The 144,179-nt window shown below is 42.3% G+C and overlaps 1 protein-coding gene across 1 annotated transcript; it reads left to right on the top strand.

Moving 5' to 3' along the window:
- The first annotated feature begins 41,128 nt into the window (after positions 1 to 41,128).
- LOC141130738 (vomeronasal type-2 receptor 116-like) lies at positions 41,129 to 116,532 on the top strand. Its single transcript, XM_073618158.1, has 4 exons — positions 41,129 to 41,872; positions 83,752 to 83,973; positions 110,646 to 110,769; positions 115,640 to 116,532. Exons 1-4 carry the CDS (start codon positions 41,129 to 41,131, stop codon positions 116,530 to 116,532), a joined length of 1,983 nt encoding a protein of 660 aa, XP_073474259.1.
- The last annotated feature ends 27,647 nt before the right edge of the window (positions 116,533 to 144,179 follow it).

The raw sequence follows: 144,179 nt of genomic DNA, 5'->3' as shown, positions 1-144,179 counted from the left end.
TGAAGCAAATAAAGAAATTTTGGCAGTATGGTCATTTTTATAATAGAAATTCTACCAAACCAGGAGAACACTCCTGTTGACCAAGCTTTGAGATCTTTCTGGATAGTTTGGAGAATGGGAGTATAATTTTTGCTGTATAAATCTGATAGTGAGGTCGGTATATAAATCCCAAGGTATTTAATGGCATTTGGTTTCCATTTAAATGGGAAGTTATTTTGACATTGGATCATTATGTCTGGTGGCAGAGTTATATTTAAGGCCTCTGATTTAGCAAAGTTGATTTTAAGATTGGTAAGGTTTTCAAACAGGGTGAGTTCTTTGAGGAAGTTTGGTAACGTGATGTGTGGGTCATTTAGGAATAATAGGATGTCATCCACAAACGCCGCTAACTTGTAAGTAGATTTTGCAATGGTTATACCTTTAATGTCCTGATTGTCTTTCAATCGTTTAAGACATGGTTCTAGCGACAGGATAAAAATAAGAGGAGAGAGCGGGCATCCTTGACGGGTTCCAGCGGATATGGAGAAGGCAACGGACAGGTGTCCATTAACCCGGACTTTGGCCGTTGGGGTGGAGTACAAAGCTAGTATAAATTGTAGCATACGGTCCTGTATGTCTATGTGTTTGAGGACTTCCGTTAGGTAGTCCCAAGCCACCCTGTCAAATGCCTTCTCCGCATCCAGGGAAAGAAGGAACCCTTGTTGTCGCGTTAAAGTCAGCCATTTGTGAATACTGATTGCCTTTAAGGTGTTGTCCCTTGCCTCTCTACCCGGGACAAAACCCACTTGGTCCAGAGAGATAAGCTAGGGAGGAGGGGCAAAAGTCTATTAGCTAAAATTTTTGCGTAGATTTTTAGGTCCACATTTAATAATGATATTGGCCTATAGTTGGAAACCAAATTTGGATCTTTATCGGGTTTTGGGATAACCGCGATGTGGACCATGAGAAGATCTCTGGGAGGAGGGTTATCTGAGGAGAGGGAGTTGAATACATTCAAGAAGTGTGGGTGAAGTGTGTCGATGAACGCCTTATAGTACCCTACTGTTAGACCATCTGGGCCCTGTTTTCAGTTGTTTGAGCACAGTATCTAATTCATCTTTAGATATGGGATGTTCCAATTGTGATGCCTCTGCTTCAGAAATGGGTTTGAGACCGTGTTGGGCTAAGAAGTCTTTAATCAAGTGTATTCTATGTTCAGCGTCTGTCTTGGGTGTGTGTGTTTTTATATTATAAAGTTGCGAGTAATAGTTAACAAATTGATCTGCTATCTGATTGTTGGAAGTTAATTTGGATCCCGTTGAGTCACTGATAGAGTGAATGGTCGTGGATGATTTTTTCCCCGAAGGGCTCTGGCGGGAATTTTACCGGATTTATTGCCATGTTCGTAAAATAATTTTTGTGACAATATATAATTGCGTTTTTTTTGTTGGTGCAACACCTCTGTCAACTCGGTCCTAACCCGAGTAAGTTCTTGTAGTGTGGAGATAGCTTGGGTCTTTTTATGTGCTTTTTCTAACTCATGTATACACTTGGAGAGGTTGGAAATGTGTGTTTGTCTCTCACGTCATCTTTTGGAGGCTATGGCTATGAATTTCCCCCTTATGGTGCATTTGTGAGCTTCCCATTTTAGCATTGGGGATATTTCAGGAGAGTCATTATCTTGGAAGTAAAGCTTGAGACTGTCGTGTATAGTGGACACTATTAAAGTGTCTGTAAGTAGTGATGGATCTAGGCGCCATATTTGTGAGCGAGATTGACCGGTCGAGAATTCCATAGACATGGTAATCGGGTGGTGGTCTGATATGTACATTGGTTCGTTAGAGGTGTTTTTGAGCATGGGGAGGTCTCTTTGTGAGAGAAAAATATAGTCAAGTCTAGAATAACTTCCATGGGGATTTGAGAAAAAAGTATAATCTTTAGTTGTGGGATTTAAGGTACGCCAGGCATCGTGTAATGTCAATTCTTGAAAACATTTCTTAATTGCTCTTAGCGCAGAAAAGGGTAAATTAGACGAACCTGATGAAGTACCTTGTAAGGGGTTTAGAGGGACATTAAAATCTCCTCCCACTACTAAAATACCCTCCTGAAACGAGGTGAGTAATTGCAGTGTGTGTCAAAAAAAGGGAACTTGTTTGACATTGGGGGCATATATGTTTGCTAAGGTTAATCGTTTACCAACGAGCGATATCCCTTGATAAATAGATACAGTATCTTCCATCGACATCCATTAAAGTGTCTGCTATTTGGAATGGACAATTTTTTGAGATAAGGATAGAGACCCCTTTTGTTTTTGATTGCTTGTTGGTAGCATGAAATGCTGTTGGATAATGTAAGTTGGAGAATTTGGGGACAGTATCAGTTTTGAAATGAGTTTCTTGAATGTATACAATGTCTGCCTTAAGTTTACGCATAGACAGAAGAACTTGTGTACGCTTTTCAGGAACATTGAGTCCCCTTGCGTTCAGCGAGAAAAATTTAGTATTTGTTTTGTGGTTAGCTTTTGAAGAAGAGTCGTGTAATTTAGGAGACATTATATAATTTGGGACATTATATAATTTGTAGTGTTCTGGATTGGTGTATTCTGGATATTGTCTGTGGTCCAGATGTTTGAGCGAGAAGGGAAATGTGTTAACGGAACATGTGGTGCATATTATTATATATGAGAGCCTCAATTTAGGAAGTCAGTGAAAGCCTACTTGGAATGAGTATAGTTTGGTTGAAAGTAAGGATTGAAATGTGGGAGGCTGGGGAGGGAAGAGATGAGTGTACTTTGGTCTCAGTGATATCGGAGTGACAGGTAATGTAGGCAAAAGGAATTGATCCGGGAACTAGCGATACCTGCTCGCTATGTTGTAGACGAGTATAATCTTGTGGTAGTTGGTACCGGAAAGGGTCAGTGGCGTTTTGGATAGGGGTTGAGTGTGGAGGTCGGGAAGTCAATTGAAACCACTGTGTGGGAAGGTGACTCAACTATAGTGTAGAGAATATGAAAACCTGTCAGCATGGGACGAGGTCCGCTGACATGTGGGATAGAGATAAGAAAAGGGCATGGGCTGAGGACGATGCATGTGTGGTTAAGAGATTATGATAGTACTGCATTCATTGCCCGTGTACATTCCAAGTGTGTACATCAGGTGGGTTCTGAAAGGCTGTGTACTATGTAAAAAAGGAATATAAACGGTTCACAGATCAGTTCGTGAAAAGCAGTTGAAGAACCTGGTGTCTATTAAACAAAATAAGTGTAAAAATTATTGGATGTGTTCCGAGGGCGTTAACAGAAAAACCTGGAGTGACAACTAAACCTGTCACCCGGGGAATATCTGATTCCTAAGCGCTCATTTCCAAATATTGGGATAATTAAACATTTATCAATGAAACTGAACAGTATTAAAGATTGAAAAGACAGCACAAGTAGAAAGCGATACCTCTAAGCATGTCAAACATAGAAGAAATAACCAATTAACTACCCCTGATGGTGATTAAGAAGCTTGTTACAAACATCTTTGAACCAAACATATGTGTGTATCGTTTAGATAGCAGTGAGCATACCACGGTGGATACAAGGATGTTATATAAGGGTATTGGGAAAGGTTTTTAAACATCTCTCACTGTACTTTTGTAAGGAAAACTTGTCCTTTCCATTTTGGCAATAGGTCAGCACCCTATTCAGTTTAAGGTAACCGAGAGGGATAGAATTATTTAAGTATCTAAGATGTCAAATATCCTCACTGTTGCTGTCTTCCTTATGGAATGCATTATCGTAACATCTGATATCCACAGGTATGTACCCAGTGGCATAGGGGTGGAGGTTCCTATAAATCGTCATCTGTGGACTGCTAGAGAGTAAATACAAAAGAAGGAAAGGTAGTGGTACAGCGCTTCAGGCTACATGTATGCTCCCGCCTATTAGAAGGGATATTGCACTGAATCGTGAGTCATGCTGAAGGGGATCTTTTTACAGCACACCATGACTCCTCCTTGTTATTCGCGCCCAAATAAGAACACCAGTTGTGTAATGTAGTTCTGGTTGTTATGGATGCAAGTTTCATTCTGGCCTATTCTGTTTATTCTCAAGATATGTGTCAGCCAAAATATACAGTAAGCTTAGACAGGATTATTGGAAAACAAGTAATGTTACTGGCTGCCGAGTGTGTCTAGATATGGGATCGTGGGTGTATTTTTAGTTAGGACCACCGAATACTGTATTAGATGAAGGGTGTATCAGTGTTAACCTGGCAATGACATTTACAGCCAAATGAGAACTTTTTGGAGTGGACATTCCTGATGATCTGTTACCACATTAAATGTAAAAGTAAAACAGCATAAGTGTTCAAGTGTTGTGGAGGTTCAAATCTAGCAGAAACCTTAAATCTACATTATGGAACTTTTTCTGCAGCTGTTTCGTTTGTAAGTCAAGCAGTGAAAGGCTGACTCTGTGTCTATCAGGTAGTGCTTGGATACACAGAGAGATGAGTGTATGTAGAAAGTGGCACATAAACTAATCAAGCTTCAAAGATTGAAAGAATGGAATGAAGACAGTACCAGTTAGGGGCATGAACTTATAGTGAAAGGAAAATTGACATTTGAATAGTCAGAGGATAGCCTTCAATATGTGTTTTAGAAGCCATCTGCATTTACCGATCTCTTCTGGCTCTTTTGGAGCGGGGGGGCTTCGTCAGACTGAAGGTCGAAGGAGAGTGTGGGTCGGGTTGCAGTGTGGTTCCGATGGTGAGCGGCGTCTTCGGTATCATACATCCTGGGTCTCGACTGATTCACTTCTGGAAGGTGCCGTGGGCGACATAGAGGTATGAAATTCTGCATACCAATCTGGTACTTCCGTGAGAGGGATGCCGATCATGTCACAGAAGTAGTGTAGATCCTCAGGGACTCTGAGTAGAGCCGAGCATCCTTGTGCTGTTGCCGCCAAATCGAAGGGGAATTTCCAGCGATAAATTATACCCTTGGCCCGAAGTACTGCCAGAAGGGGTTGCAGTTCCCTTCTGCGATGTAAGGTTATACTCAATAGATCTTGAAATAGGCGAAGTTCTGTGCCGTTATGCAGTAAGGGGGTCAGGGTGCGCGCTCTTCTCAGAATCTCTTCTTTCAGGCGGTAGTCAACAATGCAGCATACCACATCCCTAGGAGGGTCAGAGTCCTTCGGTCTCAGAGCACGATGGATTCTTTCCATTACAATGGGAATATCTCTGGGTCTGTTGAGTAAATTATTGAAAATATGGGTAACTTCACTTTGTAGGTGTTCCGTATCCACGGCTTCAGGTAGATCTCTCAACCGAAGATTATGGCATCTGCCACGGTTGTCTAAGTCTTCTAAGTTGCAATTCATATCTCTGAGTTGTCGTGTGTGTGTGTGTCTATTGCCAGGTGCTGGTGACGGATCGTTGAACAATGGAGGGCTGTGTTTTTTTCCACTGGATCTGTGAGGTGGGAGCCGGCGCAAAATTTCCCGTCTGGGCTCGAAACATCTCCAGGATTTTTTGACTGGATCTTCCCAGTAATTCGCGAGGAGAACGCCATCGGGAGGTCAACGAGGTTCTAGAGGCAGTACCCATAGTTTTTCAGGTGTGTGAGATGCCGGTGACCATCCGTAGAAGGCAGATTTCTATCCCTGTCAGCGGAGCTCTGAGATTAAGCGGCCATTCTCTACGAGGTCAAGCCATGCCCCTCGTTTAACATTTTGACACTTTCTTTTTGTGAAATGGTAGGGGTAAAATGTACCCCTTACTAATTCACATGGGGGGGCCAGGATCTGGGTGTCCCCTTTGTTAAAGGGGGCTTCCAGATTCTGATAAGTCCCCCACCCACAGACCCCCACAACCACCGGGCAAGGGTTGTAGGGATGAGTCCCTTGTCCCCATCAACATGGGGACATCCTCCCCATGTTGAAAGCACGTGGCCTGGTACGGTTCAGGAGTGGGGGGGGCGCTCTCTCATCCCCCTCTCCTTTCCTGCAGCCTGCCAGGTTGCATGCTCAGATAAAGGTCTGTATGGATTTTTGGGGAACCCCATGCCATTTTTTTTATTTTGGCGTGGAGTCCCCCTTAAAAGCCGTGCGAGACCCTTCAGGTCTGGTAAGGATTATTGGGGGGAACCCCACGCCATTTTTTTTTAAATTTTGGCACGGAGTTCCCCTTAATAGTCACACCAGACCTGAAGAGCCTGGTAACAGAATTTTGGGGGACTCCCAAGCTATTTTTATTTATTTTTTTATTTTTCAATGACTTTCAAAGACTATTCATTAATAGCCGGCACTAGCGCTAGTACTATTAAATGACTTTTTTTCCTTTAGAAATGTCATTTTGGTCTTGGACTGTTAGAAACACGGGAAACATGCGCTACTCTACAGGCATATTATAGACACCCCCCAGGTACAAATTTTAAAGGAATATTTCACTTTTATTGTTTCACTTTAAGCATTATTAAAATCACTGCTCCCGAAAAAACATCCGTTTTTAAAACTTTTTTTGCATTGATCCATGTCCCCTGGGGCAGGACCCAGGTCCCCAAACATTTTTTATGACAATGACTTGCATATTAACCTTTAAAATTAGCACTTTTGATTTTTCATGTTCGTGTCCTATAGACTTTAATGGTGTTCGCGTGTTCGAACAAATTTTTTGCCTGTCCGCATGTTCTGTATGCGAACTGAACAGGGGGGTGTTTGGCTCATCCCTACTGATGTGTAGAGGGGTACTCAGATATATAAAGGGGGATCTGATCTGTAAGGGGGACCCCTGATGTGTAGGCAGCTTTGATACAAAAGGAAGTTGCTAATATATAAAGGAGGACTCTGATGTGTAAGAGGCACCTGTAGTGTGAAGGGGGACTTTGATTTGTATGGAGTACTGTGATGTTTAAAGCAGAACTCCAGGCAAATACTTTTTTCCCACGTTCTCGTTGCTGATCTCCTACCTTCACCAACTATGTCAGCCATGTTCTTCTGAGCTCTGTAGTAGGCTGCTGAACTTGCTGAAAAAACCTTATTGTCTGGTAATTTCCTGTTTGTAAGACCGCTGGCTGCTAGTCCTCCCGTAACCTCAGCCAACGGTCTGACGCGCCCCCTTGTAATCCTCTAAAAGTGAGCAGGGACTTGTACTTCCGCCTGGCTCGCTATAGTTGCCAGAGGGGGTCTCACAGCCCCCAGTCTATGCGCACATAGAGGTGAAGTCCTCCTCCTCTGCTCCCTCCTCCTTCTCCCTGCCACCAACCTGCCATCTGTCTCCAGAGCAGGGATAGTTACAGATCATCAGGATGACAGAGCACATCTCAGGCTGACAGACCTGGTGCAGCCCCGCCTCCCTGCACATTGGAAGAGTGCGCTATTTATCACAATTCCAGTGCAGGAGGTGGGGCTGTACCAGGTCTGTCAGCCCGAGATGTGCTCTGTCATCCTGATGATCTGTAACTATCCCCACTCTGCATTGATGGGCACTGATAAGGCACTGGTGTCACCGCACTGATAAGACACCGGTGTCTCCGCACTGATGGGCACTGATAAGGTACTGGTGTCACCGCGCTAATGAGTACTGATAAGGCACTGGTGTCACCACGCTGATGGGCACTGATAAGGCACTGGTGTCCCTGCACTGATGGGCACTGACAATCTGCACTGGTGGTCCCTGACATGCGGCACTGGTGGTCCCTGACATTTGGCTCTGATGGTCCCTGACATATGGCACTGGTGGTCCCTGACATTTGGCTCTGGTGGTCCCTGACATTTGGCTCTGGTGGTCCCCGACATACGGCACTGGTGGTCCCTGACATACGGCACTGGTGGTCCCTGACATACGGCACTGGTGGTACCTGATATTTTACACTGGTGGTGGTCCTTGACATGTGGCACTGGTGGTCCCTGACATTTGGCTCTAGTGGTCCCTGACATTTGGCTCTGGTGGTCCCTGACATTCAGCTATGGTGGAAACTGACACTTTGCACTGATTTGCACTTATATTAGAATGCTTTGTATTTATAAGGCTATAACCTATCATACCGTGTGTTATAAATGGCTTGCTGGCTGCAGAATGAGGGGTGTGATTTATGTTGAAGTGGCGAGTTCATATTTACATGTACAAGCCTGGTGTACCTCCCACATTCACTCCAATCCCAAAGATTCATGATAAATGTAGTCTGATTACAGTTAGAGAGAGAGAAGAGGATGTGATGCAATCGCTGTTCTAATAGATCCTCCCTGCCAGAAAAGATGATGAATTTTTTGAATCACAGAGCTGACTTCCAATATCAGTCATATCTCTTAAACGGTAAGAAATTTCACAAATGTAATAACTGTTTAGTGTTTTGTGTGGGAGGTGTACTAATGGGGAATTTTTTGAAAATCTGCTTTAAGAAGAAACTTAGTTGTTCAAGGGAAGTGCGATATGTAAAAGGAGACTCTGATGTTTATTGGTTAGCTCTGATGTGTAAGAGGGAACCCCTAATGTAAAGGGGGCTGGGACATGTAAGGGGGCATCCATAGTTTGAAAGGAGGATCTGGTGTGCAAGAGAAGATTCTGATTTGTAAGCTTTAATTTCTAAGGGGCGCTAATGTATGAAGGAGCTCCCCTGATGTATAAGGGTAGGTCTTGATGTGTGAGGTAGGATTCTGAAGTGTAATGCCCTTTACACACGATCGGACTTTCCGATGGAAAATGTGCGATCGGAGCTTGTTGTCGGAAATTCCGACCGAGTCTGGGCTCCATCTGACTTTTTCCATTGGAATTTCCGACGCACAAAGTTTGAGAGCTGGCTATAAAATTTTCCAACAACAAAATCTGTTCGCGTAAATTCCGATGTTGTGTACACAATTCCGACACACAAAGTGCCAAGCATGCTCGGAATCAAGCAGAAGAGCAGCACTGGCTATTGAACTTCATTTTTCTCGGCTCCTCATAATGTGTTGTACGTCACCGCGTTCTTGACGTTCAGAATTTCCGACCAACTTTGTGTGAACGTGTGTATGCAAGACAAGTTTGAGCCAACATCCTTCGGAAAAAATCAGATGGATTTTGTTGTCGGAATGTGCAATCGTGTGTACAGGGCATTAGTCTAGTGTCACATCTATGTGGGCTGCGCTTGATACATTTTTCTGGCATGTTTTGCACTGCGTTTTGCATTTTTAAACCTACATTTTTGCATGTAGTTTTAATGCATTTTGCGTTTTTTTTCTCTTTAAACACACTGTATATAGCTGGTTGCTAAGGAGCAGACCAGGAAGACGGCTGCCACGTCCTTAACATCTGACGAGTCATCAGCTGTCAGTTGTGTTCCCCGCTGACAGCTGAATGTAAAAAAAAAAAAAAGAATTTCCGGACAAAAAAAAATCAGGGAAAAACAGCATGGGGTCCCCCCCAAATCCATACCACCCTTATCGGAGCAAGTAGGCCAAGCAGGTCAGGAAAGGGAGGGGATGAGCAAGTGCCACCTCCTGAACCATACCAGGCCACATGTACTCAACATGGGAGGGGTGCTTTTGGGGCAGGGGGGCTTAGTATCAGTTTCAGTGTATTCTAGTTTGAACTTACACATTGTAATCATTAACCACTTTCTGACCGGCGCACGCCGATATACGTCGGCAGAGTGGCTCTCCTGCGCAAATTGGCATACCTGTACATCCCTCCATAATAAAGGAATAGCCACAGAGCGTGCCCACATGTTCTACCTAAAGCCATGACAGAGGTCTTCTTTTCTTGGAGATTGGGAATAGTGATCCCTGTCATATTTCAGTAAGCCCATCCCCCTACAGTTAAAACACACTGAGGGAACACACTTTACCCCTTGATCGCCCCCTAGTGTTAACTTCTTCCCTGCCAGTGACATTTTTACAATGATCAGTGCATTTTTATAGCACTGATCAATGTAATAATATCACTGGTCCCCAAAAAGAGTAATTTGGGGTCAGATTTGTCCACCGCAATGTTGTAGTCCTGCTAAAAAATCACAGATTGCCGCCATTACCAGTAAAAACAATAAAAAAATAAATAAAAGTCCCCAAATCTATCCCATAGTTTGTAGACGCGATAACTTTTGTGCAAACCAATCAATATACACCTATTACGATTTTATTTTACCAAAAATATAAGAATAGAAGAATATACAGTATATTGGCCTAAACTGATGAATACTTTTTGAAATATATTTTTTGGGATATTTACTATAGCAGAAAGTAAAAAAAAAAAAAGTTTTTTTTTTTTTTAAATTGTTGGGTTTTTTTGCTTATAGTTCAAAAGTTAAAAACTGCAGAGGTGATCAAATACAACTAAAAGAAAGCTCTATTTGTGGAAAAAAAAGGACATCAATTTTATTTGGGTACAAGGTCGTACGACCGCACAATTGTCAGTTAAAGCGACGCAGTGCCATATCGCAAAAAATGCTCTGGTCATTAAGGGGGTAAATCCTTTTTGAGCTGAAGTGGCTAAAGAACAATTAGATTCGGAACACAAAAACGATGGAACAATGGATATGTGGAGCTCTGTGGTAATCTGCTGGAGATGCCAAACATGCCTCCAGTTCACCTGAACACCCCCATTGGGCACAAACTGTGAATGGGTGGGGGCACATCCATTCTGCTTCCACTCTTCCATCCCTTCCATGCTCCCATTGATACATTCATCAGAGAATAAGAAGTGATTTTGTACTGTAAGGACAATGAATCATAAACTATAAGAACCATTGAGGTTCGTGAGACGCAAAGCATCTCAATTAGAACATACAGTATTTATCTGAATAACCATTAAAATTAAGTAATTATAACTAACATATGCATCTTATTCATTTTTCATTCACTCAAGTAAGACTAAGAACCATAGAGGAGGAACCTAGTCCCCATGATGGTGGAAGATAGGTATGGTAGAAAAAAGAGAAAAAAAAAAGGGGGGATTGGTGAAGTGTTTTTGGATGGGTATATGTGTGGTTATATCTGGAGTCATACAAAATCTCCTCAGGTGATAGCTGTTTATAGGGAGTGTGAAAGAGTATCTATGAAGAAGCTCATCCTGAGAGGAATGGAGAGTATGGGGAAGAGCGGAGGGGGGTGTGTTGAGTAGGGATGAGCTTCGAGTTCAGCGAACAATTTGGGTTGTTCGTGGCAAATTCGAATGCCGCAGAACACCCTTTAAAAGTCTATGGGGGAAATCAAAAGTGCTAATTTTAAAGGCTAATATGCAAGTTATTGTCATAAAAAGTGTTTGGGGACCCGGGTCCTGCCCCAGGGGACATGGATCAATGCAAAAAAAAGTTTTAAAAACGGATGTTTTTTCAGGAGCAGTGATTTTAATAATGCTTAAAGTCAATCAATAAAAGTGTAATATCCCTTTAAATTTCGTACCTGGGGGGTGTCTATAGTATGCCTGTAAAGGGGCGCATGTTTCCTGTGTTTAGAACAGTCTGACAGCAAAATGACATTTTGAAGGAAAAAACTCATTTAAAACTACCCGCGGCTATTGCATTGCCGACAATACACTTAGAAGTTCATTGATCAAACGGCATGGGAATTCCCCAAAGGGGAACCCCGAACCAAAATTTAAAAAAAAAAATGACGTGGGGTTCCCCCTAAATTCCATACCAGACCCTTCAGGTTTGGTATGGATTTTAAGGGGAACCCCGCGCCAAAAAAAAAAAAAAAAAAACGGCGTGGGGTCCCCCCAAAAATCCATACCAGACCCTTATCCGAGCACGCAACCTGGCAGGCCGCAGGAAAAGAGGGGGGGACGAGAGTGCGGCCCCCCTCCCTCCTGAACCGTACCAGGCCACATGCCCTCAACATTGGGAGGGTGCTTTGGGGTAGCCCCCCAAAACACCTTGTCCCCATGTTGATGAGGACAAGGGCCTCATCCCCACAACCCTGGCCGGTGGTTGTGGGGGTCTGCGGGCGGGGGGGCTTATTGGAATCTGGAAGCCCCCTTTAACAAGGTGACCCCCAGATCCCGGCCCCCCCCCTGTGTGAAATGGTAAGGGGGTACATAAGTACCCCTACCATTTCACGAAAAAAGTGTCAAAAATGTTAAAAATGACAAGAGACAGTTTTTGACAATTCCTTTATTTAAATGCTTCTTCTTTCTTCTATCTTCCTTCATCTTCTGGTTCTTCTGGTTCTTCTGGCTCTTCTGGTTCTTCCTCCGGCGTTCTCGTCCAGCATCTCCTCCGCGGCGTCTTCTATCTTCTTCTCCTCGGGCCGCTCCGCACCCATGGCATGGGGGGGAGGCTCCCGCTCTTCTCTTCTTCTTTTCTTCTCTTCTTCTCTTCTTCATTTTCTTCTCCGGGCCACTCCACAATCCATGCTGGCATGGAGGGAGGCTCCCACTGTGTGACGGCGCTCCTCGTCTGACAGTTCTTAAATAACGGGGGGCGGGGCCACTCGGTGACCCCGCCCCCTCTGACGCACAGGACATGACGGGACTTCCCTGTGGCATTCCCCGTGACGTCACAGGGAAGTCCCGTCAAGTCACCGTGCGTCAGAGTGGGGCGGGGTCACCGGGTGGCCCCGCCCCCCCCGTTATTTAAGAACTGTCAGACGAGGAGCGCCGTCACACAGCGGGAGCCTCCCTCCATGCCAGCATGGTTTGCGGAGTGGCCCGGAGAAGAAAATGAAGAAGAGAAGAAGAGAAGAAAAGAAGAAGAGAAGAGGAGAAGAGCGGGAGCCTCCCCCCCATGCCATGGGTGCGGAGCGGCCCGAGGAGAAGAAGATAGAAGACGCCGCGGAGGAGATGCTGGACGAGAACGCCGGAGGAAGAACCAGAAGAGCCAGAAGAACCAGAAGAACCAGAAGATGAAGGAAGATAGAAGAAAGAAGAAGCATTTAAATAAAGGAATTGTCAAAAACTGTCTCTTGTCATTTTTAACATTTTTGACACTTTTTTCGTGAAATGGTAGGGGTACATAGTACCCCCTTACCATTTCACACAGGGGGGGGCCGGGATCTGGGGGTCACCTTGTTAAAGGGGGCTTCCAGATTCCGATAAGCCCCCCGCCCGCAGACCCCCACAACCACCGGCCAGGGTTGTGGGGATGAGGCCCTTGTCCTCATCAACATGGGGACAAGGTGTTTTGGGGGGCTACCCCAAAGCACCCTCCCAATGTTGAGGGCATGTGGCCTGGTACGGTTCAGGAGGGAGGGGGGGCCGCACTCTTGTCCCCCCCTCTTTTCCTGCGGCCTGCCAGGTTGCGTGCTCGGATAAGGGTCTGGTATGGATTTTTGGGGGGACCCCACGCCGTTTTTTTTTTTTTTTTGGCGCGGGGTTCCCCTTAAAATCCATACCAGACCTGAAGGGTCTGGTATGGAATTTAGGGGGAACCCCACGTCATTTTTTTTTTTTTAATTTTGGCCGGGGTTCCTCTTAATATCCATATCAGACCTGAAGGGCCTGGTATGGAATTTAGGGGGACTCCCACGTCATTTTTTTTTTTTAATTTTGGTTCGGGGTTCCCCTTTGGGGAATTCCCATGCCATTTTTATCAATGAACTTCTATGTGTATTGTCGGCAATGCAATAGCCGCGGGTAGTTTTAAATGAGTTTTTTCCTTCAAAATGTCATTTTGCTGTCAGACTGTTCTAAACACAGGAAACATGCGCCCCTTTACAGGCATACTATAGACACCCCCCAGGTACGAAATTTAAAGGGATATTACACTTTTATTGTTTGACTTTAAGCATTATTAAAATCACTGCTCCTGAAAAAACGGCAGTTTTTAAAACTTTTTTTGCATTGATCCATGTCCCCTGGGGCAGGACCCAGGTCCCCAAACACTTTTTATGACAATAACTTGAATATAAGCCTTTAAAATTAGCACTTTTGTTTATTCATGTTCGTGTCCCATAGACTTTAACGGTGTTCGCGTGTTCGAACAAACTTTTTTCCTGTTCGCATGTTCTGGTGCGAACCGAACAGGGGGGTGTTCGGCTCATCCCTAGTGTTGAGTTGTAACTTTCCAGTATTTAGACTTGCTCGGCCTCCTCCCATTGAGATATAGATAGATAGATATATATATAGAGATATATATATATATAGATATAGATAGATAGATATATATAGATATATATAGATATATATATATATAGATATATAGATAGATATATATATAGATATATATATATAGATATATAGATAAATATATAGATATAGATATATAGATAGATATATATCTATCTATATAGATATATAGATAGATATATATATATATAGATATATAGATAGATATATAGATAGATATATAGATATAGATATAGATATATATCCAACATCAATAGACTCTCCAACACACCCCATGCTATTACATACAGTCAGTGCTGGAGGTGCCGGAGCTGCGTTCCCCCTGAAAAAAACCCTATATATATATATATATATATATATATATATATATATATATATATATATTTTTTTTTTTTTTTTTTTTTTTTTCAGGGGGGAACGCGGGGGAACGCAGTTCCGGCACCTCCAGCACTGAATGTATGTAATAGTATGGGGTGTGTGGTGTGTTGGAGAGTCTATTGATGTTGGCTGCTGGGGGATCTATTGTCACTGGTGGGGATCTGATTTTCTGTGAGGGTCTATCATTGCTGGGGGATCTTATGTTGATGGAAGGGATCTACTGTTGAGGGAGAGGTCTATTTTTACTGGCTGCTGGAGGATCTATTGACACTGGCTGCTGGGAGATCTGTTGTTGCTGCTGGGGGAGGGTCTAATGTTGCTTGTTGTTGTGTGGGGATCTATTTCTGGGATTCTATTGTTGCTGGTTGCAGTGGATCTATTTTACTGCTTTTCTTTTTATCATTAACATGTTCCATACAAATGATTTAGCACCACAAAACGATACTTGGTTCTGTATTCTCTAAAAGGGGCAGTACTGGTAGGTGGGTAGGGGGTAGAATCAAGGGACGGTGGTCACAGTTGGGTAGGGGGCAGAGACAAGGGGTGACTCAGACAGGGGGAGTTCCTGCACCTATTCTCTGAGAATATATATATATAATATATATATATATATATATATATATATATATATATATATATATATATATACACAGTATCTCACAAAAGTGAGTATACCCCTCACATTTTTGTAAATATTTTATTATATCTTTTCATGTGACAATACTGAAGAAATTACACATTGCTAGTAGTGAGTGTACAACTTGTATAACAGTGTAAATTTGCTGTCCCCTCAAAATAATTCAACACACAGCCATTAATGTTTAAACTGCTGGCAACAAAAGTGAGTACACCCCTAAGTGAAAATTGTCCAAATTGGGCCCAAAGTGTCAATATTTTCTGTCGCCACCATTATTTTCCAGCATTGCCTTAACTCTCTTGGGCATAGAGTTCACCAGAGCTTCGCAGATTGCCACTGGAGTCCTCTTCCACTCCTCCGTGTCGATATCATGGAGCTGGTAGATGTTAGAGACCTTGCGCTCCTTTACCTTCCATTTGAGGATGCCCCACAGATGCTCAATATGGTCTGGAGACATGCTTGACCAGTCCATCACCTTTACCCTCAGCTTCTTTAGCAAGGCAGTGGTCATCGCCCTGAGCATGTGCACTCAACTTCTTTGGTTGACCATAGCGAGGCCTGTTCTGAGTGAAACCTGTCCTGGTAAACAGCTGTATAGTCTTGGCCACCGTGCTGCAACTCAGTTTCAGGGTCTTGGCAATCTTCTTATAGCCTTGGCCATCTTTATGTAGCGTAGGGATGAGCTTCATGTTCGTGTCGAACCCATGTGAGGAGGACGCACTACATGATATGGGCCGTTCGCGCCAAATTTGTGTGGTGCGTCATGGCCCAAAATTCACTGCGGCATTGCAGTGCGTTGCTGGCTCATGATTGGCCAAGCATACACTATGACCCGCATGCTTGGCCAATCACAGCGCTGTCTATAGAGAGAGCTGTAATTGGCCAAAGCCACGGTGGCTTTGGCCAATTATGGCTCAGGGGGTTTAGTACACGCCCCACACTATATAAGGCCGCCTGCATGGTGGCCCTGTGTAGTGTGTGTTCTGGCGTTGAGAGACAGAGACAGAGAGACAGTGTCATTTTATTTAAGTTAGATAGATTAGGCAGGACAGTCAGTGAGTTAGCTGCACTTACAGTGTATTGTGTATATATATGCATCCCAGGTGTCCTATTAGTACCACAGTCAGGCAGCTAGACTATTTACAGTTAGTGTAGTGCGTCATACTCATAGTGTTCAGCTAAAGCTACAAGTTAGTGTAGTGTGTCCTCCTCACAGTGTTCAGCTAAAGCTACAAGTTAGTGTAGTGCTTCCTCCTCACAGTGTTCAGCTAAAGCTACAAGTTAGTGTAGTGCGACCTCTGCACAGTGTTCAGCTAAACTACAAGTTAGTGTAGTGTGTCCTCTGAACAGTGTTCAGCTAAAGCTACATGTTAGTGTAGTGCACAGTGTTCAGCTAAAGTTACAAGTTAGTGTAGTGCAACCTCTGCACAGTGTTCAGCTAAAGCTACAAGTTAGTGTAGTGCGTCCTCCTCACAGTGTTCAGCTAAAGCTACAAGTTAGTGTAGTGCACAGTGTTCAGCTAAAGCTACAAGTTAGTGTAGTGCGTCCTCCTCACAGTGTTCAGCTAAAGCTACAAGTTAGTGTAGTGCATCCTCCTCACAGTGTTCAGCTGGCAGGTACCCAAACGCCACTTTTTCTCACAGAAGGCGATTCCAGCTCTCTACCGGCATGTGGAAGGCAATGTCCATGCCTCGCTGGACAGGGCGGTCAGTGGTAAGGTGCATATTACCACTGACTCATGGTACAGCAGGCATGGACAAGGATGTTACCTAAGTTTCACCGCGCATTGGGTGACTCTGCTGGCAGCTGGGAAGGATGCAGGACAAGGTGCAGTAGTGTTGGAGGTTGTTCTGCCACCACGCCTCCAAAATGCCACTACTAATGATTGTGACACACCTCTCTCCTCCACCCCCTCCTCTTCTTCTTCCTCCATGGCCTCTTCCTCTGCTTTGTCCTCGGAACCAGTGGTGCTCCGTAGGCGTTCAAGGGGCTACGCAATTATGCAGGCCAAAAGATGCCATGCGGTGCTTGAGCTGGTGTGCTTGGGGGACAGGAGCCAAACTGGGGCAGAGGTTCTTTCAGCTCTGCAGGGGCAGGTTCAGAGGTGGTTGACGCCACGCCAACTTAAGGCAGGAATGGTAGTTTGCGACAATGACACCAACCTCCTCTCCGCCCTCCGACAGGGACAACTGACCCATGTGCCCTTTTTGGCTCACGTCCTTAACTTGGTGGTGCAGCAGTTCTTGGGCAGGTACCTGGGCTTATAGGATGTCCTGAGGCAGGCCAGGAAAGTCTGTGTACATTTCTGCCGGTCATATAATACCAGTGCTCAGCTGGCAGAACTCCAAAAGGAATTTAACCTGCCCAAGAACCGCCTAATCTGTGACATGCCCACCAGGTGGAACTCAACGTTGGCCATGCTGCAGTGGCTGCACACAAAGCAGAGGGCCATCAATGAGTACCTGTGCGACTATGGCACCAGGACAGGGTCAGGAGAGCTAGTTTTTTTTTTCCCCACGCCAGTGGGCTATGATGAGGGATGCATGCACTGTCCTTTCACTATTTGAAGAGGCCACAAGGATAGTGTGCATTGACAGTGCATGCATCAGTGACACTATCCCCCTTTCCACCTGTTGGAGCACACGCTGCATGGAATAATGGACAAGGCACTTGAGGCAGAACAGAGACAAGAAGAGGAGGACTTCCTTAGCTCTCAAGGCCCCCTTTATCCAGACAGTGTTCCTGCGTGCCCGTCGATCACACAGGAAGAGGACGAGCAGGAGGAGGAGGAAGATTGTGTCAGTATGGAGGTGAGAGGCACTCAGCCTCAACAGCAGTCTTTAAGGGATCATTTACAGCCCCAAGAAACACATGGATTTGTACGTGGCTGGGAGGAGGTGGCTGCGGATCATGTCATCCTTAGTGACCCAGAGGACTCCAGACCGAATGCTTCAGCAAACCTATGCTGCATGGCCTCCCTGATCCTGCAAAGCCTGCGGAAGGATCCTCGTATTCGTGGTATCAAGGAGAAGGAACAATGCTGGCTGGCAACCCTCCTTGATCCACGTTACAAGGGTAAGGTTGCGGACCTTATCTTGCCGTCGCAGAGGGAGCAGAAGATGAAACATCCTCGGGAGGCCTTGCAGAAAGGTCTTTGCAACGCGTTCCCAGAGACTGGGAGGTTACAAACTCCTGTTTCTGGACAACGTGTTGCTGAGGCTTCGGTCAGTCAAAGAAGGAGCGGTGGAGAAGGTGGCCGTCTGACCGATGCATTCAAACAATTTTTTAGTCCGCAGCCCCAAGGTATGATCGGTTCCAACAACCATCGCCAGCGTCTATTTTACATGGTGCAGGAATACCTAGGGGCAAGATCTGACTTGAACACCTTTCCCAACGAAAATCCTCTGGGTTACTTGGTCTTGAGGATGGATCACTGGCCAGAGCTTGCACAGTATGCAATTGAGCTACTGGCCTGTCCTGCATCCAGCGTTCTTTCGGAACGCACATTCAGTGCTGCTGGAGGCTTTGTAACCGATCACAGGGTGCATCTGGTCACCGACTCGGTCGATCGACTGACCTTCATAAAAATGAATCAGTCTTGGATCACCACCAGCTACCAAGCACCTGATGCTGATGTAACCGAATAAATTTTTTTGAAATGTCAGATCCCTTCAAAGACTGCCTATGCTGATGCTGAATGACTATCCTGTTATACTGAGTAATTATCCTCTTCCTCCTCAATGATCATGATGATAGCTTGTAAGAACATTTTTGGTTCTGGGCACCGCCAGTCCCGCCACCAGTGCCTAAGGCCCAATTTTTCAGCCCCTGTTTAACAGGGGCATGTAATTACAATTTTTCATGCAATTCTTTGCAGCAGGGCTAGTTCCTGCACTCCAACTAGAGTATCTGTGAGGTATTGCAGTGTTGTGGCACCAGCACCAGTGCCTAAGGCCCAATTTTTCAGCCCCTGTTTAACAGGGGCGTGTAATTACAATTTTTGATGCAATTCTTTGCAGCAGGGCTAGTTCCTGCTCTCCAACTAGAGTATCTGTGAGGTGTTGCAGTGTTGTGGCACCAGCACCAGTGCCTAAGGGCCAATTTTTCAGCCCCTGTTTAACAGGGGCGTGTAATTACAATTGTTGATGCAATTCTTTGCAGCAGGGCTAGTTCCTGCGCTCCAACTAGAGCAACTGTGAGGGGTTCCAGTGTTGTGGCACCACCACCACCACCAAACAGGGGCATGTAATTTCAACAGGGGCATGTAATTACAATGTTCAACAGGGGCATGTAATTACAATTCTTGATCTAATATTTCACAGCAGGGCCCGTTTCTGCGCCCACCAAGAGTATCTGTGAGGACTTACAGTGTTGTGGCACCAGCAGCACCACCACCAAAGGCCCCTGTTCAACAGGTGCATGTAATTACAATTCTTGATCTAATATTTCACAGCAGGGCCCATTTCTGCGCCCACCAAGAGTATCTGTGAGGACTTACAGTGTTGTGGCACCAGCACCACCACCACGAAAGGCCCAATTTTTCTGCCCCTGTTCAACAGGGGCATGTAATTAGAATTCTTGATCTAATATTTCACAGCAGGGCCCATTTCTATGCCCACCAAGAGTATCTGTGAGGACTTACAGTGTTGTGGCACCAGCACCACCACCACCACAACCAAAGGCCCAATTTTTCTGCCCCTGTTCAACAGGGGCATGTAATTACAATTTTGATCTAATATTTCACAGCAGGGCCCTGTGAGGGCTTACAGTGCTGTGGCCACAACAACACCTAAGGCCCAAATTTCTGCTGAGTATATAGGGCAGGTCCCTACTTTTAAACATCTAACTTACAAATGACTCCTACTTGTAAATGGAAGGAGACAACAGGAAGTGAGATGAAATTCTCTCCTATAAGAGTTAATATGGGAAAAAACTTTTCTCCTTGCCACTGATGCTTTATCACCAATCCTTGTTTCACAAAAAAAAAACAAATTTTCAAAAAACATTTGTCATTGGGACAAAAAGTGAGGTGAAATCTTCTGAAGAGGAGAACAGAAAGCGGGGTTCCCCTTAATATCCATACAAGACCCAAAGGGCCTGGTAATGGACTGGGGGGTACCGACATTACATTAAAGCCGCAAGCAGTTTTAAATGACTTTTTTTCCTTTAAAATTTAACATTTTGTGCAGGGACTGTTCTAAGCACGGGAAACACGCGCCACTTTACAGGCATACTATAGACACCCCCCAGGTACGATATTTAAAGGAATATTTCACTTTTTTTCTTTTACTTTAAGCATCATCAAAATCACTGCTCTCGAAAAAACGGCCATTTCTAAAAGTTTTTTTGCATTGATACATGTCCCCTGGGGCAGGACCCGGGTCCCCAAAGCCTTTTTAGGACAATACCATGCAAATTAGCCTTTAAAATGAGCACTTTTGATTTCGAACATTTGAGTCCCATAGACGTCAATGGGGTTCTAACGTTCGTGCAAATTTTCGGTCTGTTCGCAGGTTCTGGTGCGAAACGAATGGGGGGGTGTTCGGCTCATCCCTAATGTAGAGCAACAATTCTTTTTTTCAGGTCCTCAGAGAGTTCGTTACCATGAGGTGCCATGTTGAACTTCCAGTGACCAGTATGAGAGAGTGAGAGCGATAACACCAAATCTAACACACTTGCTCCCCATTCACACCTGAGACCTTGTAACACTAATGAGTCACATGACACTGGGGAGGGAAAAAGGCTAATTGGGCCCAATTTGGGCATTTTCACTTGTATACTCACTTTTGATGCCAGCGGTTTAGACATTAATGGCTGTGTGTTGAGTTATTTTGAGGGGACAGCAAATTTACACTTTAATACAAGCTGTACACTCACTACTTTACATTGTAGCAAAGTGTCATTTCTTCAGTGTTGTCACATGAAAAGATATAATAAAATATTTACAAAAATGTGAGGGGTGTACTAACTTTTGTGAGATATTGTGTGTTTATATTTATAATTATTATTATTTTGGGCCAGTTTTCCTTTGATAATACAAAAAAATCAGGAGATATCCATAACCATTTACCACCAAATAAAAGCCTAGTTTGTGCTGAAAAAAAAAAAACAAGGTATAATCCACCTGGATGCACAAAATAGTTTATATGATGATATGTACTTTTTTTTAACACATGTCAAAGTTGCAAAATTGTGCTTAGGCATTAAGATTTGTTTTACCCGGGCGTGGCTTGGCGGCGGCTTGGATGGCAGCACATTAGAGGAGCTCCGTCGGACACACGGCCTGTTAGCCTGACACCCTCTCCAAAAACCTTCCATGCCGGCCAGGAAGCTTCACGGCACCCCGCACACCCGTTCCCACAAAGGGCTGACGACTTCCACAGCCAGGAATATTGTGGATTTGTTGAGACAAAAGTCGGAGGCTGAGAACGGCAAGGCCGAACCCAAGATGGCGTTGACGCAGCAGGCAGAGCTCCACGAGGAAGACTTCAGCGGTGAGTCAGACGTTAATGAGGACATGAACAGGGGGAAATCAAGACTCCATAAACCCCTAACATACGCAGATATGTCCGGATTCACTGCCGAAATCAAATCGGTCTTTTCAGCCGCAATAACCGATCTCAAAACGAATCTGGTTGTCCTCACTGAAAAACTAGCATCGGTGGAACATGCAGGGAAACAGAGAGATAAGGCCCTGGACAGGATAGACAAGATTGCTGTGTCCCATACCCAACACTTTATAGATGTAAACAGACACCTAGAAGACCTCGACAACAGAGGCAGGAGGAACAATATTAGGGTGAGGGGGATCCCCGAAACAGTGGAAGCAGATCAAATAGCCCCGGCTCTACAGAGGGTCTTTAACAGCCTATTGGAAAGGCAAGAGGAGACTGTGATTGATTTCGTCAGGGCTCACAGAGCACTCAGGCCTAGAGGCCCTGACACTGCACCACCTCGGGACATCATTTGTTGCTTGCAAAGCTTTCAATTAAAGGAGGACATAATGCGCAAAGCGAGGAGGAATGAGAGGATCATTTTCAATGGAGAGAACATAATGCTATTCCAAGATCTATCCCAGATTACACTCAGAAACCGCAGGGCCTTGCGCCCACTACTGGACAAACTCCGCGAAAAAGTCCTCAGGTACACTTGGCGCTTCCCCTTGGCCCTCATTGTGGCGACAAATGGGCACCAGCACATCCTACGCACCCCACTGGATCTCCCCGATTTCTGTGCAGGACTTGGCCTGGACCTAGTGGACTTGCCGGATTGGTACGCTGAGTTTAATTTACCACCACACAACAGGAGCCCATCCAGATCACCATTTTCCACACCTGAAAAAAGATCGTCCAAGAAAATGAAGTCAAGCAAAGCAGGAAGTTCCAAATTCAACACACCGAATCCAAGAGCTCTTTGGGACTGTGATCACGCGGAGGATTGATGCCAAGACGTCTAGCCTATGATCCTCCACATTGATCTGTCTGTCTGTTTTGACGTAAAAGGGAGTTATTATTGCCCAATCTATCCCCCAATTTTTCTCCCCTCTCCCCCCCTTTTTTTTTTTTCTATTTTTAATTTTCATTTTTTCAATTTTTTCATTTTTCATTTTTTAATTTTTATTTTTATGTTTTTCTTTTCTTAAGGTTCAGTTTATTAGGGCATTGCACCACTGTCTCCCATGCTCTCAAAGCAGACATAGGCGTGCTTATTGCACTTATCTTGTACCACAAATTTTTCTCTTTTTTTGACGTTTAAGCATTAGTCTGAGTTATTGCAGTTTTGTGACCCTCACCGCGGAGGGGGCCAGCTTGGTCGTGACACTTTTGAGGTGGCGGGCGGCTGAGTCTTCGCGTCGCGGGTGTGACAATGACAACGGCGCCTCCTGGCCCTCCTGTGCGGGTCCGGAGGGGCTCCCTTATTCTACAGGGTGAATTAATTATATATATTTTACTTCAGTTACATAGTTACATAGTTACATAGTTACATAGTTAGTAAGGTTGAATAAAGACACCAGTCCATCCAGTTCAACCTGAGTGAGTGTGTGTTAAGAGTTAAGAGAAGTATATCTTTTATAGCCACAGGCTGTGTGTCCGTTGGAGGTTGGCTATGCCAGATATATCCTTCATAAGTTTTCTGTTTATACTTAATGGTTTGTTCTGTTTGACTTGCACACCAGGCAGCCGCCTCCCTCTACCCCCGCAGGTGGTCTGTCATTGCATTAAGCTTTGCAGACGCACTACAGTTCTCTAGATAGGGCTCTATCTAGAGGTTGAACTTAATTCTTACTATACTTGCTCCTCTTTCCACCTTCACCTCCTTGTTTTCTTGCTTTCTGCTCTTTTTCTCCTCCTCTGTTTCCTTCCCCGCCTATCCCCTTCTCTTTTCTTTTTTTTGTCATTTATCTCAGGGGTTTTGACCACCCACGAAATCAACCTTAAGACCGCCTTAACTGACCACCGATATCTCTTTTTCAGATCAAAGTCTCGCACCGCTCCTGAGTCTGCGCCATGGCCTACTCTTTGCTGGGGCGCAGTCCCACAGTAATATCCTACAACATACAGGGATTGAATACTCCAGAGAGGAGATCTACATTACTTAGAGAAATTAAAAAAGGTAAGCCACATTTCGTACTGCTACAGGAAACCCACTTTAAAACTGGACACGTACCCGGGCTCACCGACTCGAACTTCACTAGGGTTTTTCATGCCACAAATAACCTTGCTAAAACTAAAGGTGTTTCAATACTGATCAGTAAAAATGCACCTTTTGACCTGACGGACCAACTGATAGACCCTGAGGGTAGATACATTTTTCTGAAAGGGCACTACAGCGGAACACCCATCACAATAGCAAATGTATACTTTCCAAATTCAGCCCATCTGCTGTTTTGTAAACAGATGGTCCATAAGCTGCAGGAGTTTACTACGGGGTGTCTGATACTGGGAGGTGACTTCAACATCCCTTTGAATCCCCTAACAGACACCTCCAATGGCAACACTAGCATTAGGTACCAAACCCTGAAGGGTATTAAATCCCTTCTCCACAAGCTGGAACTGGTAGACTCTTGGAGATTCCTTAACCCACAGGGACGGGACTATACATTTTACTCAGCACCCCACAAAAAATATACACGGATAGACTATCTGTTTATAACTCAAAAAGACCTTCCTGTTCTTTCCGAGGCCTGCATAGGCACACAATCCTTCTCTGACCACGCTCCAGTGGCAGTAACACTAGACCTGACAAGATCCCCAAAAAAGACCCAGATCTGGAGACTTAACTCCTCGATACTCTCGGACCCCACCCACCTACCCAAACTCAAAGAGGCCCTGTCAAATTTTTTCACCCAGAACAACACTCCAGGGATGGACCCACTAATGATTTGGGAGGCTCACAAATGTACACTAAGAGGGGAACTGATCTCGATGGGTGCTAGAAGGAAAAAAGAGAGAGAAAGGGAAATCAAAACTCTAATAAGCTGTATCCATAAGCTAGAATCCCTACACAAACAATCTCTTGCTGTGGATACATCCACAGAATTACTAGCAGCCAGGAAACAACTTCAGACACTGTTTGATGCTAAAGCCAAACGGTTTCTATTTTTTAGGAAAAAAACCTATTATGAAGGGGGCAACAAACCGGGCAAGACATTGGCAAGGGCGTTACGAGTACACACCCAAAACAATAACATTACAGGCATAAGACAGAAAAAAAATGGGACACTAGATATCACCACAGAGAAGATTGCTAAACATTTTCATACATTCTATTCAAATCTCTACAATTTACCGCCACAACACAAACAACCGGGCATGGACGGTAATAGATCACAAGTAATCGAAGACTATCTAAGCAAGAGTGGTCTTCCATCTCTTGACACCACGGAAGCTAACACCCTTGAAGACACAATAACCACGACTGAAATTAGAATGGCCATTAAAAATTTGAAACTAGGCAAGAGTCCTGGCCCAGATGGGTACACGGCCATTTACTACAAAACTTTTACAGACTTGTTGACAGACCCCTTGGCGGCGGCCCTGAACGCCTTGTCCGAACCCAGATCCACTACTCCAGACTTACTTTCAGCCTACATAACAGTAATACCGAAGACAGGTAAGGATCCCTCAGATTGTGCCAGTTATCGTCCTATTTCCCTACTGAATCTGGACGTGAAAATTTTTGCGAGGATACTGGCTGACAGACTGAGACCCTTTCTCCAAAAAATAATTGGCCCGGAACAGGTGGGTTTCATGCCCGACCGTGAAGCCAAAGACAATGTCACCAAAGCCCTCCTACTAATTCACCAAATGGGGTCCAGCGGATCTGAGGGCCTTCTCCTATCCACGGATGCGGAGAAGGCCTTCGACCGCGTGGCTTGGGACTACATGCTGTCCACTTGTAGACATATTGGATTGGGCGATAGGATGCTGGCCCGGATCTCCGCACTCTATCATAGCCCTTCGGCTAGATTGAAAATAAACGGCACTCTTTCGGATCGGGTACAAATAGCGAATGGAACAAGACAAGGCTGCCCCCTTTCACCACTCTTATTCATTTTAACCCTAGAGCCATTTATTAGACAGGTCAATGCAAATAATTCGGTCCGGGGATTTCAGGTGGGGGGGCGGGAGTTCAAGGTAGCCGCCTATGCCGATGATTTGCTATTTTTCATATCTAGACCCCACACCACTCTCCCTAATCTTATGAAAGCCTTTGAACATTATAGCTATGTCTCTAATCTAAAGATAAACTATTCCAAATCCGAAGCCATGAACATATCCCTTCCCAACCACTCACTCACATCGGTGATAGAAAACTCACCCTTTAAATGGGATCACAAAAAACTGAAATATTTGGGGGTGTTTTTAACACCTCAATTATCGACAATATACGAACAAAATTTTCCCCCTCTCTTAAAATCTATTGAAACGGACTTACACAAATGGCACGCTGGAACCTTCTCATGGTTTGGAAGGGCAGCAATCATTAAAATGACGGTCCTTCCCAGACTCCTTTATCTTATGCGCACTTTACCGATTAAACTACCGCCCAACATGTTCAGGAGACTGAGAACCATATTTTTGAAATTTATATGGGCACAAAAAAATCCGAGAATCAAACTTGAAACACTGCAGAAAGCGAAGACACTGGGAGGGTTAGGAGTACCCAACTTGCAGGGCTACTACAAAGCATCTCACGTAACAAGGGTCATCGACTGGCACTGTCACAGAGATACCAAAGACTGGGTGAAACTAGAAATGGACCTTCAGACCTTCCCTCTCACTTTTGCACCTTGGCGACCTTGGCTTTCATACACTGACGACCTGAAGCAACATCCCCTAACGGGTACCACTCTGAAAGTGATCCATGAGATACCCGCTGACACAGGAGTTACATCCGCCTTAGGTCCACTCACCTCACTGAGGGATAACTCAGATTTCATCCCAGGAGTAGGCAACCCGCACCTCAGATCTTCTCACAGTGACAAACCTCTATTAGCAAGAGACTGTTACCACCAAGCCAAAATGAAAGACTTTCAGACACTTAAACAAAATGACAATGTGACTGACTTGCCCTTCTGGACCTACCTCCAAGTTAGAAGTTATGTAAGCACTAATCACAAGGTGGGAGACTTTTCTAGGCCTTTGACGGACTTCGAGTCGGTGTGCCTTAGGGGAGAGCCAATACGTGGGGCTACTTCAATTATTTATGCGTGGCTACAAAACACGAAAACACCCATGGATGACAGACTCAGAGAGCGGTGGTCAGAAGCCCTACAGGTAAACATAACCCCGAATCAGTGGAGGAACGCTTGCATCTTATCACATAAGTGCTCTATCAGCACCAAAGTGCAGGAGACAGCTTTTAAACTCTTGACTCAGTGGTACCTAACTCCAACAAAATTAAATAAGATGTTCCCCCAGGCTTCAGATCGTTGCTGGAGGTGTTTGGGAGATAGTGGAACTTTGCTACACATATGGTGGCATTGCCCCTTGATTACCCACTTCTGGGACAGTGTACGAGAATATATAAAAGAAATCACTGAGACCACCCTATCTTTAGACGCAGCTTGTTGCCTGTTGCATATTTCGAGCTGGCCTCTGGGGAGATACAAGCGTTCGCTCACAAAACATTTACTGAATGTGGCCAAGTCCCTCATCCCAATTTATTGGAAATCAACTCGCGTACCAACAACAAAGGAATGGCTAAACAGGGTCACAGAATTTTATGAAATGGAAGATACTCTGGCGCAAGCAAATGAACAAGTTGAAAACTTTCTTGATACATGGCGCCCATGGAACGTGTTTAAATACTCCCAAGCATTTTCCGACATTGTCGATGCCCAGGGTTAGGCGATAAGATAAATTAGTTTTAGATATGGCCTAACAGTGGATCTTTGCTGGATTGCACACTTGGTCGACGTGGGTGGTCGAGGTCAACTAGGATCATTCAAGATCACTCATTCTTCTTTTCCTTACCCTTCTTTCTCATGTATACTTTATCTTTTCCCCTTTTTCATCTCTTTGATCTATTCAGAGGGTCAATGGTAATATCGCATATAATATCATTATAGGCCTAGGCGAAAGGGGTTGTGACATTGCACAGGCTTACTCCTGAAATAATATGGTTTATGTAACGACACAACCGATATTACACTGTTTAATTTTTGATTATTCTGAATCAACATTGCATAAACAAATGTAAACTGCAGCCTTTTTACTGAAACTTATGCTCGTTCAGAAACACTTGTATTTGTTATTGTACTCTCTGATCTGTAATGTTCACTTAACATTTCTGTAATAAACTTCTTTAATGTGAAAAAAGATTTGTTTTACCCTTAGGCGTGAAGGGGTTAAAAGATAATGACTTATTTTTCCTATATTTTTTTGAGTTGATATTCTGGTCTAATCTAGACATGTGCATGACGAAAAAATTTGTTTTGTTTCATATTGTTTTGATTTGTTAATTTACCTTTTTTTTTATTCGAAACGATCAAATCAATAAATTTTCAAATCGGTCGAAACATAAATGTTATATTATTTTCGATTTGAATGCAGCAAAGGGAACAAACAAAAGAAAAATGTATTCATCAAATCTTTAAAGTGGCTGTAAACCTATTTTTTTTTAATTAAGGCTTGTACCTTGTATAGTATAGGATTTTATGTCATCTGTGCCCAGTCTTGTCACAAAGAGTTAATCAAGCTCTGAGCAATCCTCTTATCTTTTTTCAGTACGATAAAAACTGACACACAGAGAAATAGGATTCAGTTCTTCTCCCTTGCTGTGAGTGACAGGTGGTTTACATATCTCATGCATGAGCCTGAGGGACATTGTCTGTACTTTAGATCCCCTCCTCCTTTCTTCTCTAGTTCTCCCAGGATTGGCTGCATGATTGGGCATGCTGAAGTCATGTGGTGACTTTCCTGGTTTTTGACTGGATGTTAGTGATCATAGCAGAAGTTCAGTGTAAGAAATACACAGGAGCCCTGCAACCCCCCCCCCCCGCTCAGATGGGCTCCCCTGCGATATAATCGTGAAACCTCACTTTTATTCGGTGAAGGAGGAGGTGATGAGAAGGCCTAGGGGTACTGACGACCTCAAACTGCTCAGCCACAGGATTAAAATATTCGCTGACTTATCGCCGTACACGGTACAGAAGAGGTGCTCTCTCAAACCGCTGATCCAACACTTGATCGAAAATGAAATTACCTATCACTGGTCGTTTCCCCTGCGTCTAAATTTTGCTTACAAAAATAAAAGCTACAGCTTCTCAACCCTCACTGAATGTGAATGCCTTTACATCTAGGCCTGATCTCACAAGACCCATCATACCCTCAGCAGGGCAGGAATACTCCCGCCTCCACAAAATGTCCACCACCAGCGAGCCCACTGCAACCTTCCTGGCTGAAGCAGAGTTCCAAACGCACCAAAGAAAACTTCCCTACTTGATGTTTTGGCCCCATCAGGATCAGGGCTCTGATTCGAACTTCCCTTTTGTCTACCACAGTCCTGAAATACCCTTTTAATTTTACTTATAACTTAATCTTCTCGAGGGCCCCTGGACCCTGGGGACATACCACAACGGGGACCTTGACTGCGGTCTTCCCCCTGAAGAAACACCCCTGGAGAATGGCCTTTACTGCACGCCTTTCGGGAATGTGGGAAGGTCAAGAAACTCGTGACTCCTGCAGGACACTGGTTCTCACGAGCTGCTCAGGATACTATTTGGGGACTTATGTATGGCCTAATACATCCATTAGTCCATTAATTTTGTGGAGCTCACCGGCGGGGAGGGGGGAAACTGATTTATATGATTTACCCTATCTGTATTGATCTCCCCCCAATTTAAAATTTAATCCCCCCCTGGGCTCTAGGGCGGAGGAGTGGGCCGGGGGGGGGGACAGTTAAGATTACAAATTCTCTGTTGAGTTTCCTTTTGCATTTAAGTTACACATGATTTCCTTTAGACATCCTCCTTTCATATAGATATGTTCTACTGGTGGCAGGGTAGAGGTGGTTCCAGTGCACCTCCGCTAGGAACCAAGTGGGCAGTTAATGCCATTGGTTCTTTTACCGGCAGCCCCTGAAATGGGACACCGGTCCTCTCAGTTTATAGGGTTAGGAGGGGATCCCCATCCTACCCTGGGATATGGGGGGAGCCTAGGAGCCCCCCAATTTTTATGCAATGTTACTTGTGTTTACAAATATATTTGTTACTGAACGTTGACATAACACTTGTGCTTTCTCTCCTGCTCTCTTTCATCTCTCCCCCCCCCTTGCCTCCCTTTTGCACTTATACGCTCACAGGTTCAGGGTCCGGCTTCGATCTCTCCTCCCAGGTCTTGACAAGACTACTTCAACCACACTAGGGCTAATGGGAGCCCCGACCGTCTTCCGGCACGGTAAGATCTTTAACGAAATCCTGACCTCACCTCCCATATTTAATGGATAATCCTCCCACTGGGAAGCATACTCTTAAAATCATATCTAACAATGCCCAGGAACTCAACTCCCCCATTAAACGTAGAAAACTGTTTCAGTTATACAAGTCCATGCACACAGATGTCCTCTTCCCTCAAGAGACTCACTTCCCCACATCTTACCAACCCACGTTTCTTTACCAACACTTCCCACTGTTTTTCCTCGCCTCTGCAAATAACAAAACAAAGGGCGTTGCCATTTGTTTTGCCAAACACATTAACATTGCTCATTCAGAAACTGTGTTGGATCCCCTGGGCCATTTTATTTTGGTCTCAGGGACCATTGATGGAGAGTTATATACCTTTGTCTCTTCTTACTCTCCCAACAATGGTCAGCAAGTTTTTTTTGACTCCCTGTTACATAACCAACCACATCTTAAGGGCACAATCTTTATTGGTGGGGACTCCAACACAGCTTTTTCGATTTTTCTTTGGACAAGACAGGTACTGGTATCCCTAATCCTAAACGCCCTTCCAGACAAAGTGCTAAAATAGCAAATCTTCTTCATGAAATAGGATTAATAGACATTTGGAGGGAGACTCACCCACACTCTAAAGACTACACTCATTACTCAGCTCCCCATTGTTCCTATGCCAGGATAGACCACATCTTCACTAGACCCTCTACGATCCCTTTGGTTTTGAATTCCAAGATAGTGGACACCTCCCTTTCTGACCACTCGATGGTCACACTAGTCACCCAAAGAGCCTGTTCTATCACCCCACGATGGCGGCTACAGAAATCTTTATTAAGTGACCACATACAGTGTACCATCATAGAAGGAGCTATAAAGGAATACTTTGATATAAATTCCACAAGTGATGTTTCCCCTGAGACGGTATGGGCTGCACACAAGTCAGTAATCAGGGGGAAATTAATCCTAATTACAAATTAAGAACACAGAGCGGACATGGTTAAACTTACAGCAGACTTCAAATCCCTCTCAGGAACCCACAAGCTAAACCCCTCTCCAGAATTGCTAGACAAATTGGATAAAGCACAGGCACTGCTAAACCTGAACCTCACTACAACGGCTGAGAAACAACTCAGATGGTCAGGGGCTAAATTCTACTCCCAAAAGGTCAAGATTGGCTCGAAACTCGCGGTTAAGCTTAGCCCCAAACCCAGATCATTAGCCTTTCCAAAAGTGAAGCTACAATCCGGGGAACTGTCTCAGAACCCCGCTAAAATAGTGAAAGCTTTCCTCCAATACTACGTGGATCTTTATAAACCGCGACCCCCTCACTTAGTGAAACCACAGCAGGAATTCTTGAACTCCATCGTATTGCTCTCCCTCTCTAAGGACCACAGTGATTTACTAGAGAGCCCTTTCTCCCAGTCAGAAGTTCTAGATAGGATTAATTCTCTAAAACTAGGCTCAGCTCCAGGCCCAGATGGATTCTCTACGGGGTACTATAAAAAGTTTGCATCTACACTAGCCCCACACCTTTCCAAATTTTTTAACTCCCTTAGAGAGGGTTCTCCATTAGGACCAGACCTAAACGCAGCTTATATCTCCATGATTCCTAAACCAGAGAAAGACCACAGTGAGGTGGGAAATTACCGCCCAATATCTTTAATGAATAATGACATTAAGATCCTAACAAAAATTTTGGCGAACAGGGTGTCTAGCTTCATTCCCTCATATATTCATAGAGATCAGGTGGGTTTTATCCCTGGACGGCAAGAAGGACCATTGACATTATTTCCCTTTTACAATCTCATTGGGATGGAGGCCCCCCTCAAAAATAATTTCTTTTATCAATTGACCTACATAAGGCCTTTGATTCCATAGATTGGACATACTTGTTTGACATCCTACAAAAATGGGGTTTTGGTCCATACTGCTTAAACATGATTTGCTCCCTATACTCCAAACCGACAGCACAGGTACGTCTACTGGGTAGATACTCAACTTCGTTCCCTATAGGCAGGGGCACCAGACAGGGGTGTCCACTGTCCCTCCTCCTATTTGCAATAGCTATAGAGACCCTGGTCATAGCTATTAGATCAAACCCGGACATTAAAAGGGTACAGTGCGGAGATCAGGAACATAAATGCGCTCTCTATGCGGATGATCTCATACTGTTAATTACCTCCCCACTTATCTCTATTCTGGGGATATACAAAGTTCTAACCGCATTCAGTGCAGTCTCAGGTTTGGCGGTTAATATGAATAAATCTATCACGCTAAATGTTACTGTACCTGCCGGCCTCCTTTCTCAACTCGCTAGCAATTTTGACTTCCCCTGGGCCCAGAGGACCATCCGATATCTTGAAATTAACCTTACAGCGGACATCAGTAGCCTCTTTAAAGCTAATTACCCCCCCATAATATGTAAATGCAGGGGGGAACTTGATAAATGGTCTAGGTGTGGTCTATCCTGGCTGGGAAGGGTACATGCTGTGAAAATGACACTTCTCCCACGCCTCCTGTATTTATTCCGCTCCCTTCCAATCCCATTGAAGAAAAGTTTCCTCCGCAAACTCCAAGCGGAAATTACACACTTTGTCTGGGGAAAGAAGGGATATAGATGCCCGTCCAGTGTCCTTCTTTGCCTAAAATTTTAGGGCGGAATGGGACTACCGGATCTTTGGGGCTATTACTAAGCTGCTCAATTGTCCCAAATATCAATGATCATCTCTAGGGGTCCAAAACCAGACTGGCTCTCTATAGAAAGAAGAACAACGCCTCTTCACACCCTTGACTACCTTTTGTGGTGCGACCCTAAAATCAGACCAGCCATAATGGCCCCCACTCTGTCGCACTCCATATCACTCAGTACCAAGCTATTCAAACTATCCTGACCTCTCCTCTAAAACCTCTCTCACATATTTTTCATAATACTGACTTCCCCCCGGGTGTAAACATACAAGCATTCAGATGGTGGACTGATAAAGGGTTCTATCAAATTGGCCACTTCCTTACCCCAACTGGCCCACTAACCTTATCTTACTGTCAGAAAAAACTTGACATGCCAGACTCGGAAACATTCAGATTCACTTAAATTTCACATTTTGTACACAACATTTGGCGTAACAATTCAAAATCTCCATCCATAACCCCCTACGAGCACTGGTGCTCCAATACCCTGGACCAAAAATGTGGGAATCTCCTTGATCTACACGGTGCTTTTGACAAAGCTCGACAAGCCAGTATACGCAAAGACCTGGGAGGAGGATACAGGCCGAACTTGGACATCAGCAGATTGGTACAGATATTGGACTAGCTCCTTCAAAGGTATCTGCAATATCTCTCTTATAGAAGCCAGCATAAAGGTTATTTCAAGGTGGTACTATGTTCCTGCCAGATAAGCAATGATATTTCCTGGAACATCCCCCCCTATGCTTCAGAGGTTGTTCGCTCGAGAGCTTAATGATTCACATTTGGTGGACATGCCTTTGTATCAAAAACTTTTGGCAGAAAATTTTCCGAATTATTAGTAACTTATTTAAAATGTCCGTAGCCCCCAACATACATTTATCACTCCTTAACCACTTGCCGACCGCCGCACGACTATATACGTCGACAGAGCGGCACGGGCAGGCAAAAGGACGTATATGTACGTCCTTGCCTGCCCGCGGGTGGGGGGTCCGATCGGACCCCCCCCCGGTGCCAGCGGCGGTCGGCAAATCTCCCCCGGCGATCGGAGGTGAGGGGGAGGCCATCCATTCGTGGCCCCCCCCTCGCGATCGCTCTCAGCCAATGGGATCATTTCCCTGCCTCTGTATTGTACACAGAGGCAGAGGAAATGATGTCATCTCTCCTCGGCTCGGTATTTTCCGTTCCGGGCCGAGGAGAGAAGACTGCAATGTAAGTGCACCAACACACTACACACAGTAGAACATGCCAGGCACACTAAACACCCCGATCCCCCCCCCGATCGCCCCCCGATCCCCCCCCGATCACCCCCCCCCCCTGTCACAAACTGACACCAGCAGGTTTTTTTTTTTTTTTTTTTTTTTTTTTCTGATTACTGTATTGGTGTCAGTTTGTGACATTTACAGTGTTAGGACAGTTAGTATTACCCCCCTGTAGGTCTAGGGTACCCCCCTAACCCCCCCTAATAAAGTTTTAACCCCTTGATCACCCCCCGTCACCAGTGTCGCTAAGCGATCATTTTTCTGATCGCTGTATTAGTGTCACTGGTGACGCTAGTTAGTGAGGTAAATATTTAGGTTCGCCGTCAGCGTTTTATAGCGACAGGGACCCCCATATACTACCTAATAAATGTTTTAACCCCTTGATTGCCCCCTAGTTAACCCTTTCACCACTGATCACTGTATAACTGTTACGGGTGACGCTGGTTAGTTTGTTTATTTTTTATAGTGTCAGGGCACCCGCCGAATAAAGATTTAGCCCCCTGATCGCCCGGCGGTGATATGCGTCGCCCCAGGCAGCGTCAGATTAGCGCCAGTAACGCTAACACCCACGCACGCAGCATACGCCTCCCTTAGTGGTATAGTATCTGTACGGATCAATATCTGATCTGATCAGATCTATACTAGCGTCCCCAGCAGTTTAGGGTTCCCAAAAACACAGTGTTAGCAGGATCAGCCCAGATACCTGCTAGCACCTGCGTTTTGCCCCTCCGCCCGGCTCGGCCCAGCCCACCCAAGTGCAGTATCGATCGATCACTGTCACTTACAAAACACTAAACGCATAACTGCAGCGTTCGCAGAGTCAGGCCTGATCCCTGTGATCGCTAACAGTTTTTTTGGTAGCGTTTTGGTGAAATGGCAAGCACCAGCCCCAGGCAGCGTCAGGTTAGTGCCAGTAGCGCTAACACCCACGCACGCACCGTACACCTCCCTTAGTGGTATAGTATCTGAACGCATCAATATCTGATCCGATCAGATCTATACTAGCGTCCCCAACAGTTTAGGATTCCCAAAAACGCAGTGTTAGCGGGATCAGCCCAGATACCTGCTAGCACCTGCGTTTTGCCCCTCCGCCCGGCCCAGCCCAGCCCACCCAAGTGCAGTATCGATCGATCACTGTCACTTACAAAACACTAAACGCATAACTGCAGCGTTCGCAGAGTCAGGCCTGATCCCTGCGATCGCTAACAGTTTTTTTGGTAGCGTTTTGGTGAACTGGCAAGCACCAGCCCCAGGCAGCGTCAGATTAGTGCCAGTAGCGCTAACACCCACGCACGCACCGTACACCTCCCTTAGTGGTATAGTATCTGAACTGATCAATATCTGATCTGATCCGATCAGATCTATACTGGCATCCCCAGCAGTTTAGGGTTCCCAAAAACGCAGTGTTAGTGGGATCAGCCCAGATACCTGCTAGCACCTGCGTTTTGCCCCTCCGCCCGGCCCAGCCCAGCCCACCCAAGTGCAGTATCGATCGATCACTGTCACTTACAAAACACTAAACGCATAACTGCAGCGTTCGCAGAGTCAGGCCTGATCCCTGCGATCGTTAACAGTTTTTTTGGTAGCGTTTTGGTGAACTGGCAAGCGCCAGCGGCCTAGTACACCCCGGTCATAGTCAAACCAGCACTGCAGTAACACTTGGTGACGTGGCGAGTCCCATAAGTGCAGTTCAAGCTGGTGAGGTGGCAAGCACAAATAGTGTCCCGCTGCCACAAAGAAGACAAACACAGGCCCGTCATGCCCATAATGCCCTTCTTGCTGCATTCGCCAATCCTAATTGGGAACCCACCGCTTCTGCAGCGCCCGTACTTCCCCCATTCACATCCCCAACCAAATGCAGTCGGCTGCATGAGAGGCATTTTCTTTATGTCCTCCCCCTAGTACCCCTACCCAACGAACCCTCCCAAAAAAGATGTCGTGTCTGCAGTAAGCACGGATATAGGCGTGACACCCGCTATTATTGTCCCTCCTGTCCTGACAATCCTGGTCTTTGCATTGGTGAATGTTTTGAATGCTACCATTCACTAGCTGAGTATTAGCGTAGGGTACAGCATTGCACAGACTAGGACACACTTTCACAGGGTCTCCCAAGATGCCATCGCATTTTGAGAGACCCGAACCTGGAACCGGTTACAGTTATAAAAGTTACAGTTACAAAAAAAGTGTAAAAAAAAAAAAAAAAAACACAAACAAAAATATAAAATAAAAAGTAATAGTTGTCGTTTTATTGTTCTCTCTCTATTCTCTCTCTCTCTATTCTCTCTATTGTTCTGCTCTTTTTTACTGTATTCTATGCTGCAATGTTTTATTGTTATTATGTTTTATCATGTTTGCTTTTCAGGTATGCAATTTTTTATACTTTACCATTTACTGTGCTTTATTGTTAGCCATATTTTTGTCTTCAGGTACAGCATTCACGACTTTGAGTGGTTATACCAAAATGATGCTTGCAGGTTTAGGTATCATCTTGGTATCATTCTTTTCAGCCAGCGGTCGGCTTTCATGTAAAAGCAATCCTAGCGGCTAATTAGCCTCTAGACTGCTTTTACAAGCAGTGGGAGAGAATGCCCCCCCCCCCCCATCGTCTTCCGTGTTTTTCTCTGGCTCTCCTGTCTCAACAGGGAACCTGAGAATGCAGCCGGTGATTCAGCCAGCTGACCATAGAGCTGATCAGAGACCAGAGTGGCTCCAAACATCTCTATGGCCTAAGAAACCGGAAGCTACGAGCATTTTATGACTTAGATTTCGCCGGATGTAAATAGCGCCATTGGGAAATTGGGGAAGCATTTTATCACACCGATCTTGGTGTGGTCAGATGCTTTGAGGGCAGAGGAGAAATCTAGGGTCTAATAGACCCCAATTTTTTCAAAAAAAGAGTACCTGTCACTACCTATTGCTATCATAGGGGATATTTACATTCCCTGAGATAACAGTAAAAATGATTAAAAAAAAAAAAAATGAAAGGAACAGTTTTAAAATAAGATAAAAAAGCAAAAAAATAATAAAGAAAAAAAAAAAAAAAAAAAAAAAAGCACCCCTGTCCCCCCTGCTCTCGCGCTAAGGCGAACGCAAGCGTCGGTCTGGCGTCAAATGTAAACAGCAATTGCACCATGCATGTGAGGTATCACCGCGACGGTTAGATCGAGGGCAGTAATTTTAGCAGTAGACCTCCTCTGTAAATCTAAAGTGGTAACCTGTAAAGGCTTTTAAAGGCTTTTAAAAATGTATTTATTTTGTTGCCACTGCACGTTTGTGCGCAATTGTAAAGCATGTCATGTTTGGTATCCATGTACTCGGCCTAAGATCATCTTTTTTATTTCATCAAACATTTGGGCAATATAGTGTGTTTTAGTGCATTAAAATGTAAAAAGTGTGTTTTTTCCCCAAAAAATGCGTTTGAAAAATCGCTGCGCAAATACTGTGTGAAAAAAAAAAATTAAACACCCACCATTTTAATCTGTAGGGCATTTGCTTTAAAAAAATATATAATGTGTGGGGGTTCAAAGTAATTTTCTTGCAAAAAAAAATAATTTTTTCATGTAATCAAAAAGTGTCAGAAAGGGCATTGTCTTCAAGTGGTTAGAAGAGTGGGTGATGTGTGACATAAGCTTCTAAATGTTGTGCATAAAATGCCAGGACAGTTCAAACCCCCCCCAAATGACCCCATTTTGGAAAGTAGACACCCCAAGCTATTTGCTGAGAGGCATGTCGAGTCCATGGAATATTTTATATTGTGACACAAGTTGCGGGAAAGAGACAAATTTTTTTTTTTTTTTTTTTTTTTGCACAAAGTTGTCACTAAATTATATATTGCTCAAACATGCCATGGGAATATGTGAAATTACACCCCAAAATACATTCTGCTGCTTCTCCTGAGTACGGGGATACCACATGTGTGAGACTTTTTGGGAGCCTAGCCGCGTATGGGACCCCGAAAACCAAGCACCGCCTTCAGGCTTTCTAAGGGCGTAAATTTTTGATTTCACTCTTCACTGCCTATCACAGTCTCGGAGGCCATGGAATGCCCAGGTGGCACAAACCCCCCCCAAATGACCCCATTTTGGAAAGTAGACACCCAAAGCTATTTGCTGAGCGGTATAGTGAGTATTTTGCAGACCTCACTTTTTGTCACAAAGTTTTGAAAATTAAAAAAAGAAAAAAAAAATTTTTTTTTTTGTCTTTCTTCATTTTCAAAAACAAATGAGAGCTGCAAAATACTCACCATGCCTCTCAGCAAATAGCTTGGGGTGTCTACTTTCCAAAATGGGGTCATTTGGGGGGGGTTTGTGCCACCTGGGCATTCCATGACCTCCGAAACTGTGATAGGCAGTGAAGAGTGAAATCAAAAATGTACACCCTTAGAAATCCTGAAGGCGGTGATTGGTTTTCGGGGCCCCGTATGCGGCTAGGCTCCCAAAAAGTCCCACACATGTGGTATCCCCATACTCAGGAGAAGCAGCTAAATGTATTTTGGGGTGCAATTCCACATATGCCCATGGCCTGTGTGAGCAATATATCGTTTAGTGACAACTTTTTGTAATTTTTTTTTTTTTTTTTTTTTTTTTGTCATTATTCAATCACTTGGGACAAAAAAAATGAATATTCAATGGGCTCAACATGCCTATCAGCAATTTCCTTGGGGTGTCTACTTTCCAAAATGGGGTCATTTGTGGGGGTTTTGTACTGCCCTGCCATTTTAGCACCTCAAGAAACGACATAGGCAGTCATAAATTAAAGGCTGTGTAAATTCCAGAAAATGTACCCTAGATTGTAGGCGCTATAACTTTTGCGCAAACCAATAAATATACACTTATTGACATTTTTTTTACCAAAGACATGTGGCCAAATACATTTTGGCCTAAATGTATGACTAAAATTGAGTTTATTGGATTTTTTTTAGAACAAAAAGTAGAAAATATCATTTTTTTTCAAAATTTTCGGTCTTTTTCCGTGTATAGCGCAAAAAATAAAAACGGCAGAGGTGATCAAATACCATCAAAAGAAAGCTCTATTTGTGGGAAGAAAAGGACGCAAATTTCGTTTGGTTACAGCATTGCATGACCGCGCAATTAGCAGTTAAAGCGACGCAGTGCCAATTTGTAAAAAGTGCTCTGGTCAGGAAGGGGGTAAATCCTTCCGGGGCTGAAGTGGTTAATCAGAATGTTCCTGGTTTACCTAAACACTCACAAGTACTATCCTATTTCATTCTATTGGGAGCTAAAATCACCATTGCTAAATGTTGGAAAAAGCCTACTGTATCCCTCAAGAGTTGTGTTAGAAAAATTTCATGGATAATGTCTCAGGAGCATTTAGTAGCAAAACTCAATGATAAAGTGGGGAAGTTCATGACCACCTGGGAGCCCGTGGGCCTCACTTCAGAACATTAACCTCTTGCCGGGAATGACAGCAGGAGCAAATGTTAACACCTTCCCCCCCGACCCAAACTCGTCCTTATCCCTCTCCCTCCTCCCCCTCTTCTTTTCCTACATTCTCTTTCCTCCTCCTCTGGGACTCTCTTGTCCCCCACATTTCTGTAACACACAGGGTTATGCAGTTCTCCCTCAGGGGAAAACTATGATAAGATGTTACGGGCCCGCCGGAGGTTCACTACCCCTCCTGCAGCTAAAAGTTATCTCCCACCCTTAGTATGGTACCTCAATTTGGAGGGCACTACCTGTATTGCCTTCCGCTTCTTCTCCAGTGACAGCCTCTAAGAAATTAGAAGTGGACTCTGGGGGGTCACTGTACTCACCTTCAGGAAGATCCCATTGGGGAGGGGTGTGCGGGGCGTCCTGGTTAGTCCATAACTGGAATTACAGAGGTGGTGGTGGGCCCCTAGGGTGGCCCATTAATTGACATAGCTCATTTGGTCAAAGAGCATGTCTGGAAATGTAGTTTTATAGTTTACCGTAGCCTGAAGCTAGGTTTCAACATTCTTTCTCAATCCCTCTTATTGCTAATGTTTCAGTACTCGACATGTATGAATCCAATGTCCATGTATTTATGATCATATACTGTACATCATATAAAAATCAATAAAAATATTTGAAATAAGAAATACACAGGAGAAAATGCATGTTGACAAGGGGAGTGTAGAGGTGGGCGGGGAGTCTACTGACATCATGACTCCACCCACTGAGCTCCAGACAACAGACCCACCCACACAATCTGCAGTTTTTCAGGTCTCAGAACAGACAGAGGGGAGACATTAGACAGGTAAGGATACATGTAGGAGGCATGTATATCCTTATAGATAACCACTATGGCAGTAGTTTGGAAAGGATGAGAGTGGGTTTATATCCACTTTAAATCACCTTTGGCTTAACAAAAAAAGCATTATTTCCAAACGGTACTCTAATAACACACACAGTCTTTGATTTCAGCAATATGTGTAGTTAGAATTCGACTGGAGTTCAATGTAAAATTGGATTAGAATTTCAGTCCGAATTTCCGAAATATGGATGAATTTTGTTACGTTATTTGGAGCATTCTGTAAAATTTGTTTATATTGTAATTCAGGTATTCTGACATATCCGAATCTCTGAATAACGAAAAATGTGTCCGAATATTATTATTATTATTATTATTATACAGGGTTTATATAGTGCCAACAGTTTGCGCAGCGCTTTACAACATGAGGGCAAACAGTACAGTTACAATACAAATCAATACAGGAGGGATCAGAGGACCCTGCTCATTAGTGCTTACAATCTAGAAAGGAGGGTCAAGTGAAACAAAAGGTAATAACTGTGGGGGATGATCAGATGGAGATAAGTGAAATTAAATTTTTAGGTGTGGCTAGGATAGGCTTCTCTGAAGAGGAGAGTTTTTTAGGGATCATCTAAAAGCAAACAGAGTAGGGGATAATCGGACAGATTGGGGTAAGGAGTTCCATAGGAATGGAGAAGCTCTGGAAAAGTCCTGGAGGCGAGCATGGGAGGAGGTGATGAGGGAGCTAGAGAGCAGGAGGTTTTGAGAAGAACGAAGAGGACGATTAGGTTGGTATTAATATTAATTTGGAAGGAAACAAACTGCACATGTCTAGTCTAATCATCTGTGGGTGTCAGATGTCTGGACAGGGGTCCAATTCTAGTGCTTGCCATAGGTGTTTCTTGTCTGGTTGCCATTTGTATATTCCATTTTACACATTTTCAATATTTGAATACTAACATCCCATTTATCTATTTCCTAACATTCTATCCAGATCGGTTATCGATCCACTGACCCTCGCCTGAGTGATGAAAAAATGTTTCCAACTTTCTTCCGTATGACACCAGATGATCGGGTCCGTTTTACAGCTATTATACAACTTTTGCAGCATTTTGGGTGGAACTGGGTTGGAATATTAACATCAGGTGATGGCAGCAGTGATGAGGAGTCCAGAGAACTGAGTAAGATGATGAGCCAACAAGGGATCTGCATAGATTACATCACTCAACTCACTGGTAATGAAGCAGATGTTTTTCAGGCAATTAGGATTATTAATGAATCATTGGCTAAAGTTATCATAATGTGTGGAATCTACACAACACATTTGTTTTATTTTATTTCTCCTATACCCTCCATTATCAAAACTATCACATTTATTTTCCCACCAACATGGAATAAACTATCCAGTTTCGGTCTGGATAGCTATGGATTAATCAACTGCAGCTTCATTTTTGTTTGGCTACAAAAAATAGAAGTAAAAATCAATCCTTTTAAGGATGGTGTCAACTTCTCCTGCTCCTTAAATGACCCCATAATGGAAGATATTGGGCTTTTTCAATTTCACTGCCTTTCCAAAAACATAATCAAAAATAACCTTTTACAAACATACCAACGATTTTCTGCAGAACTTTGTAAAGATGTAAAAGATGTTTCATTCTTATTTTACACTCATACAGATTTCATCTCTTATGCATACAGGGCTGTATATGTTCTGGCCAATGTTCTACATGGAATGTACATGAAGAAAAATAAATCTGAACAAAATAGATTCCAGCACAGAGTAAGTTGTATAATAAGTGTTTATATTACTATGATCCTATCCTATATTATATAGACATGTGCACTGCTGAAAAATTTGTTCATTTTTGTTTCATTCGTTTTTTAGTTATTTTTTTAATTTTTCGGGTCATTCGTTATGATCAAAATTCGTTATTTCAAAAATAAAAAATTTCAGAACTTGGGAAAAAATGGAATTTGTTATGTTTGATTCGTTTAGATGCGGTATTTTTTATTTTAATAATTCGTAAATATTCGAAATTCAAAAATTCAAAAATCCAAAAATAAGAATGAAAATCCGAAAATTAGAAAGAACAAAAATCCAAAAATAAGAACGAAAATCCGAAAATTTGAAAGAATGAAAATACGAAAATAAGAACGAAAATCCAAAAATTCAAAAGTCCAAAAATTTTAAAATCAGAAATAATAACTAACTAACTAATAATAAATACAGTATCTCACAAAAGTGAGTACACCCCTCACATTCTTGTAAATATTTTATTCTATCTTTTCATGTGACAACACTGAAGAAATGTCACTTTGCTACAATGTAAAGAATTGAGTGTACAGCTTGTATAACAGTGTAAATTTGCTGTCCCCTCAAAATAACTCAACACACAGCCATTAATGTCTAAACCGCTGGCAACAAAAGTGAGTGAAAATGTCCAAATTGGGCCCAAAGTGTCATTATTTTCCAGCACTGCCTTAAAGCGGTTGTATACCTATTTTTTAAACTTTGACCTACAGGTAAGCCTATAATAAGGCTCACCTGTAGGTAAAAAAAATATCTCCTAAACCTGTACGGTTTAGGAGATATTCCCCTCACAATGAACCACTGACTGCAGCGGCGCATGTGCACAGGGGATTCTCGGCTGAAAGCCCGGCAGCTGCAGGACTTTGCCGGAAAAAAGTCTCTCGCGCGCACGCGCGGGAGTGACGACATTGCGGCTCCGGCCACTCACAGTGCCGGAGCCATGATATCCGGAAGACACGCCAAGGGGAAATGTCAGCTCCCTCGGCGAGGACCGGGTGAAATGCCGGCGCCTCGTTCTAAGGTAAGTATCTCACAATGACCTAGTATGCAGTGCATACTAGCTCATTATTAAGGATGAGCTTCGTGTTTGAGCTGAACCCATGTTTGACTCGAACATCGGCTGTTGGGTCGTTCGCCGAATTCCGAACGTTATGGGCCGTTCGCGCCAAGTTCGTGTGGCGCGTCACGGCCCATAATTCACTGCGGCATCACAGTGCATTGCTGGCCGATGATTGGCCAAGCATGCACTATGACCCGCATGTTTGGCCAATCACAGTGTCGTCGGTAGAGAGAGCTGTAATTGGCCAAAGCCAGGGTGGCTTTGGCCAATTATGGCTCAGGGGGTTTAGAACATGCCCCACACTATATAAGGCCACCTGCACGGCGGCCCTGTGTAGTGTGTTTCGGCATGCTTAGATAGAGAGAGAGAGAGACAGTGTCATTTCATTTGAGTTAGCTAGATTAGGCAGGACAGTCACTGAGTTAGCTGCACTTACAGTGTACTGTGTATATATATATGCATCCCAGGTGTTGCATATATATATATATATATATATATATATACACTGTATTCAGTTTAGCTAGGTCCATTCCTGTTATCTTCCTACTGACAGGCAGGCTTGTCTTGTTACAGTATTTACAGCTACCTGAAGAAAATTGCTGGTGTTCTTTTGATCCTATTAGTACCACAGTCAGGCAGCTAGACTATTTACAGTTAGTGTAGTGCGTCCTCCTCACAGTGTTCAGCTAAAACTACAAGTTAGTGTAGTGAGACCTCTGCACAATGTTCATCTAAAGCTACAAGTTAGTGTAGTGTGTCCTGCTCACAGTGTTCAGCTAAAACTACAAGTTAGTGTAGTGAAACCTCTGCACCGTATTTATCTAAAGCTACAAGTTAGTGTAGTGCGTCCTGCTCACAGTGTTCAGCTAAAACTACAAGTTAGTGTAGTGAGACCTCTGCACAGTGTTCATCTAAAGCTACAAGTTAGTGTAGTGCGTCCTGCTCACAGTGTTCAGCTAAAACTACAAGTTAGTGTAGTGAGACCTCTGCACAGTGTTTATCTAAAGCTACAAGTTAGTGTAGTGCGTCCTGCTCACAGTGTTCAGCTAAAACTACAAGTTAGTGTAGTGAGACCTCTGCACAGTGTTCATCTAAAGCTACAAGTTAGTGTAGTGCGTCCTGCTCACAGTGTTCAGCTAAAACTACAAGTTAGTGTAGTGAGACCTCTACACCGTATTCATCTAAAGCTACAAGTTAGTGTAGTGCATCCTGCTCACAGTGTTCAGCTAAAACTACAAGTTAGTGTAGTCAGACCTCTGCACCATGTTCATCTAAAGCTACAAGTTAGTGTAGTGCGTCCTGCTCACAGTGTTCAGCTAAAACTACAAGTTAGTATAATGAGACCTCTGCACAGTGTTCATCTAAAGCTACAAGTTAGTGTAGTGCGTCCTGCTCACAGTGTTCAGCTAAAACTACAAGTTAGTGTAGTGAGACCTCTGCACAGTGTTCATCTAAAGCTACAAGTTAGTGTAGTGCGTACTGCTCACAGTGTTCAGCTAAAACTACAAGTTAGTGTAGTGAGACCTTTGCACAGTGTTCATCTAAAGCTACAAGTTAGTGTAGTGCGTCCTGCTCACAGTGTTCAGCTAAAACTACAAGTTAGTGTAGTGAGACCTCTGCACAGTGTTCATCTAAAGCTACAAGTTAGTGTAGTGCGTCCTGCTCACAGTGTTCAGCTAAACCTACAAGTTATTTTTTGCGAGCTCTGCACAGTGTTCAGCTAAAGCTACCTGTAGAAGGTTGGTGGTGTTTTCCTGATCCTATCACTACCGCAGGCAGCTAAATAAGCTGCAAGTTATTTTTTTGCAAGCTCTGCACAGTGTTCAGCTAAAGCTACCCGTAGAAGGTTGGTGGTGTTTTCCTGATCCTATCACTACCGCAGGCAGCTAAATAAGCTGCAAGTTATTTTTTTGTGAGCTCTGCACAGTGTTCAGCTAAAGCTACCTGTAGAAGGTTGGTGTTGTTTTCCTGATCCTATCACTACCGCAGGCAGCTAAATAAGCTGCAAGTTATTTTTTTTCGAGCTCTGCACAGTGTTCAGCTAAAGCTACCTGTAGAAGGTTGGTGGTGTTTTCCTGATCCTATCACTACTGCAGGCAGCTAAATAAGCTGCAAGTTATTTTTTTGCGAGCTCTGCACAGTATTCACCTAAAGCTACCTGTAGAAGGTTGGTGGTGTTCTCATACTACAGGCAGGCAGTTGATTTTGCTAGCTGCAGTATCAGTACATATATATATATATCTATCTATATATATAGATAGATATATATAGATATATATATCCCAGCTTGGTGCAGCTACAGGCCATTAGTATGTCTGGAAGGCCAACAAGGAGAGGCAGACAGTCACAAGCCAATAAAAGAGGGCAAGCAGGCTCTGTGTCTAGTGCTGGTCGTGGAGACGGTGCATCCTCATCAGCACGTGGCCGTGGGACACGCTTGGCCTTTTTTTCGGCAGCTGGCCATGTTGAGCCGCAACATGCGGAAGACTTGGTCGAGTGGATGACCAAGCCATCCTCATCCTCCTCATCCTCTCTCACCCATGCTCAGGGTACTTTGTCTGGCAAAGCAGTTTTTCATCCCTTGTTTAACAGGGGCATGTAATTACAATTTTTGATGCAATACTTTGCAGCAGGGCTCATTCCTGCGTTCCAACTAGAGTATCTGTGAGGGGTTGCAGTGTTGTGGCACCAGCACCAGTGCCTAAGGCTTAATTTTTCAGCCCCTGTTAAACAGGGGCATGTAATTACAATTCTTGATCTAATATTTCACAGCAGGGCCCATTTCTGCGCCCACCAAGAGCGAGTGAGGACTTACAGTGTTGTGGCACCAGCACCACCAACACCAAAGGCCCAATTTTGTCTGCCCTTGTTCAACAGGGGCATGTAATTACAATTCTTGATCTAATATTTCACAGCAGGGCCTGTTTCTGCACCCTCCAAGAGTGAGTGAGGACTTACAGTGTTGTGGCACCAGCACCACCAACACCACCGAAGGCCCAATTTTTCTGCCCTTGTTCAACAGGGGAATGTAATTACAATTCTTGATCTAATATTTCACAGCAGGGCCCTTTTCTGCGCCCACCAAGAGTGAGTGAGGACTTACAGTGTTGTGGCACCAGCACCACAACCACCAAAATCCCAATTTTTCTGCCCTTGTTCAACAGGGGCATGTAATTACAATTCTTGATCTAATATTTCACAGCAGGGCCCGTTTCTGCGCCCACCAAGAGCGAGTGAGGACTTACAGTGTTGTGGCACCAGCACCACCACCAAAGGCCCAATTTTTCTGCCCTTGTTCAACAAGGGCATGTAATTACAATTCTTGATCTAATATTTCACAGCAGGGACCATTTCTGTGCCCACCAAGAGCGAGTGAGGACTTACAGTGTTGTGGCACCAGCACCACCACCACCAAAGACCCAATTTTTCTGCCCTTGTTCAACAGGGGCATGTAATTACAATTCTTGATCTAATATTTCACAGCAGGGCCCTGTGAGGGCTTACAGTGTTGTGGCCACAACAACACCTAAGGCCCAAATTTCTTCTGAGTATATAGGGCAGGCCCCTACTTTCAAACATCTAACTTACAAACCACTCCTACTTGCAAACGGAAGGAGACAACAGGAAGTGAGATGAAATCTACCCCTAGGAAGGGAAATTCTCTCCTGTAAGAGTTAATATGGGAAAAACATTTCTCCTTTCCACTGATGCTTTCCAATCCTTGTTCCACAAAAAAACCCAAATTTTCAAAAAACATTTGTCATTGGGACAAAAAGTGAGGTGAAATCTTCTGAAGAGGAGCACAGACAGCAAAACAAATGTCACAGGGGTGATAACCCTTCCCTATGTTTTCCAAAAAGCTTAAAAAAGATTTTTTGGCTGGAGCTAAACACGTTAAAAATGTACCCGTTCAAAATTACAAACAGATTCTACTTAACAACAAACCTACAGTCCCTGTCTTGTTTGCACCGCCTGTATACTGCTGTTCAGAGCAGTGGCGTAGCATGGGTTGTCAGCGCCCGGGGCAAGGCAAGTAATTTGCGCCCCCTAACCTGCGGACTTTTAGTACTCCGAGTCCCTTCCCTTCCTACAATAGTACTGACCTACCTGATTCCTACACTGACCACTACAGTAACCTACCTACCTGATTCCTACACTGACCTACCTGATTCCTGCACTGACCTACCTGACCACTACACTAACCTACCTGCTTCCTATACTGGCCACTACACTGACCTACCTGTCCACTATCCTGACCACTACACTACCCGATTTCTACACTGTCCACTACACTATGCTGTCCACTACACTACACTGACCACTACACTACACAGGCCACTAGACTGCACTGACCACTACACTGACCACTACACTGCACAGGCCACTAAACTGCACTGACCACTACACTACACTGTCCACTTCACTGACCACTACACTAACCTATCTACCTGATTTCTACACTGACCTACCTGATTTCTACACTGACCTACCTGATTTCTACACTGACCTACCTGACCACTACACTAACCTACCTGCTTCCTATACTGGCCACTACACTGACCTACCTGTCCACTATCCTGACCACTACACTACCCGATTCCTACACTGTCCACTACACTAAACTGACCTACGCTGTCCACTACATTACACTGTCCACTACACTGACCACTGTACTGTCCACTGCACTGACCATTACACTGACCACTACACTGCACTGACCACTGCACTGTCCACTTCACTACACTGACCACTGCACTGATCACTACACTACACTGACCACTGCACTGATCACTATACTGCACAGACCATTACACTACATTGACCACTTCACTGTCCACTACACTACACTGTCCACTGCACTGACCACTACACTACACTGTCCACTGCACTGACCATTACACTACACTGTCCACTGCACTGACCACTACACTGTCCACTACACTGACCACTACACTACACTGTCCACTACACTGTCCACTGCACTGACCACTACACTGTCCACTACACTACACTGTCCACTACGCTGACCATTACACTACACTGACCACTGCACTGACCACTACACTGTCCACTGCACTGACCACTACACTGTCCACTGCACTGACCACTACACTGACCACTACACTGACCACTACACTGTCCACTTCACTACACTGTCCACTGCACTGACCACTACACTGACCACTACACTGTCCACTTCACTACACTGACCACTGCACTGATCACTATACTGCACAGACCACTACACTACACTGACCACTACACTACACTACACTACACTGACCACTGCACTGACCACTGCACTGACCACTGCACTGACCACTACACTACACTGTCCACTACACTGACCACTACACTACACTGTCCACTACACTGACCATTACACTACACTGACCACTGCACTGACCACTACACTGTCCACTGCACTGACCACTACACTGTCTACTGCACTGACCATTACACTGACCACTGCACTGTCCACTTCACTACACTGTCCACTACACTGATCACTATACTGCACAGACCACTACACTACACTGACCACTGCACTGACCACTACACTGACCATTACACTACACACTACACTGCACTGCCCACTTCACTGACCATTATACTACACTACACTACACTATACTGATTACTACACTATACTGCACTTATACTGACCTGACACCAGAAATTTTTTAAATTTATACTGAATCTAACTGCTTGTCTTATCTCTCTGACTGGCTGCTCCCTCTCTTCCCAGACCGTATCCACCCCCTCACCTGCAGCTTGTGGCTTCCATCAGTCCGGAGGAGAGGAGGGAGCCTGGAGGAGGTGAAGGCAGCAGCGGTGTTCACAATGGGGTGGACTCCAGTCAGGAGCAAAGGTGATCGCGGATAGGCCGGCCCGACCGCCAACACGGATTGGCCGGCCCCGCCGCCATCACCGATTGGCCGGCCCCGCCGCCATCACCGATTGGCCGGCCCTGCCGCTATCAGGGATTGGCCAGCTCCGCCGCACCACATGACCTAATTCACCTAATCACAGGGCGCCAGCTGCAAATGAGCTCAGGGAGACAGGAAGTAAACATTAGGGGAACGGAGCCGGCAGTGACACACACTGCCTGGTGCTGGATTTTGCCCCCCCAAATGTTGCGCCCGGGGCTGCGGCCCCTTCTGCACCCCCCACGCTACGCCACTGGTTCAGAGTATATAGGGCCTGGTGGCCCCACACCTTTCCTCTTTTTAATTTGGGTGCGGGGTTCCCCTTAATATCCATACAAGACCCAAAGGGCCTGGTAATGGACTGGGGGTACCCATGCCGTTTGTCTCACTGATTTTCATCGATATTGCCAGGACCCGACATTACATTAAAGCCGCAAGCAGTTTTAAATGACTTTTTTTCCTTTAAAAATGACATTTTGTGCAGGGACTGTTCTAAGCATGGGAAACATGCGCCACTTTACAGGCATACTATAGACACCCCCCAGGTACGATATTTAAAGGAATATTTCACTTTTTTTTTACTTTAAGCATCATTAAAATCACTGCTCCTGAAAAAAATGCCGTTTTTAAAAGTTTTTTTTTGCATTGATACATGTCCCCTGGGGCAGGACCCAGGTCCCCAAACCCTTTTTAGGACAATACCATGCAAATTAGCCTTTAAAATGAGCACTTTTGATTTTGAACGTTCGTGTCCCATAGATGTCAATGGGGTTCTAACGTTCGTGCAAATTTTCGATCCGTTCGCAGGTTCTGGTGCGAACCGAACCAGGGGGTGTTCGGCTCATCCCTACTCATTATGCCTTTTCCCTTACAGGTGTAGGGGGAAAAAAAGTCAGCGGGTTTACTACTGCTTTAACCCTCTTGGGTATGGAGTTCACCAGAGCTTCACAGGTTGCCACTGGAGTCCTCTTCCACTCCTCCATGATGACATCACAGAGTTGGTGGATGTTAGATGTTTACCTTGTAGCAAAGTGTCATTTCTTCAGTGTTGTCACATGAAAAGATACAGTAGAATGTTTACAAAAATGTGAGGGGTGTACTTTTGTGAGATACTGTATATATATATATATATATATATATATATATATATATATATATATATATATATATAATCATCCCACTGACCAAATATAAGAAAAAGTCTAGAGGATCACTGCACTTAAAGTTCCAATGTAATGTTTGAACCAAAGTTCAAACAAACATTACATGATGTGTAAGTTCATTACATTTTGGGCTCACAAGCTTACGCCCTTCTTCAGATCAAACACACAGCTAAAGTCAAAGTTACTTACATGGCTTAAATACCATAATTTTACACATTTGGAATCAATTATGTGATTAGTAATCGATCAAATACAAGTTAGATCCTTTTCTTATACATCCTTATATCACAGGTGGGGAAATGGTTAGCAAGGCGTAGAACTTTCCTATATTTCAACAGAAGTCATCAATTCATTTAATCTGTCAAAAAGATGTACATGTACACAATGTATCACTATCTGGCTATCACATGAAATGAAGTATCACCTAAATAAACAAATATAAGTCCAGATCTGTATTCAAACCCTTAGGGGCAAAAGTATCAAGAAAATTAGTCCAATGTACCTCTCGTTTTTCTAGAATGGATTGTCGGTTATCACCCCTCCTATTCTTATTTATTCCCTCCAGCACCATAAATTTTAGTTGGGAAATAGAATGTCCTTTCTCCAAAAAATGTCTCGCTAAAGGCAACAGTACCAATTTGTCTAATTGAATATTTGTGCCTTGCTATCCTATCTTTAACGTTCTGAATGGTCTCTCCTATGTAAAGTAACCCATATGGACATTTTTTATTGCATATATTACATATAACGATTGGCTAGTGTAATAACTTTTGATTTTAATATCATACCCCTTATGTGGATGGGATATACTCTTGCCTTTTATCATGGAGTTACATTGTATACATGATAGACATGGGTATGACCCTGTATTATGGGATCCTAAAAAAGTTATTAATGGGCTAGGAGGGGTATATTGGTCAGATCTGATCAATCGATCCCTTATGCCGCGTACACACGGTCGGACTTTTCGGCTACAAAAGTCTGACAGCCTGTCCGACAGACTTTCGACGGACTTTTGTCAGACTTTTGGTGGACTTTTGGCGGGCTTGCGGCAGACTTTCTTACGAAAGGACTTGCCTACATACGATCACACACTGCCTAGTGTGGGTTTTTGTCCGTCGGACTAGCACATAGACGAGCGGATTTCTGGGTCCGGCGTAGTTACGACGTAAAGATTTGAAGCATGTTTCAAATCTAAAGTCCGTCAGATTTGCGGCTGGAAAAGTCCGCTGAAAGTCCGGGGAAGCCCACACACGATCGGATTGTCAGCCAGCTTTAGTCCGTCGGCGTCCGTCGGACTTTTGTAGACGAAAAGTCTGACCGTGTGTACGCGGCATAAGTGTTCTACCTTTTCTATATGAGGATAAGGGGGAGGCTTGGAATTCACTAATATTCGGATAATTCTCTCTTAATAAACCCCAATGTTTCTTAAGGATATTATGGATACGAAGTGAATATGGATGATACTGTGACACAAATGGAATTCTCCTATCATTTCTATAGTGGTGCCTATTCTCTGCTAAATATATAAAGGTATACGTTCCTTTTTAACTAATGAAACTGGATAACCTCGCTTGATAAGCTTGGTTTCCATTTCATTTAGTCTTACTTCACATTGTTGTGGATCACTAATGATTCTTTTAACCCTATACAGCTGGCTCCTAGGTACCGAATTGGGGTGAAAACTCTTATAGTGTAATAATTGATTACAATCAGTACTTTTTATAAACAGATCACTCTCTATGTTTGTACCATTTATTTTCAGCAATGTGTCCAAAAATAAAATCTCCCTAATAATTGATATACCGATTAAACAATAAAAGGGTTCCAATGTCGCCATTCCACTCTGCAAAAAATGTCATCAATAAATCTAAATAAAACCTTACAGAGTTCAGTAAACATTTTATTATCAGAAATAAATGTAGTCTCAATCACATTCATAAATATAATTGCATACGGGGGTGCGACATTGGAACTCATTGCTGCCCCTTTAAGCTGCAAACAATTTTAACGGCTTCCCGACCAACCAGCACAGTTATACTGCAGCAGGTTGGCTCCCCTGTGCGAGCCATCATAGTTGCAGGTCGGCTGTTTAGGATGCTTTAGCAGGCGCCCCAGAGCCGATGCGAGTGCACTGCGAGCGTAATGACCGCCGGACATCTGCAATCACTCGTGACAGAGTGAGAACTGGAATCTGTGTGTGTAAACACAAAAATCACTGTTCTCTCAGGGGAGAGGAGACAGATCGTCTGCTCCTACTAAGTAGGAACACCGTTTGGTCTCCTCCCCTAGTCAGTCCCATCCCCCACAGTTAGAACACACCTAGGGAACACAGTTAACTCCTTGATCGCCCCCTAGTGTTAACCCCTTCCCTGCCAGTGACATTTATACAGTAATCAGTGGATATTTTTAGCTCTGATCGCTGTATAAATGTCAATGGTCTCAAAAAAGTGTCAAAAGTGTCCGATCTGTCCACCGCAATGTCGTAGCCCTGATAATAATCGCTTATCACTGCCATTACTAGTAAAAATAAAAATAATAATAAAAATGCCATAAATATATCCCCTATTTTGTAGACGCTATAACTTTTACGCAAACCAATCAATATATGCTTATTGTAATTTTTTTACCAAAAATATGTAGAAGAATCGGCCTAAACTGAGGAAAAAATTTGTTTGTATTTTTAATTTTGGATATTTATTATAGCAAAAAGTACAACATTTTGTGTTTTTTTTCAAAATTGTCGCTCCTTTTTTGTTTATAGCGCAAAAAATAAAAACTGCAGAGGTGATCAAATACCATCGAAAGAAAGCTCTATTTGTGGGAAAAAAGGACATCAATGTTGTTTGGGTACAACGTCACACGACTGTGCAATTGTCAGTTAAAGCGACGCTGGTCAGAAAGGGGAAAATCCTTCCAGGGCTGAAGTAGTTAAGTAATGCAAGCAGAAAATCAATTTGTTTATTATTATAGCACTGTGACTGTACTAGCAGCGGCCGGCAGGCTTCCATACCCAGATCGTATGAAATAACAGTGTAAAGACTAGAGATGCCCCAAGTGACTATTGTTATATATTATTATACAGGATTTATAAAGCGCCAACAGTTTGCGCAGCGCTTTACAACATGAGAATATATATAATGAAGAAAGGATACTAGCCCTTAAAATTTAATTAGAAAAATGACATAGACTCTCATCATGTGGTATTTGCACAGTATGAACCTCAACCTGCACACCTGACATGTGACCTGCTCCGGACAGTGTCAGTGTTGTTGCAGCGTTGTTAGGAGAGAGCAGACGTTGAGTCAGCAAGCTCCAGCCATCCAGCAGTCCCAGCCTTTCAGCTGCAGCTATCCCAGGACTATTCCTGGACTCCCAGGGGAACCTGCGGGGCCCCCACCTACTCACTGGGTATCCATCGCCTTCCATCTGGAACCCGAGTCCCAACCGGCAGCCGTACAGGCCCTTCCTGCAGGACACCCGGCGATCGGCCGTGCGCCGTTAGGGCCAGTGCCGTCCTGCCGCTTCTCCGCCCATAACCAGATTGGTGGGCCAGCCATCAGGCCCTAGGATCACCTCCTTTCAGAGCGATCCAACCCCCATCGCCATCCAGACGGGCCTGTAGTCATGCCAGTATCAGAAACAACCGGACAGCCGCGGCTCGGGCCTAGCCGGCGGCCATCTTGGTGGCCATCTATGTCCTTCTCTCCCAAGGCCACGGCACTCCGCCGGCCACCCAGAGATCAGCCAGACACCCAACAACACCACCAGGACCTCGGCCTCAGCGGACCCCCAGCCCAGGTCACCAGCATCCCTACCACCATACTCCCCCTCCACCGCAGCACTCCCACCAGGGTCCGGGCCTTGGCCGTTGGCCATCTTGGTTCACTCACTCGGCTGTGATCACCACCCCCACCCAGAGCTCATCCATGGACCCCCCAGGCAGGTAGTACCAGGACCTACTACCATCCTTCACAGGACCTGCAACCTCCAGAGAGCAAGCATCTGGACAAACTGTGGCTCAGATCCATCCCATCAGCCATCGTGGTCCCACCAGTGCGGCCGATCCACCACCCGGAGCTCAGCCTGGACCCCCCCCAGCAGGTTAGTACCGGGACCACCCCCCCTCCAGGCAAAGGTCACCATCCCTCACCCCGCCTCCTCAGCCCACCCGGGGCACCACCGCAGCCGCCGTCCAATCACCCGCTCTCTAGCTGATAGACTTGGGGGACAGACCACGGCTGCGGCCTAGCTCCAGCCACCCAGCACCCACACCTGTCCAGCGGGTCCCGTGCCCCCACTCCTGGAACACCCCCTCCTCTACATTGATTCCACTGCGTGGGCACAGCCTACCACTGGAAACACTGGACCAGACCAGTGTCCATCTTAAGTTCCGCCTAAACCCAGTCGCAGCATCACTCTAACCAGTAAGTAGCGGCCAGATCCCCTTACCCTCCACCCCCACCATCATCCTCCAGACCGGCCTGCACAGGTAAGCCACCGGGGTACCACAGCTGTTGATCCAGGGTCCTTGAGCCGATCGCCCCTTTGAGGGGTCAGGAAGGAATTTTTCCTGCTGATGTAGCAATTGGCCAGCTCAGTCAGAGGTTTTTTCACCTTCCTCTGGATCAACGGGGAGGGTGGTAAGTGGCCTCCATCACTTCCATCACCCTCCTTCAGCAACCTTCTTGCATCACCATGTGTAATCTCAAGTAGACCGCGGACGCACTCCACAGGCTAAGAAACATCGGTTCAACGCTACCAACCGCCACTCAAAAAAGACTAAGAAAAGAAAAATTACGGAGGACCAACCTACAAGCTACCATCAAATACAGAGAGGCACCAACCCAACTACAACAACTAGCATACGCCCTGATTAATACGAGATCTGCAGTAAAACACAGACTAGAAATCCACAACTTCATCATCGACAACAACATAGACTGCCTCTTCATTACAGAAAGTTGGCTAACATCCGACACCCCAAAACACCATTCACATATTACTATGCTACAGACCACCAGGACCAAAGACTAATCTCCTCACACCATTTACGGAATTCATCTCAATGCACACCCTGAAAACCAAAAACCTTCTGGTACTTGGAGACTTCAACCTTTGGGCAAACTCCACCCATGATCCTATTGCAACTGCCTGCATCAACCAACTGGAAGAGCTAGGTCTTCAGCAGCTGATAAAGACTCCCACGCATGGTTCAGGACATACCCTAGACCTCATCTTTCAACAGAACATGGACATCAGCATATCTGACAACACTCCACTACCATGGACGGACCACTATACCATCAAATTCAATATCACCACCAACTCCATCCTCCAAAAACAGAAACATTCAACAACAACACACTGGAACAGATCCCGGAAGAAACTGCATGCTGAACTCTTCAAAACCACATTATCAAACAAAATACAATCATTAAACGTAGACCTCTCAACAGAACAAGCACTCAACTCCTTAAACAAGGCTTTACTACAAACAGCAGACTCAGTAGCGCCAAAACGCAGAACACTCATCCGCAAAAAAAAACTTGAGATGGTTCAACGGCACCCTCACTCTACTCAAGCATGAACGTAGAAGAGCGGAAAGAGCATGGAGAAGAAATCCCACCATGGAAAACCATACAAACTACAAAATACTCACCGTGAAATACCACAAAGCGATTTTCACAGCCAAAAAAGAACATTTCTCGAACACCATCTCAACCGCCTTAAACTGGCCACGGGAACTTTTCAAAATAGTCGCCCAATCAATGAACCCAACCTGCTTAAAGCCCCCAGCAAACGATACTCAAGAATACTGCAGTGAGCTAGCTAATTTTTTCATTGACAAAATCGACAGCATTCGGGAATCAATTCAACAGAAAAAAGCAACCAACCTTACCCAACCAAAGCACAAAGAAGACATGGACACGAACAGCACACAACCGCCAGACTTCTTCTTGAGCCCAATCACCACTGACATGACAAAAAACATTATGAGAAGCCTTCAAGACAGCACATCGCCAAACGACATCATTCCCACGAAATTCCTGAAAGAATGTGCCAACATCCTGGCTCCAACTATAACACACCTCATAAACCAGTCATTCAAAGAAGGGATTGTACCAACCACCCTCAAGCAAGGCATCATCAAACCCCTGTTAAAGAAGCCCAATCTTGACCCTAAAGACCCCAACCAATGCCGACCGATAGCAAGCCTCAACACCATTTCCAAGATTATGGAGAAAGCGGTAGTACAACAGCTACAATGCCATCTTGACACGCATCAACTTCTGGACACTCTACAATCAGGTTTCCGTCCAGGCCATGGCATGGAAACAGCACTTCTAAAAGTATGGGACGATGCACTCGAAGCAGCAGATGACGGAGAATCGTGTCTCCTGGTACTGTTAGACCTCAGCACAGCATTTGACACAGTGGACCACAATACCCTACTTGTCCAGCTCACAGAAGTAGCAGGAGCCACAGAGTCTAGTCTAAAATGGTTTGCATCCTTCTTAGAGAATCGCTTGCAGACAGTGAAACTAGGAGCATTTACCTCGGAAACCCGGGCAATCTACTGTGGAGTCCCTCAGGGCTCCCCCTTGTCGCCAGTGCTATTCAACATTTACATCCGCCCTCTCCTCAATATCATCAGAAAATCAGACCTCTGCTTCCACTCATACGCAGACGATACCCAAATCTACTTTCGGATCATCGGACAAAAAGACCACCATCAGCAACTAGAGAAATGCCTCACTTCAATAGATGACTGGATGACCATTAGTTCCCTCAAACTCAATGGGTTAAAAACAGAACTTCTCTACCAACAAGCTAACCAAAATCCCAAAACCAAGACTCCATGAACACCCCCCGCCATCTTCGGACAGATAATTTCTTCGAGCACCAAGGCAAAAAGTCTTGGAATTATCTTGGACCCAGAAATGACAATGGATGTACAAATAGGATCAGTAGTTAGTGGATCGCACCATCTCCTCCGCAAGTTACGCAGACTCATCCCCTTCATCCCAGAAGATGACAAAGCAGCAGTATTTGGAACAATCATTAATTCCCGTCTCGATTACGCAAGCTCACTCTACCTAGGATTACCCCAATATCAGCTTATGCGCCTACAGGCCATTCAAAACGCGGCGGCAAGACTAATAACAGGGAAAAACCCTGGGAGTCCATCTCCCCATACCTGAGGAACCTACACTGGCTAACAGTAAAGAATCGGATCACTTTCAAGACCCTCTGCCTCACCCACAAATGCATACATGGAAACGCCCCTCAATACCTCCGAGAGAAAATAAAACATTACACACCGAATCGCAATCTGCGATCATCTAGCCAAAACCTCCTCCTCGTTCCCAAATACCGCTACAAAGCAAGGGGAGAACGAAGATTTGCAGTCCAGGGACCTCGGCTATGGAACTCTTCCGACTCACATCCGCATGGAAGAAAACCATCTGGCTTTCAGGAAAAAACTCAAGACCTTCCTCTTCTAGTGAAGCTTGACAACACAATGCATCAGCGCATTGAGGCAATTCAGTTCGCATTTGCAGCACTTTACAAATCATTCATTCATTCATTCATTCATTATATCAAAGTAAACACCTGAAATCAATTAATCCAATAATAATGAATGAATCAACAGCCTTTAAACAACAATAATATGGGTGTTTTCAGAACAAAGATATGTCAGGTGTAATTGATCTCACCACACATGGGATTTGCTAGAAAGGACACCTGTAGTTAAAATGATATACAATTAATTTACAACTATATACAATTATATACAATTCAGAGTAATACACAATAAGCAGATGTTATTAAAAACTAATAAATTCCGGGGGGGGCGTGGCTGGATCCCATGCGAGATGCCTGCTTGCTAATGCCGCTCTGATCCATGGCAGCTTCCCAGGGCAAACACAGCCTGGTGATTAGCTCCAGACGGCGGCCAAACACAGCACAAGTACCCGGAGGCATCCGACCATGTCGAAGAGAAGGAGGAAAAGGTCAGCTCCACACAAACTGACAGAATTTTACCCGTCCCCCTGAAAAACCAACTTTCTAAGATGGCACTGGCAGACCTGCAGCTCTCACAAGCGGCAGCTTGTCTGCCTCAGCATTGTGGGCACACACTGCCCAAAACTCGGCCAGTTCCTTCCAAAGGACAGACAATACCTCAGCCACATACACACCATCTACAAGACCAGCCAAATTGAAGCGGTGGCTATCACAGGCATAAGATCAAGGGACTGAGGTAGGCCTCTCTATGCAGCCCTCACACACAAGCACAACACTGCATAACTCAATAGCAGCGTTAACTGCCACAAACCAGCCTGTGCTGGATATTACACTAATAGGTATGCTGATGACAATGCAAAGCTCAATTCATTCAGAAATAATGAATATGATGCAACACTTCTCATCTGAAATATCCTATATGGGAGATAGAGTGTCCAACATAGAAACTAAGATGACATTGACTGGATGAAATCCAAGTTAGCAGACCTAGAAGACCATTCCAGAAGGAATAATGTCAAAATAAGGGGGATTGCAGAAACCATTCAACCATCTGCTTTAAGAGAATACTTCACACATTTATTGTTGTCATTCCTCCCTGATTCTTCAACGGGAGAACTTATAATAGACCACATCTATCGCCTACCAAAACCGTTGCATCTACCAGATACTATCCTGCGAGACATTATAGCTTGCATTCATTTTTTGCACGTAAAGGAAAAATTAATGAGAGCTGCTAGAAACACTGCAGATTACCCTCAGTTGTACTTCAATTTCTCCTTCTATGATGATCTCTCAAAATATACCATGCAACAACGTAAAAACCTGGTGACCATCACTAAGCCACTTCACAAGCACCAGATACCTTACAAATGGGGCCACCCAGTGAAGCTAATAATCACAAAAGACAACAATTCTTTCACAATTGTGACAGAATTGCTCTCCGGATAAAGGCCTAGTGCTCCTTAGGTAATGGAATATTTTGGAACCAGTGGAACAGCGACAACAGCACCACCACCACCCAGTGGTGTATTTTGGTCTTGTGCTGCCCTAGGCAAGACTAAATTCCGGCGCCCCATCTAAATTTACCCCACCCCTTCCTGTTTAAGATCCACCCCTTCACCTGGAAACTCCACCCCTTCCTCTTTAGGCTCCACCTCTTCCTATTAGCACTCCACCTGAAGAGTTGGTCAGAAACTGAAGACATGATACAGGCGATGGTTAGAGACAACATACAGGAGAGGGCCAGAGACTGCAGGCATGATAAAGGAGAGGGTCGGAGACTGCAGGCATGATAAAGGATATGGTCAGAGACTGCAGACAACATAGAGGAGAGGGTCAGAGAGTGCGGGCATGATAAAGAAGAAGGTCAGAGACTGCAGGCATGATAAAGGAGATGGTCAGAGACTGCAGACAACATACAGGAGATGGTCAGAGACTGCAGGCATGATAAAGGAGAGGGTCAGAGACTGCAGGCATGATAAAGGAGATGGTCAGAGACTGCAGACAACAAAAAAGAGAGGGTCAGAGAGTGCAGGCATGATAAAGAAGAAGGTCAGAGACTGCAGACATAATAAAGGAGATGGTCAGAGAGTGCAGACATGACTCCCCATGGTCATTAGAGTGAATAGAAAAGTCTCCAGCCATTCATTCACTGTAATCACAGTGGGGGAACAGCTTAAGTTCTAAAACATGACAAGCATAATAAGTTACAGCATCTTCTGTGACATAATCATTGTGCTTCTTCTAATAGTAATAATAATGGGCAGGTTACCATTACATCCCTGTGACTAGGCTAAGACACAGCATTGCCACCACCACCAAAACTGCAATGACAACTGAGAGGACACGGATCCTCCAGATGACATAACCACCTGGACCATTTTAGCCACAATAAGCTACTCAGCTAGCCTTGGTTTGCTCACCTGAGCTCAGTCCGATTGTTATTTACCCCCCAACTAATTGACGCGGTGACAACTGCTCACGTAGAGTTCTGCTATTCTTAACGTTTGTTTTTTAAAAACCCTGGTTCTTTCCTGTGCACACTAGTTGTTGAACACTTTACAAGTACCTTTTCTTATTTCCTTTAAGCTGTACCACCATGCAGAAACAGCCTGAAACTCCTGACATCTGATTCATCGCAGACCCAACATATCTCAGCTACTGAACTGTAAGTCAATCACACAACCAGTGGTGGCCCATCTATAGAGGGCAGACAGGCGCCACCTCCCCTATTCATGCATCTGTCCCCCTGATATACACATCAGGGAAACAGACTATGGATTTCAATGTGGGGTGAGTGTTTTTTGTAAGCACCTGATTAGAGCCAGAGGCTCTAATAGGTTTCAAAAAAGGGTGGGCTCGGAGCGCAGAGCAGTTGTGTGACGATAGCGAATACATTTTTGCTATTTTCACACTAAAGTTCCTCCCCGGCAATCAGGAGGCAGGTCGTGAGACCTGTTTCCCAATTGGCCAAATCGTCAGGCGATCCTATTGGATGCCTAGCACTTTAGCGGAAGAGGAGACACACGGCGGAGGAAGCTTGAGGAGCGGACACCGGAGCCACTGTTGCCCGCACTCCAGGAGAGGAGGAGAGGACACCACAGTCACGCCACATAAATGGGTAAGTGCCAGACCACCCGCAGGGGGGGTGCTGTCTCAGTGCTGCGCCACCGGGGGGGTGTTGTTTGTTTGCCACCCCCCAAAAGGAGAACCCACCAGCTGCCACTGCACACAACCAAACACCATTTAACTATACAAAAGACTTCTCAAACATGTTTTTCCTCAGAGTTGAATGAACCTTACTTACCAACACTTCAGACCTGGTTCACTTGACACAGAACCTCCCTCAAAATCACCATGCCTTTCAAAATGTTGTCACTTAATGTTAGGGGCTTAAACCATCTGGGGAAAAGATACTCCCTTTGGTCTGAAACCCACAAACTCAAATGTGATGTCCTCTGTCTACAGAGACACACTTCTGCCAAATCCAAATGCCAATATCACACAAAAACTTATTTACAGCGAATGCCCTACTAAAACCAAAGGAATGCTGATAGCAATCAAAGATACAATAGACTTCAAATCTCTAAACCTCCTCACCTATCCACAAGGAAGATACATAATATTAGTCTGTGAAATAAATAACACCGTATATGCATTAATGAACATCTATGCCCCAAACTCGGGCCAAATGCCATTTCAGAGGAAACTGTGGAAAAATGTGTCAAAATTACAGCAGGGCCGGGTTGTTATCTGTGGAGATTTTAACCTTCCCCTTGATACCTCAATTGATATAAAAGGTCCTTCTCTGAGAAAAACCCGCTCATCAGCACTACTCCCGTTTTTGCATATGCATGCCTTATATGATATCTGAAGGTGTCAGCACTCCATGGAGAAAGACTTCATTTTTTTTTCAAAACCACATCACACATACTCCAGAATAGACCTGTTCCTAGGAGACAAACAACTACTCCAAGATGCTCTTGACTCAATAACGTGGTCAGAACATGCGCCCATCTTGCTAACCCTAGGGGAAAAGCAAGAAGGCATGTTCTTCACTAACTGGCACAATGATCCATATCTAATGTCAACCCCTGTCAACAACATCCAGATCCAAAATCAACTGAGACTTTTTCACCAACAATGGACACTCAGTCAGTAATCCATTTTCAATATGGGCTTCTCACAAAGCTTATATAAGAGGTGTTCTGATTAAACTTAGCTCCCAGGTGAAACGTCAGAGGACTCAGGAGCTGACAGAATTACTAGACACCATAAAAAAACTAGGAACCTTGAACAAAAAAGATCCAAACCCATCAACCAGCAACAAATTATTTCAAGCCAGAAGCGACCTTAGGTCTCTCCTAAATGTCACCCATGCTAAACTTATGCTAAAAACACGAGCCAACAGAGAAGGCATTTGACCGGGTGCATTGGAAATACATGGAAAAGTCATGTACAAGTTTGGACTGACAGGGAACATCCTCACGGTTATACTCAACCTTTACTCCTCCCCCAATGCCCGAGTCTAGACATCAGGGATAACATCAGACCCATTTCTTATCACTAATGGCACAAGGCAAGGGTGCCCACTTTCCCCCTTGATTTTTTGCCATGGTAATTGAACCACTTGCACAAATCATCAATAGGAAATGTTGAACATAAATTAGGTCTTTACGCGGATGATGTTATCATCACCCTAACAAATCCCCAATCTTCCCTTCCCAGTGTCCAAAGAACCCTGGAACAATTCAGTTCAGTCTCTCTTTACAAAATAAACCATGGTAAATCCACAATGCTGAACCTGGGGATAGACCCTCAAACCACATGACATATATCGAAGGAAACACCTTTCACATGGTCCAAGAGCTCATCACTCCCGTACTTAGGGATTCACCTAACCTTCCCAAGCAAGTCACTGATCACAATGAACTATGCCGCACTACAAGAGAAGCTTCTGTGCATCTCCAAAGATATAAGTAATTATACTGTCTCTTGGGCTGGTAGAATAGCTCAAGTCAAAATGTATCTACTACCTCATATATTGTATATGTTTCATACACTCCCTTTATCTTTGCTACCCAAACAAATAGCACAATTACAAGGAATGATCAACGCACATATTTGGCAACATAAACAACCCAGACTCAAAAAGAACATTCTTTTATCCCCTGTACAAATGGGGGGATGGGAGCCCCCAACATCCAAGCATACTACAAAGCAGTGGTACTGGATCAATTACGAGAATGGTGGTCGTCTACCTTAAACAAGACATGGACCCAAATTGAATCCGTAGCGCTTGCTGCAAGCCCAAAACACACTCTGATGGCTGCGGTACTCACCTTGAAAATACAACGTCACTTTCTACAATCTGTAACTGCAGCTTTACAGGTGTGGTCAGCCATTACACAGAAACCTAAAGGCATACCCAAATCTATACTCTCTAAACTCCACATCCAAGCATGGGAATTGATCTCACCTAACTTACCCCTCAAAACCTGGATGCAAAAAGGGCTCACCAACCTGGGACAATTCATATCCATTTCAGGGCCCCACCCATTCTCTCAACTGCAACAAATATTTGACCTACCTACCACTACATTTTTTTTATATCTATGACTCCGATCTATCCTCTCCCCACTGGATATTATAGAAGACAACTCCCCACTAGATGGCATTTTGAAAATCTACGACACCCCTACTCCATCAGTAAACGGTATCGCGTGTATATATAAACTCTTGAAAACGACCTCCGCAGACCACACCTCTTCGTCCATCAACTTCTGGTCAGCCTTCACGGACTCTCCACAGCAGCCCCCACTATGGCACAAAGCCTTGACCCTTCCTCTTCGAGCATCATGCTGTATCTCCCATTGGGAATCAACGCAAAAATTTTTCCATAAGTGCTACTTCACCCCAGCCAGATTGGCTAAAATATACCCATCTACCTAGTCTCAATGTTGGAGAAACTGCACGGGACAAGGGACCCTGCAGCACATATGGTGGGACTGCCCTAGCATCCAAGGATACTGTAAAGAAGTCTCTGCCCTCATCTCAACGCTATGCAAAGTCCCTTTACCAGTAACCCCGCTGGACCTTCTTTTGGGTCTCAATATCCCCAATTGGCCGAAAAGTGTCAGAGTTTTGGCAACTCATATTCTAATCGCAGCTCATTTAGTGCTAGCAAGAAAATGGAAATCACCACAGCCTCCCACCAGATCAGATCCTATCACTCTGTTGAACAATCACTTCCAAATGGAGGCCTCCTTCGCCAAAACCAACCTAACTACCGCATCGCTCTGCTCAACTGGGAACCATGGATTAATGACCTGAGGAGTACGGTACTACAATAATCACCACCTCTTCAAAAAACTGGAATCTTCTGGTACTACCAATCTTCGACTCCGCATGTTTTTCCCCTTACACTTAACACACATAATGTATGCTCCCCGCAACTAAATAACCGCTCCACATGAGTACCCTTCTGCCAGGTGCTCATCAAGAAAGGACTCATTGTTACATAATGTGCATTTACCAAGCAGGTTTACAAGTTGTCTGGATGTTGACAGCTGATGGTTGATAGGGCTGCCTCCCATCCCATGGCACAGTGAGTGCCCAGATTGGGGTGCCGGGGAGTGGAGGTAGCACTGACCCCATCAGAAAAACACCTAGTTTATTGAAATTTAACACAAAGTAGTTATGTATTCATTGTTGCAATCGATACAGATTGATAATGTAGGCCGTGTTACTCACTAAGCAATGTAGTATACTATCTATTTCAACCTTCTGTACTGATACCTTGGGAAAACTTCAATAAATTTATTGTTTAAAAAAAAAAAAAAAAAAAACACGAGCCAACTTCTATGCCCATGGCACCCTACTCAGGGCAACAATCTGTTTCACCCTAGGGACATTGCAAACGCCTTTAAAAAATACTATGAAACACTTTATAATTTAAAAGATGACCCCTCGGTGAAACAGCCCTCAGATCCAATAATAGCACAATGTTTAGAATCCCTTCATCTGCCTAAACTATCTGACAACCAGCTACAACGCCACTTTGAAACGCATCAACTTCTGGACACTCTACAATCAGGTTTCCGTCCAGGCCATGGTACGGAAACTGCACTCCTAAAAATATGGGACGATGCACTCAAAGCAGCAGATGAAGGAGAATCATGTCTCCTGGTACTGTTAGACCTCAGTGCAGCATTTGACACAGTGGACCAGAATACTCTACTTGTCTGGCTCACAGAAGTAGCAGGAGCCACAGATTCTAGTCTAAAATGGTTTGCATCCTTCTTAGAGAACCGCTCGCAGACAGTGAAAATAGGAGCATTTACCTCGGAAACCCGGGCAATCTCCTGTGGAGTCCCTCAGGGCTCCCCCTTGTCACCAGTGCTATTCAACATTTACATCTGCACTCTCCTCAATATCATTAAAAAATCAGACCTCTGCTTCCACTCATACGCAGACGATACCCAAATCTACTTTCGGATCAACAGACAAAAAGACCACCATCAGCAACTAGAGAAATGCCTCACTTCAATAGATGACTGGATGACCATTAGTTCCCTCAAACTCAATGGGTCAAAAACAGAACTTCTCTACCTACACGCTAACCAAAATCCCAAAACCAAGACCCCATGGACACCCCCCGCCATCTTTGGACAGACCATTTCTCCGAGCACCAAGGCAAAAAGTCTTGGAGTTATCTTTGACCCAGAAATGACAATGGATGTACAAATAGGATCAGTAGTTAGTGGATCGCACCATCTCCTCCGCAAGTTATGCAGACTCATCCCCTTCATCCCAGAAGATGACAAAGCAGCAGTAGTTGGAACAATCATTAATTCCCGTCTCGACTACGCAAACTCACTCTACATAGGATTACCCCAATATCAGCTTACGTGCCTACAGGCCATTCAAAACGCGTCGGCAAGACTAATAAAAGGAAAAAAAACCTGGGAGTCCATCTCCCCATCGCTGAGGAGGCTACATTGGCTAACAGTAAAGAATCTGATCACTTTCAAGACCCTCTGCCTCACCCACAAATGCATACATGGAAACGCCCCTCAATACCTCCGAGAGAAAATAAAACATTACACACCGAATCGCAATCTGCGATCATCTAGCCAAAACCTCCTCCTCGTTCCCAAATACCACTACAAAGCAAGGGGAGAACGAAGATTTGCAGTCCAGGGACCTCGGCTATGGAACTCTTTTCCGACTCACATCCGCATGGAAGAAAACCATCTGGCATTCAGGAAAAAACTCAAGACTTACCTCTTCTAATGAAGCTGACAACACAACGCATCAGCGCCTTGAGGCGATTCAGTTCACATTTGCAGCGCTTTACAAATCATTCATTCATTCAACCACCTTGAGGTTCTTAATGCTCCATTCACTGTCAAAGAAATCCTCCAAGTAATCTCAACACTCCCCACTTGTGTCAGACATTTAACGCTGCTATGTCCTTAGGCGAGTTCCCATCAGAAATGCTATCTGAAAATATTATTACCTTACCCAAAACAGGGAAGGAGCCAGTTTTTCCACAAAATTTCTGCCCTATCTCGTTGCTAAATACCGATCTCAAACTTTACGCAAAGGTTATGCTCAGTTTGAAGCTGTGGAGCTTGGTGTAAGTGGAGCTGGATTAAGTGGGAGTTAAAAACAAGTGCTAGAGTATACAAGTCTTGGTGTTTGTTTGGTGTTTGCTGTCTGTTGGTGTTTGCTGTCTGTTGGTGTTTGCTGTCTGTTGGTGTTTGCTGGGTTGCATTTTGGGGACTTTTCCTTTTAGTTTTTAATTTGCCTTTTGCTGTCACTTTTTAAATAGCTTTTTTTTTTTTTTTTTCTTGGTTTCATCAGTCTATCAATTAAGGGGTGTGGTTAATTGCTCACAGGTGCCTATTTAACTTGTTGTAGGACTCAGTCTGAGCGTGCTCAGTTTGAAGCTGTGGAGCTTGGTGTAAGTGGAGCTGGATTAAGTGGGAGTTAAAAACAAGAGTTTAAAACAGGAGGTTATAACAGGGGTCATAGTACCTGTGTAGTGTGAGTATCTGAGTGTTGTCTGAGTAGTGTGTGTGGATCGTTAGTACTTGTGTATTGTGTACCTGTGTATTGTCGTGTGCCTGTGTATTGTCTTGAGTATTAGTGCCAGGAAGCTAGCTGTTAGGTAATTTGGACAGGGTAAAATCCCCAAATCCTCACTAAATTTAATAGGTACGATGCCCGGTGGGTGTGGAGAGGCGACTCTTTGTACATCTTGCCGCATGTATGCGTTCCTTGATCATCCGATCGAGGGCGAATACTGCTGAGCAAAATGTAAGCACATTGTTTCCCTGGAAGCCCAGGTTCTGAATCTGGGGAAGCAACTGTCAGCACTGAGAAGTCCCTCCATACTAAAGGTGAGCCAGGAACGTACACGGCAGGTGCCGGCAGGGGCCAGCACAGAGGCAGGTGGAGACAAAGAGGTGCAGGCACTAGCAAAGAGTAGATGGGTGACAGTCAGGAGGGGTAGATGGTTAAGTGCCAGGGAGGCCGATCCAGGACTGGAGCATCCCAATAAGTACGCTCCATTGAGTGACATTGGTGAAGCCAGTCAGGGACCAGCACTACTGGAGATGAGGGACTCTCCTAGCTGCCGGGGGAAGAACTCCTCCATTGAGAGTGGGGGGGCAGCAAAGGGAAAGGAAAGACAGATTCTGGTGGTAGGGGACTCAATTCTTAGAAGGACAGAGAGGGCAATCTGTAACCAAGACCTGAAGCGCCGAACAGTATGTTGTCTACCGGGCACTCGGGTTCGGCACATCACGGATTTTGTGGACAGATTACTGGGAGGGGCTGGGGAAGACCCGGCTGTCATGGTGCATGTTGGCACCAATGACAAAGCCAGAGGCAGATGGAGTGTCCTAAAGAACGATTTTAGGGAGCTAAATTGAGGAAAAGGACCTCCAAGGTAGTGTTCTCAGGAATACTACCAGTACATCGAGCCACACCAGAGAGGCAGAGGGAGATTAGGGAAGTAAACAAGTGGCTGAAGAGCTGGTGTAGTAAGGAGGGGTTTGGGTTCCTGGAGGACTGGGCCGACTTCTCAGTCGGTAACCGGTACTATAGAAGGGACGGACTGCACCTAAATTAGGAGGGTGCAGATCTGCTGGGAATGAAGATGGCCAAAAAGTTAGAGGGGTTTTTAAACTAGGCGATGGGGGGGAGGGTCCAGAGACAGTGATAGCCAGCGCTGAAGATATTCCAGAGGGCAGTATTGGGGGCATTAGTGGTAGGTTAACCAAAGCACAAAAACACAAGGTGAGTATAGTAGCAAGTCCAAGTTGCAATCTTGAAACACCCAATACGAGGACAATATGCGACCGGTCTAAACTATGTGGCATGTTCACCAATGCCAGGAGCCTGGCGGACAAGATGGGTGATGGGTGAACTAGAGTTACTGTTGTACAAGGAGGATTTGGATTTTGTGGGAATTTCAGAGACCTGGTTCAACAGCTCTCATGATTGGCTGGCAAACATTCAAGGGTATACCCTATACCGCAAGGATAGAGAGGGTAAAAAAGGGGGAGGGGTATGCCTATATATCAAGAATAATGTACAAGTGAATGTGAGAGATGACATCACTGAGGGGGCTAGGGAGGAGGTGGAATCTTTATGGGTAGAGCTCCAAAGGGATGAAGCTAAGGGGAAAATAATACTGGGAGTATGCTATAGGCCCCCTAACCTGAGGGAGGAAGTGGAGACGGATCTCCTATCACAAATTGGATTAGCAGCAAGGATGGGAAGTGTTATCATAATGGGGGATTTTAATTATCCAGACATAGACTGGGCGGAGGGAACCGCGCATTCATTTAAGGCTCGCCAGTTCCTTAGTGTCTTGCAGGACAATTTTATGGGTCAGATGGTAGACGCACCAACTAGAAATAAAACATTACTAGATCTACTGATTACCAACAATACAGACCCGATAACAGATGTGGAAATACGGGGCAATTTAGGTAACAGCGATCACAAGTCAATTAGTTTCAGTATAAATCACACAAATAGGAAACATGAAGGGAACACAAAGACACTGAATTTCAAAAGAGCCAACTTCCCTAAACTACAAACCTTGCTAAAAGGCATAAATTGGGATAAAATATTAGGAACAAAGAATACGGAGGAGAGATGGGTTTGCTTTAAGAGCATATTAAATAAGGGCATTAGCCAATGTATCCCATTGGGTAATAAATTTAAAAGAGCGAACAAACATCCTGGATGGCTTAACTCCAATGTAAAAATGCATATAAAAGCAAAGGAGAAGGCCTTCAAAAAATACAAGGTTGAGGGATCATCCACAGCATTCAGAATTTATAAAGAATGCAATAAGAAATGTAAGGGTGCAATTAGGATGGCTAAGATAGAACATGAAAGACACATAGCGGAGGAGAGCAAAAAAAATCCCAAGAAATTCTTTAAGTATGTAAACAGTAAAAAAGGGAGGACAGACCATATTGGCCCCATAAAGAATGAGGAAGGACATCTGGTTACAAAGGATGGGGAGATGGCAAAGGTATTGAATTTATTCTTCTCCTCAGTCTTCACAAATGAATCGGGGGGCTTCAGTAACCAAAACTGCAGTGTTTATCCTCATGACACAACACAGGAAGCACCTACATGGTTAACAGAGGACGGAATTAAAATTAGACTTGAGAAACTTAACATTAATAAATCACCGGGACCAGATGGCTTGCATCCAAGGGTACTTAGGGAACTCAGTCAGGTGATTGCCAGACCGTTGTTCCTAATTTTTACAGACAGTCTATTGACTGGAATGGTACCAGCTGATTGGAGAAAAGCCAATGTAGCACCAATATTTAAAAAGGGCCCAAAAAACATCCCTGGGAATTACAGACCAGTTAGCCTAACATCAATAGTATGTAAACTCTTGGAGGGGATGATAAGGGACTATATACAAGATTTTAGTAATAAGAATGATATCATTAGCAGTAATCAGCATGGATTCATGAAGAATCATTCTTGCCAAACCAATCTATTAACCTTCTATGAGGAGGTGAGTTGCCATCTAGATAAAGGAAGGCCCGTAGAGTGGTGTATCTGGATTTTGCAAAAGCATTTGACACAGTTCCCCATAAACGTTTACTGTACAAAATAAGGTGCGTTGGCATGGACCATAGGGTGAGTACTCAGGAGGGACGTACTGGAAATGGAGCGAGTACAAAGAAGGGCAACAAAGCTAATAAAGGGTCTGGAGGATCTTAGTTATGAGGAAAGGTTGCGAGCACTGAACTTATTCTCTCTGGAGAAGAGACGCTTGAGAGGGGATATGATTTCAATTTACAAATACTGTACTGGTGACCCCACAATAGGGATAAAACTTTTTCGCAGGAGAGAGTTTAATAAGACTCGTGGCCACTCATTACAATTAGAAGAAAAAAGGTTTAACCTTAAACTACGTAGAGGGTTCTTTACTGTAAGAGCGGCAAGGATGTGGAATTCCCTTCCACAGGCGGTGGTCTCAGCGGGGAGCATTGATAGCTTCAAGAAACTATTAGATAATCACCTGAATGACCGCAATATACAGGGATATGTAATGTAATACTGACACATAATCACACACATAGGTTGGACTTGATGGACTTGTGTCTTTTTTCAACCTCACCTACTATGTAACTATGTTATGGCCAAACGCTTGGCACCCATCATGCCACATATTGTACACCTGGATCAAGTAGGCTTCATACTAGGCAGACATGCACACGCAAGATTATTAACCTTCTCCACTTCACTGAATCACACAAAAAAACAACAAACTTTGTCGCGCTAGATGCCAAAAAAAGTTTGAGAGTGTTCACTGGGACTACGTAATACACACCCTCACAAAATGTGGTTTTCAATGTAATATATTGTCAGGTATTCTAGCCCTATACTCAAACTCTTCAGCCCGAGTATTTACTGACGGTATCCTGTCTGATTTTTTCATCATCTCCAACGGCATAAGGCAAGGGTGCCCTCTCTCCCCTTTAATATTCACCCTAATGGTGGAACCTCTGGCCCAAACGATGCAATTCAGTTCTAGGCATACCAGTAACAGATCAGATTCACAAAATGACTTTGTTTGTGGATGATATTATCCTCACTCAGAAGCCGGCTTCTTCTCTACCAGTGGTAGTATTAATTTAATGCATGCTCCTTTTACAAAGTCAATGAGACTAAATCGAATATTATGAATGTCAGAGTGAATAACTCTATAAATAAACACACTACATACCTGTAGGCAAGACCTTGAGCAAATCACTAAGCAGCACCTCTCATGGGCAGATAGGGCGGCAGCATTTAAAATGTTTACACTTCCAAAGCTCCTATACTTGTATAGAGCCATACCAATAGACATTCCAGAAACATTTTTTAAATCCATACAACAAATGTCTTTACTCTACTACTGTCAAACTCAAAAAAGTGGGCGGCGTGGGGATTCCAGATATAAAAGATTATTATATAGCAGTAATACTAAACCAAACTCATCACTGGTTTACTCCTACAATGGGTAAACAATGGAGACATATAGAACAGATCTTTATGCCCAAAGGGGATCTAAGCACACTACTCCTAGCTAGTGGGGTATCCCAAATCTTCCCCAACACAAACCATCCAACAATAACTGCAACACTCAAGGCATTGACATTTTTCATCTCTAACATATAGACACATATAGACACATATATTACTGCAAAACTAGAAATTTTCCAATTAATTATCCCAGACCTCTCATTATACTACTGGTCCTCCCTCAACATGAACAACTCTCCACTGTGCTTGTCACTAATAAGCTCCTCCCCTTCCAAATATTGCAAGATAAATAAAACTTACCTCCGCAAAGCCTATTCACCTACAGGCACCTAGCCTTTTATCTAAAAAAGAAGCCCGCCCCAGCTATACACATTTACCAGGGGAGGAGTGGGCTTTTCTATCCTCTACTTCGTCAACAATTAAAGGTATCTCAATGTTCTATTATCTACTTCACGATAAGGGCACCTTTGTTAAGAATTCAGCTGTTAGGATGTGGGAACGAGACTTGAACACATCTTTCTCCGACTCTCAATGGAGCCAAGCCATTATAACCAAATAACTTCTAAAAGTATGAATAATTACTGGGAGTTACCTCAAAAACTCCACTTCACATGGTACCTGACCCCTGTTCAAATGCATGCATTTGCAAATCTGTATGACTACAAATGTTGGCGTGGTTGCTCGCACACCATCTCACTAACACACATTCTATGAGAATGTCAACATATCTCCCCCTTTTGGAAAAAAATATTCTCCTTCATATTGGAATTACAGTAATACCCTCCTTACAACTAGCAATCCTCAGCTTGGGGATTAATGCCTTCCCAGCCAGGTTTAGGATCATGGTTATACACATTCTGTTTGCCGCCAAACTAATGATAATACAAAAATAGTGGAGAAAATTCATTGTCCCCAACCTCTCTGATGTTAAAATACACCTCAACCTGATTTCAGAATATGAGCACTACACAGCCCTACAATAAGATTCACTCTTGAAATTAAGGCATTTCTGGGAACCGTGGTTGCAAATTCAGCAGAAATATGGGTAATACCACATTACAATGCAATTTTACCAACTATAGTTGATCGTTCTTCATAACATTAATTCTTTGTCCCCAATGTACACATCTATTAATTATCTTGACAATTTTATGTGTCTTCACAAATACTTTCTGTCATGTTAAAAAAACAGGAATACAACCAAGGCAACACCACATCAAAACATATCAAACAAAATGGACGTAACACAACCATAAAAAAAAAATAATAATAAAATAGTAATAATAATTTAGCCTTTGCACATGGACATTTTTACAGCTGCTGTTTTTGGCATCAGATGTTTTTTTTTTATACAGTCATTAAACTTCCCATCATGTTATCTTATGTGTCCATGCAAACATAGGCTGTTAACAACTATTTTTGCCAGGGGCATTTTTGGGCTGTAAAAAACCCCCAAAACTAGCGTTTTCTGAGAAGAGTTTTTCAGCTGTAAATATGCTCTAATATGAAAAAACACAGATAAACGCTGATAAACACTCAAAAACACAGCTCACCAGCGTTTTTTAACATTTTTGATCCCATTGACTTAAAAAAAAAAAAAAAAAAAGAGGCCTAAGCATTGAACATGCTATTTAACTTTTGGTTAAGTAAATAGATTTTAGTAAAAGGTCAAAAGGCAACATGCAGTCAATTGTACATCCCGACTTTAGCCTTGTAAAGTTCTTAAATAACATATTGCCTATCCTTATAAGGGTTCTGACTGGATAATGTGAACTGATATTGTTATGTATAAAATATATACGTGTATGTTTATTATACTTCTTTTCACCTATGTGGACAAAGAAAGTTACACGTGACATTTTGTGTGATCCGTTTATATGGCCTATAGGCTGTACTGTACCACGTATCTATTCTCAATATAACTCTTAATGGATTAAAAAAAATGATAATAATAAGGGAGCATGACCAAAAAATGGAACCTCCCCATGGGGCTGGCTTACAATCTTGAAAATTGTTAGTATCATGGCTGGATGGTATTAATATATAACAGGTGTGTCAGAGCGAGACCCTGTCACTATGAAAATGGAGGAGAATATGACACAGGATCCGCATAAAAGGTTAATGCGAGGTTCTGGATTATCGTTTCTGAGTGGAGAAAGCTGTGTATTTTATTTTCGCCAGATTCTGAAGTTCTGGATCAGAACATTCAATGCCTTCAGCTGGTCTGAGTATTTTTGTCATAAAAAGTGTGCACAGGGACTAAATATATTTTTGCTGTTCCATTTCACCAGGGAGATAAGGGAAGTCAGCAGGTTCCCCCAACACCAGGCAAAGATGTCTTCAGTGCCCAGTGGCAGGGACAGCTGCTGTTCCAAAGTTTGGAATCATTTTGTTTCACTTGATGATGGGCAGTTAGGTGAGCCAAGAGAAAATTATGTGTTAGTGAGGTCAGCCGTGGCAGTGTTGGGTCACCCAAATAACATTGCCATGATCTAACACATGCCCGGTACAATCCCATTGCAATTCTAGGATGGCAAGAGAGATGTGTGTCCTGCTCTGTCCCAGGTAGCCCAGGAGCTTCTATCTTGCCTCCCCAACCACTGTACAAAGTGAGTGTGTATTTTTTATCACAGGAAATGATGATGCTGTGTCATATTTCTTTATAATACCAGCGTGTTTTTTCTCATGACAGAGAGGAGTCTTCACTTGGGGTAGACAACATTTTCCTTTTCTTCACCACACCCTTTCCACACCTCCAATGCCCAACTCCACTGCACGCCTCCTCATTCCTCCAAGCTTCCCCTTACCACCCCTCTCCAACTCCACTGCACTGCATTCCCAGAGGAAGTCACAAGATCGTGACAAAAACGTAGGAGGAGCTTGATCGGCTGACGAGGAAGGAAGTGAGGAGTCTTTTGTACTTCAGGATTAGGACTGGGAGAATGGTGGGAACCGTGGCTACAGATTCAGTCTCCAGGTGACATTATCTCCCCCCTTTTCTGTCCATAAGCATATCAAGGCATGTTTTTATTGTGCTAAATGTAGTGTACATCTATGTGGAAGTTAAGTTGCAATAAACCTGTTTTAAAACATTATCAAACCATTGCAAGTCTCTATTGTCTTTCACATGTGTTATATATGAGGAGACAGTGACTTGTGATCAGGAGGAAGGAGTGACCTTTGTATCCAGCATTTAAGCCATAACTAGCCACCACATGAAAGAGGAACCATAGGAGGATCTTCGCAAGCTGATAATATTATTTATCACAGGCTTTTTAAAAAAAGCCCTTAAGGTGAGGGTACATCTGGTGGGGTTGTGTGCACATCGCATGAAGTTATCACTATCACGGTTTATGTTTGGCTGTTGAAATATTAAGGATTTTTGTGCAATACATGGAGCACGTTCACTTTCCCTATATATATTTTTGGACATTGCATGAAGATATTACCATCACGTTCTATGTTTATGTTTTTATAATGAACTTTTCATATTATTGAGGATTTGTGTGCATCACACGGAGCACAAGCATTTTAATTATATTGTAAGATTGACTTTATTATCTTTACAATATATATGATATATGCATTTAGTTATTAGTTTAATAGTTATCTAATTTATATTTTGTTTATTTTATTAATTTTTAGTGCTGCACATTTGGTATATAAGTTTGTATTGTCACATTTGTGAAGCGTGGGTAGTGCTGGCAGCTGTTTATTTTTATTTTATTTTTATTTATTTATACATTTTTTACATTTTTTAATTTTATATCTCTTTAGGGCTCTTTCAGACGGACGATCCGTATGTCCGTTTTTCATCCTTCCGTTTTCGGATGAAAAACGGACATACAGTCATCCCTATGGAGCGTCGGATGTCAGCGGTGACATGTCCGCTGACATCCGACCTGCTCCGATCCGAAAAGTGTAACGGAGGAAAAACCTACTTTTCCATCCGTTTTCGGATCGGATCGGATGACGACGGACACTACGGACCGTCATCATCTGATCCCCCCATAGGGGAGAGCGGCGCTCTGACAGGTCCGTCGCTGCACAGCGTGCAGCGATGCACCTGTCATCTTCCTGCTCAGCGGGGATCGGCGGAGCGATCCCCGCTGAGCCAGCGGATGTTCACGGGGCGGATCATGACTGATCTGCCCCGTGTGAAAGAGGCCTTAGTTTTTTTTTATTTTAGGGTAGGAGTGTGGCAGCTCACAAGGTTTTCATCTACTTGTTCCACTGCATGCCTCCTCTCTCATCCACACTTCCCTTCACCCCCCACTCTCCAATTTCCCTGCATGCCTCCTTTCCCCTTCAAGCCTTCCTTCACCACCACTCTCTGACTCCAACTGCCCTCCACCCCTGATCTCCACAACATGCCACTGCTTGCTGTCACTGCCACTCTTCAACTGACCAACATGCTCATTAACATACACATGCACACGCTCCAAAACACCAACAAGCTCAGAATCCCCACCTCCAACACGCACACCTTCAATCACAAGTCAAACTCACAAGCATCCTCCCTGCCACACACCACAGATTTAATGTCTCGAATAGCAGACATTCTCCCTCCAAACAACCCAACAATAAACTTCTGTCTCTGTCAAAAAATATCTGAGATGGGTGGGACTATATATAGGCCAGGAGCAATGCATTCTAGTAATGCCTGTGGAGTGCCCGATAGGCCTCAGGTGCTTGTGCAATTAAGTAATAAAACAAATTGCCTTGCTTCTTTGCTCTCCACATTGCTCTATTTTTATTATTGTGATCACATTTTATAGTTGCTGTATGCTGCTTTTATGCAAATAAAACCACAGTCATTTTTGATCTGCACTATCTGGAGCCCCTTTTTCTTTTCACATATTTTTCCACTATCAACCTATTTTCCCTATTGATCCGCCCATTACTGGCCCAAGGATTGTTCCATGTATGACCAGTTCATCGGACAGATGCCGCCTTCTGTGGACACCCGAATCGGCTCCAGTTTTACTGTCGATTATCCTAGGATACCTCGTGCTGCTTCCATCCATGCTTGTTTGATCTGGTGTCGCTGACATCCAGATTCACACGCTCCAGTAAGAGTACATATTACATTCCTTTTTTTGCCTTGTCAAAAGAAGTTTATTGAGAATACAATGTTATAAAGATACATAAAGTAAGTTTACAAGGATCTATAAAGTAAGCTCATTGTTTTACAGTAGGGTTTATATAGGTAAATATCATGAAATTTCAAATATTAAACATCGGGTTCACGTAAACCTAAATTAAAGATATATATCATTTCCTTAGTTACTTTTGTAGGTATTTAAATGATTTATACCTACTATACATATTGTTTACAAGTAGAGTGTATATAGGTCAAATACATTCTGATAATGAGCTTTAATCGTAAGGTGGAGAAAAGGAAAGAGAAAGAAGAAAAAGGGTTGAAAGGTAGAGGTATGGTCCACAAGGTTGTCCCGCTCGTCAGTTTATTATTCTTTTTAGTTCTCTTTGAAGCCTTAGAATGGATGTCTCTGTAAGTCATTTAATCTGTTACCATGGCAACAGGACAGAGTCATTGAAGTTTGACAGGAACTGTTGTTTTATCCAAGGATGCCAAAGTTTTTCAAATTTTGGAATTTGATTTTGATCGATGGCTACCATCTTAGCATGGGACATTGTATTATTCATTCTGTGAATTGTTTCTGCTAGTAACAATGTAGGAGATTTCCATGCCTTGGCCACTGTTTGTTTTGCAGCCGTTATTAGTTGGATCATAAGTTTGAATTGAGAGAGTGTTAACCATTCCGGTTTTAGATTAAGTAAAGTTAAATATGGATCTGGTTGTATTATTTTTTTAAATATTTTAGATGCAATCACTAAGACTTCCTTCCAGAAGGTTTGGATTACTGGGCACGTCCACCATATGTGTAAATATGTGCCTATTTCTGGGCATCCTCAAAAACAAAGAGCTGAGGTATTAGGTGAATATTTTGCCACTCTAGCGGGTACAAGGTACCAGCGAGTTAGGACTTTATAATTTGTCTCCAGTGCTAAGATGTTGGGTGAAGATGACTTAGATGTGAGCCATATGTTAGACCAGTCCGTGTCTTCTAAAGTTCGTCCCAGGTGCTCCTCCCACCTCTCAACATAAGAGGGTCTATTAAGATTTGCTACTCCATATAATTGATTATAAAGTGATGAAATTGTACCTTTAGCAAATGGATCTTTTGTACAGATTGATTCAAAAATAGATAATTGGGATAATGGTGTATCCCCCTTTAGGAATGGTGTATAGAAATTTTTGATTTGGAGATATCTAAATATCTCAGAGTTTGGTAGATCATATTTTTCTCTAAGCGATGGGAATGAAAGGAATGATTTAGATGCTATGAAGTCATTTAGTGTCTGAATGCCTGATGTTGTCCAAGCTTTAAAAGAATTTGGGTAGATCCATGCCGGATAAAAGGCCGGATTTCTGATAAAAGAAAGGAGAGGATTGTGTGGAGATTGTAACTGATATTTGGTTTTTAGTTTATCCCAGAGAGATAAGAAGTGTTTAGTTATGGGATTATGAATTTTAAAGCGGTCTTTAGGATCAAGCCATAACAAGTTTGATATTAATAGAGGGTCATTTTCTGAAGCCTCTATAAATACCCATAATGGGATTTCCTGTTTTGCATGGTATTTGGACAGACTGGCCAAATGTGCTGCTCTGTAGTAGTTAGTAAAATTAGGGTATCCCAGGCCTCCTTTATTTTTGGGAAGATGTAGTGTGTGTATAGGTATACGTGGTTTAGAAGAGCCCCATATAAACGAAGTTGCTCTTTTTTGTACTATTCTCAAAAAATAGGAAGGAATTGGAATAGGGAGGACTCTGAATAGATAAAGCAATTTGGGTAGAATAGTCATTTTGATTGCATTAATCTTCCCTATCCAGGATAAAGGAAGTTGCGACCATTGTTTTATTAGATTTGTGATCTGTCTTAATACAGGAGAATAATTGGTTGAGAATAAGTCAGAATGAGATGCTGTTAAATGAATTCCAAGATATGGGATTGATTTTTCTGCCCATGTGAATGGGAGTGCAGCCCTAGCCGGGATCAATTCCATGTTTGTGAGTGAAATATTAAGCACTAGGCATTTCTTAGGATTAATCATAAGGCCGGATAGGGCTGCAAATCCATCAAGAGCTGGTATTAAGTTAGGACCAGAGACCTGTGGTGATGATAGAAAAAGTAATATATCGTCTGCAAATATACATAGTTTGTGTGTAATACCTCCTACTTCAATGCCAGTTATAGTTTGGTTTGTTCTGATGTATTGGGCCATGGGTTCGAGTATAAGGGCAAATAATAAGGGAGATAATGGGCAACCCTGTCGGGTACCTCTTTCGATATTAAAGGCTTCAGATTTGTATCCAGCATATTTTATATAGGCTTTAGGTTTATTATATAATGCTTTGATCCATGTTAAAAAGTGGGGTCCAAAACCCCATTTTTGTAATGAATATTGCATATATTGCCAGGATACTGTGTCAAATGCCCTCTTAATATCGAGAGATAGAAAACATAAAGGGATTTTCCGTTTTTTAGCAATATGTGCCAATAACACTGCCCTGCGTATATTATCGCCTGTCTATTTGGCATGAAGCCTACTTGATCTCTATGTATTAATTTTCCTATAATGCTATTGAGGCGTTTTGCTATTATTTTTGCTAATAATTTAATATCGAGGTTTAACAGAGAGATAGGCCGATAATTCACACAGGAAGTATCATCAGAAAGGGGTTTTGGGATCACACAAACAATTGCCATTAGTGTTTCTTGCCGAAAAGAATGTCCATCTAGAAGTTTGTTAAAAGTTTCAGTGAGAATGGGAGAGAGTATTTCTGAGAATGTTTTATAGTATAAAGCAGAGTAGCCGTTTGGGCCTGGTCTTTTGTTAAGTTTTAGGTCTTTTATGGCGTTAGCAACTTCATCTATAGTTATAGGCTCATCCAGACTGCTTTTTTGATTCTGAGATAACTCAGGTAAGGTTATTTTTGAGAAGAAGGATTCAGCCTCTGTAGGATTAAATTCATTGTTTGTCTTGTATAAAGTTGCGAGATGTGAGTGAAATTTATGGACTATTTTAACTGGATTACAAGTGTAAACATTTTTTGATAATTTCAAACGTATTGGTTTGAAAGATTTGTTAGTTGAATTTAATGCCCGAGCCAAATATGTACCTGGTTTGTTTGTATTCATGTAGAAATTGTGTTTGGAGCGTTTGAGGGATTTATCAACTGACTCAGTGAGAAATAGATCGTATTCCAATCTAGATTTTTCCAGATGAGATTTTGTACTCTGAGATGGATTATCTTGAAATGATATGTAGGCTGCATTAAAATTGAGTTCTAGTTTTTTTGCTAGATTTTTGCGTTCCCGTTTAAATAGTGCCATTTGTCTTTGTATTGTACCACGTAAGACAGGCTTATGAGCTTCCCACAGTGTTATTGGGGAGATGTCTGTTGTATTATTAATTGATATGTATTCCTTTAAAGCTTGTTCAATGGCCATCTGATGTAGTGGGTGTTTGAGCATTATGTCCGGTAAGTACCACGTTGGGTCATGCGCTTTTGGTATGGCTGAGGCTATAGTAGTGTATACTGCATTATGGTCAGACCACGGAATCTGAATTATATCTGATGCAATAATTTCTGGTATCATTCCTATTGTTAGAAAAATATGATCTATTCTGGTGAAGGTTTGATGAGGGTGCGAGAAATAAGTGAATTTCTTTTTCATTGGGTTACTTTCTCTCCACGAATCTACCAGATTGTATTTGGAAAGAAGTTGAGAAAAAGGTAATCTAGAGGTTATTTTGGATGGTGTAAAAGGTGATTTATCTAGAAATGGGAGGAGGACCTGGTTCGAATCCCCGCACATTATCACTGTTCCTATTTTGTGTGTATTAATCACTTGTAATATATGTGAGAGGAATGGTGTAGGTTGTTTGTTAGGAGCGTAGTAGGAAATCACCGTGATTGCTGTATCCATTATATAACCCATGAGTATCAGGTATCTACCTTCTGGGTCTTTAATTTCTGATGATAAGGTGAATGGTGTGGATCGGTGAAATGCAATTAGAGTTCCCCTTTGCTTGGTACAGGCAGAAGCCGTGTAAATTTGTTGATAAAAAGGAGAAATATATTTTGGAGTAGAATCTTTGGTGAAGTGTGTTTCTTGGAGGCATACTATGTGAGCCTTCTTGTTATGGAAAGTACGGAAGGCTTTGGTCCTTTTTTGAGGGACATTTATTCCCTGAACATTCAGGGAAAGTATATTCAGTGGTGCCATGGCAATAGATCAAATAGTTTTGACTTACTTTTTGTTATGCAGAGCTGACTGCGCAGATCAACCTGTGTGGACTGAAGAGATGAATAGATAGAAAAGAAACCAGTGAATTCTGGAGTAAAGAGTAAACATAAAACATATGAGATTAGATGATACATTGTATAAATTATTTTTTGCAAGTAATCACAATTTACCCGTGAAAGAGAATAAATATCTCTCTCAGGGGAATAAGTGCCTTCGTCACACTCCCACATAATATGGTTGGGAGAATGAGGAGGGCTAATGGGGGTACACGGATCTTCCGCTTACAGGAGAGAAGTGCTATGTCAAAAGACATCAAAATGATGTTTCATTAATTGGAGTGCAGAATATAGTTTTTGTTGAAATTATTTATTCCAGGGTGGTTGTATATGGTTAGTCTTGCCCTAGGCTAAATAATTCAGTTAGAAAGGTATTGTTAATAACTTTGGTATTAATGAAGATAGTTTGAATTATTTTGGGATTTTAACCCTTTTAGAGTAAACAATTACATATTTTATTCATATGTAACTGTTTAGATATGTTAACTCATAAAATTGAGGTTGTATTGCTTCAGATTAGAATAAACAAAAACATAGTTCTAGGAACTAGTTAGGTAATAATATATTTGTTTTAAGAAAAGAAAGAAAAAGCTTCCATTACTTCTGGATTATTGAACATATTTGTCCTAAAAAGTAATAAATATATTGTTATTACCTGATAATATATAACTGAACAAGAATTTCCTTATTTCACGTATATATTCTAAGGCTATATGAATCAGAAGTAATAAGAAATATAACTGGAATGTAACATGATCCCACACAGTGTGTGACTATCAGGATGCAGTTACATTCAGTTATAAATATAGGTTTTTTATAGAGAACCATCTCTTAGTATAATAAATGAAGAGATATCAGGAATTAGGATGTCAGTCCATTGAATCTTCTTGGTCCATGGATGATGTGACATAACGGCCTCTTTTGTGAGAATGATGATTCCCATTTTGTTCGGAAATTTTCTGGGTGCTGCCTGAAGGTGAAGATGATGCCATTCTTCTGCGTGTGGGAGTGTTGCTGCTTGTGGTTTCTGTCAGATTTAATTTTAAAAGGGTTTGTTGTAGTTCATCTGCTGATCTGCTTCTGTAAATTGTACCTTGGTAGTTAAATCTGACTGAAAAGGGGAAGCCCCATTGATACATAATGTTGTGGCGTTGCAGTTCCATTAGTTGGGGTTTCATGGATCGTCTTTTAGTAATAGTAAGTTGGGATAGGTCAGCAAAAATTTGATAATTGTGTCCTTGAAAATTAAGTTCCTTTTTTTCTCTTGCAGCAATTAGTATTTGTTCTTTTGTTCTGTAATAATTAAATTTTGTGATTATATCACGTGGGGGTCCATCTTTCTTTTTGGCTGTGAGGGCTCTGTGTACTCTGTCCAGTTCTAAACGTTCAATAGGGATATCTGGCTTTAGTTCTTGTAATAGAGCAGTAATAGTAGATTGCAGGTCTGTCACAGTTTCAGGTATTCCCCTTATGCGCAAGTTTGAACGTCTGGCTCTATTTTCGTAATCTTCGAGCTTAGTTTGAAGTATTAAATTCTCTTTTTTTAATTGTTCCAATTCTGTTATATTTTCTTGGGTTGTAATTTCAATTTCATCCATTTTTATTTCTAAGGCTGCGGTGCGGTTTCCCAGCTCTCTTATTTCTTTGGTTAGACTTTTTGTTATTTGGTCTGAGGTTTGTTTTAAAGCCTTATGAAGCATCTTTTCAAATTGTAATAATATTACTGGGGATACTGAGGAGGCTTGTGGAGAAGTTTGTGAGAGGATTTGTTCTGTATCTGACACAAATGGAGAGTCTTGCTGTGACATTTTCTGTCTGTGAGAGCGCCCTGATGCTGTATCTTGTGAGGTGACTGGAGCTGCTTCAGCTGCAGTGAGTGCCTGTGAGCTCTTTGTGAGGTGATTTTTATTTCTGCCACGGCTTCCTCCCAGTACCATATATCCTGCCCAAACTTTCACAGTTTGTTCCCTGGGGCAAAAAGGTTCAAATGGATACCTTTTGAGCCTGCAGGCTCCTCTTTGCCCTTCTCTTCTCTCCTCAGCGGTGTGGAGCTCTAACAATGCATGTCTGCTCCGCTAGGCTCCGCCTCCTGCCCCCTACATTCCTTTTTTTTTTATATCTGCTGACAACAACATATTTGATGTTTCTGATTGCCAATTGAAGATGTCTACCATCTGACGGACTACCTGGTTTCTCCACAAACCTTCAGCTTTTGGGACACTAGTTGTCAAGACATTTCCTTTATTGCTTACACTTGGTTGTCCATCATTAGACGGACCATTTATTGATATTATCGTTGTTTTTTGTTTGAGATTTACCTTTTCATTTTCACCATCGTTTTGTTATTTTTTAGATTCACATGCTCAGATTTTTCACATGTTTATCTACATGTTTTTTCATTATTACCATTTCTTAACAATTTTCAGATTATCTAGCTGCTGCACACAGCTTCCATTAGCGCTACATTCATATTCACCCTGGAATTACAAGCATGACTTCCTCAGGCAGAGGCATGATGGGACTTGTAGTTCCTCAACAGCTGGAGGGCCACCAGTTTGAGACCCCTGGACTAGAGAGAGGAGGGGTTAAAGAGCAGGGAAGAGGTAGGGAATTCAAGGGAAAGAGAGAGAGAGAAAAAAAAATAGGGGGAGGTAAGCAGGAAGGAGAAGGGCCCCCCTAGGGAGGACCAATGCCACTGAAACTTACAGGCTGCAAATCGTCAACGGGGGGGTCACAGGTTGACTATCATTGTAGCATGAGGGTTTGTGAAAATTCTTAATAATAATCAATGCCAGTCACTCCATATGAATCTTTCTGTGCCCTCTGCTTATCTCTCTTAGAGTAATAGCCTGAGTGGAAAAGACAGGAATTTATTTTTTATTTTTATTCTCTTGAATATATACAGTACATACAGATTTGTCCAATCTGAAATTAAATGAATGATTGATGATTCTCTGGATTGGGTTGGGGGATTCTTTTCATAGCAGAGAGATATATGAAAACATTGCAGGAGAATCAAAAAGTGAAGAATAAGAGATCCTCCTGATTCATTCATTCCATCATTTATAGAAAGACCGCCCAGTAACTTGAGTGTAACTCTGTCCCTTTTTGTATTTTTTAGAGCAGACTTTCATTTCAGAACTCTTATAACTGTATATGGTAATGTGTGTATTTCTGTCTTCCATGAAAAGCTGCACATGTATTTGAGAAATGTTCATTACACTGACCCAATTGAAGGTGAGGTCTACTTTAATGAGAGAAGAGAAGTTCCATCCGATCTAATGTTACAAATATGGGTTTTTAATAATGATTCTTATTGTGGTAATTTCCACATCTCCACTATTCAAAGACCAGACTTTATGATTAAAACTTTTCCCAATATGAGTGATCCTGACTTCTGGAAAAAAGGCAAAGTAAGAAATTACTTGATTGTTTTCTTTTTATACCATTTGCTGAGTAGGATCTTAATTAGAATTTATAGAAAATGGTTTGTCCTATTTTAAGTAGCAAATATGGCTGTTCATGAGTCATTCTTGGAGTCGGTGAAGGTTATTGACAGCGGCAAATTTTTGCATGTGGAAAGTTTCTTATAAGGTATTTATTTTCAAAACCTGCAGAGCTCCTAGAGTTGTCCCCTTGATAAATGGTGCCTGATCTAATGTGTCCCAGAGCCATGACGAGTAACTATATGTACTGCAACCCTGAATACATTAAGGGAATGTCCTTCAAGTAGGGAATTTCTAGAGGTCTATCAGTGGCCCATCCTAGCCTTGGACATAGCTACATGAACTATATTCCAAACAGCCTGCTCCAGATGCATTGTCTGTAATGCCTCATATCTGTGGCCCTCCATGAGGTGGACCTCCGTAGAGGCAACTTTGACCTCTTGGGTGGCCAATTTTTCATCTTCCTATGCCCGGTTCTCCTATTTGTAACTGACCCATTATGTTTTTTTATCTTTAAGTGTAAGATCATGCTATATACTAAATGAATAATTTTACAAATACATAGTTACTTAGTAGGTGAGGTTGAAAAAAAGACACAAGTCCATCAAGTCCAACCTATGTGTGTGATTATGTGTCAGTATTACATTATGTATCCCTGTATGTTGCGGTCATTCAGGTGCTTATCTAATAGTTTCTTGAAGCTATCAATGCTCCCCGCTGAGACCACCGCCTGTGGAAGGGAATTCCACATACTTGCCGCTCTTACAGTAAAGAACCCTCTACGTAGTTTAAGGTTAAACCTCTTTTCTTCTAATTTTATTGAGTGGCCACGAGTCTTGTTAAACTCTCGTCTGCGGAAAAAGTTTTATCCCTATTGTGGGGTCACCAGTACGGTATTTGTATATTGAAATCATATCCCCTCTCAAGCGTCTCTTCTCCAGAGAGAATACAGCTCGCCTTGTTATTACCCCTGAAGAAAGGCATTCATAGCCAGAAACCTGTTGGGTACTCTGGAGTGCACTAAGTATCTGTACATGTATTCAATACTCATTTCTGTTATGTATGCTGTTTGTCTTTGCACAGAGAAAAGATTTTACTGTCATGGTGATGTTTAATATTTCTTTTGTAATACAATTATACATCTTTTTATATCATTGGTATTGTTGTCACCTCTAAAGTCCCTTTCCCAAGTGGGATCTTCTTTTGTTCTTACACTGTTGGGATGTTTGCGACACAACATCTGGTTTCTTTGATGGTGGATTTCCTTTCTCGATCTTATGTGACCAAACAGGGACACTTCTGCTAGAAAATACCAAATGGTGAACGTTGCGCTCAAAAAAGAAAAAAAAATATTTTTTGGTAGAGAGAAAAAGTGAATTATATCCAAAAAGAGCAGCCAGCATAAAAAAAGTTCTAATACAAACTCCAAAATATTAAAGGCATATAGGTGGATGTGGCGCTAAAGGTACTGTGTCAAAAAAAAAAACAAAATGTAAATTTGTGTCTAATATTCAGAAGTGGTGAAAAATTGAATATGTGAAAAAAGAAAACTAAAGCAGAATCCTCTATGTGGATAAGTGATATTACATAAATAGGTGGTCTTAGATAAACAAACAATTCGTAATAAGTGAGTAACAAATTATTTAAATAAATGACAAATGCTGTAACAAATAATTATAAATCCACAAACGTGATCAAAATAAATGAAATAAGTGTCCATAGAACATCACATGAAGCGGTGATTGCACTACACCCAGAGAGTGATGTAAATATATGTATAAGGCTTCTTTAAAGTCCCATTACATCAAGCAGGGCCGGACTGGCCTACCGGGATAGCGGGAGATTTCCCGGTAGGCTAGTTGCCTTGTGGCCGCTGTCAGCTAGGAGCTGTGAAGAGGAGGCGGGGCTGGCTGAGGAAATGAATTCTAGCAGCGGAGGGACAGAGGAGCACGTGGCTATCGTGCGGCAGGCAGGTCTGTGGTGTGCAGGAGGATAATTCAGGTGGGAGGGAGCATGGGCACTGTGTGTTTTCTGGGCAGTGGACTGATCATTTCTCGTAGTAGGTTTAGTAGGAAACCCACAGCCGCCAGCCAATAACGCTGCTTAGGGGAGTACAAGGGAGGACTTGCTTTTCTCCTCCCGTCCATCCATAGCCAATCAGCAGGCAGTGTAGCCCTTCCCGCTCACATTGACTGTAAGTGCTGGAGTGAGGCTGAATGGGGACGCCAGGAGGGAGATACAAGGAGGTATGACTACAATAATGCAAGTTCTCCAGGACACACAACTCTGGCTAAAAGGAAAAAACAGGATCATCTGGAGCACAGTAACATGTTGCTGGCCAGCTGCAGTGTATTCCAGATATCTATGTGATCAGGTAGTGTGCAGGTTACCGATCAGCCTCCCCTCAATCTTGTCTCCCTGGTTACTTTTTTTTATCTGCCTAACCTGACCTGCACATTGTCTGATCACACTGATAAGATCTCTGGAAGACACTGCAGCAGCATTCTATGAGACCGGGGACACATGGCTGTTAACCATTTCAGCTTATAATCAGCTATTTAGCCTGAGCTCTGTGCATGCTGCACAGATTGTTTGATGGTTTTTTTGTTTTTGAGGATTTACTGCTGGATCAGGCTAAAAGCTTCACAGACCTATTAAATGGTTACTGTCCTCATCTAATCTTGAGCAGTTCAGTGTTTGCAAGAAAATTTGTATTTTGGAAACTGGGTGTGATGTTTTCTTCTGTCACTTGGTTGTACTTTCAAAGGAAAATGACTGACTTGATCTTGCAGAGATGGTTTAAATAGAGTGGAGCAACCCTGCAATACTATATACTTGTACACTGAATTCAGCTTTAAATGCAGTCTCTGACCATCTCCTGAATCAATCATGTCTGCAATCCCTAACCGTCTCCTGTACTATGTCTGCAGTCTCTGATCATCTCCTGTACTATGTCTGCAGTCTCTGACCGTCTCCTGTACTATGTCTGCAGTCTCTGATCATCTCCTGTACTATGTCTGCAGTCTCTGACCATCTTTTGTATTATGTCTGCAGTCTCTGACCGTCTCCTGTACTATGTCTGCAGTCTCTGATCATCTCCTGTACTATGTCTGCAGTCTCTGACCGTCTCCTGTACTATGTCTGCAGTCTCTGACCGTCTCCTGTACTATGTCTGCAGTCTCTGACCATCTCCTGTACTATATGTGCAGTCTCTGACCATCTCCTGTACTATGTCTGCAGTCTCTGATCATCTCCTGTGCTATATCTATAGTCTATGACCATCTCCTGTACTATGTCTGCAGTCTCTGACCATCTCCTGTACTATATGTGCAGTCTCTGACCATCTCCTGTACTATATGTGCAGTCTCTGACCATCTCCTGTACTATATGTGCAGTCTCTGACCATCTCCTGTACTATATGTGCAGTCTCTGACCATCTCCTGTGCTATATGTGCAGTCTCTGACCATCTCCTGTACTATATGTGCAGTCTCTGACCATCTCCTGTACTATATGTGCAGTCTCTGACCATCTCCTGTACTATGTCTACAGTCTCTGACCATCTCCTGTACCATGTCTGCAGTCTCTGACCATCTCCTGTACCATGTCTGTAGTCTCTGACCATCTCCTGTACCATGTCTGCAGTCTCTGACCATCTCCTGTACTATGTCCGCAGTCTCTGACCATCTCCTGTACTATGTCTGCAGTCTCTGACCATCTCCTGTAGTATGTCTGCAGTCTCTGACCATCTCCTGTACTATGTATGCAGTCTCTGACCATCTCCTGTACTATGTCCGCAGTCTCTGACCATCTCCTGTACTATGTCTGCAGTCTCTGACCATCTCCTGTAGTATGTCTGCAGTCTCTGACCATCTCCTGTACTATGTATGCAGTCTCTGACCATCTCCTGTACTATGTATGCAGTCTCTGACCATCTCCTGTACTATGTCTGCAGTCTCTGACCATCTCCAGTACTATGTCTGCAGTCTCTGACCATCTCCTGTAGTATGTCTGCAATCTCTGACCATCTCCTGTACTATGTCTGCAGTCTATGACAATCTCCTGTAATGTGTCTGCAATCCCTGCAGGAGAGGACACACACATGATACACACACACACTGTATACACTTCCCCACCTGCCACAGCAGAAGTATATTACAGCCCCCAGTCCTGGACCAGTACAGAGGGAGAATGCTTTATGGTGGGCGCTATGGCCAAGGCACATTTCACATTGGAATCCACCCTCCCCCAAAAGACAATTATTCATTCGGTGCAATATACATATAGGTGTAAATACATACAGTGTATGTGTGTGTATAGATATAGAGGTGAGAGAGGGAAAAAAAACAAAGAGGAGGAGAAGGAATGAAAAGAGGGGGAGGAACAAAGAAAGCGGGTGAGAAAGAACATGACAGATGGATAGAGAGTGATATTTAGGGAAGAAGAGAACAAATAGAAAGAGTGGTACATCCTAAGAGGTACCATAAGGGTACCTTATGCTAAATATACTGTATGAGTGGAAGGGACTCGGAGTGCTAAATGTCCGCGGGTTAGTGGCGCAAATTACTTGCCTTGGGTGCGGACAACCAACGCTACGCCACTGGGGCTGCTATGAAATTATTTCCAGGGCTGGTTTTTATACCCAGTCCGGCCCTGACATCAAGGCATCCATACAGGTGTCAATTGTGGCATAGAGGTTGCAAAGAAGATCCCAATCTCCAAGAAGTGGTAATTTTCCAATGTGAGTGTATAATCTCCTTACCAGATATAATGACCACAACGGCGGTTACACCAAGCACAGGGATTTAGGTCTCCCAAAACCCAACAGTGGATATCTCCATCTTCTGGATCTTTAATTCTCGGAAACACAAGCAAGAAATGCACCCGTAGTGCAGTATATAAAAGATTTATTTGATAAACTAGATAAAATTGCACTTACGAGATAATGCTGAATAACGTGCGGTGTGTCAATATAAAATGTGGCGGCGTTTCCTCGGGCTTCCTCTGCCTGCTGCTCACTAAACCATCGATCTCCGTGGAGGAAAAACGTGATGATGTCAGAAACACACGCCCGCCCTACGCATTTTGTCACAACAGGACGTCTTCGGGGGATTGGCTGCTGTGAACTGCTCATCACGTAAATCTTTTAAATACTAGCGTGGCGCCATTTTAACTAAGGGCCGCCGCATGTAGAATGATGGAATGTATAGGTCAGCGCCATATTAACTAGTGGCGAACTGGCCATAACATGAGCAAGCCGAGGAAGCGGAAGTTATTGTGGCCATCTAGTGGTAAGTTTAAATGTTGCACTTAAATTGCAAAAAACATAAAAACAACTATGGTCATCTAGTGTTGAAATAGGATATTATTAAGCTAATGTTGACAGAAAAAATCGTAGCAAGAAGCAGGAGTTGGAAGCTGAGGAAGATGTAGAATTAATCAACTGTAAATGCACATCTACAATATATACCTATTGTGGTTTAACAGTCTAAGATGGCACATAAATTAATTATCCATAACAAATAAAAGTAAGTTAAATAAATAAAATAAATAAAATGATTATTTAAAAAGGACAGGAATAAAATAAATTATGCATTATTAATGAAACAATTAATATCCCATTCAACATTTAGGCCGTGGGGCACATAACTCTTCATTTCGTCTCGAGCCTGGAAATTGATCTAACTTTATTGACACCTCTCCAATCAGGTTTGATTTTGTCAATAGTGAAAAAAAGTGTTACCTTAAGTTTTTTATCATGATGTTTGGCATAATGTCTGGATAAATTGTGTTTGGTGAAACCATGTTTGATATTACCCACATGTTCATCCAGGCGGACATGCAATGCTCTTTTGGTACGTCCGATATATTGTTTGGAGCAAGGACATTGGATGAGATACATTACACATTCAGTGGAGCATGTAATGAAAGATTCTATATTATAGGATCTATTCGTTTGAGTGGATTGGAAATTTTCACATTTTCAGCCACTGAAAGAGTTGTTTCGGCAGATATTACACCTCCTACAAGGAAAGAACCCTGTCATAGTTTGAAAGAAAGATGTTGTTTTTGGAGGGTCAATGATATTAGGAGCAATGTTATGCCGCAAAGAGGGAGCACCTCTATAAATAACCACTGGTCGGTCAGGGATAACCGAACCTAGAATATTGTCATTCTTTAAGATATTCCAATATTTGTTAAAAAAATTTTAACTGAAAAATGTTGATTGGAATATCTTGTGATCATAGAAAAATTAAATTTACTATCCAGCAAATGAATAACTCTCTCTGGGCCATTTAGCATATTATTTCTATCCATTTCACCCACAGTTTTAATCGTCTCATCAATGGCTTTCTCCATGTAACCCTTATCCAAAAATCTCGCTTTTAAAACCAGAGCTTGCTGGAAGTAGTTTGAAAGGGAAGTACAGTTCCACCTAATTCTTTGAAATTGGCCCTTGGGGACCGCATTTAGCCAAGTTGGATGATGGCAACTTGATAAGGGTATGAAGGCATTGCGGTCTTTATCTTTAAAGTGAGTGGTAGTTGTTAAAATGCCATCTTTCACAGAAATATTGAGATCAAGAAAATGGATCTGTGTTTCACTCATTTGATATTGTAAAGAAATACCTCTATCGTTGGAGTTGAGTCCAACAAAAAAGGCTTCAAGTGAAAGTCGATCACCCTCCCAAAGGAGAAGTACATCATCGATGTACCTTCTCCAAAAACATAATTCACTCGGGGGGTTGGCATCAATGACCTCCCTTTCCCAATAGGCAATGAATAGATTCGCCAAGCTCGGAGCGAACTTGGCACCCATGGCAACATCACAGGTTTGTAGGAAAAACTTTCCTCCAAACCAAAAATAGTTGTGGCTTGTAGCAAACACTAGAAGGGTGATAATAAAATCTTTCTGCATGGTTGTTAAAGTGTGATCCTGATCTAGATAGAATTTCACTGCTTCCAAACCATGCTGATGGGATATGACGCAACGTCAGCGGTTGCCAAGATGTAACCCTCCCTCCATTCAAAATCACCCAACAGTTTAATAACTTGGGTAGTATCTTTTAAATATGACGGAGTTGTTACTACTAATGGTTGGAGGAATTCATCTACATATTTACCTATTCTAGCCATCACAGAATCTATGCCACTGATGATAGGGTGGCCTGGGGGGTTTTATAGATTCTTGTGAATTTTGGGCAGGTAATACATAACTGGTACCCTTGGAGCAGAGGGCACCAGGTATGCTTTTTCCTTTCTGTTAACAATACCAGTTTGAAAGCCATTGTTGACTATGGATAAAAGTTCTCTCTTGTACTTAGCAGTAGGATTTGAGGTCAATTGCTGATAAGTTGTATTATCAGAAAGGAGCCTGTCCATCTCCCTCTTATAATCCTCTTTATTTAAAATGACAACACCACCGCCTTTGTCTGCTGGGCGGATAACGATATCATTGCGTGCGCAGATCTGTTTCATGCTTGATAGGAAGTTGTTATTGTCTCTGAATTTAGGTATTTTAAGAGCTATTAGATCCTTAATAACCATCTCCTTAAAGATTTGTATTGACGGAGCAACAAAACCAGGGGGATTAAATAACGGAGGGTTTGACAATTTAGTATGCTGAATAAGGGTCGTGTTACTAACCTGTACTTGGGAGGGAGCAGCAACTTCATGGATATTAGTCTGAGAGTTAACCGCGGGCATCAAATTGCTACCTAGAGGGGCACTGGCAGCAATCCGATTAGTCCGATTACCTAGGGTGTTAAGTAAAAAATGTCTTTTATGTTAATCTTACGAATAAATTTGTGGACATCAATAAATATCTCAAACTTATTGAGTCTGCGAGGAGGGGCAAATTTCAGTCCATAATTAAGAATTTTTTGCTCACCTTCTGATAGTTGAGCAGAGCTTAAGTTGAAAAGCCTCTGACTCCTCTCTTTCCTCGTGACCCCTTTTGTTTCTGTTGTCGTTCATGGGAAAAAAACGAGAGGGTTCCATTCTCCCAAAATCCACGGGGGGATCTTGTGGATCTTGTCTGTATCTTAATGAGTAATCCACAGATTGGTTGGGATGTCTGGAGATAACAGGTCCTACTTCATAGTTGTCATCCCTGTAATAGGAAAGAGGAGCATATCTGTTTTGAAGGGGGATATGATAATCTCTAGGGGTCTGCCTGTTAGAGTTAGCTCCATATTGATTCATATAGTCCCTAGGAGTCTGCCTGTTGAAGTTAGCTCCATATTGATTCATATAGTCCCTAGGAGTCTGCCTGTTGAAGTTAGCTCCATTTTGATTAGAATAGACAGAGGGATCTCCTCTATACTCATTATAGCTTCTATAATTGTTTCTATGCGGTGTTCTTTGCTGTTGATAGGTTCCCCTGTTGGTAACAGCACCAGATGAGCTATTGTGCCGGGGTTGTTGACGAAAATTTTCATGTACATTTTTAAATTTATTTTTATTTTTATGAACTTTAGCTTTGAGAGGGGTAGGTTCCCTCCAATTATTGAGAGCTTTTTGGTCCACCAGTCCATTATTTGTTCCTCTCAGTTTGAGGTAAATCTCCTGCTAACCTATTAGGGAGCAAGGGAGGGAGGGGTTGTGTAGGCATGGAAGGTCAATGGTCAACATTAACTTCCATGGGATTGTCAGCTACAATCTGCCATTTGAAAACTGCCTTACTAAAGTAGTTGGCCAAATCTCGGCTATATTTTTTATTTTTTTTGATTTTCTGATCAGAGTCTTCTTTTTCAAGAAAAAGTCTTAGTTGATCAGACTTTTGTTTGTAAACGTCTTGATCCTTAAAAGGACCTAGTTTATTTTTAACCAGGGTAATTTCTTCATTAAGAGATTTTAGTTTATTATGTTTTTTGGCCAGTAGAAATTGCAAAAAGCTGACCCCAGTGTCAATAAAATACACAAACCAACCTTTTAGATCATTTTCACCCTTTTGGGGGTTCACTTCCCATCTTAAGCTATGGGGTACCATTTTCTGTGTAACATATTGTTCAAGATAAGCTACATCCCAATTAGTATGTAGTTCAGAGACTAATAAATTCTTGAGCCTAAGAAACAAGCCGCTTATTTCATCGGACTGTTCAAAATTCCCATCAAAAACACCATCAATGTTAATGTTATGCTGGGACCTAAAATCAAAAATATCCATATTGATTTATTCAGCTGCAACATATGTATATAGAATGCCAAATAGAAAATACCAAATTGTGAATATTGCGCTCGATAAAGAAAAAAAAAATATTTTTTGGTAGAAAGAAAAAGTGAATTATATCCAAAAAGAGCAGCCAGCATCAAAGTTCTAATGCCCCGTACACACGGTCGGACATTGATCGGACATTCCGACAACAAAATCCTAGGATTTTTTCCGACAGATGTTGGCTCAAACTTGTCTTGCATACACACGGTCACACAAAGTTGTCGGAAAATCCGATCGTTCTAAACGCGGTGACGTAAAACACGTACGTCGGAACTATAAACGGGGCAGTGGCCAATAGCTTTCATCTTTTTATTTATTCTGAGCATGCGTGGCACTTTGTCCATCGGATTTGTGTACACATGATCGGAATTTCCGACAACGGATTTTGTTGTCAGAAAATTTTATATCCTGCTCTCAAACTTTGTGTGTCGGAAAATCCGATGGAAAATGTGTGATGGAGCCTACACATGGTCGGAATTTCCGACAACAAGGTCCTATCACACATTTTCCGTCGGAAAATCCGACCGTGTGTACGGGGCATAATACAAACTCCAAAATATTAAAGGCATATAGGTGGATGCGGCGCTAAATGTACTGTGACCAAAAAAAACCAAAATGTAAATTTGTGTCTAATATTCAGAAGTGGTGAAAAATTGAATATGTGAAAACTAAAGCAGTCCTAAACTAAAGAGTCCTCTATGTGGATAAGTGATATTACATAAATAGGTGGTCTTAGATAAACAATTCGTAATAATTGAGTAACACATTATTTAAATAAATGACAAATGCTGTAACAATTAATTATAAATAAATGAATTAAGTGTCCATAGAACATCACATGAAGCGGTGATTGCACTACACCCAGAGAGTGATGTAAATATATGTATAAGGCTTCTGCTAGTTGGTGACAGATTATATACAGTGACATTAGAAGGTGTGCCAGTTGGGAGATATTATTGGGTGTGACAGTTGATAACACATTGTATCCAGTAACATCATTAATTATGACTGTTGGTGGGAGATTCTAAACAGTGACTGATGTCATTCTGTTATAGATAGAGATACAGGGTTACAGTGACTGGTGAGAGCCAACCTGCCATGAACCTAGTGCCACCAGCAGTGGGGGACTTCAACATGGTTATGTGCAGAATATGGAGTTATAGGAAGATCAGTGACAGAACACATGCAGAGAAGCTTGTGTTGAGCAAGACCAAAAAGGGAGGACTGTACATTAGAGCCCTTTCACACTGGGGTGGTTTGCAGGCGCTATTGTGCTAATAATAGGGCCTGCAAACTGACCCAAAAGTGCAGCTGCTTTCATTCCAGTGTGAAAGCCCAGAGGGCTTTCACACTGGAGCGATGCGCTGGCAGGACGGTAAAAAAAGTCCTGCCAGCAGCATCTTCGGAGCGGTGAAGGAGCGGAGTGTATACCGCTCCTTTACCGCTCCTGCCCATTGAAATCAATGGGACGGCGCGGCTATACCGCCGGCAAAGCGCCTCTGAAGAGGCGCTTTGCGGTGGTATTTAACCCTTTCTCGGCCACTAGCAGGAGGTAAAACCGCCCCACTAGCGACCACATACCGATGGTAAAATGCCGCTAATAATAGCGGCGTTTTACCGCTGACGCCGCCCCCCGCCCCAGTGTGAAAGGGCTCTTAGACACGTGCAATTTGTTTAGTTCTGAAGTTGTTTGTCAATGAAGTTCGGTAAATTCGTTAATTCGGAAATATTCAAATTAACGAAAACCCATTGAATTCCTTTTTCCAAAAACGAAAATTCGAAAATTCAGAAATTCGGAAATTATAAATTTGAAAATTTGAAAAACACACTTTTTATTATTATTATTTAGTTACGTCCCATTCATTTAGATGTGGCATTTGTTATTTTGGTTAATTCGTAACTTTGGATAAATTTGTGCTCCTTACATTCACCAATACCTATAATTTAATAGTTAGTTATTATTAGTTACTGTAGTTAGTTATTATTTTGGATTTTAACATTTTCTAATTTTTGGTCGTATTTTCGGATATTCGAATATTTGAATTTCGGATTTTCGAATTCTGGTTTTTCTACGAGTTATCGAAATAACGAATACCACATTTAAACAAAAGGAACATAACAAATTTAAATTTTTGAAAAAGTTACAAATTTAAAATAACAAATTTTGACCATAACTCATAAAAAACATGTTATTATTTATTATTATTCATTTGTTGCGTTCCATTCAGTTAGATGCGGCATTCATTATTCTGCATAATTCGTAACTTCGGATAAATTAGTTTTCATTATGTAACAACCAAATTTCAAAGGAAATTCCAATACCTATAATTTAATAGTTAGTTATTATTAGTTAGTTAGTTCTTATTTCGGATTTTCAAATTTGCGGCTTTTCGAATTTTCGTTCTTACTTTTGAATTTCGGATTTTTGAATTTCGAATTTTTCTGAATTATTGAAATAAGGAATACTGCATCTAAACGAATGTAAGTTACAGATTCATTCAAAATAAAGAATTTTGATCATAACAAATGACCCGAAAAATGAAAAAAACAAAACAAAAACGAATGAAACGAAAATGAACACATTTTTCGGCAGTGCACATGTCTACTGTACATTTGCTGCCTTTCCTGGTGACCGAGGCTGAATGCAGGTTTAAGGCTGAGTTCACACCTATGCGAATTGGATGCGGTTTTCGCCGCATCCAATTTGCATAGCAGGAGAATGTGACCAGCTCCTTATGGAGTCGGTTCACATGTCTCCGGGGCGGCTGCGGAGAGCACTGCACAGAAACGCTGTGCGTCATTGCCTCCATTTCAGGGCAAAATTCAGGCAATGATTATGCCCTGATTCGTACCTGAAACTGAGACAGGTTGGTGACATCACATTAAAAAAAAATAATAAAACAATGTCCCCTGATGCAGATCCATTGTCAATCATGATGTCACCGCCAGTGACAAATGCACACCGCCCACTGCAGACTCCACCGTTTGACAGTTCTTATATAGGTAAGGGGGGCTTCCAGATTCTGATAAGCCCCATGCCTGCAGACCCCCACAATCCCAGCCAAGGGTTGTTGGGAAGAGGCCCTTGTCCCCATCAATATAGGAAAAAGGTGCTTTGGGATAGGGGGGCAGAGCCCCCACCTCAAAGCACCCTCCCACGTTGAGGGCATGTGGCCTGGTATGGTTCAAGCCGGGCTGCATGTTTGCATAAGGGTCTGGTATAGATTTTGGGGGAACCCCACGCTGTTATTTTTTTCATTTTGGCATGGGGTTTACCTACCGGACCCAAAGGGTTTTTTTTAAATATTTTTGCATTACCATCAATGGTATTGTATTTCTGGCAATCTAGCCACTTCAGCCCCGGAAGGTTTTACCCCCTTCCTGACCAGAGCACTTTTTACAATTCGGCACTGCGTCGCTTTAACTGCTAATTGCGCGGTCATGCAATGCTGTACCCAAACGAAATTTGCGTCCTTTTCTTCCCACAAATAGAGCTTTCTTTTGATAGTATTTGATCACCTCTGCCGTTTTAATTTTTTGCGCTATACACGGAAAAAGACCGAAAATTTTGAAAAAAAATGATATTTTCTACTTTTTGTTCTAAAAAAAATCCAATAAACTCAATTTTAGTCATACATTTAGGCCAAAATGTATTCGGCCACATGTCTTTGGTAAAAAAAATGTCAATAAGTGTATATTTATTGGTTTGCGCAAAAGTTATAGCGTCTACAAACTAGGGTACATTTTCTGGAATTTACACAGCCTTTAATTTATGACTGCCTATGTCGTTTCTTGAGGTGCTAAAATGGCAGGGCAGTACAAAACCCCCACAAATGACCCCATTTTGGAAAGTAGACACCCCAAGGAATTTGCTGAGAGGCATGTTGAGCCCATTGAATATTCATTTTTTTTGTCCCAAGTGATTGAATAATGACAAAAAAAAAAAAAAAAATTACAAAAAGTTGTCACTAAATGATATATTGCTCACACAGGCCATGGGCATATGTGGAATTGCACCCCAAAATACATTCTGCTGCTTCTCCTGAGTATGGGGATACCACATGTGTGGGACTTTTTGGGAGCCTAGCCGCGTACGGGGCCCCGAAAACCAATCACTGCCTTCAGGATTTCTAAGGGCGTACATTTTTGATTTTACTCCTCACTACCTATCACAGTTTTGAAGGCCATAAAATGCCCAGATGACATAAAACCCCCCCAAATGACCCCATTTTGGAAAGTAGACACCCCAAGCTATTTGCTTTGAGGCATGTTGAGTCCATGGAATGTTTTATATTTTGACACAAGTTGCGGGAAAGTGACAAATTTTTTTTTTTTTTTTTTTTTTTTGCACAAAGTTGTCACTAAATGATATATTGCTCACACAGGCCATGGGCATATGTGGAATTGCACCCCAAAATACATTTAGCTGCTTCTCCTGAGTATGGGGATACCACATGTGTGGGACTTTTTGGGAGCCTAGCCGCGTACGGGACCCCGAAAACCAATCACCACCTTCAGGATTTCTAAGGGCGTACATTTTTGATTTTACTCCTCACTGCCTATCACAGTTTCGGAGGCCATGGAATGCCCAGGTGGCACAAACCCCCCCCAAATGACCCCATTTTGGAAAGTAGACACCCCAAGCTATTTGCTGAGAGGCATGGTGAGTATTTTGCAGCTCTCATTTGTTTTTGAAAATAAAGAAAGACGAGAAAAAAAATTTTTTTTTTTCTTTTTTCAATTTTCAAAACTTTGTGACAAAAAGTGAGGTCTGCAAAATACTCACTATACCTCTCATCAAATAGCTTGGGGTGTCTACTTTCCAAAATGGGGTCATTTGGGGGGGTTTTTTGCAACCTGGGCATTCCATGGCCTCCGAAACTGTGATAGGCAGTGAAGAGTGAAATCAAAAATTTACGGCCTTAGAAAGCCTGAAGGCGGTGCTTGGTTTTCAGGGTCCCGTACGCGGCTAGGCTCCCAAAAAGTCTCACACATGTGGTATCCCCGTACTCAGGAGAAGCAGCAGAATGTATTTTGGGGTGTAATTTCACATATTCCCATGGCATGTTTGAGCAATATATCATTTAGTGACAACTTTGCGCAAAAAAAAATAAAAAAAATAAAAAATTGTCTCTTTCCCGCAACTTGTGTCACAATATAAATTATTCCATGGACTCAACATGACTCTCAGCAAATAGCTTGGGGTGTCTACTTTCCAAAATGGGGTCATTTGGGGGGGTTTTGAACTGTCCTGGCATTTTATGCACAACATCTAGAAGCTTATGTCACACATCACCCACTCTTCTAACCACTTGAAGACAAAGCCCTTTCTGACACTTATTGTTTACATAAAAAAATAATTTTTTTTTGCAAGAAAATTACTTTGAACCCCCAAACATTATATATTTTTTTTAAAGCAAATGCCCTACAGATTAAAATGGTGGGTGTTTCATTTTTTTTTTTCACACAGTATTTGCGCAGCGATTTTTCAAACGCATTTTTTGGGGAAAAAACACACTTTTTTACATTTTAATGCACTAAAACACACTATATTGCCCAAATGTTTGATGAAATAAAAAAGATGATCTTAGGCCGAGTACATGGATACCAAACATGACATGCTTTAAAATTGCGCACAAACGTGCAGTGGCGACAAACTAAATACATTTTTAAAAGCCTTTAAAAGCCTTTACAGGTTACCACTTTAGATTTACAGAGGAGGTCTACTGCTAAACTTACTGCCCTCGATCTGACCTTCGCGGCGATACCTCACATGCATGGTGCAATTGCTGTTTACATTTGACGCCAGACCGACGCTTGCGTTCGCCTAAGCGCGAGAGCAGGGGGGACAGGGGTGCTTTTTTTTTTTTTTTTTTTTTCTTTATTATTATTATTTTTTTATCTTATTTTTAAACTGTTCCTTTCATTTTTTTTTTTTTTTAATAATTTTTATTGTTATCTCAGGGAATGTAAATATCCCCTATCATAGCAATAGGTAGTGACAGGTACTCTTTTTTGCAAAAATTGGGGTCTATTAGACCCTAGATTTCTCCTCTGCCCTCAAAGCATCTGACCACACCAAGATCGGTGTGATAAAATGCTTTCCCAATTTCCCAATGGCGCTGTTTACATCCGGCGAAATCTAAGTCATAAAATGCTCGTAGCTTCCGGTTTCTTAGGCCATAGAGATGTTTGGAGCCACTCTGGTCTCTGATCAGCTCTATGGTCAGCTGGCTGAATCACCGGCTGCATTTTCAGGTTCCCTGTTGAGACAGGAGAGCCAGAGAAAAACACGGAAGACGTTGGGGGGGGGAGGGGCATTCCCTCCCACTGCTTGTAAAAGCAGTCTAGAGGCTAATTAGCCGCTAGGATTGCTTTTACATGAAAGCCGACCGCTGGCTGAAAAGAATGATACCAAGATGATACCTAAACCTGCAGGCATCATTCTGGTATAACCACTCAAAGTCGTGAATGGCGTACCTGAAGACAAAAAAATGGTTAACAATAAAGCACAGTAAACGGTAAGGTATAAAAAATTGCATACCTGAAAAGCAAACATGATAAAACATAACAACAATAAAACATTGCAGAATAGAATACAGTAAAAAAGAACAGAACAAGAGAGAGAGAATAGAGAGAGAAAGAACAATAAAACGACAACTATTTTTTTTTTATTTTATATTTTTGTATGTTTTTTTTTTTTTTTTTTTACACTTTTTTTTGTAACTAACTTTTATAACTGTAACCGGTTCCAGGTTCGGGTCTCTCAAAATGCGATGGCATCTTGGGAGACCCTGTGAAAGTGTGTCCTAGTCTGTGCAATGCTGTACCCTACGCTAATACTCAACTAGTGTATGGTAGCGTTCAAAACATTCACCAATGCAAAGACCAGGATTGTCAGGACAGGAGGGACAATAATAGCGGGTGTCACGTCTATATCCGCGCTTCCTGCAGACACAACATCTTTTTTGGGGGTTCGTTGGGTAGGGGTACTCGGGAGGACATAAAGAAAATGCCTCTCATGCAGCCAACTGCATTTGGTTGGGGATGTGAATGGGGGAAGTACGGGCGCTGCAGAAGCGGTGGGTTCCCAATTAGGATTGGCGAATGCAGCAGGAAGGGCACTATGGGCACGACGGGCCTGTGTTTGTCTTCTTGGTGGCAGTGGGACACTACTTGTGCTTGCCACCTCACCAGCTTGAAATGCACTTATAGGACTCGCCACGTCACCAAGTGTTACTGCAGTGCTGGTTTGACTACGACCGGGGTGTACTAGGCCGCTGGTGCTTGCCAGTTCACCAAAACGCTACCAAAAAAACTGTTAGCGATCGCAGGGATCAGGCCTGACTCTGCGAACGCTGCAGTTATGCGTTTAGTGTTTTGTAAGTGTCAGTGATCGATCGATACTGCACTTGGGTGGGCTGGGCTGGGCCGGGCGGAGGGGCAAAACGCAGGTGCTAGCAGGTATCTGGGCTGATCCCGCTAACACTGCGTTTGTGGGAACCCTAAACTGCTGGGGACGCTAGTATAGATCTGATCGGATCAGATATTGATCAGTTCAGATACTATACCACTAAGGGAGGCGTATGCTGCGTGCGTGGGTGTTAGCGGTACTGGTGCTAACCTGACGCTGCCTGGGGCTGGTGCTTGCCAGTTCACCAAAACGCTACCAAAAAAACTGTTAGCGATCGCAGGAATCAGGCCTGACTCTGCGAACGCTGCAGTTATGCGTTTAGTGTTTTGTAAGTGTCAGTGATCGATCGATACTGCACTTGGGTGGGCTGGGCTGGGCCGGGCGGAGGGGCAAAACGCAGGTGCTAGCAGGTATCTGGGCTGATCCCGCTAACACTGCGTTTGTGGGAACCCTAAACTGCTGGGGATGCTAGTATAGATCTGATCGGATCAGATATTGATCCGATCAGATACTATAGCACTAAGGGAGGCGTATGCTGCGTGCGTGGGTGTTAGCGCTACTGGCACTAACCTGACGCTGCCTGGGGCTGGTGCTTGCCAGTTCACCAAAACGCTACCAAAAAAACTGTTAGCGATCGCAGGGATCAGGCCTGACTATGCGAACGCTGCAGTTATGCGTTTAGTGTTTTGTAAGTGACAGTGATCGATCGATACTGCACTTGGGTGGGCCGGGCGGAGGGGCAAAACGCAGGTGCTAGCAGGTATCTGGGCTGATCCCGCTAACACTGCGTTTTCGGGAACCCTAAACTGCTGGGGACGCTAGTATAGATCTGATTGGATCAGATATTGATCCGTACAGATACTATACCACTAAGGGAGGCGTATGCTGCGTGCGTGGGTGTTAGCGGTACTGGCGCTAATCTGACGCTGCCTGGGGTGACGCATATCACCGCCGGGCGATCGGGGGGCTAAACCTTTATTCGGTAATAAACGGCGGGTGCCCTGACACTATAAAAAATAAACGAACTAACCAGCGTCACTCGTAACAGTTATACGGTGATCAGTGGTGAAAGGGTTAACTAGGGGGCAATCAAGGGGTTAAAACCTTTATTAGATAGTATATGGGGGTCCCTGACGCTATAAAACGCTGACGGCGAACCTAAATATTTACGTTCCTAACTAGCGTCACCAGCGACACTAATACAGCGATCAGAAAAATGATCGCTTAGTGACACTGGTGACAGGGGGTGATCAAGGGGTTAAAACTTTATTAGGGGGGGTTAGGGGGGTATCCTAGACCTAAAAGGGGGTAATATTCACTGCCCTAACACTGTAACTGTCACAAACTGACACTATGCAGTAATCAGAAAAAAAAAAAAAAAAATACTGCTAATGTCAGTTTGTGACAGGGGGGGGTGATCGGGGGGGATCGGGGGGCGATCGGGGGGGGATCGGGGGTGTAAGGTATGCCTGGCATGTTCTACTGTGTGTGTTTGTGTTGTGTGCACTTACATGTCTTCTCTCCTCGGCGCTGGGACGGAAACTGCCAGACCGAGGAGAGATGACATCACATCCTCTGCCTGTGTGAAACTACACACAGGCAGGGGAGGATTCCTATTGGCTGGGAGCGATCGCGAGGGGGGGGCCACGATCGGATGGTCTCCCCCTCGCCTCCCGACGCTCCTAGTCAGATGCCGACCGCCGGTGGCACCGGGGGGGGTCCGATGGGACCCCCCGCCCGCGGGAGGCAGATCACGTACAGGTACGTGATTCTGCCTGCCCGTGCCATTCTGCCGACGTATATATACGTTAGGCGGTCGGCAAGTGGTTAAATGTAATTTTTTCCCTTTATAATAGCCAGTTTTGCTGCAGCAGGTTGTATACTGTACATGGTACAGATGTGCCACTTCACAGGCAAACTACGGGGACCCCTCCCCCAGGCACTATATTTAAATGGATTGTTTTTATTTTTATTGCATCACTTTAAGCATAATTAAAAACACTGCTCCTGTAAAAATGATCTTTTAAAAAAATGTTTTTTGCATTGATATATGTCCCCCAGGGCAGTACCCGGGCCCCCATACCACTTTTATGGCCAAAGATTTGCATATAAGCCTTCAAAATGGGGACTTTTTATTTTTTAAGTTCTGGTCCCATAGACTGTAATAGAGTTTGCGACTCGGGTCAGAACTTTTTTCATGTTCAGGAGCTCTGGTGCGAACTGAACAGGGGGGTGTTCGGCCAATCTATGGATTTGACCCTTCCATCTTATAAACAAACCGCCAGATCTGTGCTGTGATTTGCTATAGCAAAAGTTTGTCAGCAGGTTTCATTCATTGATCTTTACCCTAAACCTGCTGATCAGCTGTAGCGAATCACAGCACAGTCTCTGTCAATGTTTGTAAACACAGACACTGGATCTGATTGGATCTCCTCTCTCTGAGCCCTTTTTGGTTGACAGAGAGAAGAAAGCAGTTTCTGTGTGATTGAAAGAAGCACATATACACTTGCATACTCCTAGTGAGGCACTTTTTTAACCCTTTGATTGCCATCCAGTTATCCTTTGATTACCCTGTTACAGTGTCATTAGTACAGTGTACTGCATATTTTATCTGATTGCTGTATTAGTGTCACAGGCAACTTCAGATAGTATCAGTTAGTGTCCCTCCCAGCTAGTGTCAGATTTTGCCATCCACAGTTAACCCCTTGATTGGCAGCAACACTATTACAGTCACACTGTAACCGCCATTACTAGTATAGTGTCTGAAAGGATGTGTACCTTGATCATGATCGGAACTATACTAGCGTTCCAAATAGTATAGTGTGCCCAAAACTGAAGTTTGGTTTTTACCAAAGACGTGTAGCAGAATACATTTTGGCTTAAATTTATAAAGAAATTAGATTTTTCAGGAAATGTTTCATAATAGAAAGTAGAAAATATACATTTTCTAAAAATGGAAGACTTTTCAATTTATATAATAAAAAATAAAAACCCAGTGGTGATCAAATACCACCAAAAGAAAGCTCTATTTGTGTTAGAAAGCTCTATTTGTGTTTTAAAAAAATATATATAAATTTAATTTGCGTACAATGTTGCAAGAAAAAGCAATTGGCAGTTAAAATAGCACAGTGCTAAATAGCAAAAAAATGGTCTAGTCATGAAGGGGATAAAACCTTCCAGAGGTTAAGTGGTTAAAGTACAACTAAAGGCTTTTCCTCTTTTATTGCATTTTGGATAGACCAGTGATGATGAACCTTGGCACCCCAGATGTTTTGGAACTACATTTCCCATGATGTTCATGTACTCTGCAGTGTAGTTTAGCATCATGGGAAATGTAGTTCCAAAACATCTGGGGTTCGCCATCACTGGGATAGAGTATAGGAGGGTTAAAACCTCTGTCAATTCTATTTTTGCCATCTCTGTCCCATTGAAGAGATTTCACTTCCTGTCCCATCCCCAAAATAGGAAGTGAGAGGAAATCCTTCCAAAGTGAGTGAATCCTTGATTGTCACCATGGTCACCAGTAGGGATGAGCCGAATACCAACCAGTTTGGTTCGCAGCAGAATATGCGAGCAGTCAAAAAAATTGTGCAAACACCATTAAAGTCTATAGGACACGAATGTGAAAAATCAAAAGTGCTAATTTTAAAGGCTTATATGCAAGTTATTGCCATAAAAAGGACCTGCCCCAGGGGATGTGTATCAATGCAAAAAAAAAAAAAAAGTTTTTAAAAACTGACGTTTTTTCAGGAGCAGAGATTTTATTAATGCTTAAAGTGAAAAAAGGAAAATGTTATATTCCTTTAAAGCTGAGATCCACCCAAAAATTTAACTTCCACTTTAAGGGAAGGTGATCCCTTGACATGCCACATTTGGCATGTCATTTTTTTGGGGGGGAGCGGACACCCTCTTTTTAGAGGGTTCCAGCTCCCACTTCCTCCCGGGGCACAGCGGCGCCGGAAGTAAGTTCAACTCTCCCCCTCTCTCTCGGCAATCATCTGGGACACGTCACAGGTCCAGGATGATTGCCCAGCCAGTCACAGTGTGCAGCGTGGCTCGTGTATGCGCAGTACGTGCCTGGCTGTGAAACCACAGCGGACGCCCACAGTGACAATGCTGGCGCCACAGAGAGGAGGGGGAGATGAGTATCCAATTATTAAAAGTCAGCAGCTGCAGTATTTGTAGCTGCTGCCTTTTATTTTTTGTTATAGTCAGAATTTTAAATATCGTGCCTGGGGGGTCTCCTTAGTCTGCATGTAAAGTAGCACATCTTTCCCATGTTCATAACAGTACCACAGCAAATTGACATTTCTAAAGGAAAAAATGTCATTTAAAACTGCTCACAGCTGTAATGTATTGTCGGATCCTGGCAATATAGATAAAAATCATTGAAAAAAACAGCATGGGTTCCCCCCCAGTCCATTACCAGGTCCTTTGGGTCTAATATGAATATTAAGGGGTACCCTACGCCAAAATAAAAAAATGGTGTGGGGTCCCCCCAAAATCCATACCAGGCCCGTCAGGTCTGGTATGGATATTAAGGGGAACCCCAAGCCAAATTTTTTTTTTAAATGAGGAGGGGGCCCCCCCAAAATCCATACCAGGCCCTTCAGGTCTGGTATGGATTTTAAGGGAAACCCCGCACCAAATTTTTTAAAATGGCGTGGGGGTCCCCCTCAAAATCCATATCAGACCCTTATCTGAGCACGCAGGCCACAGGAAAAGGGGGATGAGAGAGTGGCACCCCCTCCTGAACCATACCAGGCCACATGCCCTGAACATGGGGAGGGTGCTTTGGGGTTCCTCCCAAAACACCTTGTCCCCATGTTGATGAGGACAAGGGCCTTTTCCCCACAACCCTTGCCCAGTGGTTGTGGGGGTCTTTGGGCAGGGGGGCTTATTGGAATCTGGAAGCCCCCTTTAACAAGGGGACCCCCAGATCCCACCCCCCATGTGAATGGGTATCGGGTACATTGTACCCCTACGCATTCACCAAAAAAGTGTCAAAAAAGTAAAAATGACAGTAGACAGTTTTTGATAAGTCCTTTTTTAAAAAAAGTGCCCTGCAACATCCATATATCTTAAATCACAGTGCCGATGACCGGAAAAAAAACGAACGGAAATACTCTGCCTCCATGGGAGGCTTCCCCACGGCTGCAGCCTGTTCATGATGACAGCTGTTATATAGCTGAGAGCAGGACCATTTGGTGACTTTAATGAATGACCCACCCTCTTCTGTTGTCATGTGACGTCACATGACATCAGAGGGGGTGGGGTCACCCGTTTACATCACAGAGTGGCCCCACCCTCAGCTATATAACAGCTGTCATTGTGAAAAGGCTGCAGTCACGGGGACGCCTCCCTTTGAGGGAAAGTATTTCTGTTTTTGTTTTTTTTCAGTCATCGGCGCTGTGATTTAAGATGGATTTACATCACGGGACTTTTTGTTTTATAAAGGGCTTGTCCAAAACTGTCTGCTATCATTTTTACTTTTTTGACACTTTTTTGGTGAATGTGTAGGGGGACAATGTACCCGATACCCATTCACATAGGAGGGGTCCACCCAACATGTTTCGGCTAACGAGCCTTCATCTGGGGTTCGTTAGCCGAAACATGTTGGGTGGACCCTCACGATTACCGCGACTGATCTAATTTGAGCTGTGTTACGATCTCCTATCATGTGAGTGTCTTTTTTTATTATTTTATTAAATTGATGTTTTTTAAAACGATATCATGCCATGTGAGCTTTATTTCTCTTATGGTATTTAAAAACATCCGGTTGGCCTGTTGGAACGTTTGGGGACGTTTGAAGCTGTGACGAGATTCCTCCCCCCATTGGAAGCTGAGGATACCTGATGATCCATCTTGCCAGCCCTGGTGGCTAAATAAGCTTTCTTGGACTTGTAAGACGTAGGTCTTCTCAAGTCACCTGTTTCCGGTAAGCCTCCTCTAATGCTCCGGTGATGGTCCTGCCACCTATTTTGACGTCCCATTCATTTGGTGTTCTATTTGTCCATCTACCAGAAGCTTTCCATTTTTGTCTTCATTATTCAAACCTCAGAGACTCTTGGTGGTGGTTTTCTATTCTCATTAGGAATACAACTGTCAACGTCCATGGACTTTTTTGGTTGATTTGCCACTTATTTAGGATCTGTTTATGTTTACTTCACCGTTTTTCATCACTGGTTTATTACAATCACTATATCTCATATGTTATTTTGAAACACTCAGTGCATTTTTGATTTGTATTCACTTATTTTATATGTAACTTTGAAGTATTTAGTTTATTTTCTGGCCCTTAAGGGATGGCTAGAGCTTAGTTCACTGTTTTTTAAATTTTATAGTATTTACACACATAGCGCTACACTATATTTTCTATTTAGTTATTTCAACCTGTGTCTAAGAGGCGTGTTAGCTGCTTACTGTGTAACCATTTCTGTAATATCTTTGGTGCAGCACTGTACTCATTCCCCATCGATGAAAGTGTGCCCTAGACTGTGCCATGCTGTACCCTATATTAATAATCCACTTGTGTGTGGGAGCGAAGGAAACAGTCCGTGATGCAGAGACCGGGATGGCCAGGACAGGAGGGACAAAAGTAACGGGTGTCATGCCTATGTCCACATTTCCACAGACACGGCATCTTCTTCAGGGTGCTCTTTGGGCCGGGGTACCAGGGAGGACATCCGGAAAATGCCCCTCAGGCTCACTGCATCTGGATTGGGAAATCCCTCTTGATAAAGAAGGGCTGTGATGATCTTTTCCTGGAATTTTAGGAAGAATCCACTTCTTCCTGACGCTTTGTATAGTACATAAGAAATGAAAAGAGCCAATTGGAATAAGTATACAGACACTTTTTTGTACCAGCATCAGGCCTTATGTGCAACTAAGTATGACCCCATCATCTGGTCATTGAAGTCCAACCCTTCCATTTTAAGGTTGTATTCATGGACACATAGGGGCTTCTCAACAACACCAGTCACCATTGCAGTTTGGACAGTCGTATCTGCATGAATGGATAACAGAACAAAAACATTCAGTTTTTCCTTCCACCTCACTGCAAGCAATTCATTACACCTCAAGCGGGCTCTCTCCCCCTGTCTAAGTGGGGCATTTACAAGGTGTTAGGGGAAGCTCCGGTGATTAGATTGCACGTGCCACATGCGTAAATTCCAAATTCAAAGAGGTGTCTAAAAAGTGGCCAGCTTGTATAAAAATTGTTCATGTACAAGTGGTACCCCTTTCAGAATAAGGGTGGCACCAAGTCCCAAACAATCTTGCCGCTGCTCCTTATGTAGTCTGGGCAGTCGGGGTGCTGGCACGCTTGCTTGGGAGAAACTGTTTGAAAACAAGGCAGCCAGAAAACTTAATCAGGAACTCATCAACACAGACATCTTGTTCGGGGATGTACAAGGCTGCAAATTTTTGGTTCAAGTGATTTACGAGGGCCCAAATTGGGTGGAGCAGATTATATCCAGGGTCACCCCAAGGACGACAGAGTTCATTGTGATTGAATTGCAATGGCAGTCCTGGCAATGGCAGCAGAGGACACGGGCATATGATGAATTGGGTCAGTGGACCAATATGACCGCAACTCACTCTTTTTAATAATGCCCATGATGAGGGATAGGCCCAGAAAGGTCTTCACATTCACAACAGTGATATGTTTCCATGCAAATTGTCTAGCAAGGTTCAAATTTGGGTTTGCAGTGATAAATTGATTGGCATATAAATTGCTTTGGTTCACAATAGATCTGTGCAGATCTTCCGTGAAAAACAGCTCATAAAAACCAAGTGGAGCTAAATCTGCTGTTTCCACCTGATTTTTGGGTTGGCCAGTGAATGGGGGAAGTGAGGATGCTGCAGAATCTGTGGGCTGCCAATCAGGATTTGCAAGCAAAGTGAACTACACTTATAGGACTCGCCACATCACCAAGTGTTAATGCAGTGCTGATTTATTTATGACCAGGATGCACTAGACCGCTGGTGCTCACCAGTTTACCAGAAGAAGGTAGAGCGGCACTAGTACCGTCACTCTGCTGCATACGAGAACCATGCAATTGTTGTACCTCAGCAACCTCGGAACGGGGTCAGGTAGGCCTGACCTTAGCAGGGACATCTACTCCGTCATCAGAGTTATCTGTCAGGGTGCCGCTTCTCTCTGCAGGTTCATATACTGAGCTTGATTCTGACAGTGAGGACTCCCAATCGCTCTCATCTGTCATGCTCAGTATCCTGTAGGCCTCTTCACTAGTGTACCTTTCGTTTGACATTTTGGCCACTAAATTTATAGGTACCTAATGTGACTCACAGATAAAAAAGCACCTGGTTGTCAAGGACTGTTTGAATTGCTATTTTTTTTTACTGTTATCAGGCCTGATTCTGCTAACGCTGCCGTTTTGTGTACTGTGTATCAGTAGTGACAGTGACCTACTGATACTGCACTTGTTTGGGGGGGTCTAAACGCAGGTGGTGGCAGGTATTGGGGCTGATCCTGCATTTTGGGAACACTAAACTATTGGGGACGCTAGTATAGTTCTGATCTTGTCTAGAACTAATATTGTTCTGTCTCTGGGACAGCTAGCTAAACCTTCTTGTCACAATAACTGTAGATACCATATTTATTTAATCTCAGTTTTATTAGAACAAGCCAGGTGAAACTACAAAATAACAGAAATAGACTTCAATAAGTATAATATTCCATACAATACAGCATACATTGCCGAAAAAACAATGTATAATACAAGATGTGAAAGTAAAAACTTACTTTTTAAGTTCTCTAAGGAGTAATGGCGATAGATTGCGAAAGACATGACTTGCTTCCTGCAATGTGTTGAAAAGAATGGTGGATGGTTCACTTCCTGCCAAGATTCTACCCAGAATTCCCTGCTTGCTGACAACTTTCTTATTTACACATACAATAAACAATTAAACAGAACTGCAGCAATATAAAAAAGGAACGCTAGATGGAGCCTGCACGCCACATATGATTGTCTTATGTAAATTACACATTTTGCATGTAAATTTAACAACACAGGTACAAATAACCAGTATAAAACATCTGGTGGACAGAACAAATATAGTTAAAGTTAGTTAAATATCAGTAAAATATCTGTACACTGTACTTAGTGACACTGTGACAGGGAGTGAAAGGGTTAACTGGGGGGTGATCAGGGGGTTAAATGTGCCTAACTATGTGTACTGGTGTTAGTGTAGTGCTTTTGTACTCACTGTCTGATGCTCTTTCCTCACGCTGGAAATGAAAAGGGCTCAAGGAGAGAAGATTGCATCATTTCCTGTGCCTGTGTTTGCATCACACAGGCACAGGGCATTCTGTGGTTTGTCAGAACCGATCAGCAGGTCCAGGCCACAAATCATTGGCCTGGACCTGTAGATTGACTTGTTCTAAAACAAATCCGATCACTGCAGGGGCGCCGGGCCGTGGGCGCGAGTGATGTACAGATACATTGTTTCACGCAGCTGGGCTGACCTGCCGCAGTAAATGTGCAGGGGGGCGGTCAGAAACTGATTAAACAATGTAGCAGTGTGCTATGAAAATAAGCAGCCCAAACAACAGATCAGGCCAAAAACAAATCAGGTCAGTAACAAGTGAGTGTTAAAGCCCTATCAACGTAAAATAAAAATACTAAATTAAGAAAATAAATTATTAAACCCCCCCTAAATACCACCCCTATAACCAAAGCCCTCTATTTTTAAAGAGATGCCTTACACCAAAATAAATAAATAAATAAAATAACCTAAAATAGTAACCTATCAACTACTAGACTACTATTACTAGAAATAATAAATAAATGAATAAAAGCCCCAAAATACTACCACCTGAATGGATCTGCATAAGTGAAACCTGCATAATTCACCTTGAACCCATGGTAAATGCAAACTTAAACCTCATTCCTGTTTGTAACAATTAGTTTGTAAAGCCTCAAAATATATGATGGATATTTACATAATAATAATAATCATAATAATAATAATATGATCTGATTTCAGATTCCGGTATCTCGATGCTCAGATCCCTGTTTACCTGGCAGCAGAAAAAAGTTTGGATCTTCAATTCATAAATGCTGCTATGAGTGCATCTCATGTCCAGAAGGAGAGATATCCAACATTTCCGGTAGAGTATTTGTTAGTAAGTTATTGTTGCACTGGGCAGACTTTACTGCCGTAGTTAAAGTGTGTGTCTGGAAAAAAATCCATCTCTGCAATGTGTGCACATTTCCCCATGTTTTGTCACTTTAACCACTTGCCTACCAGGCACTTACACCCCCTGTGTAAGTGCCTGGGCTGTTGCACTTTGAATGACAATTGTGCGGTCATGCTACACTGTACCCGAACAAATTTTTTTATCATTTTCTTCACACAAATAGAGCTTTCTTTTGGTGGTATTTCACTCCTGGGTTTTTTATTTTTTACAAAAAAATTAAAAAAGACCAAAGATTTTGAAAAAAAAAATGTTTTTTAGTTTTTTCTGTCAGTAAATTTTGTAGCTAAGTAATTTTTCGCCTTCACTAATGTGCACTAATGAGGCGGAACTAATGGGCACTGATAGACTGAACTGGTGGGCATTGATGAGGAGGCACTAATATGCCGCACTTATGGGCACTGTTAGGTGGCACTGATGGGCACTAATAGGTGGCACTGGTGGGCACTGATAGGCAGCACTGGTGGGCACTGTTAGGCGGCACGGATAGGTGGCATGGATAGATGGTACAGATGGGCCAGATTACCACCTAATGTGTCTGTGAGCTGCTGGGGCACTACAAGTCCCAGCATCTCAGTAAATGGGGGCAACAGTGTGCTCAGGGCTAATTTTTGGGTGAAAAGTGCTGGTGTGTGTCTGTGTGTATATGTATATATGTATACTGTGTGTCTATATGTATATATGTATACTGTGTGTCTATATATGTATACTGTGTATCTGTGTGTATATGTCTATGTGTATACTGCACGTCTTTGTCTATGTGTATATATGTATACTGTGTGTCTATGTCTTGTGGGAAGATTAGCTCGTGGGGATCACCTTATTCTGAAGGATAGTCAGCAAACGGGCACTTTCTTCAAAATCTGGCAGATGCCAGGTTTATTTGCAGGAGGTTTGCAAAATAAAAACAAACCGTAAATTAAATCCTTGCCGTCCGGCGCTAACTAAACAAATAGTCTCCTCTCTATACAGTGCGGGGCTGGTCCCCGTCACCCACAAAATGTGGAAAAGCAAACCTTTTAGTCCAACACCCAGAGCTCCTCTCACTCAGGTTCCTTCCTGAGTCTCAAAACCAGAGCAACCTACTGTGCTCTCTTCCTGGTCATTTAAAGTCCACCTGAGTGTGGGCTCAAGTGGACCAGACTGGAACCCAGCCTGTCACAGAGGCTGGAAAAACCCAGGCCGGATTCCCTTACAACAGAACGAATGCAAGGTGAAATATAGCACCTTGCATACGTCAATGTATATATGTATACTGTGTGTCTATATCTATGTGTATATATGTATACTGTGTGTCTATGTCTATGTGTGTATGTATACTGTATGATCCATGTGTGCCTACTGTTGCTAAACAGAAGTCAATCTAACAATCCCATGTCCGTGAAAAATCCACTTGTTGCCATTCAGAGGCAGCTGAATGGTGAACTTCTGAGCTCGGCCTCGGATCAGGCAGCAGGGCAGGTCTGGGCACACACCTGTGCAGTGATATCATGGCACACATCAAGTATGGCTTTTATTCACATGCCCCACTGCCAGATCTGAGGCCAACCACAGCAGTTCACTATTCCGCTGGCTCTTTGACTCACTTGCGCAGTTCAGAGCCTGCAACAAGTGGATTTTTTTTCTAATTTAAAGGCCTTTTCCCGCCAGCTGCCTGCCACACCAAGCACTAAGGTGCAAAGGTGTGTGTAAGGGGACACTGATAGAAGGTTACACACTGGGGGGGCTCTGCCATAGGGTGGCACACTGGGGGGGCTCTGCCATAGGGTGGCACACAGGGGGGCTCTGCCATAGGGTGGCACACTGGGGGGGGCTCTGCCATAGGGTGGCACATGGGGGGGGCTCTGCCATAGGGTGGCACACTGGGAGGCTCTGCCATAGGGTGGCACACTGGGGGGGGCTCTGCCATAGGGTGGGACTCTGCGGACTGTGATTATAGGGAGAATGTTGGGACTTTGATGTAAGGGAAGACTCTGATGTGATGGTGGCGCTCATCCTGACTGCTGTACTCTATATGTTTTGTTTGTTACTTACTCCTGGAATAGCGGCCACCTGTAAGCCTGGGTGCCCCATAATCTTCTATTGCCCGGGGGCCACATCAGTTGTCAGTCCGTCTCTGATCACAACTACTATTATTACTACTGGATCTTTCTTTTCCCCTTTTTTTTTTATGGCTGCATCAAAAGATATTTTTTTTACTTAAAGTGGAACTTGTTGGATCACTTCAGGCTGGCCACTTTTACAGGTATAGCTATGTAAAACATTAAAAATAAGTGCCATGTTTGAAATCCAGTGATAACTCCTACTCTGCTCTGCACATGCACATTTGCTCTCTTTTTTAGACACTGTGCCAGATTTGTAGAGGCCAACCTGCCGACACCCTAAACATTTAATGCTGTTCAGGACTTTGGCCCCAGCAACCTGGTGGCATCCTGCAAGAAGAGACAGGAACAAAGCCGGAAGCAATTTACAGCACACGCTAATTTTGGTGGCATAATTATTAATGTGTAATGTAGGTTTCTTGCTAAAAAACATTTTTTTTTATCAATTTGTCATGGGGAAAGTTCCATTTTAAAATTTAAAGATGACCTGTCATAGCCCCACAAGTCTGTATTAATTCCTACAATTCACAAACAGTATTATTTTTTTTCTATGGTTCCTTTCACACAGATGTCTGTCTGTGTTTTTCATCCTTCCATTGATGTAGATCGATGATCATCCATTTATATTTTTGTTTGTTTTGATATGTTTTTTTCTTAATTGAAAAGGGTTGTAAATAGACAATCACTACCAAAAAAAGAACTGTTAAGCAGCGTACACACGACCGGTTTTGCCGGACTAATCTTCGAAGGTTTCTCCGACGGAACTCCGATGGAATTCCATTCAAGCGGTCTTGCCTACACACGGTCAAACCAATGTCCGACCGTCCAGAACGCAGTGACGTACAACACGTACGACGGGACAAGAAAAAGGAAGTTCAATAGCCAGTTGCCAATAGCTTATGTCTCGTACTTGCTTCTGAGTATGCGTCGTTTTGGGTCCGTCGGAACAGCATACAGACGAGCGGTTTTCCCGATAGGAATTGGTTCCCTCGGAAAAATTTAGAGCATGTTCCATTTATAGGTCCGTCAGAATTTTCGAAAAAAAAAAACCTTCTACAGAAAGGTATTGAAATTTCCTTTCAAATTTGGCTGTTAGTGAACGTAACGTACATGAATTTACCCAAAGTTATGAATTATTCGAAATAACGAATGCCAAAGGGAATGGAACTACCGTATTTATCGGCGTATAACACGCACTTTTTTCCCCTTAAAATCAGGGGAAATCATGAGTGCGTGTTATACGCCAATCCCTGCCGATCCCCCGCTGATTGTGAGCGGAGGAGCGATAACTATACATAGCTGAGTGTACTCGGCTATCCTCGGCTAGTTCCGCTCACAGTCACGCCCAGTCCCGCCCTATGATGGACATAACACAGGGATTGGGCGTGACTGTGAGCAGAGCTATCCGAGCCTAGCCCAGTATACTCTGCTATGTACAGCTATCGGCGGCACTCGCTCCTCCGCTCACAGTCACGCCCAGTCCCGCCATTGGACCTGTGTTATGTCCATCATAAGGCGGTAGTGGGTGGGACTACGAGAGGAGCCGAGAAGATATGAGAAGAGCCAAGATACACAGGACCGGCTCTGTGTATCTCAGTGGCGCCATTTTCAAACTGTAGTGACACTGACATGTCACTGCAGTTTAACTGCAGCCTGGGCAAGGCTGCAAATGACACTGACAAGGCTGCAAAGAAGTAGGAGGGCTAAGTAGACTGTGTTGAGAAGGGTGCGCAGGACAGTTCTGAATTTCTGATCAATATTTGTTTCACTTATTGAACAAATATAACAAAATGTTTCCAATTTTATTTTTAACCACTTGTCAACCGACTCACGCCGATATATGTGGGCAGAAGGACATGTACAGGCATATTAACGTACCTGTACATTGCCATTTAAAAAGCGGTTTGCGTGCACGCATGCATGCCCGTCACGAGCTCCGTGAGAGTGATTGTGGGTCCCACCGACACAATGTCCGTGGGGATACCCGTGACGGTCTCACGGACAGGAAGAAGGGGAAATGCTGATGTAAACAAGCATTTCCCCGTTCTGCCTAGTGACACTGACACTGATCACCGCTCCCTGTCATCGGGAGCGGTGATCAGTGTCGTGTCACACATAGCCCCTCCCCTCCACAGTTAGAATCACTCCCTAGGACACACTTAACCCCTACAGTGCCACCTAGTGATTAACCCCTTCACTCCCAGTCACATTTACACAGTAATCAATGCATTTTTAATCGCACTGATCGCTGTATAAATGTGAATGGTCCCAAAATAGCACCAAAAGTGTCCGCCATAATGTCGCAGTCACGATAAAAATTGCTGATCGCTGCCTTTACTAGTAAAAAAAAAAAATTATTAATAAAAGTGCCATAAAACTATCCCCTATTTTTTAGATGCTATAACTTACCAACTATACCAAAAATATGTAGAAGAAAACGTATTGGCCTAAACTGAGAAAAAAAAAATTATATATATTTTTGGGGGATATTTATTATAGCAAAAAGTTAAAAATAATGTGTTTTTTTCAAAATTGTCTCGATTTTTTTGTTTATAGCGAAGAGAGAGAGAGAGATGCACTGATGGAAATCCCATTGCTAGCTGTCAGACAACATAAGACAATTAGTTTCCTCAGAAGCTCTGACCCCAAAGCTCATTGTGTTTTTATTGTTTTTCCTGCAGACAGTGAAAACTGCATGAAATGTCCTGATGATCAATGGCCAAATGAGAGGAATGATCGGTGTGTTCCTAAATTGGTGGAATTTCTCTCCTACACTGATGATCCCATTGTTGCAGTATTTTCAACTGTCTCCATCCTCTGTTGTCTTCTGGCCGGTTTCATATTGGGGATATTTATACATTACCAGGACACCCCAATTGTTAAAGGTAATAACCGGAACCTGAGCTATCTTCTTCTGGTCTCCATCATGCTGAGCTTCCTCTGTGTCTTCTTGTTCCTCGGACATCCAGTAGATGTAACCTGCATGCTGCGTGTAACCTCTTTTGGTGTCATCTTCTCAGTTGCTGTCTCTTCTCTACTTGCCAAAAGTATCATGGTGTGTATTGCTTTTAAAGCCACCAAACCTGGGAGTTCCTGGAGGAAATGGATGGGAGCCACACTGCCCAATTTTATCATTTGTGTCTTCTCACTGGTCCAAATAATAATCTGTATCACTTGGTTATCTATTTCTCCACCCTTCCAGGATCGGGACACTCACTCTTATCAGGGAAAGATCATCATTCAGTGTAATGAGGGTTCAGTTATCGGCTTCTACTCTGTGCTGGGATATATGGGGCTTCTGGCAGCTGCGAGTTTCATTATCGCTTTTTTAGCCAGGACATTACCGGACAGTTTTAATGAGGCCAAGTACATCACCTTCAGCATGCTGGTGTTCTGCAGTGTCTGGATTGCCATGATCCCGGCCTATCTGAGCACCAGAGGGAAATACATGGTGGCTGTGGAGGTTTTTGCTATAATGGCATCAAGTTCTGGACTTCTTGGCTGTATATTTTTCCCAAAATGTTACATAATTCTGTTCAGACCTGACCTGAATACAAAAATAGCTATCCACTAATATGTATGGAGCAACACTGTTTTACCAGTAGTTTTAGCATTATCTCAATTATTGTCAATTTTAGTATTTTGTTATTGTATTGAGTTTAAATGTAAACATTTAATACTTACCTCTCCAGTGGAAGGTAAGTGTATTTTTTTTCTCTGGAAGCCTCTGGAATCAGACAATTTGTGTTTGTTGGAAATCTTTTCCCTTGCTGGGTGCAGTGGTTCCTCCCACCAGACATTACATCACTACAGAACAATGTAGTCACTTAGTGAGGAGGAACCACAGTGGCCAGAGGGGAACAAAGTATACGAAACATCCTAAAGTGTCAAATACCATAGAAAACCATTGCTCTTCAAGAGAGGGAAAATTCACTCACCACCTTCCAGAAAGATAAATATTAAACATGTTCTTTTACAAGCTGATTGCAATGTAATTTTTTAGTGTCGGGGTCATTTTAATTATATTGTCTGTAGATGTATCTGACTTATTAATAAATGCATTTTGCTTGGTGTATTCTAAAATAATTTTTAATATTAGTTAAAATTGAGGAGAGCACGTTCTCAGGAAGTTCACATTTAAAGTGATAAGTTGACCTGATTATAAAGATATTTTCTTTATAGGGATCCATAAAAAAATCTTTCTCCTTGTATACATTTATTTTAAAACTGCTGCCAAAGGGAGTATTTGGCTTTTCCATACAATGCTGCAGAGACAACACTCCTACCCCACTCCTTGCCAGATCCTAAAATGAAAACTTCCAAAGAACAAAACAACTTCCAGGTTCTCATTGATCAATCATACAGTAGGTTTTATTCTCAACAAGACATTAAACATCAGAAATACAACAACCAAAGAGCTTAATGCACTTTGCAATAGATGTTCTTACTCATAAGGACCCCATGGGGGGTTGTCTGCAGTGACATAGAAGAAGCTTGCTCCTTTGTGTTCTTCAAATAATCTCTTCATGAACCTCCCATCCACTCACCTTATAAATCTGACCTCTTCAATGAGTAAGTTGGTCATAGAGCGCTTGTTGTATATAAAAAAATGAGCTGAGTAACTCGGATCCACATAGACAAATGCAGTCAGTCACACATGAAACAAAAGCACACTTTTTAAAAAAGAAGCCCTGCTGCCAAAAAAATAGTTCAGCATAAAAGAGATGCCCTATCATTACAAAATAATAATCAATATACCTGAAAAGAAATGCAAACACTTTCTGAAACAAAAGCCAGAAGAAAGGGAAGCAATGCAATCAAAAAAATATTTTCATATATTGTATTAATAGTTGCCTCACAGAGGTTATGGTTACAACAAATTTCACCTAGGGGAGAGTAGAGAAATTGGTGTCTCTAATGGGTTACAAAGGCCATTTCTGAAGGCCAGAGAGAATCAGATTTTCATGGATGAGCTGAATAGTGGACCCTCTATTCTATCTGCACATAGTGTGGAGAGTGTGGCAGCACTTAAAAGAACTGAGGAACACAATCCAAGTACACACACCAGATCATCACCAGAGACTCCACAAAAGGCATAAACTTGACCTTTGATTTCAGTGAAAGCTGAACAATGGCCCAGACCCAGTCATTTTTCCCACCTACCATTACTATTTTGTTATGTTTTTGTTTGTTTTTTACATTTTTAAATATTTCTTTTTATTTTTTAGAATTTTACTTTTTTATTTTATTTACATCATTATTTCCTTTTACTTCTTGCCCTGATAAAGAAAATCAAGGCAGGGAAGGCAAATAAACTAAAATGATTTCAGGTCATCATATCCATGGATTAGTGGGTGTCAAGGATGTGCCATTGGCTGGAGGTGACCAGTATGCACATGAGGTACTAATCTGCCCTGCTGTGCATGCCATGTAAGGGAAAACACCTCAATTAATAGAAAAACAGTAGATAAGGTGTTGACAATTGAAGAGTTATCTATCAGTCAATTGTTGAAGATGGTCATTGGTCCTTAAAATTATTTTTGGTTGTAAAGATCTGTGCACACAGGTAGGGTACATAATAAAATGTACCCCGCACTGCAATCCAAATAACTCATGCATGTTGATGTAAACTCAACCACTTAAATCTGATACAAGCTTAACATGATAGCATTACTTGCAAAGCCTATTTTTATTTTATTTATTTATTTATTTTGTAAAAATGTTATTGAATTTTCACAATGTATAGCAAAATACAGTAAAACCTTGGATTGAGAGCATAATTTGTTCTGGAAGCATGCTTGTACTGCAAAGTACTTGTATATCAAAGCAAATTTCCCCATGAGGAATAATGGAAACTCAAATGATTCTTTCCACAACCATGTATTCATAAGGCCTTCTGTTTATAGCCTATATAAAATAAATATAAAATTATAGAAATGTGATAGGTTGTGTAATCACAAAATATCCATCCACAAATGGAAGCCTCCACAAGGGGATTAGAAGCAAAATCCAGCAGAAGCTACAGAGTAGAAAAGAGAAGAGAGAGCGCCTCTAAGTGTAGCAATATGGTACATTTAATGAAGGTACAACATATAGCAACTCACATGGTTGATGATTAAAAGAGGCACATCTAAGTATGCAGTCATCTGGGGTAAAGCTGTCTGCAATCGTGACCAGGAAGACTACCCTGCAGTAGAGCACTCTGAAAGTGAGACTTGAACCACTCCCAGCGTGGAAGGGGTGACGACGATGTCGGTGCTGAGGACAGTCTATGTGGACATCTTTACCCCGGATGCCTGCATACTTAGATGTGCCTGTTTTAATCATCAACCATGTGAGTTTCTAAATGTTGTACCTTCATTAAATGTAACCATATTGCTACACTCAGAGGCACCTCTCTTCTCTTCTTCTTTTATACTCAATTGTGACATGACTCTATTTGTATGTCAAGACATCACTTGTATATCAAGTCAAAACTTATTAAAAAATAAGTCTTGCAAAATGCTCTTAAACTAAGTTACTTTCAAACCAAGGTTTTACTGTACCCAGAAAAAAAAAATCCAAGCAAGGATACAAAAACTATAATATTAAAAAAAAAAATTATGAATAAATGAAAAATTATAAGACTTGAGTTTGTCATGTTAATTAGACAATAACCAGCCATGCTGCTATTCAGTTTGTTTGTTTAAGCATCTGGCAAGCGGTCAAAAACCAAAGACCTTATGCACTGGTATATTATGGTAGCTCAGACTAAATAATCAAAGAAAAAAAAAATGATATCTATAGTGGAAGCATGGATGAGTAAGCAACTTTTTAATCATTTTAATCAAAAGATATAACTGTGCTAATACTAGTAAATATTTTTCCAGTATATCTACTAAAGAAAAGAACAATAAAGTAAAATAAAATAAAACCAGTAAGCCAACATTGACATCTTCTATCTTAAGTAATGATAAATTGTGGATTGGACTACAGCTGTGAAGTATAACCAAATGTTTAGTTTTCACATTCTCTTAGAGGGTAGGAACTGCAAAGTGTGAGGGATGATTTTGTGAGACCTTTAATCATCCCAGGTGGTTATTTAAGTTTGCCTTAGTGTAACATTCAGTATAAAGTAAGGGTGTCATGAATTGAGAAATTTCAGAGCCCGGTAATGTGTATTGCATTCAAAGTTTCCATCCTTAGAAAAAGCGTTTTGTGGGGGCCAAGGCTTGAGTTATTGTGTCTAGTTTTTCAATATAAATTAGGGACTTCAGCTCTTTTTTTTACCAGAGTCACTTTAAGAGTTACAGGTGATGTCCAAGACTTTAAAATGGCATTACGAGCTGTAATCAAGCATAATGAGATCCAAGGAAGTGTTGTTATTGGGCTTTATGATGATGAAGTTGAAGCGGAAGGACCAAAATAGCCAAACAACTTACATGATCTTTCTTGATATGGTGTGCTGATATACCATGGATAAAGTTGAGAGTTTGATCCCAAAAAGTAGAAATCTTGTGACAATTCCACAATCTATGGTTCAACATAGGACAAAATGTGCCACACCATGAACTTGTTGATACCATTTGGGTCTGTTTTATTAACCAAAAATGTAGTAATTTAAATTGGATCTCTCTCCAATGTTCACTTATTATTAGTTTGCATGTGGTTCAGAATCCTTCAAGAGGTTTGTCAGCTAACTCCTTATCCAGAAAGTCTTTGGACCAATGTTTTAATAACTGACTTCTCTTTGAAGTAAATTGAAAGTTCAAAGACGGGAGCCTAGCGGAGCAGACATGCATTGTTAGAGCTCCACACCGCTGAGGAGAGAAGAGAAGGACAAAGCGGAGCCTGCAGACTCAAAAGGTATCCATTTGAACCTTTTTGCCCCTGGGAACAAACTGTGAAAGTTTGGGCAGGAAATATGGTACTGGGAGGAAACCTTGGCAGAAATAAAAATCTCCTCACAAAGAGCTCACAGGCACTCACTGCAGCTGAAGCAGCTCCAGTCACCTCACAATATATATAGCATCAGGGCGCACTCACAGACAGAAAATGTCACAGCAAGACTCTCCATTTGAGTCAGATACAGAACAAATCCTCTCACAAACTTCTCCACAAGCCTCCTCAGTATCCCCAGTAATATTATTACAATTTGAAAAGATGCTTCATAAGGCTTTAAAACAAACCTCAGACCAAATAACAAAAAGCCTAACCAAAGAAATAAGAGAGCTGGGAAACCGCACCGCAGCCTTAGAAATAAAAATGGATGAAATTGAAATTACAACCCAAGAAAATATAACAGAATTGGAACAATTAAAAAAAGAGAATTTAATACTTCAAACTAAGCTCGAAGATTACGAAAATAGAGCCAGACGTTCAAACTTGCGCATAAGGGGAATACCTGAAACTGTGACAGACCTGCAATCTACTATTACTGCTCTATTACAAGAACTAAAGCCAGATATCCCTATTGAACGTTTAGAACTGGACAGAGTACACAGAGCCCTCACAGCCAAAAAGAAAGATGGACCCCCACGTGATATAATCACAAAATTTCATTATTACAGAAGAAAAGAACAAATACTAATTGCTGCAAGAGAAAAAAAGGAACTTAATTTTCAAGGACACAATTATCAAATTTTTGCCGACCTATCCCAACTTACTTTTACTAAAAGACGATCCATGAAACCCCAACTAATGGAACTGCAACGCCACAACATTATGTATCAATGGGGCTTCCCCTTTTCAGTCAGATTTAACTACCAAGGTACAATTTACAGAAGCAGATCAGCAGATGAACTACAACAAACCCTTTTAAAATTAAATCTGACAGAACCCACAAGCAGCAACACTCCCACACGCAGAAGAATGGCATCATCTTCACCTTCAGGCAGCACCCAGAAAATTCCAGAACAAAATGGGAATCATCATTCTCACAAAAGAGGCCGTTATGCCACATCATCCATGGACCAAGAAGATTCAATGGACTGACATCCTAATTCCTGATATCTCTTCATTTATTATACTAAGAGATGGTTCTCTATAAAAAACCTGTATTTATAACTGAATGTAACTGCATCCTGATAGTCACACACTGTGTGGGATCATGTTACATTCCAGTTATATTTCTTATTACTTCTGATTCATATAGCCTTAGAATATATAAGTGAAATAAGGAAATTCTTGTTCAGTTATATATTATCAGGTAATAACAATAGATTTATTACTTTTTAGGACAAATATGTTCAATAATCCAGAAGTAATGGAAGCTTTTTCTTTCTTTTCTTAAAACAAATATATTATTACCTAATTAGTTCCTAGAATTATGTTTTTGTTTATTCTAATCTGAAGCAATACAACCTCAATTTTATGAGTTAACATATCTAAACAGTTACATATGAATAAAATATGTAATTGTTTACTCTAAAAGGGCTAAAATCCCAAAATAATTCAAACTATCTTCATCAATACCAAAGTTATTAATAGTACCTTTCTAACTGAATTATTTAGCCTAGGGCAAGACTAACCATATACAACCACCCTGGAATAAATAATTTCAACAAAAACTATTTTCTTCACTCCAATTAATGAAACATCATTTTGATGTCTTTTGACATAGCACTTCTCTCCTGTAAGCGGAAGATCCGTGTACCCCCATTAGCCCTCCTCATTCTCCCAACCATATTATGTGGGAGTGTGACGAAGGCACTTATTCCCCTGAGAGAGATATTTATTCTCTTTCACGGGTAAATTGTGATTACTTGCAAAAAATAATTTATACAATGTATCATCTAATCTCATATGTTTTTTGTTTACTCTTTACTCCAGAATTCACTGGTTTCTTTTCTATCTATTCATCTCTTCAGTCCACACAGGTTGATCTGCGCAGTCAACTCTGCATAACAAAAAGTAAGTTAAAACTATTTGATCTATTGCCATGGCACCACTGAATATACTTTCCCTGAATGTTCAGGGAATAAATGTCCCTCAAAAAAGGACCAAAGCCTTCCGTACTTTCCATAACAAGAAGGCTCACATAGTATGCCTCCAAGAAACACACTTCACCAAAGATTCTACTCCAAAACATATTTCTCCTTTTTATCAACAAATTTACACAGCTTCTGCCTGTACCAAGCAAAGGGGAACTCTAATTGCATTTCACCGATCCACACCATTCACCTTATCATCAGAAATTAAAGACCCAGAAGGTAGATACCTGACACTCATGGGTTATATAATGGATACAGCAATCACGGTGATTTCCTACTACGCTCCTAACAAACAACCTACACCATTCCTCTCACATATATTACAAGTGATTAATACACACAAAATAGGAACAGTGATAATGTGTGGGGATTCGAACCAGGTCCTCCTCCCATTTCTAGATAAATCACCTTTTACACCATCAAAAATAACCTCTAGATTACCTTTTTCTCAACTTCTTTCCAAATACAATCTGGTAGATTCATGGAGAGAAAGTAACCCAATGAAAAAGAAATTCACTTATTTCTCGCACCCTCATCAAACCTTCACCAGAATAGATCATATTTTTCTAACAATAGGAATGATACCAGAAATTATTGCATCAGATATAATTCCGATTCCGTGGTCTGACCATAATGCAGTATACACTACTATAGCCTCAGCCATACCAAAAGCGCATGACACAACGTGGTACTTACCGGACATAATGCTCAAACACCCACTACATCAGATGGCCATTGAACAAGCTTTAAAGGAATACATATCAATTAATAATACAACAGACATCTCCCCATAAGCCTGTCTTGCGTGGTACAATACAAAGACAAATGGCACTATTTAAACGGGAACGCAAAAATCTAGCAAAAAAACTAGAACTCAATTTTAATGCAGCCTACATATCATTTCAAGATAATCCATCTCAGAGTACAAAATCTCATCTGGAAAAATCTAGATTGGAATACGATCTATTTCTCACTGAGTCAGTAGATAAATCCCTCAAACGCTCCAAACACAATTTCTACATGAATACAAACAAACCAGGTACATATTTGGCTCGGGCATTAAATTCAACTAACAAATCTTTCAAACCAATACGTTTGAAATTATCAAAAAATGTTTACACTTGTAATCCAGTTAAAATAGTCCATAAATTTCACTCACATCTCGCAACTTTATACAAGACAAACAATGAATTTAATCCTACAGAGGCTGAATCCTTCTTCTCAAAAATAACCTTACCTGAGTTATCTCAGAATCAAAAAAGCAGTTTGGATGAGCCTATAACTATAGATGAAGTTGCTAACGCCATAAAAGACCTAAAGCTTAACAAAAGACCAGGCCCAGACGGCTACTCGGCTTTATACTATAAAACATTCTCAGAAATACTCTCTCCCATTCTCACTGAAACTTTTAACAAACTTCTAGATGGACATTCTTTTCGGCAAGAAACACTAATGGCAATTGTTTGTATGATCCCAAAACCCCTTTCTGATGATACTTCCTGTGTGAATTATCGGCCTATCTCTCTGTTAAATATTTCTGTTTGATATTAAATTATTAGCAAAAATAATAGCAAAATGCCTCAATAGCATTATAGGAAAATTAATACATAGAGATCAAGTAGGCTTCATGCCAAATAGACAGGCAGGCGATAATATACGCAGGGCAGTGTTATTGGCACATATTGCTAAAAAACAGAAAATCCCTTTATGTTTTCTATCTCTCGATATTAAGAGGGCATTTGACACAGTATCCTGGCAATATATGCAATATTCATTACAAAAATGGGGTTTTGGACCCCACTTTTTAACATAGATCAAAGCATTATATAATAAACCCAAAGCCTATATAAAATATGCTGGATACAAATCTGAAGCCTTTAATATCGAAAGAGGTACCCGACAGGGTTGCCCATTATCTTCCTTATTATTTGCCCTTATACTCGAACCCATGGCCCAATACATCAGAACAAACCAAACTATAACTGGCATTGAAGTAGGAGGTATTACACACAAATTATGTATATTTGCAGACGATATATTACTTTTTCTATCATCACCACAGGTCTCTGGTCCTAACTTAATACCAGCTCTTGATGGATTTGCAGCCCTATCCGGCCTTATGATTAATCCTAAGAAATGCCTAGTGCTTAATATTTCACTCACAAACATGGAATTGATCCCGGCTAGGGCTGCACTCCCATTCACATGGGCAGAAAAATCAATCCCATATCTTGGAATTCATTTAACAGCATCTCATTCTGACTTATTCTCAACCAATTATCCTCCTGTATTAAGACAGATCACAAATCTAATAAAACAATGGTCGCAACTTCCTTTATCCTGGATAGGGAAGATTAATGCAATCAAAATGACTATTCTACCCAAATTGCTTTATCTATTCAGAGTCCTCCCTATTCCAATTCCTTCCTATTTTTTGAGAATAGTACAAAAAAGAGCAACTTCATTTATATGGGGCTCTTTTAAACCACGTATACCTATACACACACTACATCTTCCCAAAAATAAAGGAGGCCTGGGATACCCTAATTTTACTAACTACTACAGAGCAGCACATTTGGCCAGTCTGTCCAAATACCATGCAAAACAGGAAATCCCATTATGGGTATTTATAGAGGCTTCAGAAAATGACCCTCTATTAATATCAAATTTATTATGGCTTGATCCTAAAGACTGCTTTAAAATTCATAATCCCATAACTAAACACTTCTTATCTCTCTGGGATAAACTAAAAACCAAATATCAGTTACAATCTCCACACAATCCTCTCCTTTCTTTTATCAGAAATCCGGCCTTTTATCCGGCATGGATCTACCCAAATTTTTTTAAAGCTTGGACAACATCAGGCATTCAGACACTAAATGACTTCATAGCATCTAAATCATTCCTTTCATTCCCATCGCTTAGAGAAAAATATGATCTACCAAACTCTGAGATATTTAGATATCTCCAAATCAAAAATTTCTATACACCATTCCTAAAGGGGGATACACCATTATCCCAATTATCCATTTTTGAATCAATCTGTACAAAAGATCCATTTGCTAAAGGTACAATTTCATCACTTTATAATCAATTATATGGAGTAGCAAATCTTAATAGACCCTCTTAGGTTCAGAGGTGGGAGGAGGACCTGGGACGAACTTTAGAAGACACGGACTGGTCTAACATATGGCTCACATCTAAGTCATCTTCACCCAACATCTTAGCACTGGAGACAAATTATAAAGTCCTAACTCGCTGGTACCTTGTACCCACTAGAGTGGCAAAATATTCACCTAATACCTCAGCTCTTTGTTTTCGAGGATGCCCAGAAATAGGCACATATTTACACATATGGTGGACGTGCCCAGTAATCCAAACCTTCTGGAAAGAAGTCTTTGTGATTGCATCTAAAATATTTAAAAAAATAATACAACCAGATCCATATTTAACTTTACTTAATCTAAAACCGGAATGGTTAACACTCTCTCAATTCAAACTTATGATCCAACTAATAACGGCTGCAAAACAAACAGTGGCCAAGGCATGGAAATCTCCTACATTGGTACTAGCAGAAACAATTCACAGAATGAATAATACAATGTCCCATGCTAAGATGGTAGCCATCGATCAAAATCAAATTCCAAAATTTGAAAAACTTTGGCATCCTTGGATAAAACAACAGTTCCTGTCAAACTTCAATGACTCTGTCCTGTTGCCATGGTAACAGATTAAATGACTTACAGAGACACCCATTCTAAGGCTTCAAAGAGAACTAAAAAGAATAATAAACTGACGAGCGGGACAACCTTGTGGACCATACCTCTACCTTTCAACCCTTTTTCTTCTTTCTCTTTCCTTTTCTCCACCTTACGATTAAAGCTCATTATCAGAATTTATTTGACCTATATACACTCTACTTGTAAACAATATGTATAGTAGGTATAAATCATTTAAATACCTACAAAAGTAACTAAGAAAATTATATATATCTTTAATTTAGGTTTACGTGAACCCAATGTTTAATATTTGAAATTTCATGATATTTACCTATATAAACCCTACTGTAAAACAATGAGCTTACTTTATAGATCCTTGTAAACTTACTTTATGTATCTTTACAACATTGTATACTCAATAAACTTCTTTTGACAAGGAAAGTTCAAAGACGAATAAAGGTTGGATATTGAATACATCTGGTGTTGTATTGCTTGATCGATCAACGAGTGTTGAACAGGGTCTTTTTTTGGATTATAGCACAACTTAATACATGTCACTAGATGATTGTAAAAATGGTTATGACAATACAGTATCTGGAATTCTCTTCAAATGTTTTTATCCATGGCGAATTAGGGCAAAAGATAGAAGCCACTGTTTGTAGCACTTTTGTTTTCCATATGTTTGTAGTTTTTCGGTGTTTGTGGTATATGTAAGTTTTGGGTTGCCTTGTAACGGGAGATATTTAGAAACCATTGAGGGTAATTTCAACTATCTCCTAATTGTGCGTCATGCAATGAGAGTATTGCGTAGAAGTAAATTATGTTGTAGATTCTTTGAAAGAGCTTTAGGGCTGTAGTGTAAAATAGCTGTTAAATCATAAATTATAGATATAGATTATAGAATTGTTGCAACGTCACACAAACATAGGCTGGCTGGTGTCCACCTCCACCAAAGATATAAAAATAGCAGCATTGTCAGATCATGTGATATCTGCAATGGTGGAAGAGGACACTTTCTGTAGCAAAAATTTGTTAACTAAAAACATATCAATGCGCGTGTAGGAATTACGTCATGGAGAAAAATATATGTAAAGTCACACTCATTTGTGTGTTGACAACGCCAAACATCATGAATGTCTTCTGCATGCAGGAAGCCACCCAAAAGTCTGTTCATACGTGAGGAGGCATTTATAGTGTGGTCGACTACTATATTGAAATTTCTGCACACTACCAAATAACCTTGTCAGACCTTTAAAATATTGGTGAAAAGCTTACTAATTTCAGTTGGGTTCATAGACATTAACTATGGTATTTTACCTAATTTTACCTATAAATGGCTCCAAACATATGAAACAAATTAGTTACAGCTGCCCCTTCAAGTATGAAACACACTAATGCAAAATGATTGAAACATAAAGTAGGCGCTATTTCTCTACATATATCCTTAAATCCTTTGTGCTTTTATCCATGTGCCTGTGACCTTAAACATACTACAGATGTCATGAACTGCAGTTTTGTGCAATACATTGTGAAACAATATAAAAACTATAAAAGAATGATCAAATTCTTCAAAAAGACATTATAAATACTATATCAACAATTCATATAATGATTATATGAATAAAAGTCCCATTAGTGAAAAAATGTGTAACAAAATACAAAAAAGGAAAAATATCAAAAGATATATATAAAAAAGATCATTCTCAAACTTTTTCAACAACAAAATCCGTGTGGTTGTACTTTTTTTTAGATTCATCCCATCCACTGTGCTGTTTTAGTGAAATGATAAACCACAACTTTTGAAAAAAGTGCTCAACCACCAGTGATGCTAATAATGCACTCACCAGAGCCCTAAGGCCCGCTGAACCACCACACTTATATTATATAGCCAAGATAACCAGCACTGATCTCCAAATCAGCATTTCTTCATCCCACAGGTCATATTCTCCCCTCAAAATGGATGTGTACCACTCAGCCAAAAAAGGAAATGACAGGGTAATCGTGCAACACAGTTTTATTAAAAACTACCTTTAAAAACAAATCATTTTACACATTAGAGTGCTCAGAATGGCACCAGCTCAATCAGCATATCTGTATATATCTGTGTATTTAATCCAGAATGCTCTCGCCAGTGCAGACAATGCGCCGTCTGTCTTACCAAATCCCGGCGTGTGTACCGAACGGATGTGACCTCACCTGTGGTCCACGGGTCCATTTGGTAAGACAGACGGTGCCTGGCGAGAGCGTTCTGTATTAAATACACAGATATATTGAGATATGCTGATCTAGCTGGTGCCGGTCTGGGCACTGTGGTGTGTAAGTACATACTATTGGGGGATTTGTTTTTAACCATTTAAGCTCAGGAAGGTTTTACCCACTTCCTGACCAGGCCATTTTTTGCGATAGGGCACTGGGTCGCTTTAACTGACAAATGCGTGGTGGTGCGACATGTACCCAAATAAAATTCATGTCCTTTTTTCCCCCACAAATAGAGCTTTCTTTTGGTGGTATTTGGTTGCCTCTGCGCTTTTTATCTTTTGCGTTATAAACAAAAAAAGGCCGACAATTTTAAAAAAATATATATATTTTTTATTTTCTGCTTTAATCCATATCCAAAAAAATGTAAAAAAACAAAGGTCTTTATCAATTTAGGCCAATATATATTCTTCTACATATTTTTGGTAAAACAAATCCCAATAAGCGTATATTGATTGGTTTGCGCTAAAGTTATAGCGTCTACAAAATAGGGGATAGATTTAGGGACTTTTATTTATTTTTATTTTTTTACTGGTAATGGTGGTGATCTGCAATTTTTAGTGGGACTGTGAAATTGCAACGAACAAATCTGACACTGAGTGACGCTTTTGGGGACCAGTGACACCAATACAGTGATCAGTGCTATAAAAATGCACTGATTACTGTATAAATGGCTCTGGCAAGGAAGGGGTTTACACCAGGGGCAATCAAAGGGCAAAATGTTCCCTAGGGAGGTGCTTACTAACTGTGTGGGGCAGTGTAACACTGAAGGAAAAGAGAGATCCGTGATTCAGCTTAGCTTAGCTTAGCTGAATCACAAGATCTCTCTTTTTCTTCCTGACAGATCCGGCGTTTGCCTTGTTTACGCAGGCAGACGGCTGATTCATCTCTCCTGTGTACGATTGGCAGGTTGTGACAGCTATTGTGGCAGCTGGACCCGCTGATTGGCTTCTGCTGTGACCTATCATAGCGGGAGTGGCGCATGTGCTCCCCCTAAACCGTGTGCACAAAATCACGTACAGGCACAATATTTTTTCTCAGCTGGGCCGCCCTGCCACAATAAATATATGTGGGGCAATCCAGAAGTGGCTAAAGGTTTTTAATAAAACTGTGTTGTACAATTATCCTGTCATTTCCTTTTTTGGGCGATCGGTGCACGTCCATTTGAGGGGAGAATATTACATGTGGGATGAAGAAATGCTGATTTGAAGATCCATGCTGGTTATCTTGGCTATATAATGTACGCGTGGTGGTCCAGCAGGCCTTTGGGCTCTGTTGAGTGCTTTATTAGCATCACTGGTGGTGGAGCACTTATTTTCAGAAGTCGTGGTTTATCACTTCACTAAAACAGCACGGTGGATGGGATGACTCTGAAAAAAGTACAACCACACGGATTTTGTTGTTGAAAAAGTTTGAGTAGGACTTTTTACATATACTGTATATTTTGATAGTTTTAATATTTTTCCTTTTTTGCATTATGTTACACATTTTTTCACTAATGGAAATGTATTCATATAATCATTATATGAATTGTTGATATAGTATTTATAGTGTCTCTATGAAGGTTTTGATCATTCTTTTGGAGTTTTTATATTGTTTCACAATTTATTGCACACAACTGCAGTTTATGACATCTGTAGTATGTTTAAGGTCACAGGTACATGGATAAAAGCTCAAAGGATTTAAGGATCTATGTAGAGAAATAGCGCCTACTTTATGTTTGAATATTAACTATAGTATACAGACAGTTAATAATGGTGCAAAGCAGTATGATTTACCTGCCCTATGGATCTAGAATAGCCTTAAACAAAGAAAAGGATACAGAGTCTCTGATAGCTAATATAACTCCCCTCTTCTTGGCAGGAATTGAAGCCAAGAAAATATGGTCTACGTTCTTGTGGGAGATGGTAGGATAGAGTCTTTGTGAAGATAAATCTCTTCTATAGCAACCAGATCAGATTTGCTGGAGAGTGCTTCTTTCCATAAAGAGTGCCACTTTGCTGGATGACTCAGACCACAGACATTTAAGGACATAAGCTTAATTCCCATCTTCTGGTTTCCAAATGATGTAGAAAATGATGTTGCAGGTCAAAGGAAAGGAGCTAGGCAAAGTGTAAAAAACCATGGATGGTGTAATGAGGGGTTCAAAAAACATAGATGCCAGAATATGGTCTTCATAGGAACAGGATCCACCTGTAAGTTTATTGTGTAAATTGTTCACATTGTATAGTCAGAATGAAATGTAAAGTCGGGTAAGAATCACCGGTATAGCTCTAAAGAGTGAGAGAACCGAAGAAACATCTGGATTGGCAAAGGCAGGGAAATAAACAAACCCTTGACAACATAGGCATTACCTGCCCAAAAAAAGAAGGAAAAGACAAAAAATAAAAAACAAGCATCCAGCCGGGAATTGTAAGCGCAGTGTTTACTGCTGAAAATTAGTGGGATGAAGAGTACAGTGGAAGGTATCCCTTCTGACTCCAGAGTTCCCCATTGGGGAACTTCTTTGTAGAGAAGTGGCCTCTAGGTGTTTTGTGTGGGAGAGGATGAGGATTTCTTGGACACAGTTTGCCATTCAGAGTGTAAATGCTTAGACAGCTGGCGTGAAGGACCATCAGGAGGTGGATGGACATTTGGGATGATTCCCAGCTTTGGAGAAGTTTGAGACCCTCGTCCAGTGAGGTAATCAGGTAAGATTTTCCATTGTAGGTCACACTCAGTTTTGCCGGGTATTTCCACTTGTAGACAAGTTTGCTGTGTCGCAGTGTTTTGGTAATGGAGTTCAATTTGTGTTGGAGTTAACCACTTCAGCCCCGGAAGGATTTACCCCCTTCCTGACCAGAGCGCTTTTTACAATTTGGCACTGCGTCGTATTAACTGCTAATTGCGCGGTCATGCAATGCTGTACCCAAATGAAATTTGCGTCCTTTTCTTCTCACAAATAGAGCTTTCTTTTTATGGTATTTGATCACCTCTGCGAGAGGCATGTTGAGCCCATTGAATATTATTTTTTTTTGTCTCAAGTGATTGAATAATGACAAAAAAAAATAAATTTACAAAAAGTTGTTACTAAATGATATATTGCTCACACAGGCCATGGGCATATGTGGAATTGCACCCCAAAATACATTTAGCTGCTTCTCCTGAGTATGGGCATACCACATGTGTGGGACTTTTTGGGAGCTTAACCGCGTACGGGGCCCCGAAAACCAAGCACCGCCTTCAGGATTTCTAAGGGCGTAAATTTTTGATTTCACTCCTCACTACCTATCACAGTTTTGAAGGCCATAAAATGCCAAGATGGCACAAACCCCCCCCAAATGACCCCATTTTGGAAAGTAGACACACCAAGCTATTTGCTGAGAGGCATGTTGAGTCCATGGAATATTTAATATTTTGACACAAGTTGTGGGAAAGTGACATTTTTTTTTTTTTGCACAAAGTTGTCACTAAATGATATATTGCTCAAACATGACATGGGCATATGTGGAATTACACCCCAAAATACATTCTGCTGCTTCTCCTGAGTACAGGGATACCACATGTGTGGGACTTTTTGGGAGCCTAGCCGCGTACGGGGCCCCGAAACCAAGCACCGCCTTCAGGTGTAGTGTTGGTACACTTACTTGGATGTCTTCTCTCCTCGGCGCCTGAACGAAAGACCGGCTCGAGGAGAGATGACATCACTTCCTCTGCCTCTGTTTACATTACAGAGGCAGAGGAATGATTTCATTGGCCGGGAGCGATCGCGAGGGGGTGGCCATGAATGGATGGCCTCCCCCTCACCTCCGATCGCCGGGGGAGAAATACCCCCACCCGTGGGAGGCAAGTAACGTACCTGTACGTTACTTTGCCTGCCCGTGCCATTCTGCTGATGTATATCGTCGTGAGGCGGTCGGCAACTGGTTAATAGAGTGTACTGGGAAAAGTCTGGAAGGACCTGAAGATTCTCAGCTTGCTCTGGCAGCACATCAGTGTGTCAGAAGGTCTCCAATACTTTTTCTTTTACAAAAATGTATTCTCAGCAGAACGTCGCATGGCACTTCTGGAGGGAGGAATGATGGTTTTGGGATACAATGTATCCTATCGATAGTGAGGTCAGTGGACGTAAGGTTGGGAAGCACCTCCTTGAATAGGCTTTGCACAAAATGGGGTCATTGGGGTGTTTGTACAGATTCCAGAATTCCCCTAATTTTCAAATTATTTTGGCATGCCCTGTCCTCCAGGTCCGCCACTTTAGCTCTTAAGGAGGCCAAGTCATCTCAATGGTCTGCATGTGAATCGACTAGGGAATTAAAAGAGGTGGTAACTTCACACATTTTATCTTCCATATGAACTACTCTGCCCCCTAGTTCTTGCAGTTCAAGCAACATTTCCTTCAAGGTGGTGTCAGAGACTGGTTGCCCTGTGGTGGGAAAGTCTGCAAAGGGATCAGTTTTTTATAGAATCTGTGCTAGTTTCAGACTGCTAATTATGTACATCCATAGGGGGCTCTTCCCCCCCAATCAGAAGAGGAATCCCATCCGGGCCTGGACTTGGCCAGGCTTTGGGTGGAGAATGTGGGGTGCCCAGAATGTAAAGTGTTCCCTGCATATCCTGTATTATGCCCAACATCTATCTAATGGGCCACCGGAGCCTTGGTCTCCACTGTCATTTTGGCAAGGTCCAACGCAGGAGGGAGAAAAGAAGCTTGAACTTTTTTTACTGGCAATGTGTCTTGGCAATGCCACCACATAGTGATAGATGCAGGGGGAGAGCGGGTGTCCTTATAAGACCGGGAGGAGTCTGAAAGAGTGCTAGAGGCTACCATAGAGGTAGAGCATGATGGAGCTCCAGAGTTATGTGGCCATCTTACAGAGTGGTTGCCACACCCCCTGGTGATTAAATTTGTAACCACTTCAATACAGGGCACTTATACCCCCTTCCTGCCCAGGACAATTTTCAGCGCTGTCGCACTTTGAATGACAATTGTGCGGCCATGCGACTTTGTACCCATATGAAATTTTTCATCTTTTTTCACCACAAATAGAGCATTCTTGTGGTGATATTTGATCACCACTGGCTTGTTTATTTTTTGCACTACAAAAAAAACACCAAAAATTTTGAAAAAAATAAGTTTTTCTTTGTTTCTGTTATAAAATGTTATAGATAAGTATGTTTTCTCCTTCACTGACTTGCCCTGAGGAGGCAGCACTGATGAGGTGGCACTGATGAGGCGGCACAGATGAGGTGGAATTGATAAAGAGACACTAATATGCAGCATTGATGGGCACTGATAGGTGGCACTGATATGCAGCACTGATGGGCACTGATAGGCAGCACTGATGGGCACTGATAGACAGCAATGATGGGCACTAAGGATGAGCCAAACACCCCCCAGTTCGGATCACATCAGAACTTGCGAACAGGCAAAAAATTCAGACGAACACAAGCACACCGTTAAAGTCTATGGAACACGAACATGAAAAATCAAAAGTGCTCATTTTAAAAGCTTATATGCAAGTTATCATCATAAAAAGTGTTTGGGGACCCGGCTCCTGCCCCAGGGGACATGTATCAATGCGAAAAAAGTTTTAAAAAGGGCAGTATTTTTTTTCGGGAGCAGTGATTTTAATAATGCTTAATGTGAAACAATAAAAATGAAATATTCCTTTAAATATTGTGCCTGGGGGGTGTCTAGAGTATGCCTGTAAAGTGGCGCAGTTTTCCTATGTTTAGAACAGTACCACAGCAAAATGACATTTCTAAAGGAAAAAAAGTCATTTAAAACTGATCATGGCTGTAATGAATTGTCAGGTCTCAGCAATATGGATAAAACTCATTGAAAAAAATGGCATGGGTCCCCCCCCAGTCCATTACCAGGCCCTTTGGGTCTGGTTTGAATATTAAGGGGAACCCTGCGCCAATTTTTTTTTTAAATGGCGTAGGGGTCCCCGCAAAATCCATACCAGACCCTTATCTGAGCATTCAACCTGGCAGGCCACAGGAAAAGAGGGGGGTGAAAGAGCACCCCTCCCTCCTTAACTGTACCAGGCCACATGCCCTCAACATGGAGGGGATGCTTTGGAGTCACCCCCTAAGCACCTTGTCCCCATGTTGATGGGGACAAGGGCCTCATCCTCACAGTCCTTGCCCGGTGGTTGTGGGGGTCTGTGGGCGGGGGGCTTATAGGAATATTGAAGCCCCCTTTAACAAGTGGTCCCCCAGATCCCAGCCTCCCCCCCATGTGAATTGGTAACGGGTACATTGTACCCCTACCATTTCTCAAAAAAAGTGTCAAAAATAGTAAAAAAGACAAAACAAAAAAGACAAAACAAAAAAGACACTTTGGGACAAGTCCTTTATTAAAAAATAAAAAAATAAAAATGTCCCGCGATGTAGATCCATCTCACGCCCCTTGATGGACTGGAAAAAAACTCTGCCTCCATGGGAGGCTCCCGCCGAGTGATGCTTCTTCTCGGTGACAGCTGTTATATAACTAAGGGCGGGGCCACCTGGTGTCATAAACGGATGACCCCGCCCCCCTGGCGCCACGTGATGTGAGGAAGATTTGAAAGTACACATCAAATCCTTCGTTGGGGATATATTGAAGACTAAAGAGAAAATATGTGCTAGAAACAAGTTAGCTTATGATTCCAATGAAGCGTATAAATGGGTGCAGGGGGGAGGAAAAAAAGTGGAAAAATCAAAATAGGAATGCAAAACATCAGGTTGCGCTAAACACTGACCCTAATGGCTCTGATAGATCTTCTTTTTCCTCAGTATCGTCTATACAGACAATTACACATCATCAATCCTTTAAAGGCAAAGGACCACATAAATGTAAACAGGACAGTGATGGTCTTCATACATTGGTACCAAAACGTACTTCAGGTTCGGCACGATCATGAAACGCTTCACGTTCACAAGCGTCTAACTCAGCACCTTCCCAAACTTTATCAAATTCTTCTGGTGATCTAGTTAATGCACTTTCTGTCTCCTTTCAAACACCTCTCAATGGTGAGTCAGCCTAATATTTCTAGAACAGCAGGAATTGATCTATGTACAGCACCGTTTTTTTACCTCCAGTAATGTTGGATCCAAAAAGGGTTCCAACATGGAAATACGGGAATCCAAAACACCTCTGAAGCTGATATACTGAAGTTATAAATCTCTCATCACTTGTTCTAACAGATAATCAAACTGAAGTATTATCTTTGGGACTAACTTTTTGTCCAACGCAGATGATTGATAAATTCGAGCTAATAAAAATTTGTTCATCTTTTTACTCGGAAATTGATGTATAAAACAATATTTGATAAGAAATCAGGAACCTTTGTCAACAAGTCCTCCTAGTGAATTATGGGAACATTTCTCAATGGAGGACTTAAAAGCCATCAATGACTTGATGAATCTTTGGGAAGAGGGAAATCCATCAGGGGGCACATTTGCGTGGATGATGGAGAAGTCGGTCTTCATCCCTCGGCCTGAGTGGTCCCTTATGGATTCTTGTTTCCCACCACCTAAACTCTACAACACTAAATCTCAAGCTTTTCCCCTCCTTCAAGCTAATCCCAATATCTGGGTGTTTACCCAGTAGGTAGTTAATGAGATCCAAAATACTAGATGGAAAACCCCAGCAGTTCCCAATCTTAGTCCAGTGCAAAATATGGCCTTGGATGAATTAAGAAGGAATTCCCATTTAGTAATAAACCCTTCAGATAAAGGTGGAAACATTGTTGTATTGTTGTTGTAAACATTTGTATGAACAAATGGTTTTGGACATACTGGATAACCAAGAATGGTACATAAGGATACCTGAAATCTTTTTGGAGAGAATAACAATACATTTAGAGGTCTTATAAGTGAGGATTTCTTAAAAGGCACTATTGACAAAAAACACTTGAATTTCTTGATGTTAGAACCCCCAAAATGCAGACTTTGTATGCATTACCAAAAATTCATAAAAGTCTAATAAACCTGGGAGGCCAATAGTATCATGAAATGGATGCCTAACTGAACCTGCTAGCCAATTAATTGATGATTATTTGAGACCACATGTTAAAGCACTCACCTTCCACATTCAGGACACTAGCAATCTCATCCGAGCCTTGGATGGCATTGATATGCCAGAAGGGGCTTGGTTGGTAGCCCTCGATGTAGAGGCTCTCTACAACTCCATCCCCCATGATTGGGGGGTGCGGGTTTTAGAGAGATTCTTGTGGAAGCGTGGTACAAAAGCAGGTCCCTACAATCAATTAATTCTTGCATGTTTGCGATTTATTCTAGAGAATTTTTTTGTTTAGGCGTTCCTACTACATCCAGGTGCAGGGGGTTGCGATGGGGACTCGATGTGCCCCATTGTATGCCAACCTGTAACTGGGGGGGTGGGAGCGCAATTTATTCTTAAGAGAGGATTTGCAGGAACAGCTGAGCAATATATCCATGTGTAAGAGATTTATTGATGATGTTTTCTTTATCTAGTTGGGGTCTTTGGAGTGTTTGATGTGCTGAAGATTAATGATTATAATCTCAAGTTTGAAGATTAATGATTATAATCTCAAGTTTACATTCACCTTCCATCAAAAGACTGTACATTTCTTGGATATCGAGATTTCCAAAAATGAGGATGACAGTTTGGGCTCCATCCTCTACAGAAAACCATCATCAGGTAACACTACCCATAATGCGAATAGTTCCCACCCGGCACCTTTGGTATCAGGTATACCATATAGTCAATACTTGCGCTTAAGGCGCAATTGCTCCAAACAGGAAGATTTTGTGAGGGAGTCCAAAGCATTTCAACAATGTCTCAAAAAGAGAGGGTACAGTAAGAATCTATTGAAGAGGGCTTATCAGCGGGCCAATAAAGAAGATAGAAACTCCTTGATACATGCATCAAAATCAAGGAGTGAGGACAGTAATGTAAGATTAATTACACGTTATTCTGGGCAACAGAGTCATGTTCAGAAAAAAATAAGCAAATTCTGGTACCTTTTGAAGGCAAATGAAAAAGTTGCCAAACATATAAAAGAATACCCAGAAATCACATTTTGGAGATCTGAATCCTTAAGAGACAAACTGGTCCACAGTCACCATGTACATTCCAAGAAGAAAGAATTTCCCAAAATTGGTGGTACTGCCAAATTTGGCAAATGCAACTTCTGTCAATATATTTGGGAGGAGCAGGAAATTTTATTGCCCAATGGCAGGATGTATAGACCTAATTTCTTTGCTATTTGCCAATCGGTAGGCATTGTTCGTTATATGGAATGCCAATGTGGTATGTTGGAAAGACCAAGAGGCCTTTTTTCCATAGAATTAGGGCTTACATGGGATTGGAAATGCAAAGAAATTTGAGAGTCCTATTAGTTGCCACATGGGGCTTTACCACCAATTTGATGCTACAAAGATGAGTTTTTTTGCATTGGAATACATCCCCCTAAACGAGAGAGGGGGTGATGTAGAAAAATTGCTTCTACAACGAGAAACAAAATGGATTTTTAATCTTTCTGCTACCAAACATCCAGGGCTAAATGATGCGCTAAGTTTCAAGCCGTTCTTATAGGGTTAACCATGACCTTGGGATGATTTGTCACCCTAAGGTGTCTTGGTTCTCTATTTCTTTTGCCAACCACCATTCTTATACCTATGAATTAAGGGGCTTAGGCAATGGTTAATCTTCCTTTTTAAGTGTATAAATGTATTACATTGTTTTTGTGAAGTTCCTCTGATGGTGTGTCGATCTGATTCTTGATGTGGTTTGGGTCCTAGGTGTCCCTTTGTGGCCTGGGTTTGGCCCAGGGGAGTAGGTGGTCATATTAACTCCTGGGGCGTCACCCCAGATGCTTGGGACCCCACTTTAGGTGTGTGGCCCTGCTTTCAGATGGCGTCCTTGTTGTTTCCTTTTTTCCCCTTGTTCTCCTTTTGGTAATCATGTCTGTTAACCTGTGTTATGATACCTATTTCTGGATTACATCCAATTTGATGCTGTTCCATTTTTGTCTTCATGATTGTCCTGCCCCTTTAAAATTGACTTTGGTTAGGGTGGACGTTGTTTGATTCAATGAATTATATATTTAGTTTTATATATATATATATATATATATATATATATATATTTATTATATATATATATATAAAGGTATCAACCCCCCCCCCAGGTGACCTGCACTGATTGAACATTGTCTAATTGTTGCTGTGATTTCCGGTTTTGGATCTATTGTCTGGCGTTTTTTGTCTGATTAGTGAGATGAGTAAGTCTCTGTGGGTGCCTTCACTATTGTTTTTCTTCCCTTTCCTAGTCTTAAGATCAGTGCGGTATTGGTTTGAACATTAGGCAATGTCGTAATGCCACGGCAGGTTCACACATGCGCAGAATGCAGCCCCGAGTGAAGGGGAGAAAGTAAGGTAGTAAAGGGCAAAACAGAGTTTCCAAAATGGCTGCGGCTGGTTCGCGCATGCGCGGAAGGCCGCCGTAAGTGATTTCTTGTCTCCTCCTTGACTGGGAAGAGCTGGTGGGATTTAGGACCAACCAACGGGCGTTCGTATCCTGGCGGTGACGTCAGACGCCACTGGGATTAAGGGGATATTTAAGACCCTCAGGGTGGAGGCAATGTTGCTGTGGCCAATCGTCCTGTATGGTACCTGCAGGATTTCAAATCCAAGGTGAAAAGTAAGTTGATCTTGTCTGAGATTATGGCAATTTGATTTCAGCTCATTGCCACGAAGAATGGCAAAACATGTAGAAGCAACCAACTTTTGTATTGTGACAGCATGACTTTTCATTTTCTGGTTTTAAACTTTATTCATTTTTTAGCCATGTATGTTTAAATAAAATTATGAAATTTGTAATATCAATTTGATTTGATTTTTTTGCACCTCAAAACTCCCAATTTTGTTTCTTGGTATTTTTTCTGAATATATTTAAGGGGGTGGGGCTTGTAGAGAACTCTCCGGTCTCTGGTACTAAATATTTTTTTTTATAACATTTTCTTCTTTCCAGTGACTATTTCCACTAGGTGTTCCTGACCAACTGAGAGACAGCTAATCAACAGTTTGAGCCACCACAAGAGATGACATAATCACCTGAACTGTAAGCTTACGCTCTATCTGAGGAGACCCTCTTTGTAGACCCTCAACGAAGACCTACAGGTTGTAAAGGTAAAAGACGCTAATTTTAGACCGTTTCTTAGTTGTTTTGTATTTTTACCTTATACTAATGAGATTTGATCACCCCAACAACAGGGAAGATTGCATAATAATTAGACCCCGTCAATAGGTTAGGTTTGTGTGTGAATCCCCCACGAAAAATTTACAAGGGAACATCTCCTTGTTGCTTACAGGGCATTGCCCATATAAAAGCCCCCCAACCCAAATTACGTTGTTGTATGACATATATTCGATCATACTTAAGGATCTGCTCGATCTCACACACAGGCAAAATAGCTTTCTTGAGCAGTCTCAATACAGATGCTTTATGGCTGTATTCATAGGATGTTACAACTTTTCTTGAATGTTTTCTTGGTTGAGGTGCCTCTCCTCATCACTTATGAGGGGATGCACCTTTTCTCTATTCATAGAGGACTGTCTTACACAGTTCTGTTCTTATGTTCTAAGGTTTTAAAAAATATGTTCACTTTACGTGACCTTAAGAATCGGCTAATTATTTAACTCCCTCGAGTTTTAAACCACTGTCATTCTGTCTTTTGCTAAAGTGTATTGGCTCATTCTTGAAATAGGAATCATGAAGATCTCCTTTGGACTAGAGCTTGATATTTGATCTCGTCTATTTTACACCGACACCCTCCACCTCTCCACACGACGGGAACATATTTATTCCTGTCGATCCCTGTCAGATAGATTTTCATCTCTAGGGAGCTTTATCCATAACCTCCCTACTTCTGGATTACCCCCTCTTCTACTTTCCCTTACCCTCCTACTAACCCACCCCTTCTCCCTCCATTCCCCTATCCCCACCTTTCACCCTTCCTCTTCCCTCCCTCCCACCCCCCCTCTCTTTTTTTTCATTTATCTCAGCAAATATATCACAACCTTACCCAAACTTTTGCATGAAGAGTTAAAAGGTAAAACACAACACAAATTTGTCCTACATCAAAAACTTTTTTTACGGATTTGGCAGCAAATGCTGAAAATACCTAGCCAGAGCTCTCCAGACTAAGAAAGCATGCACAAATATACACACCATTAAAGACCCTCAAGGAAAAGCCTACATCACACCAGCAGACATTGCGGCCCGATTTGAGACCTACTATTCAGATTTATACAACCTCCCCAAACATCCTACCTGGCATATGGGAACTGACAATAGACCTACCTCAATTAAAACTTTCCTCAAGAAATTTTGCCTTAAGCCTATAGATAAAGAGGATGCCCTTCACTTGGAAAACCTGATCTCGGCAGATGGCAAAAGTCCTGGCCCGGATGGGTTTACAGCTGTCTATTTTAAAACTTTCACAGACACTTTACCCCCCCCACTTTCTCAAGACCTTTAACTCCTTAACTTCATCCACTTCCACTTTTCATAGACTGCTAGAGGCCCACATCACAGTGATCCCAAAAGAAGAAAAAGATGCCACATCGGTCACCATCTACAGGCCAATATCTTTACTGAATGTTGATATAAAACTGTTTGTCAAAATATTAGCTACTTGTCTCTTACCCTTCCTACCCTCCCTGATAGGGAAAGACCAGGTTGGCTTTATCCCTGGGAGAGAAGCCAGGGATAACACGATTAAAGCCCTTAATCTGCACCATTGGATAAGTACCCATAAACATAAAGGATTTTTCCTGTCATTGGATGCGGAGAAGGCGTTCGACAGGCTGGCATGGGATTACCTGGGAGCAGTCTTGCGGCACATTGGTCTCCAAAAGTGGATGTTTAATTCCATTATGTCCCTTTATACGACTCCAACTGCCAGAGTCTGGGTCAACAGACACCTGTTGAATGCCTTCTTCATTAGCAATGGGACGAGACAGGGATGCCCACTTTCCCCAATTCTCTTTGTCCTAAACCTTGAACCTTTCCTGCACTGCCTACGGTCTAATGAAAATATCAAAGGCATACCCATTGCTGACCACACCTATAAATTAGCAGCCTTTGCTGACAATATTTTGTTATTCTTAAAAGAACCACATCCCAAATCTCTTGAAAGAATTCAAACTTTTTCACTATATCTCCAATTTTAAGATCAACTTAACAAATCCCATGCCCTTAATATTACCCTTCCACAGGAAACGCTAACACAATGTAAGAACAACTTTCCCTTCCAATGGAAACATGACAAGATTAAATATCTTGGGATCTACTTGACAACAAAATCTTTCAGACATTTTCTCAAAAAACTACCTACCCATTCTCAAAGCGATTGCACATGATTTTAGCAAGTGGAATAAACCCCATTTTTCTTGGTTTGGCAGGGCATCAATTTTAAAAAATGAATATCCTTCCCCACATTTTATATATCTTACAGACCATCCCCATTAAGCTCCCCCTGACCTTTTTCCAATTGTATAAATGTCTTTGCACTAGATCCCTTTGGAGACAGAAAAGACCTAGAATCTTATATGACTATTTGACCAAACCCAATTCGAAAGGTGGCATTGGTCTCCCAGATCTTAATAAATATTACTGGGCCTGCCACCTCACCAGAATTGTAGACTGGTCATTGCATGGCCACTGCAAGGACTGGGTGCAGATCGAAGATTCCTTCTCTCCCCTACTACTACGATCAATGCCCTGGAACTCGACACACCACATACCCTTGACCTTGAAGGAACACTCGCTTATTAACTCTACATTCCGCTGCTTTAGAGAAACCTGCCAAAAGCTTCATCTCTCGTCTAACTCTGGACCCCTTACACCTATAAAATTCAACTCAGCCTTTCCCCCTGGTATGTCAGCACAGTTCTTAGCAGACATTTGGCAACACACAGAGATTCTGGCTCACCAATTTGTTCAAGCAGGCACACTTTTAGAACGCACCTCTCTACCAGCTAACATGAACAGCAACTCTTTTCCTCTTTGGACATACTACCAGATACGACATTTCCTCAAAGACGCTAACCGTTGCTCCTCCATTTCCCGCCCATTCACTCCCTTTGAACAACTATGCGCTCAATTTACTCCTCAGAAACATGTGATCTCCATTTTTTACAATATGCTATCCTCAGACAGCTCAATGAAATCCAACAAAATGTGTTTAGATTGGGAGAGAGATTTGCAAACAGAGATGAAGGAGGAGCAATGGGAGTTACTGATGAACCAAACTCAATCTGACCCTTCACTCCAAGATACTTTAGACTCTCAATGACCCCCTCCATATGTTTTACCTGATATTTCTATTAAAATACAAGACGTAGGGCCTTACACCCCTAAGCAAGGGAGAACTGAGGGAAGGCCCCTCAAAACATCTAATTACATGTCTAAAACTTTTGGACTTGGTTGTTCTATACATATTTCATACATTTTTGGCAGCGGTTGGCGGAGACTGGGAGGTGAATTACACCCCCCCCCCTCTAACACAACTTCCTTTCCCCACCATGCCCCTCCCTGCCCCCCCCCCCCCCCCCCTGCAAGTTTTCTTTTCTTTCTCTCTTATGGTTTACATCTTCACTCACCTTATGCAACACCCCAAACCAATCTAGCAATAGACAGAAGGCTTGTTATTATAGTTAGCACTGAACATTAATGGATACAACACAACCAGACCCTATGTCTTAATTAATACTTGTTTTGTTGACTTTTAGACTTGACTTTCACCATAGTTATATACTCTTGTTTGTTCTGACCACCACTGTTTTACCATTGATTGGAACTACCAACATGTTTCACCAACATTCTGTTCAACAATATTGTAAACCTACACTCTTTTTTCTACTAATAACATATTGTTAAATAAAAAATAAACACTTTTTGAGGTGGCATTCAGCAGGACTCACATCAGCCATTTAAGGTCAATAAATTAACATTAGAGTATATTTATTTTGCTGAAAGGACCCTCAAAATGTTGTCATGACCACATGCACAGTATTTAAATATTTTGAGTGTAATAATGTCATTAATTATATCTATTTCTCTTTTGACCATATGCCAGTTTTTCTCCAGTGTTGCGTGATATCATAAGTTAATAGGGATGAAGTTTGACATCACTGCTATAATGAATTTGCAGCAATCCCCCAGCTTTCACACAATTTGTAAGACTTTTGACTGATAAGTTTGCAAGTTGACCACCAGCAATAAGGAGCAACCTATAATGCAATGCATAGGTATTGCC

Source organism: Aquarana catesbeiana, linkage group LG01 (genome assembly GCF_042186555.1).
Source record: "Aquarana catesbeiana isolate 2022-GZ linkage group LG01, ASM4218655v1, whole genome shotgun sequence".
Taxonomy (NCBI): domain Eukaryota; kingdom Metazoa; phylum Chordata; class Amphibia; order Anura; family Ranidae; genus Aquarana; species Aquarana catesbeiana.
Note: the sequence above shows the minus strand (reverse complement) of the source record. Positions and strands in the feature narration are given on the sequence as shown.

Excerpts from the sequence above, each read along its gene's own strand:
- LOC141130738 (XM_073618158.1), top strand. The coding sequence starts at position 41,129 with ATGTTTCCAACTTTCTTCCGTATGACACCAGATGATCGGGTCCGTTTT. Across the intron at positions 83,974-110,645 it reads ACTTCTGGAAAAAAGGCAAA|ATTCCGGTATCTCGATGCTC; the intron begins GTAAGAAATTAC and ends ATCTGATTTCAG. Across the intron at positions 110,770-115,639 it reads AGAGATATCCAACATTTCCG|ACAGTGAAAACTGCATGAAA; the intron begins GTAGAGTATTTG and ends TTTTTCCTGCAG.